Source organism: Triticum aestivum, chromosome 6B (assembly GCF_018294505.1).
Source record: "Triticum aestivum cultivar Chinese Spring chromosome 6B, IWGSC CS RefSeq v2.1, whole genome shotgun sequence".
In the NCBI taxonomy this organism is placed as follows: Eukaryota; Viridiplantae; Streptophyta; class Magnoliopsida; order Poales; family Poaceae; genus Triticum; species Triticum aestivum.
In genome coordinates, this window is record NC_057810.1 from 18,186,356 (window position 1) to 18,330,534 (window position 144,179).

The 144,179-nt window shown below is 44.7% G+C and overlaps 6 protein-coding genes, 1 long non-coding RNA gene and 1 pseudogene across 14 annotated transcripts; all 8 read right to left on the reverse strand.

The window, feature by feature from the left end:
• Window positions 1-43,933: 43,933 nt before the first annotated feature.
• Window positions 43,934-45,915, reverse strand: LOC123133172 (uncharacterized). The gene has a single exon (XM_044552707.1). The coding sequence runs from the start codon at window positions 45,832-45,834 to the stop codon at window positions 44,464-44,466; it is 1,371 nt and encodes a 456-aa protein (XP_044408642.1). The 5' UTR covers window positions 45,835-45,915; the 3' UTR covers window positions 43,934-44,463.
• A 4,302-nt stretch (window positions 45,916-50,217) lies between these two features.
• On the reverse strand, window positions 50,218-58,867 carry LOC123138635 (transcription termination factor MTERF4, chloroplastic-like). Its single transcript, XM_044558581.1, has 4 exons — window positions 58,804-58,867; window positions 57,513-57,542; window positions 57,328-57,364; window positions 50,218-51,534 (listed from the first exon to the last, which is right to left on the reverse strand). The coding sequence occupies exons 1-4, from the start codon at window positions 58,865-58,867 to the stop codon at window positions 50,454-50,456; spliced, it is 1,212 nt and encodes a 403-aa protein (XP_044414516.1). The 3' UTR covers window positions 50,218-50,453.
• LOC123135423 (transcription termination factor MTERF4, chloroplastic) lies at window positions 55,040-60,833 on the reverse strand. Of its 8 annotated transcripts, none has more exons than XM_044554496.1 (3): window positions 58,724-60,833; window positions 57,638-57,678; window positions 55,040-57,542 (listed from the first exon to the last, which is right to left on the reverse strand). In XM_044554496.1, the coding sequence occupies exon 1, from the start codon at window positions 60,730-60,732 to the stop codon at window positions 59,560-59,562; it is 1,173 nt and encodes a 390-aa protein (XP_044410431.1). In that variant the 5' UTR covers window positions 60,733-60,833; the 3' UTR covers window positions 55,040-57,542; window positions 57,638-57,678; window positions 58,724-59,559. The 8 variants fall into 8 exon arrangements, with proteins under 8 accessions (XP_044410431.1, XP_044410433.1, XP_044410430.1 ...); XM_044554498.1 differs by having other exon boundaries at window positions 55,040-57,492; window positions 57,604-57,678; XM_044554495.1 differs by having other exon boundaries at window positions 55,040-55,373; window positions 57,328-57,542; window positions 57,638-60,833.
• A 10,584-nt stretch (window positions 60,834-71,417) lies between these two features.
• LOC123135424 (uncharacterized) lies at window positions 71,418-75,511 on the reverse strand. Its single transcript, XM_044554501.1, has 2 exons — window positions 74,211-75,511; window positions 71,418-73,028 (listed from the first exon to the last, which is right to left on the reverse strand). The coding sequence occupies exon 1, from the start codon at window positions 75,379-75,381 to the stop codon at window positions 74,233-74,235; it is 1,149 nt and encodes a 382-aa protein (XP_044410436.1). The 5' UTR covers window positions 75,382-75,511; the 3' UTR covers window positions 71,418-73,028; window positions 74,211-74,232.
• A 12,977-nt stretch (window positions 75,512-88,488) lies between these two features.
• LOC123135425 (uncharacterized) lies at window positions 88,489-90,119 on the reverse strand (annotated as a pseudogene).
• Window positions 90,120-91,727: 1,608 nt separating this feature from the next.
• LOC123135426 (uncharacterized) lies at window positions 91,728-96,434 on the reverse strand. Its single transcript, XR_006465997.1, has 7 exons — window positions 95,369-96,434; window positions 94,558-94,614; window positions 93,604-93,737; window positions 93,195-93,231; window positions 92,593-92,673; window positions 92,271-92,382; window positions 91,728-92,168 (listed from the first exon to the last, which is right to left on the reverse strand). It is a non-coding gene; the product is annotated as an uncharacterized lncRNA (long non-coding RNA).
• Window positions 96,435-98,979: 2,545 nt separating this feature from the next.
• LOC123138636 (putative receptor-like protein kinase At3g47110) lies at window positions 98,980-103,078 on the reverse strand. The gene is made up of 5 exons (XM_044558583.1): window positions 100,291-103,078; window positions 99,853-100,209; window positions 99,629-99,689; window positions 99,143-99,191; window positions 98,980-99,000 (listed from the first exon to the last, which is right to left on the reverse strand). Exons 1-5 carry the CDS (start codon window positions 103,076-103,078, stop codon window positions 98,980-98,982), a joined length of 3,276 nt encoding a protein of 1,091 aa, XP_044414518.1.
• Window positions 103,079-123,562: 20,484 nt separating this feature from the next.
• On the reverse strand, window positions 123,563-124,835 carry LOC123138637 (transcription termination factor MTERF8, chloroplastic-like). The gene has a single exon (XM_044558584.1). It carries the CDS (start codon window positions 124,833-124,835, stop codon window positions 123,735-123,737), a length of 1,101 nt encoding a protein of 366 aa, XP_044414519.1. The 3' UTR covers window positions 123,563-123,734.
• Between the last annotated feature and the right edge of the window lie 19,344 nt (window positions 124,836-144,179).

Below are 144,179 nucleotides of genomic sequence, written 5' to 3' on the forward strand. Positions count from 1 at the left end.
TTGGGTTGCCTCCCAACTAGCGCTATCGTTTAACGCCCCTAGCTAGGCATAAAAGCGAAGATAGATCTAAGTAGTGCCATCTTTGATTTTCAGTTTTTTAGCAGAGTCATGCTCGAATCCGGGAGGTTCTTTACGTTTCCCTTCATACTCGGAAATTTTTAGATCTAAAGAATCCAACCGCTTATTGCAAAGGGTAATCAACATGTTCATGCGGTGAAGATTTCCGCTAACACTTTTAAGAGGCTCAAGAGATTTTTGTAATATTTTTGTTACTTCGCAAATCTTTCCAAACACTTGTGTTTCTTCTTTGGTGATGAGGTCCTCCCTTTTGAGGTAGTGTTCCCACTATTCCCTCTATAATTTCATGCGCAATACTAGGATCAATTTGAATAAAATTTCCCTTGGCAATGCAGTCCAAGAGTTGTCTATGCGTCATGTCTAGCCCAACATAAAAATTGTGAAGAAGTTCTAAAGTTCACCTCTAGGGTGCACTTGCGATAAGATTCCATCATCCTATACCAAGCATCTTTTAAGTTTTCTCCTTGCCTTTGCTTGAAGTGAAGAACTTCAAACTCGGGAGACATAGGAGCGGATAAGGAACTAGCCATACCGACAAGGTAAACGGTCCAACACACGAGCAAACAGAAAAGAGCAAACGAAAGAGAGAGGAAGAAGAAGGCAAGCGGAGAAGAGAGAGATTGGGAAAGAGAGGGAAAATAAAACAGCAAGGGTGAAGTGGGGGAGAGGAAACGAGAGGCAAATGGCAAACAATGTAAATGCGAGGGAGATGAGTTTGTGATGGGTACTTGGTATGTCTTGATTTGAGCGAAGACCTCCCCGGCAACGACGCCAGAAATCCTTCTTGCTACATCTTGAGCTTGCATTGGTTTTCCTTGAAGAGGAAAGGGTGATGCAGCACAATAGCATAAGTATTTCCCTCAATTTTTGAGAACCAAGGTATCAATCCAATAGGAGGCTCCTCACAAGTCCCACGAACCTACACAAACAAACAAAGAACTCGCAACCAACACGATAAAGGGGTTGTGTGACGCCCGGGTAATAAAGCTACAGTAACCTCTGCTAATGATGCCACGTCACCTCGATTACTGTTGCTAATCTCGCGTTAGTTCAAAACCGATTCAAAATCCAAATTCAAAAACAAGTCAAACAATTAAAGTTTTCAAAAGTCAAAACTAAAATGTTCTTATTGTGACAAATAATTCATGAGATATATTGGTGGAGAAACCAAGTCTTTATAAAATGTTTAAAAGCACTAAAATAATTAAATTAGTAGCTAAAACCATTAATTAAATGCCTTTTATATTTTGTAAAGTACTAAACTACATTATTTTGGGATGTAACTTTTTGTGTTTGTGACATAGGTTGTAGCATCAATTTAGGTGCCACTTTGGTCTTTTACTAAAACTAAAATAATTAGGAACTAAAAGAGAGGGAAAATAAATAAAAGAAAAAGACAAGAGGAAAGCACCCCCTGGGCTCCGGCCCAGCAGGCCACCAGCCCCACTGGGCCAACCCACCAGGCCCAGCCGGCCACTCCCCCCACTCCTCGTTATCTCCTCACCCACCGAAACCCTAACCCGCACACGATCCCCACTCCCCTCCTCTCTCGCTCGATCCCGCCCGTCGCCGTCCTCCATCGCCCCCAACCGCTCCGCCTCCCCCACTCCACTCCCTGGCAAGCCCTCGCGCGCGGATCGTGCCGCCCCGCTGCGGCACCGCCGGCCGCGTGCGCCCCGACGCGCTTGCCGTCAACGGCGCCAACGACGCCACTCAACTCCGCCCCGCCGCGTCCCCGACGCCTCCGCACCAGCACCGCCCCGTCTATGACCACGCCGTGGCCGGAACCCGCCAGAATGCCTCTTCCCCGTCGCTCGCATCCCAGTCTCTCCATCACCGGCGCCATCACGCCTCGCCGCCCAACTCGCTGCAACGGGGGTGAGAACGCCATCCCCACTGCTTCCCTTTCCTCTTCGTTCCGCACGTCCTCGCCCGCGGTCGCCGCGTTCCGGTCCGACCGCTCGCGCCCTGTCTCGTCCCACTGAAACCCGGCCGCCCCTGACCTCTCCTTCCTACTCGCACGCGACACCGCTGGGCGCCGGAGCTCATCCCACGCGTTTGCTCCACCGCGCTGCCCCGCCTAGCCCTGCCGCGCCGCTACTCCGGCCGCGGCCATGGCCGCCGTGTGCCCGATCGGGCAGCGCCCGTCGCCCATTCACCCACGCCCGTTTGGCCCTATGGGCCACTGCCCAGTGGGGCCCCCGCCCCGCACCCTTCTATTAAAAAAGAAGAATAATAAAATTAATTAATTAATTAATTAAATAACTTAATTAGATCTGTTAAATTAACTTGATTAACTCTGATTAGTTAACCTAATTAATTAAGTAATTAATTATGTTTAGTTAAACTATGACTATGACAACTAGAACCCACACGTCAGTTGACCGGTTAACTGTCAATGTTGACCGCTAACGTCATGCTAATGCAGTAAACCTATTTTGTTTAAATCCTTTTTAAATTAGTATAAAATAATACATAGCTCGGATGAAAATACTTTATACATGAAAGTTGCTCAGAACGATGAGATGAATCCAGATACGCAGCCCGTTTGTCCGCCATGCATCCCTAGCATAGTGAACCCGCAACATTTCACCTCCGGTTCATCTTTCCGAAAAGGCGAAACAATGGGGATACTTTCCCGGATGTTTCCCCCTTTCGCCGGTACCACCTACTGACGCGTTAGGGCACACCTAGCATCGCTCATTGTCATGTCATGCATCGTCATGCTTATGTTTGCATTGTATTTATTGTTTCTTCCCCCTCTTATCTCCAGAAGACTACGAGACCGACGATGTTGCTGCCCAGTTCTACTACGGAGTTGACGACCCCTCCTTCTTGCCAGAGCAACCAGGCAAGCCCCCCTTTGATCACCATATATCGCCTATTCTTCTCTCTACTTCTTGCATTAGAGTAGTGTAGCATGTTACTGTTCGGTTACTCCTATTCTGTTGCATAGCCTGTCAGTGTTGCTACAGTCATTGATACCTTACCCGCAATCCTAAATGCTTAGTATAGGATGCTAGTTTATCATCATTGGCCCTACATTCTTGTCAGTCTGCCTTGCTATACTATTGGGCCGTGATCACTCGGGAGGTGATCACGGGTATATACAATACATACATACTATACAGATGGTGACTAAAGTCGGGTTGGCTCGTTGAGTACTCGCAAGTGATTCGGATATGGGGGCTGGAAGGACAGGTGGCTCCATCCCGGTAGAGGTGGGCCTGGGTTCCCGACGGCCCCCGACTGTTACTTTGTGGCGGAGCGACATGGCAGGTTGAGACCACCTAGGCGAGAGGTGGGCCTGGCCCTGGTCGGCGTTCGCGGTTGCTTCATAATAACACGCTTAACGAGATCTTGGTATTTGATCTGAGTTTAGCCATTGGCCTATACACACTAACCAACTACGCGGGAAAGATATGAGCACTCGACATCGTGGTATCAGCCGAAGCCTTCGTGATGTCAGCGACTGAGCGGTGCACGCCGGGTTGGAATGCGTAACCCGACTTCCTTTGTAATGGAGGTTGCTAGGTCTGCTCACCGGCCACGTACGCAGCATGCAGGTGTGCAATGGGCGATGGGCCTAGACCCCTGCGCACATAGGATTTAGACCGGCATGCTGACCTCTCTGTTGTGCCTAGGTGGGGCTGCGACGTGTTGATCTTCTGAGGCCGGGCATGACCCAGGAAATTGTGTCTGGCCAAATGGGATCGAGCGTGTTGGGTTATGTGGTGCACCCCTGAAGGGAAGTTTATCTATTCGAATAGCCGTGTCCCTCGGTAAAAGGACGACCTGGAGTTGTACCTTGACCTTATGACAACTAGAACCAGATACTTAATAAAACACACCCAAACAAGTTCCATAGACAACCCGGTGATCGCTTTTCCATAGGGCGGCGAGGGGAGGATCGCCGGGTAGGATTATGCTATGCGATGCTACTTGGAGGACTTCAATCTACTCTCTTCTACATGCTGCAAGATGGAGGTGGCCAGAAGCGTAGTCTTCGACAGGATTAGCTATCCCCCTCTTATTCTTGCATTCTGCAGTTCAGTCCACCATATGGCCCTTTACACATATACCCATGCATATGTAGTGTAGCTCCTTGCTTGCGAGTACTTTGGATGAGTACTCATGATTGCTTTTCTACCACTTTCCCCCCTTTCCCTTCTACCTGGTTCTCGCAACCAGATGCTGGAGCCCTGGAGCCTGACGGCACCGTCGACGATGATTCCTACTACACTGGAGGTGCCTACTACTACGTGCAGGCCGCTGACGACGACCAGGAGTAGTTTAGGAGGATCCCAGGCAGGAGGCCTGCGCCTCTTTTGATCTGTACCCCAGTTTGTGCTAGCCATCTTATGGAAACTTGTTTAACTTATGTCTGTACTCAGATATTGTTGTTTCCGCTGACTAGTTTGTGTCGAGCACTTGTATTCGAGCCGTCGAGGCCCCTGGCTTGTATTATGATGCTTGTATGACTTATTTTATTTGTAGAGTTGTGTTGTGATATATTCCCGTGAGTCCCTGATCTTGATCGTACACGTTTGCATGTATGATTAGTGTACGATTGAATCGAGGGTGTCACAAGTTGGTATTAGAGCCGACTGCCTATAGGAATCCCCCTTTCCAACTCCTTGGACGAAGTCGAGTCTAGTCACTACAAAACTTTTACTAACATGGCTTTGTGCCTTACGGGCCCACGTCACCATTGGGTGGTATTAGGATCTTTTATTCCTCGATCTATACTCTAGGGCTATGACATCTCCTCTATTCGGGTTAAACGGTTTTACTAACTCTAACTCTAGGTTCTCGATAATATTTTCTCCCGGAGAGCCCCTTCAGTCCAGGTGATCGCCAACTACACCAGAAGATTCAGAAGATACTCTCCAGTGTTCACTCGAGACCTTGTTCCCGTTGCTTTTGCAATTCCCTACAACCGTTATCCCTATGGATAACTACATGCGGTTTTCGTTCTTACATTCATCCCCAGTTGGCATTGTTATTACAAGATACCCTGAAATACTCGTCGTTGTTCCGAGAATCCTTTGTGCCTACTGCCTTGCAGTTCCTTGTCGCCTGAATACACCTACAAATTAATCCTCACAGTTATCGAGGATTTGTTTCTCCCTAGTTGTTCAGGTGTTTCACAAAATTCTTCAAAATGTTATCCGATCTTTTGAGAATCCTCTGCAGCCTATGGCTCTTGAAATTCTTGTCTGCCTGCATATGGTTAATACCAAATGCCTAGCATTATTCATTGACATCCTTTGTCACTATCATTTTTAGACCGTTGATTCAATATGATGTGGATGCTCGCAATCATCAGTCGCAATTAGAGTTCCTCCTTCCGGCTCAAACGTCATTTTTAACATGAGCTGGTTCTCGACCAATCTATTTGTCGTCGATTGTACCCTAAGCCTACTCAACTTATCCATCCTTAATCAGAGTGTTTGCCTCTGATCCCTTGATTTGGAAATTATGATTCTTTGCCTTTGAACTTTGAAATAGTCAGTTATTTCTATAATCTAATGCCTTTGCATTGATTCTTCCTCTGGTTGTGCGCCGATGCACACATCAGCTCTATTATGGACCGTTGGGTCCTTTGTTGAAATATCATCCGACAGTGTCATTCGTATCCAAAAATCTCGAGAAGTTCTTTCCCTGATACATAATGCCATTAATAAATCTTATTCTCTATTTTGGCGAACCATGCTCTGCTCTCGATGGGTTGAACCAATGCCTTCCCTAATCTGTGTGAACCCAAAAGATTTCGCGGGTCATACTTATCTGGTATTGCACCAGGTAAAACTTTCCACAACTAATGTCATTTTTGAAATACGAGAGGTCAATGTAAGGTTATGCATTGAGGAAGTGGGAGTCTACCTTGAACCTTTATGTTCGTGCCCATGGACACGATGTAGATCCTACCGTAGAAGCTTCTTGTAACAATAACTATTTTGTTGATATAATACCATCTGGTATCTGTGAATTGATCCTTGGCAATCGTGGTTCCGACCATATTTTCTCCTTGATTCCATTTCTCAGGCAAGTGAAAACACTTGTCTTCTCCAGATCAATACATCTCCGTAACCTCTACGTCGATCTTCCTTCGAGTAATACCCTCCAGTACCTCGAGAATATCAAAGGATTGTGTTGCTTCCTATGAGTCTTCATCTAGTATTGCTTCTCATTGATTTCAGATTTCCCCTGGGTTCTGAGTTATTTCACTCGAGAACACCGATTAGTGAGTCAATTCCACACTCTGATTCAATAACTCTAAGTAATTTTCGTTGCTTATGAGTTTAATAATCCTTAAAGTCATTCCTAGCCTGGTTATATCATTGTCATGCTAAATTTTAACTGTGCCACCCGGTCCTTATTCTCGGAGCACATCTTTCGACAATACGCTAAGCTTACGTCGATTTCCTCGTCTTATCATTTCACCTCGAGCCACAAACTTGATTCCGACTTTGTGTCGTATTTGTGGTTCGCTGCATCAGTCCTTTTTGCTTGATGCAGTTGCTGTTTGATTGCTTCTTCGTGGAACCTCTCGGCAAAATTTGTCGTAATCATCATCAACATTTCGAGCTCTTCCAGGATATCGATTGAATTCATGAATAGAAATACCATCCTTGCCCTCGATGATTTGTGTTTTCATCGACCACTTTATTGCCTTCCATTCAACACAAACTTGTTAGTGTTTCGTGTTATACCTTGATATCCATGCTGTCCAACAATTGTTCTTCTTTACCTTGGAGTATTACCATCTTCTGTGTCAATAATGTCATGAGAATTTCACCACCTGTTATGCATTCTTGGTACAAGTGATACTTCCTGCAATCTTCGTTCATTCCTTGGTCCCCATGTTGTTTCTAACCGAAAACCGACAATTGAACTATGATGTGTGAATTCAAAACTTCTAGCGACCCTATTGCTTTCAAGTTAATGGTCAACCACTCGTTCTTAGACTATTGGTTACTGGATCACCATTCTAACTTGGTCATGCACCCTAAGCCCATATTTTGGGTGCAACTTTCAACCAATGTTTAAGTGTGTATGTTTTTCCTTGAGCATACATCATTATATCATTGGATATGACAAATGTTATCACCTTGTTCACATAATTGTGGAAATCCATCTTCTGGAAATCTCAATGAATTCTCACTAAGTCCATCAACCACCTCCTCACCTCTCTTTGATTTAATGATGAACTATTGTTTCGGAACTCACTTCCATTATACATTTCCCGAGAATCTTACAATGTCGTCTCGTCAATTTGTTTTGCACCTTTTCTTCTCAGGCATCCTGAGTTTGAGGTATCCCGACACCAATTAGATCTGAACCTCGGTCAGGTATGATGGTGGAACATATTTCCAAGAGTTATAACATTGGTCTTTATATGACCAGGTAAGGTGATATCGTGCCTAGCACACCTGGCCGAATGACCTATTGTTATAATTTCCTTTTAGCAAGGTTAATCATTCTTCCATGAGGAAATTGTAAGTCTTATTCTATAAGTTGTTCCTGATGAATCCTTTGGGTATCCAAGTCTGACCTTTGCTTGAAGACCATGTCAATGCTATCTCGAAGCATGCCTGTGGTACTCCGATTTACAACAAGAACATTTTAAGCCCAATGCTAAATGTTTCCTGCAGATTTATCCAAACACCGTTGTATGGGTAGTGTCATGAACTTTCTCTCCCCTACCTAAGGAGTTTTCTACATAATATCTTGTCATGGATATCATGCACTGCTTGTCCTTGGGAAGCATATACCCTTGAAAAATGTGTTTAAACACATTTTCCTTTCCATTGTTCTGTTTAATATGATAGTCATATTTTTCCTTTCCATTGTTTGGTTTAACGTTTCTTGTGATCTATATGATCTAAGCAGTAATATTCTCCTGCTTATGTAAACACCTCGGTGTACAATTTTGTCAACAAGACCCTATTACAATTGTTGATGACACTCCGGTAGCCACCGATGGACGAGAACTTTGCCTATTGGTTCGCCTCGTTCAATGAGCAGGAAAATGGTTCTCTTCGTCCCTCGCCCTTGGTACCGACGTTGTTGCCGACATAATCGACAGGCTACCCTCTGACATGCCTTGCTTGCATAATCACGCAAGACGTCTCCACCCTTCCAACTTTTAACAAACATGGTGGGCCCATAACCCACAGTTCCACAGGATCGAAACCCGACTCTCCTGTACAACCCTGTTTCTAATGGTTATTCCCCACGCTCGGCTTCATATTTAATTCATGGGCCACCTTCCTAGTGCTCTATTCTGGTATCAGACGCAATACTTACTCTCGCTGCTCTAGACCCCTTTCTCACTCTGGTTTAGACTTTGAGCAACTATCTATCCACTTGAAACTCCTCATTGTACCTTCGAACTTTACTCTCGATGTGTTTTATTTGGTCAACTCGAGAGGTACTCATAGGCTCATTCATGGGTTAATCCCAGATTATTACCCTTATAGCATTCTGTTGTTGCCGATCTGCCCCGTTACCTATTCGTAAGTACGATGGAACCTCCGAAGAAAGGATGATGACTTCATAATGATGACCTGAAGCAGCGGAATGAAGACATCAATGTAATGGATCAACTTCTTCCGGAAGAGCAACTAAGGGCGAAAACACTCGTTAGAATTTCGTAAGTAGAACTTTTCCCCTTACTCCCCTCCTAAATCTCGGAATGAGATTTCTTGTAGTGGAGGAGAACTGTGACACCCGGGTAATCAAGCTACAGTAACCTCTGCTAATGATGCCATGTCACCTCGATTACTGTTGCTAATCTCGCGTTAGTTCAAAACCGATTCAAAATCCAAATTCAAAAACAAGTCAAACAATTATAGTTTTCAAAAGTCAAAACTATAATGTTCTTATTGTGACAAATAATTCATGAGATATATTGGTGGAGAAACCAAGTCTTTATAAAATGTTTAAAAGCACTAAACTAATTAAATTAGTAGCTAAAACCATTAATTAAATGCCTTTTATATTTTGTAAAGTACTAAACTACATTATTTTGGAATGTAACTTTTCAGAATCTTGATAGAACTAACAAAAAAAAGAAATTAGAAAAGGCCCATGAGAAAATGGTGAGAACTCTTCCTCGAATAAGATTGGTAAAACATCCAACACCGAAAACACAAAAGATGAAGCATATGAAATCCATTTTCGATGAAATAGAGCTTTTCACGAAGATAACCACAAGCTCTAAAACCTCAAAAGAAAATACAAATAAGAATCAAGAAAGATGATGCAAGGATGCAATGGTTTGAGCTCTCAATGAATGATACGATCAAGCTACTCACTTGAGAGCCCCCCTTGATAGTACGACTATAGATCCTATAACTCGGTCTCCAAACTACCACCATGAGACTGGAAAAATAGAAAACCTATCAAGGGCAAACCTTTGCCTTGCGCATGATCCACTTGAGATAGATGATGACGATCTTGTCCTCCTCAAGATGGACCATGATACGTCTCCAACGTATCTATAATTTTTGATAGTTCCATGCTATTATATTACCCACTTTGGATGTTTATGGGCTTTAATTTACACTTTTATATCATTTTTGGGACTAACCTACTAACCGGAGGCCTAGCCCGAATTGCTGTGTTTTTGCCTATTTTAGTGTTTCGATGGAAAGGAATATCAAACGGAGTCCAAATGGAATGAAACCTTCGGGAGCGATCTTTTTGGAACAAACACAATCCAGGAGACTCGGAGTGGAGGTCAAGCAATGAATGAGGCGGCCATGAGGGTGCCCGGCACGCCCCAGGGGGGTGGGCGCGCCCCCACCCTCGTGGGCCCCTCGTGGCTCCACTGACCTACCTCCTTCGCCTATATATATTCACGTACCCTGAAAACATCCAGGAGCACCACGAAAAACTATTTCCACCGCCGCAACCTTCTGTATCCACGAGATCCCATCTTGGAGCCTTCGCTGGCGCTCCGCCGGAGGGGGAATCGACCATGGAGGGCCTCTACATCATCTCCAAGGCCTCTCCGATGAGTTGTCAGTAGTTTACCATAGACTTTCGGGTCCATAGTTATTAGCTAGATGTCTTCTTCTCTCTCTCTTTGAATCTCAATACAAAGTTCTCCTCGATCTTCTTGGAGATTGATACGTCTCCTATGTATCTATAATTTTTGATTGTTCCATGCTATTATATTACCCCTTTTGGATGTTTATGAGCTTTATTTTACACATTTATATCATTTTTGGGACTAACCTACTAACCGGAGGCCCAGCCCGTATTGCTGTTTTTTTGCCTATTTCAGTATTTCGGAGAAAAGGAATATCAAACGGAGTCCAAACGGAACGAAACCTTCGGGAGCGTGATTATTGGAACGAACGTGATCCAGAGGACTTGGAGTGCAAGTCAAAAAGCAATCGAGGCGGCCAAGAGATAGGAGGGCGCGCCCACCCCTCCTGGGCGTGCCCCTGTCTCCTGGGCCCCTCGAGCGGCCACCGACGTACTTCTTCCTCCTATATATACTTACGTACCCCGAAAACATCTAGGGAGCCACCGAAACACAATTTCCACCGCTGTAACCTTCTGTATCCGTGAGATCCCATCTTGGAGCCTTCGCCGGTGCTCCACCGGAGGGGGAATCGACCATGGAGGGCTTCTACATCAACACCATAGCCCCTCCGATGAGTTGTGAGTGGTTTACCACAGACCTTCGGGTCCATAGTTATTAGCTAGATGGCTTCTTCTCTCTTTTGGATCTCAATACAATGTTCTCCCCCTCTCTTGTGGAGATCTATTCGATGTAAACTCTTTTTGCGGTGTGTTTGTCGAGATACGATGAATTGTGGGTTTATGATCAAGTTTATCTATGAGAAATATTTGAATCTTCTCTGAATTCTTTTATGTATGATTGAGTTATCTTTGCAAGTCTCTTCGAATTATCAGTTTGGTTTGGCCTACTAGATTGATCTTTCTTGCCATGGGAGAAGTGCTTAGCTTTGGGTTCAATCTTGCGGTGTCCTTACCCAGTGACAGAAAGGGTTGCAAGGCACGTATTGTATTGTTGCCATCGAGGATAAAAAGATTGGGTTTATATCATATTGCTTGAGTTTATCCCTCTACATCATGTCATATTTCTTAATGCGTTACTCTGTTCTTATGAACTTAATACTCTAGATGCATGCTGGATAGCGGTCGATGTGTGGAGTAATAGTAGTAGATGCAGGCAGGAGTCGGTCTACTTGTTTTAGACGTAATGCCTATATACATGATCATGCCTAGATAATCTATTATTCGCTTTTCTATCAATTGCTCGATAGTAATTTGTTCACCCACCGTAATACTTATGCCATCTTGAGAGAAGCCACGAGTGAAACCTATGGCCCATGGGTCTATCTTTTATCATATAAGCTTTCAATCTACTTTTATTTGCATCTTTACTTTTTGCATCTATATTATAAAATACCATAAATATATTTATGTTATCATACTATCTCTATCAGATCTCACTTTCGCAAGTGGCCGTGAAGGGATTGACAACCCCTTTATTGCGTTGGTTGCGAGTTCTTTGTTTGTTTGTGTAGGTGCGTGGTACTTTTGAGGAGCCTCCTACTGGATTGATACCTTGGTTCTCAAAAACTAAGGGAAATACTTACGCTACTGTGCTGCATCACCCTTTCCTCTTCAAGGAAAACCAACGCAAGCTCAAGACGTAGCAAGAAGGATTTCTGGCGCCGTTGCCGATGAGGTCTTCGCTCAAGTCAAGACATACCAAGTACCCATCACAAACTCTTCTCCCTCGCATTTACATTATTTGCCATTTGCCTCTCATTTTCCTCTCCCCCACTTCACGCTTGCCATTTTATTTGCCCTCTCTTTCCCAATCTCTCTCTCTTTTCACTTGCGTTTTTTCTGTTTTCTCGCGTGTTAGATCGTTTACCTTGTCATTATGGCTAGTCCTCCTATCCTTGTTATCACCCCCGAACATGAAATTCTCAATTTTAAGCAAAGGAAGGGAGAGAATTTAATAGATGATTGGCATAGAATTTGCAATGCACAAAATAGATCTACTAGGAAGCTTTCTACTTCCGTTCTCCTTCGCAATTTTTATGTAGGCATTACCCCTTGGAATAGATGCGTTCTTGATACCGTTACCGGAGGGGATTTCTTGAGTAGCCACATGTTTGATGCTTATAATGCTATGTTAGGTTTGTTTGGCCCACCACCTCTTTTGGTTAATGGAACTATTTTAACTTCGGAACATGTTATGCAACGGCTTGAAATTATTGAAAATAAAGTTGCCACTATTGAGTTGATTGAAAATTTGGATAAAAAGATTCATAATCACATTACCCAATATGGATCTAGGGTTGGAGTTACTTTGAAAAATCTTAAAGAGAAAGAACCTATAGTTAATGAAAAAATAGATCTAGATTCTGCAAGAATCGGTAAACATGAGGATATCATTACTAACTTAGGTTCCGCGTTTTCTTCCATGAGAAACACTCTAAAACCCCCTACCAAAACTGCCAAGTTTATTTATGTTCCTAAAAATAAGGGTGAATCTTCTAGTAAGGGAGACGCATATCTCAAATCCATAAGTGTTCATCCCAATTGTCTCTCTATCATTAAGGAACCTTTTGCTACAAACAAATTTCTTGAATTTTTGCCTAAAGGTTTAATCATTGCTAAAAAGGGAGAAACCCCTAAAGATTATAAGTGCTCTATTGAGGAATTGAGTGCCAAAGATGGCACTACTTAGATCTATCTTCGCTTTTATGCCTAGTTAGGGGTGTTAAACGATAGCGCTAGTTGGGAGGCAACCCAATTTTCTTTGTGTTTTGTTTTTGTTTTTGTTTTTGTTCCTGTTTAGTAATAAATCTTGCATCTACCTTCTGTTTAGATGTGTTTTTATGTTTTAATTAGTGTTCGTGCCAAGTAGAACCTATAGGATAACCTATGATAATACTTGATTTGATTCTGCTGAAAAACAGAAACTTTGTGCTCACGTGAAAAAAAATCAATAAATCACAAAAACGTGCTTTTGCATTGATCATTTTTGCTGATGACCAATAAACAATTTTTCCAGGACTTCCTATTTTGGTAGGAGTTTTAGAGTTCTAGAAGTTTGCGTTAGTTACAGATTGCTACAGACTGTTCTGTTTTTGACAGATTCTGTTTTTCATGTGTTGTTTGCTTATTTTGATGCATGTATGGCTAGTATTAAGTGGTATGAACCATAGGGAACTTGGAATACATTAGGGTTATCACCAATATAAATAAAGAATGAGTTCATTACAGTACCTTATGTGGTGGTTTTGTTTTCTTTCACTAACGGAGCTTATGAGATTTTCTGCTGAGTTTTGTGTTGCGAAGTTTTCAATTTTTGGGTAAAGCTTTGATGGACTATGGAATAAGGAGTGGCAAAAGCCTAAGCTTGGGGATGCCCAAGGCACCCCAAGATATTCAAGAATAGCCAAAAGCCTAAGCTTGGGGATGCCCCGGGAAGGCATCCCCTCTTTCGTCTTCGTTCATTGATAACTTTACTTGGAGCTATATTTTTATTCGCCACATGATATGTGTTTTGCTTGGAGCGTCGTGTATTATATTAGTCTTTACTTTTTAGTTTACCACAATCATCCTTGCTGTACACAATTTTTGGGAGAAGGCCACTTGATTAGAATTTATTAGAATATGCTATGTGCTTCACTTATATATATATATATATATATATATATATATATATATATATATATATATATATATATATATATATTTTGAGAAACTCGAGTACACCAAATACTCAAGTGGGGGGAAAACACTCAGCCTGCATCAAAGGCGTCAGTCTGTCTGGAACTCTAGCAAGGAGCTGCAGATCACCCTTCTGTCTTGCCTCTGCTGCTAATTCATGGGCCAGTGTGTTGCACTTCCTTCCAACGTGAGTGACCTTGAAGGAAGTAAAACTCTCGGAGACCTCCATGATATCCCGTAGCACACCAAAACAAGGAGATAGATTCAGGGATCCCTTTTTAAGTTCATTAACTAACGCCACGCAATCCACCTCTAGCACCATTGGCCCACTGTATATTCCTGCCAGGGCCTGCATCCCAACCAAAGCTGCTCTAGCCTCTGCTTCCTCCACGCTCGCCACGCTGCCAATCTGTTTTCCAACTGATATGAGCACCAGGCCTCGACAGTCCCTCGCAGCTGCTCCCGCCCAGCATAGGCCACTGTCCGGCAGATAAGTTGCGTCAGAGTTTAATTTTACTGCACCTTCAAATAGACAAAAGTGATGACCTGTTGGACGCGGAAATGACCCAAACTCGGTCCTTAATTGAAGACATAAAAAATCTTCATGTTAAGTACGAAGAACTTGAAAGTCGTCATGAATCGCTCTCAACAACTCATGAAAAGCTCTCGTATGATTATCTTCAAAGGAAGCAAGAGCTTGAGAAATTGAGACCGGCTCATGAAGATCTTCAAAAGGAGAACGAGTCACTCCACGCTCATCAGATCAGTTCCGCTCAGGAAGGACTTGAACCACCATGTCTAAAATGTCTTGAGTGAGATAATGTTGTCTCTGTTGCTGAATGTTCAACTACTGCTACTATTGCAATATCTTCAACTGCTAATGTGGTAACTAACCCCTCTGCTGAGGATACCACTACTATTGCTGATGAAAATGCCAGGTTGAAGACATTGATTGAGACAGGAATGTACAAAAGTCTCAAAGGGCATCAAACACTATGTGATGTCCTCAAAAAGCAGATTCTGAACCGAAACCCTAGAAAAGAGGTTGTTGGGTTTGAGTGGAAAATGAATTTTAATGGTTCTTACTGGATGACTGAGCAGTACCCCAAAACCACATGGGTTGCTGTAAAGGGACCTTCTTATTTGGCTTCTCTTGTGCTAACCCAATGATCATTGATGAATCCTTTGATGCAAACTATAAACTGTTCAGGAATCAGAATGGTGAAGTGTTTGCCAGGTACATTGGTACTAACTGCAGGAATGGAACACCTCTTAAGAAGATCTGGGTACCCAAAAGTTGTCTTGAAAGTCTTCCCGTGAATGTCATCATGACACCACTAGGGAAGAAGACAAATCCCAGACCAAGGGCTTCATACAGACAGAGGACTCACCCGAGTCACCCTAACGCTAATGTTTTCCAGGGAAACCATACTCAGACTTTTGAATATGAGCGTGTTTCGTCAAACCGCTATGTTCACAAGACCAAGAACTTTTCTGCTTATTCTTATGAGTATTATTCACCTCCTGTAAGGCTATTTGCTAGGGCTCCAAAGCCGAAGTTCTCAGATGCTGCACTTAGACTCATTGCTTCTAAGCCACCCCTGAAGATGTGGGTGCTTAAGAAAACTTAACTCTCTTTTGCAGGGTAAGGTCTCCAGCTGGAAATCAAAGGCGTCTGATGCTGCTGGGGACCTTAAACATCTTGTGGGATGCAGGATAAAATGTCCAAACGGTCTTACTATGTATTTCGTCCCAGCATTCCTTGACAATCATCCTATTTATCCTAACCAAGATCTGAACTTTCATGTTCCGCTTGTTCGTGAAATGTTTCTGCTTCACAACTTTCTTGGTGAAACCTATCCCCCAAACTGTACTGTAGGATATGACACCAAAGGCTTCGGAATGGATTATGGATAGTGGATGCACCAACCACATGACTGGTGATCAAAGTCTTCTGATGGATTAAACCCTACGCCCGTCTGGCAAAAGTCACATCACATTTGCTGACACTGGTAAAAGCAAGGTATTGGCTCTGGATAGAGTTGCAATCTCAAGGGATCAGCACATGGATAAAGTGATGCTTGTTGAATTCCTTGGTTTCAGCTTAATGTCTGTCTCAATGCTTTGTGATTTGAACATGATTGTGATATTTGGAAATATCGTTGCCTGGTGCTTATGGAATCTGACAAGTCCCTAGTCTTTGAAGGGTATCGAAAAGATGATATCTATATGGTAGATTTCTCAGCAGGACCACAGTTGGCCGTATGTCTTCTAGAAAAAGCTTCAGAGTGCTGGCTCTGGCATCGGAGGCTAGGACATGGGCATGAGGAACTTGTACACTCTCGCGAAGAAGAAGAATGTTGTGGGGATCGTGGGAGTCAAGTTCAAGAAGGATCATCTGTGTGGTGCTTGTGAAGCTTGGAAGATGACTAGGGCCAAGCATCCCTCGAAGACAATCATGACGACATCACAACCCTTTGAGCTGCTTCACATGGACTTATTTGGCCCTACTCACTACTCTACTCTTACTACCACTGCTTGTCTCTATGGCTTCGTCATTGTTGATGATTACTCAAGATATACATGGGTGCATATAATCCTCTACAAGACTGAAGTGTGGGATGTATTCAGACGATTTGCCAACCGTGCCATGACGAACTATGGGATCAAGATCAAGCACATCAGAAGTGACAATGGCATAGAATTCAAGAACACCGGCCTCGACACTTATCTTGATACACTGGGCAGCACTCATGAGTTCTCAGCTCCTTACACACCTCAGTAGAATGGCATCGTGGAGCGAAAGAACAGAACCCTCATTGGGATGGCTCGTATGATGCTTGATGAGTACAAGACTCCAAGGAAGTTCTAGCCTGAAGCTATTGATACTGCATGCCATGTCATCAGCCATGTTTATCTTCACAAGCTTCTGAAGAAGACATCATATGAGCTGCTAACTGAGTCTTCAATCTCTTTCACTATAGAGTGGTTGAAACTGTGGATGTGTAGTTCGATGAGACTAACGGCTCGCAAAGAGAGCACCTGCCAAATATGCTAGATGAAGTCCCTCCTAGTGAATCTATCAAGCTTATGGGTACTGGAGAAATCATACCTTCAGAAGCTCAGGCTGAAGAAGAAATCATCATTGCACCAAATCAACCCGAAGACAATGTTCAGCCTGAAGTCAATGCTAAAGTTGAAGACAATGATCTGCAAGGTCAAAATCTTCGTCCACTACACCCCGAGTTGCAAATGAAGTACAAATAGAGAAGATAATTGACATCATCAATGCACCTGGTCGACTCACTCGTTCAAGAGCAACACAGCTAGCAAATTTCTGTGGGCACTTTGCATTTGTCTCTATATCTGAACCCAAGAAAGTTGATGAAGCCTTCATGGAACCTGAATGGATTCAAGCTATGCAAGAAGAGCTTCATCAGTTTGAGCTGAACAATGTATGTGAACTGGTAAAGCATCCTAATCCTCGCAAGCACAATATCATTGGCACTAAATGGATCTATCGCAACAAACAAGATGAGCATGGTCAAGTTGTTAGAAACAAGGCTCGTAGTTGCTCAAGGTTACACTCAAATAGAAGGGATTGACTTCGATGAAACATTCGCTCCCGTGGCAAGGCTTGAAGCCATTCGCATACTGCTAGCCTATGCCAACCATCACAATATTCTTCTGTACCAAATGGATGTGAAGAGTGCCTTTCTCAATGGCAAGATTGAAGAAGAAGTGTATGTTTCACAACCACCTGGCTTTAAAGATCCAAAACATCCTGATATGGTATACAAGCTTAACAAGGCACTGTATGGCCTCAAACAAGCTCCTCGAGCTTGGTATGACACACTCAAAGACTTCCTGAAGAGCAAAGGCTTCAAACCTGGTTCTCTAGATCCTGCACTCTTCATGAAGACATATGACGGTGAACTATTCGTGTGCCAAATCTATGTGGATGACATTATCTTCGGCTGCACTGACAAAAGATATAGCGATGAGTTTGGGCACATGATGCAAGTGCAATATCAGATGTCCATGATGGTTGAGCTAAAAAAATTCCTCGGTCTACAAATCTGTCAGCGGAGAAATGGAGTCTTCATATCACAAGAAAAGTATCTCAAAGATTGCCTGAAGAAGTTTGGAATGCAAGACTGCAAAGGATACACGACGACAATGCCAACCAAAGGTCATCTGGGCACCGACGAGAATTATAAAGAGTTCGATCAAAAGGTATACCGCTCCATGATTGGTTCTTTACTCAACTTATGTGCATCTAGGCCAGATATAATGCTTAGCGTTTGCATGTGTGCCCAATTCCAGGCGGCACCAAGGGAGTCGCATCACCTAGCGGTGAACCGAATACTTCGATATTTGGCTTACACCCCAACGATAGGATTATGGTATCCAAAGGGCTCAACATTTGATCTGATTGGATATTCAGATGCTGATTATGCTGGTGACAAGGTTGATCGCAAGTCCACTTCAGGAACATGTCACTTTCTTGGACGATCTCTTGTCTGTTGGTCTTCAAAGAAGCAGAACTGTGTATCACTCTCCACTTCTGAATTTTGAATACATTGCTGCTGGATCGTGCTGTGCTCAGCTTCTATGGATGAAGCAAACTCTCAAGGACTATGGCATCAACACGAAGAATGTACCACTCTTCTGCGACAATGAAAGCGCCATCAATCTTTCCAAGAATCCAGTTCAGTACTCGAAGACAAAGCACATTCAGATCCGTCATCATTTTCTCAGAGATCATGTCAACAAAGAAGATATTGATATCATTCACGCCAACACTGAAGTGTAATTGGCAGATATCTTCACAAAGCCCCTGGATGAGAAAAGGTTTTGCAAGTTGCGATGTGAGCTAAATATCTTAGAATCCTCAAATGTCCTTTAATTGGACACACATCCTAACGCTTATGCAAGTTGATGACTTAGATGTGCAACACACGAAGTAACGTATATCTTCAATCAATGAAGACTTACCCTCTTAGTGTGAATACATTAATGTGGAATTTGACTTCGGAGCGCCACGATAACTATGTGCCGTGTCTGGGTCTAATACTTCCTATACGGTGGGTAATGCCACCACCAAATTCTTATTGAAGTGTTTCTCTTGGCGTCATGGTTGCATAGTCTTCGCATTTGGTTTGTCTTCAACATTGATTGGTCTTCACGGTTTATCTTCACAATGTTGTGTTGGTCTTCATCTATATATTTGTGTTCTGTCCTCTACATCATTCACTTATAGTTATGTCTTCATTGTTGAATCTTTATTGATCTAAGTGAATGTGATCGGACCCTAACCTATTTTGTGCTTCTACCTCAAATTCTATCTGTCCAAATCATATGCATTCTATTGAAACATGTCGATTATCTTCTCTAAGTTCTTGTCAGCAGAATATAATTTAACAAACATTTAAATATGTTTTAATGTTGTATCCTTATTGCCTGAAAACCAAAGAAACCGGAATGACCACCCGACAATCCAGGCGTGCGTGGGAACATGGAACAACTCTCATGAGTTGCATGCATTCCACGTGTCTATCAGATGTGAACCGCCAGGGGCACCTACGTAATTGCGCTGCACCGCCCTCCTCCTTCTTATAAATACTCAACCATGCGGTCAATATCTGTTCTTCCATCTCGCCACCTCGCACAAACCCTAGCGCCTCCGCTAGCTCACGTCGACACCGGAGACGTATCGCATAGCTGCCATGACTTCTTCGACGTCGTCCTCACGCCGGCCGCGGACCTCGTCGACTCCGCCGCTGCCGTAGATATCTTCCGCCGCCAAGTTAGGGTACGGGAGATTGAACTACTCGGCCTCTCTTCCAACCTCGTCTAGCAGTTCGTCAGCAGTAATTAAATCTTACTTTTTACTGCCCTTTTGATCTATCAAATCCATCCACTTCAACCAAAAGTGGTTTCTTCACTTCCAAATCTGGATCTGTTCTCATCTGCATCTCATATCATGCCAAGTATATTCACTTATCCTTCATAACTAGTTAGATTCCTCACTTGTACTTATTCATGGATTCGTACAAATCTGGAACCAACTCTCTCCAAATAAGTGAATGTCTTTGCACTATGAGGTCAATGTCTTCTAAACTGATTTATCTTCAAAATCTTATGAGAATGCATATGACCTCTTCCCCTTCCCCCGCATCTCTAATGATGTCACAGGTACATGTCCGTGGGAGAATACCTTGGTTCTCATAGTCTGCTTTCATTTGCAGAATACTTACAGTGACACATTGAATCTGCTGAAGCCAGTTCTTGTCTGACCAGCTGACGGAAGCCATTCACTGTGTTGAAGCCAATCAGTCTGAATATTATGTCTTTAGAGAAGTTTGCACGGAAAGGTGGCAAGCAACACCGTGATAACACTACACTTGATTTGCCCCCTGATCTGTATGAACTGTACAAGTCAGATCCCGAGGAAAACTACAACCAGCGCAAGAACCGGATTCAGTGGATCCGAAGATATTGGGTCGAGGAGTGGTTCAAGTACAACACTACAAAAAAAGACACATCCGTGACATTTTTGGCCGAACGAATTTTTTTCTGTCGTACTTATGACACTTCTATGAAGATAATTGTGACAAAACCCGGTATCATCATAGATGTGGTGGGCTCCTACTTCTATGACAAAAAATCATGATAGAAAATGGGCTTTTCGTCCTGGGTGGGCCGGAGACGCAGCTACATGACATTCTTTGGGCCGTCCATGACGGAAAAAACCGTGGTATAAGCGAGGGCGAGGAAATAACGGGGTGTTCCCGGATACTGTGGGTGGTCGGGACCGAGCGATGCACGGAGGTTTGCACGTTGCTCTCGTACATGCACGCGCGTGGGTGCGAGGTGTTGGGCTCTAACTGAACCCGAGCGAGTGATACGTATCCATCGTATCTACTTTTCCAAACACTTTTGCCCTTGTTTTGGACCCTAACTTGCATGATTTGAATGGAACTAACCCGGACTGACGTTGTTTTCAGCAGAACTGCCATGGTGTTATTTTTGTGCAGAAATAAAAGTTCTCGGAATGACCTGAAAATCCACGGAGCAACTTTTTGGAATTAATAAAAAATATTGGTGAAAGAATCAACGTCAGGGGGCCCACACCCTGTCCACGAGGGTTGGGGGCGTGCCCCCTGCCTCGTGGGCCCCGTAGAGCTCCACCGACCTCAACTCCAACTCCATATATTCACGTTCAGGGAGAAAAAATCAGAGAGAAGGATTCATCACGTTTTACGATACAGAGCCACTGCCAAGCCCTAAACTCTCTCGGGAGGGCTGATCTGGAGTCCGTTCGGGGCTCCGGAGAGGGGAATCCATCGCCGTCGTCATCATCAACCTTCCTCCATCACCAATTTCATGATGCTCACCGGCGTGTGTGAGTAATTCCATCGTAGGCTTGCTGGACGGTGATGGGTTGGATGAGATTTACCATGTAATCGAGTTAGTTTTGTTAGGGTTTGATCCCTAGTATCCACTATGTTCTAAGATTGATGTTGCTATGACTTTGCTATGATTAATGCTTGTCACTAGGGCCCGAGTGCCATGATTTCAGATCTGAACCTATTATGTTTTCATGAATATATGTGAGTTCTTGATCCTATCTTGCAAGTGTATAGTCACCTATTATGTGTTATGATCCGTTAACCCCGTAGTGACAATAATCGGGATACTTACCGGTGATGACCGTAGTTTGAGGAGTTCATGTATTCATTAAGTGTTAATGCTTTGGTCCGGTACTCTATTAAAAGGAGGCCTGAATATCCCTTTGTTTCCAATAGGACCCCGCTGCCACTGGAGGGTAGGACAAAAGATGTCATGCAAGTTCTTTTCCATAAGCACGTATGACTATATTCGGAATACATGCCTACATTACATTGATGAACTGGAGCTAGTTCTGTGTCACCCTATGTTATACCTATTACATGAGAAATCGCATCCGACATAATTATCCATCACTGATCCAATGCCTACGAGCTTTTCACATATTGCTCTTTGCTTAGTTACTTTACCGTTACCACTGTTACAATTACTACAAAAATGCTATTGTTACTTTTGCCACTATTACCGTTACTTCCATACTACCTTGCGACTAAATACTTTGCTGCAGATACTAAGTTATCCAGGTGTGGTCGAATTGATAACTCAACTGCTAATACTTGAGAATATTCTTTGGCTCCCCTTGTGTCGAATCAATAAATTTGGGTTGAATACTCTACCCTCAAAAACTGTCGCAATCCCCTATACTTGTGGGTTATCAAGACTATTTTCTGGCACCGTTGCCGGGGAGAAAGCTCTATTCTTTGAGTCACTTGGGATTTATATCTGCTGGTCACTATGAGGAACTTGAAAGACGAAAGAACTAAGATTTTTCCCTCAACAACAAGGGGAGGTAAGGAACTGCCATCTAGCTCTGCACTTGATTCTCCTTCTGTTTTGAGTAAGCTTGCGACACGTAAACCCGCTTCTGCTATTAATTCGGATATGTCGCATGTTATTGATGATGCCAGTTCTTCTATGCATGATACTTATGATGAAACTACTTCTATGCTTGATACTACTGTGCCATTAGGTGAATTTCTTGATGAACAACTTGCTAGGGCTAGAGAGAATGAAACTATTGGAACTGATAATACTGATGAAAGTGATGATGAAGATTCTCCCCCTAAATATGAATTTCCTGTTGTGCCTAAGGGTTATGTTATGGATGAAGAAACTGCTAGAGATTTTCTTGCTTGCAATGATAGATCTGATCATAAGAATTTACTAGCAGAGCTTAAAAAAAGTCTCTGAATGCTAGAATGAAATATGACCCTGCTTTTGCTACTTCAAATATATGTGTTACTGATAAGGATTATGATTTCTTTGTCGATCCTGAGATAATTACTTTGGTTGAATCTGATCCTTTTTATGGATATGAATCTGAAACTGTTGCGGCACATCTTACTAAGTTAAATGATATAGCCACCCTGTTCACTAATGATGAGAAAATTCGCTACTATTATATCCTTAAGATATTTCTGTTCTCATTAAAGGGTGATGCTAAAACTTGGTTTAATTCTCTTGATCCTGATTGTGTGCATAGTCCCCAGGATATGATTTATTACTTTTCTGCTAAATATTCCCCCGCTCATAAGAAACAAGCTGCTTTAAGGGAAATATAATTTTGTGCAAATTGAAAAAGAGAGTCTCCCACAAGCTTGGGGGAGGCTTCTCCAATTACTTAATGCTTTGCCTGATCATCCTCTCAAGAAAAATGAAATACTTGATATCTTTTATAGTGGACTAACGGATGCTTCCAGATACCACCTGGATAGTTGTGCTGTTTTTTTCTGGGAAAGAACATTTGATCAAGCTGAATTGTTATTGAATATTATGTTGACTAATGAAAACAATTGGATACTTCCTGAACCAACTCCTAAGCCAACTCCGAAAAAAGGGATGTTTTATTTCTCAGTCCTGAAGATATGCAAGAGGCAAAGAAATCTATGAAAGAAAGGGCTATTAAAACTGAAGATGTTAAGAATTTACCTCCTGTTGAAGAAATACATGGCCTTAATATACCACCTATTGAAGAAATACATGGTCTTGATAACCCGACACAGGTAGTAAAGGTAAATTCTCTCTATAGATACGATAAAGTTGAAATCCCGTCTATTAAGTTTGCTAGACAATGCTTGGATGAGTTTGATGACTTTATGGCTAGACAAGAAAACTTCAATGCTTATATTGGTAGACAATTGAAAAGTAACGCTTATATGATTGGACACTTGAGTGATTACATGTCTAGAGTTAAGAATGAACTTAAACTTATTAGTAAACATGTTTCTATGGTTACCACTCAAGTAGAACAAGTGCTTAAAGCTCAAAATGACTTGCTCAATGAATTAAATGATAAGAAAAATGATAATGTTGTTAGAGTTATGACTAGAGGTGGTAAAATGACTCAGGAACCTTTGTATCCTGAGGGCCACCCTAAGAGGATTGAGCAAGATTCTCAGAGAAATAATGTTGATGCACCTAGTCCTTCTAAAAAGAAGAAGAAAAATTGACAGGACTTTGCATGCTTCTAGTGAACCTGTTGTAGACACACCTGAGAATCCCAATGATATTTCTATTTCGGATGCTGAAACACAATCTGGTGATGAACATGAACCTAGTGATAATGTTAATGATAATGTTCATGTTGTGCTCAACCTAGCAATAATAAAGATGTAGAGGTTGAATCTGATGTTGATCTTGATAACCCACAATCAAAGAATCAACATTATGATAAGAGAGACTTCATTGCTAGGAAGCACAGTAAAGAAAGAGAACCATGGGTTCAGAAACCCATGCCTTTTCCTCCTAAACCATCCAAGAAAAAGGATGATGATGATTTTGAGCGCTTTGCTGAAATGATTAGACCTATCTTTTTGCGTATGCGTTTGACTGATGCTTAAAATGAATCCTTATGCTAAGTATATGAAAGATATTGTTACAAATAAAAGAAAGATACCGGAAGCTGAAATTTCCACCATGCTTGCTAATTATACTTTTAAGGGTGGAATACCTAAGAAACTTGGAGATCCAGGAGTACAAACTATACCATGCTCCATTAAAAGAAACTATGTTAAAACTGCTTTATGTGATCTTGGAGCCGGTGTTAGTGTTATGCCTCTATCTTTATATCGTAGACTTGAATTGAATAAGTTGACACCTACTGAAATATCTTTGCAAATGGCCGATAAATCTACTGCTATACCTGTCGGTATTTGTGAGGATGTGCATGTTGTGGTTGCAAACGTTACTATCTTAACGGACTTTGTTATTCTTGATATTCCCAAGGATGATTGTATGTCGATTATCCTTGGTAGACCCTTTTTGGATAGCATGGGCTGTTATTGATTGCAACAAAGGCAATGTCACTTTTCGTGTTAATGGTAATGAGCATACGGTACACTTTTCGAGGAACAACCTCAAGTTCACATTATCAATTCTATTGGAAAAATTTCCATCTATTATTATTGGAGGTTTTGAATTTCCTCTTCCTACTGTTAAGAAGAAGTATGATATTCTGATTATTGGGGGTGTACATATCCCCGTTGAGGTAACCTAGTGTCATTCGAAATTTCTCTGGTTCCATGTTATTTGAAACGAGTTTGTTAACAAGACTTGATCAACCTTGTTAGTGGATTCCTTTTGATGAGCATGAGATGGATGAAGTTAGAAAGAACAACTCTCTGTGCCCTCCTTTTACTTTTTGTTATTTAGATTAAATAAAGCAAAAATAGTATTTTTTGTCTATTTTCTGATTTATCTGTGCAATAAAACATACCCCGAAAATAAAAGTTCTCCAAATGCCCTGAAAATGAAATATATTTTTTCTAGAATATTTGAGAATATATAGAAGTGAGAACACAACAAGGGGAGCAGGCACCTGGCCATGAGGGTCCAGGGCGTGCCCTACCCACCTGGGCGCGCCCCCTGCCTCGTGGGCCCCTGGTGCCCCCCTCCACTTATTCCTGCACCCACACACTTTTTCTTCCTCCCAAAAAATCACCAACCAGCTCAAGCACGAGTTCTAGCTCATCTTGCTACCATTTTCGATCTCCTTGCTCAAAGCTCCACTCACGAAACTGCTTTGAGGGATTGTTCTTTGGTATGTGACTCCTCCAATGGTCCAATTAGTTTTTGTTCTAGTGCTTTATTCATTGCAAATTTTTGCTTCTAAGGTGACCCTATTCTTGAGCTTGCATGTCAAATTTATATGGTCCCAAGTAGTTCTAATGCATGATATAATATCTAGGCACTTGTGGGAGTAGTTGCTATCAATTTTGTTGAGTTTGGTTCACTTTTATTTTGAGTTACTAAAAATTTCAGAAATTTTTAGAAAATGATGAAGATATTTTTAAGGGGCTCTTCGAGCCAAACCTCGAAGGATAAGCAAAGTGAAAAGGATAAAACACCCAGATATAATCTCCCTCACACCACGGAGGTTTGGCCGTGTGAAGAAGGGCAAGGGCAAAAATGGGATACTTCATGAAACGGCAAATCAGCTGCTTCTCTAGTGAAGAAACCCAAGGATGAACCCAAACCTGAGACTAAGTGCTTCTGTAATAAGGGGAACAGCCACTGGAGCAGAATTACCCTAGATACTTGGTAGTTGAGAAGGCTGCCAAGGTCGATAGAAGTATATTGGATATACATTACGTTAATGTGTACTTTACTAGTACTCCTAGTAGCACCAGGGTATTAGATACCGGTTCGGTTGCTAAGTGTTAGTAACTCGAAATAAAAGCTACGAAATAAACGGAGACCAGCTAAAGGTGAGCTGACGATATGTGTTGGAAGTGTTTCCAAGGTTGATGTGATCAAGCATCGCACGCTCCCTCTACCATCGAGATTGGTGTTAAACCTAAATAATTGTTATTTGGTGTTTGCGTTGAGCATAGACATGATTGGATTATGTCTATCGCAATACGGTTATTCATTTAAGGAGAATAATGGTTACTCTGTTTTATTTGAATAATACCTTCAATGGTCTTGCACCTAAAATGGATGGTTTATTGAATCTCGATCGTAGTGATACACATGTTCATGCCAAAAGATATAAGATAGTAATGATAGTAACACCTACTTGTGGCACTGCCATGTAAGTCACATTGGTATAAAACGCATGAAGAAGCTCCATGTTGATGGATCTTTGGACTCACTCGTTTTTGAAAAGTTTGAGACAGGCGAACCATGTCTATTGGTGTATATGCATGAAGAAACTCCATGCAAATGGACCATTTGGACTCACTTGATTTTGAATCACTTGAGACATGCAAATCATACCACATGGGCAAGATGACTGAAAGCCTCGTTTTCAGTAAAATGGAAAAACATAGCAACTTGTTGAAAGTAATACATTTTGATGTGTGCAGTCCAATGAGTGCTGAGGCATGCAATGAATATCATTATGTTCTTACTTCACAGATGATTTCAGTAGATGTTGAGTATATTTACTTGATGAAACACAAGTCTGAATTATTGAATGGTTCAAGTAATTTTAGAGTGAAGTTGAAGATCATCGTGATAAGAGGATAAAATGTCTATGATATGATCATAGAGATGAGTATCTGAGTTACGAGCTTTGGCACGCAATTAAGACATTGTGGAATTGTTTCACAATTAATACCGCCTGGAACACCATAGTGTGACGGTGTGTCCGAACATCATAGTTGCACCCTATTGGATATGGTGCGTACCATGATGTATCTTATCCAGTTACCACTATCATTGATGGGTTAGGCATTAGAGACAACCACACTCACTTTAATAAGGCACCACGTAATTCCGTTGAGACGACACCGTTTGAACTATGGTTTGGAGAAACCTAAGTTGCCGTTTCTTGAAAGTTTGGGGCTGCGACGCTTATGTGAAAAAGTTTCATCGTGATAAGCTCGAACCCAAAACGGATAAATGCATCTTCATAGGACACCCAAAAACAGTTGGGTATACCTCCTATTTCAGATCCGGAAGCAAAAGGATTGTTTCTAGAAACGGGTCCTTTCTCGAGGAAAAGTTTCTCTCGAAAGAATTGAGTGGGAGGATGGTGGAGACTTGATGAGGTTGTTGAACCATCACTTCAACTAGTGTGTAGCAGGGCACGGGAAGTTGTTCCTGTGGCACCTACACCAATTGAAGTAGAAGCTTATGATAGTGATCATGAAACTTCGGATCAAGTCACTACCAAACCTCGTAGGTCGACAAGGATGCGTACTGCTTCAGAGTGGTACGTAATCCTGTCTTGGAGGTCATGTTGCTAGACAACAATGAACCTATGAGCTATGGAGAAGCGATGGTGGGTCCGAATTCCGACAAATGGCTCGAGGCCATAAAGTCCGAGAGAGGATCCATGTATGAAAACAAAGTGTAGACTTTGGCAGAACTGCTTGATGGTCGTAAGGCTGTTGGGTACAGATGGATTTTAAAAGGAAGACAGACAATGATGGTAAGTATTACGGAGTTGTCGTTAAGATGTTTTCTGACAAGTTCAAGGAGTTGACTACGGTGAGGCTTTCTCACTCGTAGCGATGCTAAGAGTCTGTTCAAATTGGATTAGCAGTTACTGCATTATTTATGAAATCTTGTAGATAGGATGTCAAAACATTGTTTCCTCAACAATTTTCTTGAGGAAAGGTTGTATGTGATACAACCAGAAGGTTTTGACAATCCTGAAAGACGCTAACAAGTATGCAAAGCTCCAGCAATCCTTCTAAGGACTGGAGTAAGCATCTCGGAGTTGGAATGTACGCTTTGATGAGATGATCAAAGATTTTGGGTTTATACAAAGTTTATGAGAAACTTGTATTTCCAAAGAAGTGAGTGGGAGCACTATAGAATTTCTGATGAGTATATGTTGTTGCCATATTGTTGATCGGGAATGATGTAGAATTTCTGGAAAACATATAGGGTTGTTTGAAAGGTGTTTTTTAATAGAAAACCTGGATTGAGCTGCTAGAACATTGAGCATCAAGATCTATGAGGATAGATCAAAAATGCTAAATGGTACTTCCAAATGAGCACATACCTTGACATGATCTTGAAGGTGTTCAAGATGGATCAGTCAAAGAAGGAGTTCTTGCCTGAGTTGTAAGGTATGAAGTTAAGACTTAAAGCTTGACCACGGCAGAAGAGAGAGAAAGGATGAAGGTCGTCCCCTATGCTTTAGACGTAGGCTCTATAGTATGCTATGTTGTGTACTGCACCGGAAGTGTGCCTTGCCATCAGTCAGTCAAGGGGTACAAGAATGATCCAGGAATGGATCATTGGACAGCGGTCAAAATTGTCCTTGGAGTAAATAAGGACATGTTTCTCGATTATGCAGGTGATAAAGAGTTCGGCGTAAAGGGTTATGTCGATGCAAGCTTTAACACCTATCCGAGTGACTCTGAGTAGCAAACCAGATACGTATAGTGGAGCAACCATTTGGAATAGCTCCAAGTGGAGCGTGGAAGCAACATTTACAATATGACCTAGAGATTTGCGAAGTACATACGGATTTGAATGTTGCAGACCCGTTGACTAAAACCTCTCTCACAAGCAAAACATGATCAAACCCCAGAACTCATTGAGTCTTAATCACATGATGATGTGAACTAGTTTAGTGACACTAGTAAACTCTTTGGATGTTGGTGACATGGCGATGTGACCTGTGAGTGTTAATCACATGGCGATGTGAACTAGATTATTGACTCTAGTGCAAGTGGGAGACTGTTGGAGATATGCCCTAGAGGCAATAATAAATTAGTTATTATTATTATATTCCCTTGTTCATGATAATCGTTTATTATCCATGCTATAATTGTATTGATAGGAAACTCAGATACATGTGTGGGTACATAGACAACACCATGTCCCTAGTAAGCCTCTAGTTGACTAGCTCGTTGATCAATAGATGGTTACGGTTTTCTGACCATGGACATTGGATGTCATTGATAACGGGATCACATCATTAGGAGAATGATGTGATAGACAAGACCCAATCCTAAGCCTAGCACAAAGATCATGTAGTTCGTATGCTAAAGCTTTTCTAGTGTCAAGTATCATTTCCTTAGACCATGAGATTGTGCAACTCCCGGATACCGTAGGAAAGCTTTGGGTGTACCAAACGTCACAACGTAACTGGGTGGCTATAAAGGTACACTATGGGTATCTCCGAAAGTGTCTGTTGGGTTGGCATGAATCAAGACTGGGATTTGTCACTCCGTGTGACGGAGAGGTATCTCTGGGCCCACTCGGTAGGACATCATCATAATGTGCACAATGTGACCAAGGGGTTGATCACGGGATGATGTGTTACGGAACGAGTAAAGAGACTTGCCGGTAACGAGATTGAACAAGGTATCGGGATACCGACGATCGAATCTCAGGCAAGTAATATACCGCTAGACAAAGGGAATTGAATATGGGATTGATTGAGTCCTCGACATCGTGGTTCATCCGATGAGATCATCGTGGAACATGTGGGAGCCAACATGGGTATCCAGATCCCGCTGTTGGTTAATGACCGGAGAACGTCTCGGTCATGTCTGCATGGTTCCCGAACCCGTAGGGTCTACACACTTAAGGTTCGATGATGCTAGGGTTATAGGGAATAGATATACGTGGTTACCAAATGTTGTTCAGAGTCCCGGATGAGATCCTGGACGTCACGAGGAGTTCCAGAATTGTCCAGAAGTAAAGATTTATATATGGGAAGTCCTGTTTTGGTCACCGGAAAAGTTTCGGGTGTTATCGGTAACGTACCGGGACCACCGGGAGGGTCCCGGGGGTCCACCAAGTGAGGACACCGGCCCCAAAGGGATGCATGGGCCAAGTGTGGGAGGGGACCAGCCCCAGGTGGGCTGGTGCCCCCCCCCCCCCCACAAGGGCCCAAGGCGCCTAGGGTTTGGGGAGGGGGCGCCCACCTTGCTTGGGGGGCAAGTTTCCCCCTCTCCCCCCTTTGGCCGCCACCCTAGATGGGTTTTGGGGCTGCTGCACCCCTTGGGGTGGGAACCCTAGAGGGGGCGCAGCCCCCTCCCTCTCCTCTAACTCGCCGTAGATTTGCCATGACACAAAAAATCATCGTCGAATAGGCACATGCCTAATGACGGCCAAATGCGTCGCCCAAAATCAGGCCAGAGCATCACCAAAGTTGCCGAGGGCGCTGCCCGGGAGAAAATCAGCTCATGACTGTTTTCCATCACGGAAAATGACCTTAGGCGGCGTTTTCTGTTCAATCATGAGGATTTTCGTCACAGAAGCACACATTTTGTAGTGAGCACATCGGTGATTGCCTGGCTAGCAAGTCGGCAATGGTTGTGGAGCAAGACGAGAGGAGTCAAGAAGGGCAGGGTGCAGGGATGAGTAGAAATGAATGCTCTGGGTTCGAGGGCTCCGGGGTCGTTTGGGCTCCACATGTAATAGTGCGTGTAGTTGGTTGAGGGTTCCTGTCTTTTTTTCTTCTTTTTATTGTTTTTATTTTTTGGTTTTCTTCTATTTTATATGTAAAATTTTCATTCTATATTTTAATTTATGAAAATTTATTAAAAATTGTGAACATTTAAAAAATATGAATATTTTAAAATTCGTGAATATTTTTAAAGTTCAAATTTATGAACTTTAAATCAAATTTGCGATTTTTTTGAAATCCATGAATTTTTTTAAAAGTCCTGATCTCCCTAGATTTTGAGTGTCTTGGTGTGTCAAGGGCTGTGGGGTCTTTTGGGATCTGCATGTCAGGATGTGTGTGTGTCATTGGTTGATGGTTCCAGTTTTTTCAGCTTTCTTCTCCTTTTGGTTTTTTATTATCATTTTTTCATATTTCAATTCATGAAATTTACTAAAATTAATGTATATATTTTTTAAATATGAATAGTTTTAAAATCCATGAATATTGTTAGAGTTCACTAGCATCTTTTGAACTTTGTAAAATTTATTTCAAATTTGTTAATATTTTTGAAATTCTCAAAAATGCTGTTTTTTAATTTGGAATATTAAAAAATCTGAGATTTTTTAAAATCCGTGAACATCTTTTCACTTTATGAACTTTTTAAAAATTAAAAAAATAGTCAGAGAGCGAGTCGAGGTAAGCGAGCGCTAGCATCATGGGCCGGCCCGTGCGAACATTATAGTGGCAATTTCATCGTTTCAACATGGAATATGAATTTCCAAAGGTGCTCACACAACGGCCGCCGGCTTACACCGAGGTCATAATATGTAATGGCATAACCACACACCGAACAACTCTACTCTCCTCTCAGGACAAATATTGTCCCTACCAGCACCCTAGCACGACATACAAAGAAAACGACACTAACAGAATGTAATTAAAATCCAAGACAATGAAGATAAATCCAAAACAAAACAACCAAGCACAACAACCAGCTGGAGAAAAAAAAGACCATTTCCACGAGTGAAGAATGGCGGGGCGTAGCGCGCATTAGTCTCTAGTAGATCCTAACTCCAGACTTTAGGCTTCATAACTGATGGGGGAACACCTATGGGTAGGCCCATAGCTACGAAAGGCCAACCTAAGGCCCATGCCCATGAAGATTACTGCCCGGGAAGATAAGTCAAACAAGGGGTGTCTCATGAGTTGCTAGTGCCTATAGTCGGCTTCAGTTCCCCAGTCGGGCAAGTGTCCTTAGAACATCTCTAACAGACCCCTTATATTGTCCCGACCCGCAAAATAATCGCCGGTTTACGGTTTTGGGCAAAAAAAGTGACCCTTAATTTTATATTTTTTGAGGGGTGCGGTAAATTGCCCCCTTCGACCCGCGAATACAAAGGTTCCCCCCGCCTCGTCGGTGCCCTATTCCCGCAAAAGCGGTTGGGGGGGGGGGGATTTCAATGCGCGCGCTCCCCACAGCCTCCTGCCACCATCGCTGCTGGCCCGCCCCTTGAGATTCTGGCCATTTCTGCCAGCAGAATCGAGTCGCCGAGCCGCACTACACCCGGGTCCACTCGTCGGCTCCCCAGATGCACTGAGCCGAGCCGCCCCCGGGTCGCCACCGCCATGGATTGACGCTGCCGAGTCACCGCCCGCCATGGATTCGCCGAGCCGCCCCCAGTGAGCCCCTTTTCTACCTCTTGTAGCTCTATCGCAGGTGAAATTTCGTTGACGCGAGCTCGGATGCGGTTTTCCGTAGGTGGAGTTGAGCCTTTGCGAGCAATTTTTGCTCGAGGATTCGTCGGTCCGAAGACTCGGACATGGAATCGATGCTCGAGCGCCATCGGCACCAGATGGTGGTGGCGGTCCTAGCCGTGAAGGAGGTCAAGGATCGAAACCTCAAGAGACGGTGAGGATCGACTATCGGCTGTCTTTGCATCGTCACAACCGCCATCTCGGGAACATGATGTTGATGCAAGACTACTTCGCCGACAATCCTACATATCCGCCGCACCTCTTCCGGAGAAGGTATCGAATGCGCCGATCCCTCTTCGTAAAAATTGTGCAAGCTTATGAGGCCAATTCTCGATTTTTTACTCAAAGGAGAAACGACGCGGGCTTGTTGGGTTTTAGCGCATATCAAAAAAAATCTCTGCAACTATGTAGGTGATTGCATATGGTATATCAAGCAAACTTTAGGATAAGAAGTGTCTCCTTCGCATTCCAGTTTTACTACTGTAATGCAACAACGAGTTTAAGACGAGTTTTTAAAAAGTAGTACCTGAAGCATGTGGCCTGAACATGCTGCACACATCATAGAAATCGTTCCTCACAGAATCCAGTGAGTTCAGGCACCTACAAGGTAAACAGTCCAGTAACTTGTGAAACTCCTTCCCATTTGCAGCTCACGAAAGAAACATGTTAATAATTAGCAGCTCATGAAAGAAACATGTTAATAATTAATAACTACTAAAAATGCTCATCCCATTACAATTTGCCTCCACAGATTTTTTTTTCTCTGATAGAATTATCTTAACAGTTTATTTAGAAGTTTTATGAATGTCACCCTGGAATTTTGGACATACTTGCTTAACAAGATATACACTTGCGTCCATAGAAAATAATCTAACAGAGACAATATTCAGAGAAGAAGACAAACTTAGCTTCCCTTTTATAGCTCTAAACGCTATGATAATTGGGGCATTACAATGCTGTAAAGAGAACCCACCTTTTCGTTTCAGTTTTTGTTTCTAAACATTCATGGAATAGTGTTCCTACATTTAATACAACATTATTGAAGGATATGATTAACTAGAAAACTGTACTGGCACAGTTATATTCCTAACCCAACAAGCTCAGTGGATTCGCCCATAATCTGTGTCTATAAAGGCTGAGTAAAATGAGTAGTTTACAAAGGCAATGAACATGCAATTGCATCAAAATATACTAACACTAATAATATGGAAATGTGTTGCAGTAGATGAGTAAAGCACACTAGGCCATCACATTCAGTATGAGATTTCAGTAACAAAATGATCGAAAATACAATAGTGTGACATAATGATAGAAGGTACTGACCCATCTCTGCTCTTCTCCTGACAACACTGATGGAACTGAATGCAACTGTTCTTCACTCTCTGAGCACCAATACTACAATATGCAAGAGCATACAATCAGAAAGACCCACAAAATCGCTTTAATGAATGAAAATGAACATCGCAATTCTATCTCTTCACTTCACAATCCTAAGCGAATAGATGTAGCACTATTATTATCTGTACCTGAGTTAAGAAGTCAACTACAACTATGAAAGCCCGGTGTAAGCAAAGCAATTTATTTCAACAGAGCATATGCAATATGAAACATTAATCCAGCAGGAAATATGTGTAGTTTCTGTAATGAAAGTGCTAATCCAAGATAAATGACTTTGAATAAGCTAGATATTTTACATGTAAAGTGGTAATGACTCATTGGTTTACATCGTCTGATTCCATAAGAACTACATGTATAGACCAAAAACCAATACACACGGACTTAACTTGATTAGGCAAGGGAACAGTTTGGGCATAATAATATTAGTTTCTAAGGATAATACTACCAATGTATATTAATAATCACACAAAGGGCTAAACTTGCAAAACTATCAACTAGTTCGAATGGGATCAATTGACCTGAATATGTAAGACAACTCGAGTGTACGGAACCATCCATGTAATGTGAATGCAGTGGAACATGTTTCTCCAATCTATGTCACGCAATGTTGTGACGATAAAAGAGAGTATGGTAATCCTCACCAAATTAATTATAAGAGACCAACGATGTGAACTGCTACTCTTTGAGCCGCTTGATGTGTGCGGAACATATTGATAGATCTAAATTATTAAACAAGACAATGGCTGAATAGACATGTTTCTCCGATCTATGTCATGGAACGTTGTGGCCATAAAATACAATATGATAATCCTACCCAAATTAATTATAGGAGGCCCCACTTTAAAAAGGAGATGTGAAGTGCTATCTTTGAGCCGTTTAATGTGTGTGGAACATATGATGTTCTTTTTGGCGGATGTTGGATCTAATTATTAAACATGACAATGGATGAATGGATTTTCTTAATCGGTTGGACCACTTTACACAGTACTCATTGAGCTGTCTGGTTTATGGGAAGCAGATCATATTTGTCGGATCCAAATCATCAAATGGTAACAGCGGACAAACAATTTGTCGGATCTAAATAATATAGCAGTATAATGGCCAAACGATTTGTCGGATGCATATCACACAACAGTACAATGGCCTAACTGTTTGTCTGACCTAAATCATAAACAATATAACAAACTATTTGTCGAATGCAGATCATAGAACAATACAACGGCCAATCAGTTTGTCGTATCTAAATCACAAAAAGTACGACGACAAAATTGTTCGTCGTATCAAAATCTAAATGAGTATAACGGCCAAATGGATGTCACCTCTCCCCAAATAAATGGGAAGATCTACTTGTTGAGCTGCCCAATGTGTACGGAACGGATAATTTTTGTCGGATCAACATGGTAAATCACTGCAACATGCCCAACAGATCACAGCCCTCCGCATGTCGACCAGAAGTGGCACTAATACGAAAGAACATCAATCTATACTCATTGAGTCGTCCAACCAATGCAGGAAATGGACCATCCTTGTCAGATCTACGACATAAAACACTATAAATGATGAAACAGACCATAATTCTTCCCCAAGATGATTGGACACCTTACCATGTATTGAACAGCGAGCTAAACACCTAATTTGCGCGCGAAGAACCGAAACAATCACAGTTCCTATACTATTGCACAATCACATACAAAGAGGACATGAAAGAAGAAGAAAAGAGCTCACCATGCACTGCTTCCCTTGAGTTCAAGCACAAAATGGCTCACCTTGTGATAGTCCAGACATGGCTTGTCCCTGCAAAAACAGCAACCAAATCCCCAAGCTAAAAATCAAACCAACCACTCTACACTAATGGTCGGATCACACAACATGGGTGGGCGAGCAAAGGAAAGGAAGCTTGTGTACAGCAGCTTGGCGATCTCGCCGATGATACGCTCGCCATCCTCGCAGAAGAGCGTGACAACCTTGTCGATGAAGTCTGGGGCGCTCCCTTCCTGGAGCATCTGCAGCTCCTGGAACTGATCGTCCAGCAAACCCTAGCCCACCAAATGAACACAGAAAAAAAAATCAAATTCCCCAACAAATATCGCGTTACCTATCCACCTCAATAAGTTCCATATAATTGGCACCAAAATAGTAAACAGCTTACCGCGGCAAACATTTTGGCCACGAGGGTGTTGAGCTGGTTCAACATCGGGGCCGCCATGGCTACCCACAGCAAGAAGACTAGAGCTACCAAGGAGGAAGAAAGCTAAGCGAGGAGAGGACAGGGAGTGAATGGATGGAGATTGGTGTTGGTAGGTGCTGTATATATATAGGGGAGTTGGATTGCAAGTCTTCAGCCGTAGATGGCAATGGACGGCTACCCTTTCTTCTCTTTATAGCTCTCATTTATTCTCTTTCGTCCTTTCTCATCCGAAAACTGCAACTTTTGATTATTTTCGTCCTTACTTGATTCGACTGGTTAGACATAGTTTCCTTGGATACCTTTTATTTTTTCAGAAAAAAATCGCTAGATACCTCTTATGCTCCAGCTTTTACCCATCTGTTTACAGCTAAGCGGCGTTTTTTAGTAATGTAATTATTACATTGCATTACTAGAGACCGAAAATGACAGCAGTACTCAACAAAGCTATAGAGGTTGGCAAACACTAGCAGATAGTTAATAATACTCTGGTCCAACTGCTGGATCTTGGACCAAAGACCAGAGAGCCTTGCTGATTTTGTGCGGATGGAACGACCGAATAACAGAGCTTTGGCTTTCGTATCGGGATCATCTGTCTGATCTTCGCATTGCATAAAACAGCACCAGTCTTTTAACTATCTCATGAAGAACGTACTACGTCCATATATTGGAGAGGAAAGGTTAATGAATTTAGGGGGTCCCCTGTTATGTCTCGCTACAGCGTGTGGGAGCGTACAAGAGCAATGGCAAAATTCGTAAACTACATCGATGGTGCAATCTTGTCATGTGATCATTGCTCTGAACCATGTCTTTCAATTCTTCTTGACAGTGATCTCTCCAGATAGAAATGAAAATCTCTCCAGATAGAATTGGACTACTAAGAGTTTGTCTCGTACAGCACCAAGTGCTCCCGATTATATACCAAAGTCTGACAAAATAAGAACATAACCTTCAATGCATAAGAGAACCAGTACCTAGCCAAAGGGGTGCTTACTTGTCATGAGGAGTTCCTGGAGCATGCCCGCAGATCAAAAAATCCCGCATATTTAAGAGATTGCTAATACATAGGGAGGATGATCTTTCAAGACAACCACAGTGGCCTGTGACACAAAATGTCTTGAAGTAAGATCCTAAATAAATTCTTAATAGCTCAACTACATGATTAACTATGAATAAATGGACCACTATCTAAAGCTCTTGAGCAATACAGCAAATCAATCAATCAACTACCATATATGAATAGACTGAATTTCACATAGAAAAATAAGTAAGATATAATTCCACTGCCATCTTTGATGCTAACAGATAGCAAAATATATTTTTTTAAGAAAATCATTAGCTGGTAACTATTTGGTCGGCTGGCAAAGAAGGGATTAATAGGCGAATGACAGTTAATCAGCTACTCGGTGACCCACCGAGTAGGGATTAATCAGCCACTTACCTGATTTATCAGCCGATATTTTGAACAAAATAAACTACTAAGTTATGAACCACATCCATGCCTAAATGAAGACAGTAGTAGTCCATAAGCCTACAAACCATGGAAGCAAAACATAATGTGCACAAAAAATGGTAACTATGCAGGTACAGTTTGCAATCTATTCTTGGGACAGAAAAAATCTAGACAGCCGATAATTAGACTGTCCAGTATCACATCTCTGGCTTCAATTTTTTGAAGGACTACATTCTACAGAACAAGCTCAATATTGTTGTGAAGATACATTTTTACACCACTGAAAACAGATTAGATGCCATCTGGAAGAGCCAGCTTGCATCTGTTAATGCCTAACTCTGTTTGCATGAAGATAGCCTGTGAATGTAACAACTTATATTAATCTAGGCAACAATTTATGTCAATCTAGGCATATTGGATACCATGCTAACCGAGGGTTAATAGTCTAACCATTTGGTGGTCTTAAATCATGATATAACAAATTAACACCATAGCTTCTTCCATATATACCCGCTACCTTGCCGGGCTGGGCATAAAAAGGAACTACATGTAACCCTTGATTGATGCAAACCAAGGAAGATAGCTTAGACTCAAAATTTATACAAATCTAAGACAAGCTTTTTGGGACGGAGGTAATATGAGAAATGATTGGATATCTTGGACCATATAGAGTTTGAGACAAAACATCCTTTCACAATTAAGCAAATCTTCATTTTGGAACTGACGCCGCTTGCTGGAAGAATGACATGTACCAGTAGGCTGAGGAATGCCCCTCCACATGCTTTTGCTTCCCTCGGCTACGAAAACGATCGCCTCCTTCTCTATGTTGGCTTCGCCACTGATCCTTCCAGCACCACCTCTGAATGGCAACATATCCAGTGATACAGTTTTTGCATTTAGAGATTTAGCACACTAAAATCAGTTAAAATTGATTAGTTATCAGAGCAAAAGAAATCTACCTTAATACAGTAAATAGTTACCCTCGTAGCTCCAAACAATTGGCTAACAGAGGAGCAAGCAGGCTGAATTATCCATTAACAACTCTTTGTTGTTTCTTGAAGTTCTTTGCACTCAGGGCCAGCTGATCCTAACTCTCCAATCCGCAAAATGTAGACCATAGAAACATGTCAACTTAGGTGCAGTCTAAAATGTAAGCTTGTAGTAACATAAATAAGGATCTAGGCCTGCAGTACACTAACCTTGTGAAAGTCCTGGCAATTCAACTTTAGGGCTTCCATCCATAAGATCATAAGCATATCACCCTGCAAACTGCAGCAAACATATATTTCAGATACTATAATCTGAACATATATTCCAGATACTATAATCTGAACATATATTCCAGATATCAGAAAAGAAACATACACTGAAATGCACCTTGATTGCCTACTATATTTCGACTGCATTGATATGCAATGGCTGCAAGTACACGCTCCAATTCTCTACGGAAGATGAAATGAGAAAAACAATAGTCAGATTGATACACTAAGTACAGAGTTATTAAGAAACAAACAAGGGTACAGGTAAAAGAGCGGGGGGCATCAATCAAAAGTTTAAGCCACATTTTCATGTGACTGCATTGATGAATGCCATGTCATACAAATTCTTAATGTATAATGTATCCATCAGGCTGCAATAGGCACATGCTTGCAACAAGTCTCAAGTGCGGTATTAAGCATGTATGAAGTTACAATTTAACTTGCTTCACTGCTTTTCTTTACTGAATTAGCCCACAGCTATGATAAAATTCTAAATGCAGTCGATTTTTACATTAAACTCTGATGATTGAAGATACACTAACTTTCTCTGAGAAACATTAGCATTAGAAATGATAATACCCCTACCAGAAAGGTTGCTAAGATTTCTAAAAAAATATGCACATCAGGAGCAAAATTAAAACACTGACATAGATGAAGTACAATAAGATTCCGATGAACTGCAGAGTAGAGAGAGGAGGCAATTGGAAGCTGTAGCAAGTCAGCCTCTTTTAGCCAAGCTGACATGAAAAATATTATGGGTTTACAGCTATTTCAATTGATACAAAAATGAGTTTTTCAGGACTGGAATACAAACTTTGATCACAAATCCTGTGAAATAGGTTTTATATCCAGAGGAAAGTCTTTCTAGAAAGGATGATGGCCCATCTCTTGTGAGTGAACTCGACTCCCATCCCCTAAGCGCACATAGTCATCTCAGAGGTATTTCTTCATTACCACCTGACATTGAAAGCAAAGTAAATCTAGTATGGACACTACCTGTCTTATGCTACACTATGAAATACCACCTGTCTTATGCTACACCATGGTCATCTCAGAGGTATTTCTTTACAGAGGGAGTAGATTGCAACACTGGCTCGTTGGACACAAATGCAAACACTACTGCAAATATATTATTGGCAAATTATCTCATGAAATACTAACATAGTGCTTTACCGTTCGAGAAATCCATAAACTATAGCCAGAATTTAGATATAAAACTAAATGTAAGAGTTCATGAGAAGTTAGACATCATCAGAAAAAAGTGGTAGACTAATAAACTTAACAGCTTACTTGGCCAATTACCAAATGTCAACTTGTGCATCCTACCATTTTAGTTACAGAATTAAATACACGCACAGGAATGATGAGAGATTTGAAAATGCTAAAAGAGGAATCTGCTAGCAATCCAAACAATCACAACTTATAAGGGGAACTGTTTTATCATCTACACTGGGCAGAACAAGTCAAGGTCAATGTACAGTTGGGCTTCGATATCATCATATAGGTCAGATAAACCTGATGAAACATATAAACACACAAGTGTATGATATAGATTTACTGCATGAACTGCGACAAAATATCCTTTATCAATGCCAACAAAGCAACAAAATCTTAATGAAACCTAGGAGCAAAAATCACTGCAAGACTTCAACAGGGTTGTGTCTTACTGGAAACAACAAATAGTTGGCAGTTGAACAATGATGCATCTTTAAGGTCCTTCTCCAACATAATCAATTTTTACCCCCAGTAGCCTTTCCATAACCCTGCATTGACAAGTAAAATAAGTAGAACATTAACAACACGGCAAAATGACACGTAGCAAACACTGATGTATGATAGGTTGAAGTACGGCCAGCTCTGAAATGCTTGCCATCGTGCAGAGCATGAAAATCCACAAACACACAATACAAAATTAGTGCTTCTTTGTGTCGATAAGGTTACTAGTATCAATAACATTACCAGCATAAAAATGAACAGAGAAACCTAAGTTTAATTGCTTGGACTTAAATGATGCTAAGTTGCCAACCCTCCTCCAAGTGAGAGTTTGATGTTTAGTTATGTCATCTCTCTTTAGCAGATAATCTGTACATATGGGAGCCCCCCACATTTCATAATGCAGCCTAGTTGGTATTTCCAATATGACCAATTGCTACAAATGGTTACCTCTGATCCAACTAGAGGAGAACTCACTTCCAGACACTTCCCATAATTGAATGAATATCTACCTATTTCATTAGTTAAAGCAAAGATGGATCACTATGAATCTGCATATGAGAAAACCAAAATGATTTTTATATCAAACCATAACTGAAAAATAGATTAAGCTAAAGGCAGGTGAATTGACCGTACCAAGAAGACTATTTACCTATATTTGGGACGGGCATCAGATTGATCCTCCAATTATCCACTATGAATTGCAAAAACATCAATAGAACAGTAGGAGTGAATTACCCACACGAAGAAGACATTATATGGATCATTGTCTCAATGCACCAGCAACTAACTTGAAAACTGAAATTTCCATGCATTGTAGAATGGAATGATCTTGAAAACTATTTTAATGCATTGTAGAATGGACTGATCTCACACTTAATTAGTTGCAATACGTGTGCTTAGAACATGAATGAGGACGAGAAAGTTCATAACCAACCCATTGCGAAGTGATAATATTACATACCAGTCTTCAGGGATCAAATTATCAATTCCATCACACGTTAGCAACGACCAGCCCAGCATCTAACAGTCATACAACCATGGACAACCAACACACAATTACATGATAGCCCGTTCTTGGCTCGTGTGAATCTGAAATTAGTCGACACTTCCCCTTTACAAGCGGCAGCATAGTCTTCTTCGAGGTGTGGTGCAGCTTCCTTGTGAGGGTATATGAACTTCTCCCTGAATACCTTCTCTCTCACCTTAAAATGGTACCGTAGCCGGGGTCGCGCTTGAGCAATCCATTTTCCTTGAGAAACTCGACAGCATAGTACCGGGGCCTGAGCCGTCCCTCTAGGTTGTACCAGAGCATTACGGGTTGATGAGCAATGTACGCTGGTTCCAAGCCCACCTCAGAGATGAGGAACTCAGACCTACGCTGCAGTGATTCCTTAGCCCTCATGAGCATCAATCGGAACCTAGAAACAGCAATTCCCACCTCACCATCCGTCCACATGAACGTGTTCCTCAAGTACTGCACTCTGGCTGCTATCTCCTCCTCTCTGAAAGATGCAACAGCACACAGCGCGTGCCTGAACATCCTAGAACCACGGGGCACACCTATATGTTGAGCGCATGTCACCATCGCCTGGACACGCTTGGGGTTCGTGGTGAGTAGCCTCGGTGTTGAGATGCACAACTTGGCAACATCACGAGCACCTAGCCCGCACTCCCGCAGCAAGGTGACATTGGGCTTGACGATGCCGTCGAGGTTAGACGAGAGAAGGTAGGACTCTTGAAGGCCCGGAGGAGGTTCTCAGAGGACCCAAAGAGAGGCATGTAGTACTGCAGCTTGGAGGCGATGGATCTAGAGCGGAAGCTGTTATGGGAGAGCGAGACGAGGCATGCGATCTCAGAAGGCGGGAGACCGAGGCCGGTGAGCCCCGCCACGTTGGGGGCCAGGGTTTTCTCCACTTTGGCGCAGAGGAGCTGGGGGTCCTTGGCGACGAGGGCGGCTATGTCGGCGCCGGAGAGGCGAGGAAGGTGAGCACGGCGTCGGGCTTGGCGGGGGACTTGAGGTGGGAGAGCTTCGGAGAGGCCTTGACGGCCTGGGGTCGTGTGAGGCCGCAGGTGGAGACGAGGTACTCCTCCACGGCGAAGCTATTAGGGTCTGGGTAAATGGCACTTTGATGTGTTTTTGTAGTTTGGACTATCTTGTGCTGCTTGGTCTTCTCTCTGATTATTTAGTTGAACTGAATCCCCATACGTGGCACCACACCTGTCTACGTTCAAACGCAGTGAGCCCCTGTTTTTTTAGACTCGTCAATTTATTGTCATGTCCAACCCCCTGAATCTCTGATTATAAGGCTCTCCTTTTTGTGTAAACTTCAGTTGTTATACAACCTTGCTGAGTTGACGCTGTTCTCCTGGTCGTCCTCACTGCTCATCATGGCCTCTTCCATGAGTTTTTTCATCTCTGCTCCATAGAGATAAATGCTATAATTTTCGGGATTAACTAAGGATCCGTAACTTATCATCAACTGCTAGCACATTGCCTTCATGTAGTAGCTCACTAGTGAAGTTTGTTTATCTACTCTAAATGAATTTGCATAAATGTTGGAGAAATAGATTCCAGAAATAAGAATGATGCAAATCAGCTAGCATTTGCACTTGGATTTCATCACATGCCTTCAATACATATGTTAGATACTAAACGTACGCTTTACACTTCAAGGTAAAACAGTTTTATCTGCTGACAGTGACACTATAAAAATGACATTTCGCTTTTGGTGAACCTTTATGAAAATATGCCTATTTTAATAAACTAAATTGGATATTTATACAGGAGAATCAAAATACTCTAAAATTTGCATAATGCATACTGTTTACATGCAGTGTCACTCGTGCAATCTGTTTACATCCAACTGAAGATCCAACAAAATGCAAAATTGATTAAAGCACCAGATGATAGTCTACTCACAACAATAGTAGTACAATATAGATAGTGCTATTATGGAACAAAAGCTAAATGATATGGCAGAAATTAACATGGTAATGTCATAACCCTTTTCAAAGTTACCATAACATAAGCTCCCTTATTGTATGAAATGCCCTCTGCTTTTCAGCACCGTAGCACACAATAATCGATTTGTTCTCCTGTACGAATAGTCGAATACCAGAGCATTCGAAACATCTGTTACATAGTGTTGTACAAGTAGGCTGTGAACACAAATGCTACTGGCCCCTACTACTCAGCTATTTAGTAAGCCATCCAAAAATACATGAGACAATTAAACAAAAAAATAAACTGATAAAATTACTAGTAAAAAATGGCATGCTTTTAGAACGGTTAATAACTTATAAACAAAGCTACTACAGGAAGGATGAAGATTTTCAGCTTAGAAGAGCTAGAGCAAGAAACTAACAAACTAGATCAAAAATGCATCCTCTGCAGTGATCAACAAATTGCGGCCAACTGGACATCAGCAAATCCAAAAAGAATTCTCGCGGAAAAGAAGTCCAACTCGACAGGAAAGTTTGAGACTTATTATCATCTTCATGGCCAGAATGAGAATATTCTTTCATGGAAAGATAGATTGAGGATTGCATTGAAAACTGTGATAGCTACTTCAGAATGTAAAGATAGAGTGTGCATAAATACTACTCACAGATACTTCAGAGCAGTTGTAGAGTGCCATGATCTCACTCTCTTAGTTCCAATATGCGTGTCAATATGAAATGACAAAGTACAAGTTCATAGCAGTGCAATGAACACAACGAGACTCAGAAACCAAAATATCAGTTTCATCTCCCCTAAAAAAAATATCAGTTTCATCCTGAATTAGCACCACCAAATGAGCATGTAACAGACATACTATAAATTATAGATAGCAGCCAACCACCATTCAGTTAGGCCAACAACACTGAATCAGGAATGAATAGCCTAATACGAAGAGTGAAAAATTTTGTCCTGTCATATGCAGTTATGAATTTTCTGACCAGTCTTGGTTCATATAAATCTGAATCTAGTCGGCACTTCATCTTTGCAGGCTGCCGCATAATCATCAGCCAGGTGTGGTGCACCTTCCTTGTGAGGGCATATGAACTTCTCCACAAATTCCTTCTCGGTTATCTTGACTGCGGAATAGTAATCCCGGTTGCGACCTAGCAATCCATTTTCCTTAAGAAACTTTACAACATAGTGTCGGGCCCTTAGCCGGCCCTTCAGGCTGAAAGTGAGCAGTGTCGGCCGATGAGCAATGTATGCCGGTTCCAACCCCACCTCGGAGATGAGGAGCTCGGACGTGCGCTGCAGCGATTCCTTAGCCCTCGTCAGCACCATTGGAGCCCTAGAAACAGCAAAGCCCACCTCATCATCCGTCCACCTGAACGTGATCCTCAAGTACTCCACTCTGGCTGCTATCTCCTCCTCTCTGAAAGATGCAACAGCATGCAGCGCGTGCCTGAACATCCTAGAACCACGGGGCACACCTATATTTTGAGCGGATGCCACAATCGCCTGGACACGCTTGGGGTTGGTGGTGAGCAACCTCGGTGTTGAGATGCACAACTTGGCAATATCACAAGCACCTAGCCCGCACTCCCGCAACAAGGTGACGTTGGGCTTGACCACACCCTCGAGGTCAGACGAGAGAAGGTAGGAGTTGCTCTTGAAGGCCCGGAGGAGGTACTCAGAGGACCCAAAGAGAGGCAAGTAGTAGTGCAGCTTGGGGATGATGTTTTTGCTGCGTTCCGTGATGATGCTGAGCAGGGATGGCCTAGCTATGCAGAGCCTGGCAATATCACAAGCACCTAGCCCGCACTCCCGCAACAACTTGACGTTTGGCTTGACCACGCCGTCGAGGTCAGACGAGAGAAGGTAGGAGCTCCTCTTGAGGGCCCGGAGGAGGTTCTCAGAGGACCCAAAGAGAGGCAAATAGTACTGCAGCTTGGAGATGATGGATTTACAGCGGAATCTGTCAGGGGAGAGCAAGACCATGCGCACGATCTCAGAGCGTGAGAGACCGAGGCCGGTGAGCCCCGCGACGTTGGGGGCCAGGGTTCTCTCCACACCGGCGCAGAGGAGCTGCGGGTCCTTGGCGACGACCGCGGCGACATCGGCGCCGGAGAGGCCGAGGCCGGCGAGGAACGCGAGGACTGCGTCGGGATTGGATGGTGATTTGAGGTGGGAGAGCTTGGCGGAGGCTTTGACGGCCTGGGGTCCGGTGAGGCTGCACGTGGTGACGAGGTACTCCTCCACCGAGAAGCCGAAGGCAGGGCTTGGGGAGACGGCGGAGATGAGGCGGCGGAGAGGGGATGCGGGAGAGGTCGCTGGACATGAGACGAGATGGGCGATGACGCGGCTGCGTAGATGGAGCATGGCGCCGCGGCGGTGTGGTGGAGCCGGCGGCGAGGGAACGGCCGGCGGCTAGTGCGAGGGCGAGAGGATGAGCGTGGTGTGGTGTGGTCTGATAATGGGCTGGGCTGGGACTGGGATGGACTCACTCCTCGTATACACGATTTTTTTTCTAATCTTGTAGTGGCATATTGCAATGAAGTTTCTTTTTTGTTTTCATAAAAAAATCTTGCTTTTCCCCTAAAAAATAAAATAAATATTTTTTTGTTTGAGAAAAATGATCAATAAATTGATCAAAACAACTGAGTTACAGTTAGTACAAAATCTCTTCTAATCCTTCTAGGACGTTCGCTATGACAAAAAGATCTGCATTTCTTGCAAGTTCAGTAAGACCATGAGTCAGGATTTTATGGACTCTCAAATTAAGACTAGCTACAGAACTGGGCGTCTAGTCCTTCATCTTGAATGCCACCTCTACGACATCATCTGGGCGAGGACGCTTTTCGCAGACCGTCGGCTAGTTGTCGTTGTCGCCGTCACTGTTCTCCTTGTCCTCCTCCTCCTCCTCCGGATACTGCAACTCTGAGTCGGTCTCCGAGGAGTCCTTCAACCCTTCCATGACCTCGATAAAGTTAGGGTCGTCGTAAGTGTAGGGGCAAGAGGGCTACGTCAGCGCACCTGAACCCTCGCTTGTAGCGGGACTGTGAGTGTCATCGTCGCTAGAGGAGCCGACATTCCATGGCCCTTTCTAGGACATAGACTGACTGCATTTTTTACACTAATTAGTACTCCCTCCATTCCTAAATATTTATCTTTTTAGAGAATTCAAATGGACTACCATATACGGATGTATATAGACATTTTTTAGAGTGTAGATTCACTCATTTTGCTCCGTGTGTAGTCACTTGTTGAAATCTCTAGAAAGACAAATATTTAGGAAGGGGGGGGGAGTAGTTGCAAATAAAACAAGAAAAAAGGTGACAAAGAAGCTCACCTCGTGCGCTCCTCCTTAACGATGCGGACGACGGTGCCGATGCGAAGCAGAGTGGGGCGGCCAGCTACGATGGTGGCGACGCCCGTGGCCGCAGCACCCATGGGTGTTGCCGGCTCCATGGCAACGGCGGGGAGAAGGAGAGGAGACAGGGAGAGAAGGAGAGGAGGCGGCATGGCGGTGCGGCAGAGCAGGGAGACGGGGGCGGGTGAGGGTTTTTGCGGTTGCCAGTCCACTCCCGCGCCCACAATTATATGCGCGTGGGGTAGATGAATGGTCTACCCTTGGAATTCCATAATAAGAAGAACACACACGAACTTCCGACTCAATTGAGAACATGCATTTCCCATTTACCAAATAATTTTTAAGTGATAACACGTGGGCAAGTGCAAGTGTCCGGGTGGTCTCCGAGCATATAGTCAAAGAAATAGGCGGTACTATTCACCTTCCGGCGAAATATAATATGGCTAGAGGTATAGCAAAACATCCAATGACCCAGACCACAAGCACCCCTTCGCTCTAGAAACCTAAAGGCGCTCCGCTAGGGTTTTTCATGCCTTCCACCGGCGCCGCCCCCGATCAGTCTTGTCTCATGTGATCCTAGGACCATGGAGGCACAATGGATCCCACGCCTTGCCGACTAGAGGGCCTCATTTTTAGAAGTTGTTACAGGAGGGAAGGGAAAAGAGAGCCGGTGGTGGAGCATTGTGACGAACAGACGATGGTTGCCAGTGGTGCGAGACTCATGAAGCAAGCAAGGAAGGTGTGGTCCAGTCCCTTGATGCCCTTTTTCTTTTTGCGGTTCAGTACTTGATGCCGTGTGTAGCCTATTGGCAGTCTCATATTAAGGTAAGCTAGGTAGGTCTCATATTAAGGTAAGCTAGTTTCTTCTTTTTTGACGTAAAAGGGGATTGTTCCATAGTCGGTCACGAAGTATTTGCTCCATAGCTCGAATGCTCCCTTATGAACAGTAAAGCGTAAAAAATATTAAAATATTCTAGTTTTTGTTTCGTAAATTTTGACCAACGTTTTGTATGCTTGATAAATTTCATCACGAAATGACATTCGTGGAAGTCATGGCAAAAAAAAAAATTGATGCTTCAAAAATGCTAGTTTTGAAAACATTTTGGAGTGTTCATTTTTTATTTTATTTTTGCCATCACTTCCACGAAAGTTAAGTCATGCTGAAATTTGTCAAGCATACAAAACATTTATCAAAGTTTACAAAAAAAAGATTTGTGGTAGATCTTTCAACTATTATTTTTGATCTTACTGTTCATCAATGAGCATTTGAGCTCAGGATCAGAAAAGGAGTTTCAGTTTCATTGTTTCTTCACGAGAAAAAAAATGTGAGCATGTACCGCCGATCTCTGTTTTGTGATGAAATGTACTAACCAATTTCAGTGAGTAAAATAAGAGAGTTTTACAGCACCAGGAGCGGCAAAGCTGCTGTATGTATCATGGGGGCAACAGAAAAGAAAAGTGGAGCCAGTCACAGACAAGGCGAGATTTTGTTTATCCAACGGCCAACACACTCCCACCTAGAGTAATAGATTGACCGAACATTGTTGGGCGCCATCTTCTCAGCTCAACATTTGCTAGTTAATCAAACTGCTCTCTTCTAAACAACCGCAATCTCATCGCACGTAGCTCTCAATAATCCACAAACAAATCAAAATCAAATTCAAAATCAAAATCATCTTTATCTTCATTTCAAACTGAACAAATATACATGCCCATGGACCCGCTTGCTCTATAGCTTATCGAGATGATAAACTAACATGCTACTGCTACGGTGCTACCCCATGACCATGGGATACATCTTTATCTTCATTTCAGACAGTGTAAAACCCACAAGTAGTACCGGGGGTGTTAAATATGGCAATGCCACAGAATATAATTTGATATACTGTTGGCACTGGGTATAAGCCACCTCAGTTATCTTCTGAATCCTTGAAAGGAACCATTTTAAATTGTACCCTAAATGAGGACCGGGAAACAGGTTAAAACCAGTAGCCGGTAGTTGCAGGTAATAGTTCAGTTCAGAAACCAGTACAGTTCAACGGAGGGAAAATGTAGAATCAGAACTATGATATGGCCAGGCAATAACACCAAACATAATAATTATATAAAAAAACAAGTCTAATGCGTCCGTCATAATCGTATCAAAAGTATTAGTTTGCTTGCACTATATGACATGATCACAACACAATGGTGGATTAAGTAGAACACGCATTATGAGCATCTTCCTTCTGATGAAAATACCGAATGGATAATTATAGCAAAGGGGAACAGGCTCACAATACAACGGTAATATAATAAGTACAACTATGACTGCAACAAAACGAAGCATGAAACAAAGAAAGTACTTCCTGTGATGAGTCAGACCCAGAAGGTGCTAGTAGTTTCCCATTTTGCTGACACGGTATCTTCAACAGGGAGATAAGCAACTTGCAAGGATTGCGATAGAAGATTCATACCATGTAGTAGTCATCTCATCGAGCCACTTGTTTACATTCTTTGATGCAGCACTTCCACCAACAAGAGGACGAGGAAGTAACTAAGTGCACTACCATCAGTGATCCTTGAAGCAAATAAAGAGAAAAGGCTAACTGAAGTGTTAACTGCAACGACAACCTGATAACTCCAAGAGTTCATATTTACACTGTATGTGTGGATACATTGGGTTTTACTTGTGTGGCATAAAATGGACCCAGTGGCTCTCGAACTTCAGTCCTAACAGTCATCTAAATATATAATACATTTAACATTATAATTAATATTGTGAAGGAAACAACATGGCCTATCTTTTTGTGCTTGCTAAAGCTTAAGTAATACAAGGCTTTCAAAAGGTGATAAATTTTTTGAAGTAGCTGTAAAACTGCCAAGTATTTTCATAACGCGAACACCATTATTCAATTTTGAGATCAGATGTCCCTAGAAAAATACAAGCCAATAGGCCATCCAAAAACATAGAGCGAGAAAGAAAAAGCTGATACAAAGTACTAGTAGTAAACAATGACCTGCTTTCTTGTACAGTAAATATCTTATAAACAGAGCAACTGCAGGGAAACGAAGGCTTTCAGCTTAGAAGAACTAAGAGGAAGGAACCAACAAACTAGTTCAAAACTACATCCTTGGCAGTGGCCATCAACAACTCCACAATTGTATCCGCTATCCAAAGGGAAATTCTGAGACTTCAATTAATAATGACCAAAATGAGAACATTTTTCATGGATAGGTAGTCAAGGATTGCACTGAAAACTGCAATGGTCATTTGAGAACATAATGATGGAGTATGCAGACATACTCTATCTCTGATATTTGAAACCATTTGCAGAAATGCCCTGATCTCACACACTCTTGGTTCCATTATGTGTGCCAATATGATATGAGGAGACATGTTCACCATAGTGGCGATGCTTCCTTCTCTACTGGAATGGTGTGATAGACATACAAAGAAGTCACAATCAAATTATCAATTTCATATGGAATTAGCGACACTAAATTGACATGTACCAGACATACTAGAGCAGACAACAAACATCCAATTAGGCAAATAACACCGAAACAGAAATTACTAGCTGACTGCACAGAGCATAAACTCTGCTGCGTCATACACAGTTACCAATTCTCATAGCCCACTCTTGGTTTATGTAAATCTGAAACTGGAAGGCACTTCCCCTCTGCAAGCTGCTGCATAGTCTTCAGCAAGGTGTGGTGCAACTTCCTTGTGAGGGCATATGAACTTCTCCACAAATGCTTTCTCACTGATCATGACTGCTCTATAATAGTCCCGGCCGCGATCCAGCAATCCGCTTTCCTTGAGAAACTTTACGACGTAGTGCCGGGGTCTGAGTCGGACTTCCAGGCTGTACGTGAGCAATGCCGGACGATGAGCAATGTATGTCGGTTCCAGCCCGACCTCAGAGATGAGGAACTCTGACTTGCTCTGCAGCATCTGGTTAGACCTCATCAGCACAGATGGATGCTTGGAGACAACAACGCCGACCACAGCATCTGACCACATAAATGTCTTCTTCAAGTGCTCCACTTTGGCGGCGATCTTCTCATTGCTGAGGAATGCAACAGCCTTCAGCGCGTGCCTGAACATCCGAGAGCCACAGGGCACACCAATATCTTGGGCGCGTGCTGCCATTGCCCGGACGCACTCTATGTTGGAGCCAAGCAGCATTAGCTGAGCCATGCACAACTTGGCAATGTCAGAGTCACCTAGCCCGCACTCTCGCAGGAAGGCAACATTGGGCTTGACCACTGTCTCGAGGTCGGACGAGAGAAAGCATGAGCCGCGCCTGAGAGCAGGGAGGAGGTTCTCAAAGGAGCCCAAGAGGTGCAGGAAGTATTGCAGATTTGAGACGAAGGATCTACATCGGAACTTGTCACGGGAGAGCGAGACGAGGTGCGCGATGTCAGAACGTGAGAGGCCGAGGCCGGTGAGCCCAGCTACGACGGGGGCCAGGGTTCTCTCCACTTTGGCGCAGAGGAACTGCGGGTCCTTGGCGACGAGGGCGGCGACGTCGGCGGCGGAGAGGCCGAGGCCGGCGAGGAAGGCGAGGACGGCGTCGGGATTGGAGGGGGACTTGAGGTGGGAGAGCTTGGCGGAGGCCTTGAGGGCCTGGGGTCGGGTGAGGCCGCAGGTGGCGACGAGGTACTCCTCCACGGCGAAGCTAGGGTTCGGGGAGACGGCGGGCGACCCAACCAAAGGTGAGCTCCTTTCCCTCAAAAAATTAAACAGGTGGGCTCCCACCCGCCAGTCCTAGATATTGCTTCTTTTCTTTTTTAGATATTGCTTCTTTCCTTTTCATCACTTCGAGACTGCTGCAACGAGCTTCGGGTCAACGGATTTGGAGAGGGTTAAATTCACCCACGTCCACTGTATTTAATTGTGAAGTTCATTTTGCTCGCTGTACACCGGAATACCCAGATTATGGTGCTTAATGTCACATCAGTGAACAGCGTTGGTCACCACATATGTCGTATTTGTCCCACGTGAAGTGATTTGCATAAAGCTCATCCCTGCTTTATTTCCTTCTTCGTTGCGGCCGAGGTGGGGAGACGATTGGTTTTCCCATGGCTATGATCGGAGACAGAGGTGATCCGCGGCTTCTTCTCTTGTTGGGAGCGAGGCCGCGGGAGGTCGTGCCATCGCCAGAAGGGAGGTTCAAGGCAGCACCGCGCGTCTTCTCTCGCGATGGCCCATGTTCATCGCCCGGAACACGAACCGTCGCTACAATACGGTATGAACGCGTGAGCCTCCGCCATAATCAACTTTTATTCATGTGCTTCCGCCCCTAGCCGACAGTCCATAGTCGCAATCAATGGATTTGAAAGTTGAAATCCTACGGAGAAAGGGGTTAGCGCTAGGGTTTTGGCAGGGGATTTTTTGGGAATTTTGGTAGGGTTTTCGCTCGGGTTTGGGTGGCATTGACTAGAGTTTGCGATTAATGCAGGCTCTCTTTGATGTAGTTGCTATTAACGCAGGCACTAATATGTGTAATTTAGTGCTACATTGTCTTCTGCATTAGGAATTGATTGATACATATGTCAAGTTGTTCAAATTTAGGTACATTCATGTACATTCAGTAATTAATTGGCTTAAATTCAGATATAATTTGTTGAAGTAGTTCAAATTCAGGTACATCCGGATATGGTTAACAATATGAACAGCTACATGTTAAAATTCAGATACTTTCTTATGTGGTTAAAATTTAGAATCAAATGTTGAAATCAGAAACACATGTTAACTAAGTGTTCATTCTTTTAGATCATTTTAGAAACATTTGTGGTTACAATCAGTTACATTTGATACATTTTTCTCAATTTGCATGTGGTCAACTTGTTGTTGAATATGTTATACTGATCAACTCCATTTATCTTGTGCCGGTGATGACGATCCTATGCTTTCTGTTCAAATATGGCATGGAGGGTTTTTCATGGGCCAAGGCAGAAGCAAAAAATACTATGGAGGGCAGACCATAGGTTTGATTTGATTACATCCACAAGAACACATGGTAACCCCCAGATGTGGATGATCTCACAGAGCAGATAAGGTATGAAAAGGAAGGAAGGATGACAATGTATTACTGCATGACATGTCTTCAAGTTAGCACAAATGGGCTTAGAGTGATCAATGGAGAGGATGACATAGATAATGTGAGAGCTTTTGTGACATTTGGGCATCATTTCATGGATATTTTTCTGGAGCATGATGATTCTATCAGGGATCTTGGTGATGTAGTTAGGTTCCCAATTCAAAATCTCCCTCAAGTCATCAGCCCCTATGAAGCCATTGAATGTGGTCAAACCTGAATCAGGAAAAGGGTTCAGGACAACAGTTGAAGTACTAAAGGAGAAAGGCAAGTCAGTGATCATTATGGATGCAGATGAGATTGATGTGAATGATTCAAGTGGAGGCTGAACAGATTCGGAAGAAGAGGGTAGTGAAATTGATTATGTGCCGGAAATTGCAGATCATGACTATGCCATATCAGAGGAGGATACTCGGGTGCGATTGAGAATCAGGGTGGAACGACACACATGAGAGAAGAGGAGTAGCCAAGGTAGTTGCTAAAACAGGGAGGGAAATCATGTGGCTATGCAGATGTCACAAGGTTGGAAGTGTATTGGTTGTTGCCAGGGAAATCATTGTTTGATGGTCTGCGAGTGCTTGGGTGTGATGCTGACACAAATTATATGATGTTAGTGGTCAGCAAGATCAAAACTTTTGAGATGTATGTGAATGTAAAGATATGGGGAGATCAATCTTCAGCGATAACGAAATTCCAACGACTGGAAGCCCTAAGCTGCCAAAGGTTCTTACTCCTACAAAGAGAAGGCCACGGGATATTCCACCTTTTTATGAGAATGTCATCAATCCCAAACAGAGAGAAGAACTTCAGAGATAATTTGACAGGAGAGAGGCTGAGCATGGAACAAAATCACGCAACTGTGGTGCTGTTCCGTCAGTTGGGCTGGCCCAACTAGCTCCCCTTTTTCGGGTCTTTTGTTTCATTTTTTTCATGTTCTTTTTTCTTTTATTTTTTCATTTTCCTTTTTTTACTTCAAATTCACGAACAAATTTTGAAACCGAGGAATATTTATAAGGTGTGAACATTTTTTTTCAAAATTTTTGCAAACTCTGAAACAACTTTTGGAAATCTAAGAACATTTTTTGGAATATGAGAATTTTTTAAACCAAGTTTTTTTAATTTTTGATGTTTTGTTCAAATCCGTGAAAAGTTTTTTTGGATCCGTGAATATTTATTTCAATTCATGAACAATTTTTGGAATCATGAACATTCTTCAAATTTTTGAACAATTTTTTAAATCCAAGAATATTTTTTGGTCTTCACATTCTTGAACATTTGCAAATTTGTGAATATTTTTAAAATTTTGATATATTTTTTCATATTATTTTTTAAAAATCGGGAAAAAAATTCAAATCCCCACTTCTTTTTGGATTTGGGATATTTGAATATGTTTGGAAGTTAAAAAAATAAAAAATAGGGGCGTGCCCCGCCCCACACTTGGGTTGGCCCAAAGCACGCGCATGGGGGCGTGCTTGCTTGCTGAACATGGGGGCGTTGTGGTTTCGCCTTGCCGACCAGAGTTCAACCCCTCTTTCAGGTCGATATCTATGTCTCACATTATATAATGTCGCACGGTTCCTCCCCCGGTGGTCTAATTTGTTTGTTTTTATAATTATGGATCAGAGGGAGTACTATGTTTCTTCTCACAGATATCATATCGATTTGTTGAAGTATCAAAGGCAAGAAAATGGAAGGTGCATTTCAAAATCAATGCAATGCCAAACTCGACTACTCCCTCTGATCCGAATTAATTGACACAACCTCTATACAAGCCTATGTACAAATTGGTATAGAGGCTGCCTCAATTAATTCGGATTGGAGGGAGTAATAAAATTTTGAAAACCTCCATCGTTGATGTTTTTTTGATTGTCAAGGACCGTCCATCACCTACGTTTTTCTTTGCAGGAAGTTGATTTGGGCAGCACGAGCAGAACCCTCGACCGATTTGAGTTGTTTTTTGATCTCGATCAGCAGGGCGATCCCATTCTCTATATTTCGAGATGAACAGGTAAGCGCATTTGGAGTGTTAATTGATCTGCAACATCCATCTTCATTCTAAAGCTGAAACTTGACAGGTTCAGGCTTCAACTGTCAAGGTTCAGTTTCTTGACAAGTTTCAGACAAGGTCTTGACACCAACCACCGTCGACAGGATCTTGCAAGTGAACTCTCTAATACAGCAAGTAATATGCCATGCTTCCAGAATGTATTTCAGGTTGTTATTTACACACGGTACATGAGTGCGAGCTCTGACCTGGTGTCAAGAAAGACGGGGCAATAGTGAAGTACTAACTGAATCAGTGACAAAACCACCATCCAGATCATCCTTTCCATGAGAAACTAGACCATCTTCTCAGCTCAAAACCCTTCAGAATCACCTAAGCCGGTACGTACCATGCTTGGTCTCCAGGGAGAAGAAAGCACACCATGCGTCTGCATCCAGTTTCAGCCCACCTTTTCCTCCTGCAAAAAGAAAGCACCGCGTCGCGATGGATTAGACAGCCCTGCCATGTCTGGCTTTTATGCCTTTCAGGGAAGAAAGGCCAGTCCTCTAAACAAGCTCAACACCTTAAAAAAACCAGGATAACCAGGCAATCTGTAGATATAGGTAGCCAAGTTGATGCCATGCTCTCTAATATAAAGAAAAAAAAACTTAGTAACTATGAAGAAAGCTAGGAGCCAGCCCTCTGGAATTCTACTGATATGTGATGTACCACAGGTGTGATGCATTTTTCCTTCTGCACACCAGACAAGGAGCAACCATACCAAGTTGCCTCTAATTATCTATTCAACTCTAACAGGGGTTCGTGTACAAACATAAACGATTCCAAATTAGCAGGCTGTTAACTAGACATGACACATTTGTCTACAGATTTCCTGATATTGACGAGGAAAGCTACGCCACTTTTATCATTTGCAGGGACAGCTGAGAAATAACAACTTCATCATCTGCTAGTGAAAATACTAACATTTTCTTGCAAGGAACCACCTACTAAACTGAAAATAACAATTTTTTAGTGCATCGAAGAATTGCCCGATCTCACAGTTTCTCCCTCCCAACATCCGGTGTCAACATGACATGAGGATGAAAAAGGTTCAAAACCGTGTCAGCAAGGAATGAAAGTTCAAAACCTAGCAACGACCAAAGGAACGAACGAGCACTTTGATGCATTTGTAGTTTGGACTATCTTCTGCCGCTCTTCTCTCTAATTTTTTTGAAGGGCTTCTCTCTAATTATTTAGTTGAACTGAATCCCCGTAAGGAACCATACCTGTCTTACCTGTCTATGTTCAATTCAAACCCAGCCCCTGTTTATTAGACTCGTCAATTTATAGTCATGTCCATTTCTTGGATGAATCTCTGATTATAAGGCTCTCCTTTTTGTGTAAAGTTCAGTTGTTACGCAACCTTGCTGTGTTTGCTCTCGAAACAAAGGCAGTACTACACAATCCCTCAGTTGATGCTGCTATCCTGGTCGTCCTCACAGTCGGGGTGGTCTCATCGTGCTCATCATGGCCACTTCCGTGAGTTTTTTCCATCTCTGCTCCTGAGCAGATAATTGTTATAAATTTCGGGATTGATTCAGGAGCTGTAATCATCAACTGTCAGCACATTGCCTTCATGCAGTAAGTTCACTAGTTAAGTTTATTTATCTACTTTAAATGAATATGCATTATTTATCTTCATGCAGTAAGCACGTTGCCTTCATGCAGTAAGTTCACTAGTTAAGTTCATTCCAGAAATAAGAATGATGCAAATCAGCTAGCCTTTGCACTTGGAATTCCTCACATGCCTTCAATACATTTTTTTAGATACTAAACATACGCTTTGCACTTCAAGGTAAAACAGATTTATCACACTATAAAAATGACATTTCGCTTTTGGTGAACCTCTATGAAAATATGCATTTCACTGATGTATTTAAAATATAAGAAAGTGATTTCTCATCATAACTAGCGAAGTTCTGAAACATAAGAACTCTTGTCATACAGATGCTGCTGTGATAATGGAAAATGTTGATACTCTTCTGAGTATAAATGTTGAAGTGAATCGTACATAAAAGTTTAGCCTATTAGCTTCTGGCCGCATTGCTGTTAAGTTTCTGCTCTGATTCGAGCTAACTTGGCTCCTGAAAGATTTTTAACTGCTTACTATAGCTTCAGACTTGAATTGGGTATAATAAGTTTCAGAATTCACACATGGAGTCTGAAAGATTCAGAGTTAACGTCCAGCTCCTGATTCAAATTCAGAGTTCAGTGTACAAAATTTGCATAATGCATACTGTTTACATGCATGTGTGACTCTTACAAACTGCTTGCATCCAAGTGAAGATCCAACAAAATGCAAAAAATGATTAGAGTACCAGATGCTAGTTTATTCACATCAATAGTAGTACAATACTAGAAGGATTACTCACCTTGCAAAATTCAGAAAAGAGAAAAGTAGGAGCTTCCCTGAATAAAACTCACGCCATAATCAGACCATACTTGTCACTGAAGCTTCAGGGCATCATCAACTAACAGAGCCTTCGGAAGCATGTATAGTACAGCAAAGCCATTGCCTACATGTTTCATCTCGTTTCCTGGAAGAAGAAAAAGGCACCATCAACATCCAGCTTCCACACATCTTCACCTGGAAGAAAGAAAGCACCATCCACATTCAGTAAATCAGTATGCTCCTATTGCCCACCCACTTTTTGCTTGATGAAAAACTCCACATCTTCTCACCCGGTGGTAAGCCGCTTTACTGATCAACCAGTTCCCCTCGCCTGCATTTCATTCATATTGTTTCTATAATTTCAACAAGCACCAGAGAAAGGGACATATAGCTGATCTTTAAATCACATCTCTTGGCCAGTATAGCATGGACTTATCCTTTGCCTTACTGCAAGCACACACCTGAGATCTTCCAACTTCTACAGCCTCAAATCATGAACAAACAAATGTGCACAGGTTGGTTCGTAAACTGAGGTACATACTATTCCTATGTTTGAAATTTTGCAAGATTCTATACTACATGGCATCCCATCCGGTTGTTTTCCTTTTCCTGTTACGACTTAAATTTTCCCTTACGAAAATCATAGGTACACTATCCGTCACTGAACTTCAATGATATCCTTCTCCAGATGAACACCCAATAATCAAGTACAGAATATGTGGTCAGTTGGAAGTAATCTGCCCCAAAAGGCTAGCAGATTATGTGCAGCATTTTGAACAAACAAGAATACTTGGGGGGAGTAATTAAGAACCTGCAGTCTCTGCTAAGATTCAGACCATGTATCCAACTGTTTGGTTCCTACATTCACAATCACAATAACCAAAGTACTCCCTCCGTTTCTAAATATATGTCCTTTCAGAAATTTCAATACGGACTACATACAGATGTATATAGACATATTTTATAGTGTACATTCACTTATTTTGCTCCATATGTAGTCCATATTGAAATATCTAAAAAGACTTATATTTAGGAACGGAGGGAGTAATAAACACTCAGTTTTAGCCAAACTAAAGAAGAGGCTGCTCAGTTACAGAAGGAAGAAACACCAACTAGCTGCTAGTAAACCTCCTGGTGGTGCTTGGCACAAAGAATTACCCACAGGACCAAAATGCAATAATGAACTAAAAATCTCAAGCTGCCATTCACAACAAACACATAATTTATGGTCATGGTGCAGAGCATGAAAATCCAAAATACACAGTACAAAATTAGGGCTTCTTTGTCTCCATAACATCACTAGCAGCAAGTGCTTCTCCATTGTCTCAATAAAATTATTAGCATAAAAATGAATGGATGCACCTAAGTTTACTTACTTAAATTTAAATGATGCCAACCCTCCTCCATGTGGGAGTTCCACGTTTAGTAAAGTGGGCATCTCTCCTTAGCAGATAACCTGTACAGATGTGAGCCCTGCGCATTTCATCCTGCAGTCCAATAGGTATTTCCAATATGACCATTGGCTCCAAATCATTACCTCTTATCCAACTAAAGGAGAATCCACTTCCGGACATTTTTCATAGTTGAGTGAATACATCTATATTAGTTAGTAAAAGCAAAAAAATGGGTCACTATGATTCTGCATATGAGCAAACCAAAATTATTTTTATAACAAACCATAATCAAAAAAATAGATTAAGCTAAAGCCAGGTGACTTGACCCTGGTCCCTCAATAGGAAGCGCTAACACCAGGAGCCAACATCTCCTACAGCTGCTTCCAAAAAGACTACTCCCTCCGTCCCAAAATAAGTGTCGTGGCTTTAGTTCAAATTGATTTGAACTAAAGCCATGACACTTATTTTGGGACGGAGTAGGTACTTACCTAAATTTGTGACTGGCATCAGATTAATGCTCCAATTATCCACATGAAGGATACCATACTGTGGCTCATTGTCTCAATGCACCAGCAACTAACTCAAAAACTGAAATTTTAAATGCATTGCAGAATGGCCTGACCTCACACTTACTTAGTTCCAATACGTGTGTCTAAAACATGAATGAGGACGAAAAAGGTTCATAACCAATCCATGGTTTCTTCTCTGCAGAGTGATAGCATTACATACCAGTCTTCAGGGATCAAATTATCAATTCCATCACATGTTAGCAACGACCAACCCAGCATCTAACAGTCATACAACAGCAGACGATTACATCATAGTCCGTTCTTGGCTCGTGTGAATCTGAAATTAGTCGGCAGTTGCCCTTTACAAGCAGCATCATAGTCTTCTTGGAGGTGTGGTGCAGCTTCCTTATGAGGGCATATGAACTTCTCCCTGAATGTCTTTTCGGTCCCCGTGAAAACAGTGCTGTAGCTCGGGTTGCGCTTGAGCAATCCATTTTCGTTGAGAAACTTTACAGCATAGTACCGGGGCCTGAGCCGGCCCTCTAGGCTGTAGCAGACAATTGCTGGCTGTTGAGCAATGTAAGCCGGTTCCAAGCCCACCTCAGAGATGAGGAACTCGGACCTGCGCTGCAGCGATTCCTTGGCCCTCGTCAGCACCGATGGAGCTTTAGACACAGCAATGCCCACCTCAGCATCCGACCACCTGAATGTGCTCTTCAAGTAGTCTACTCTAGCTGCGACCTCCTCCTCACTATGGAATGCAATAGCATGCAGCGCGTGCCTGAACATCGCAGAGCCACGGGGCACACCTATGTTTTGAGCGCGTGCCACAATGCCCTGGATGCACTCTGGATTGGTGGTGAGCAGGCGCGGTTGATTGCTGCATAGCTTGGCAATGTCACAAGCACCTAGCCCGCACTCGTGCAGATAAGCGACATTGGGCTTGACGATGCCGTCGAGGTCAGACGAGAGAAGGTAGGGGTTCCTCTTGAGGGCCCGGAGGAGGTTCTTAGAGGACCCAAAGAGAGGCATGTAGTAGTGCAGCTTGGAGACGATGGATCTATAGCGGAAGCTTTTACGGGAGAGCGAGACGAGGCGCGCGATGTCGGAGCGCGAGAGGCCGAGGCCAGTGAGCCCGGCGACGACGGGGGCCAGGGTCTTGTCCACTTTGGCGCAGAGGAACTGCGGGTCCTTGGCGACGAGGGCGGCGACATCGGCGGTGGAGAGGCCGAGACCAGCGAGGAAGGAGAGGACGGCGTCGGGGTTGTCGGGGGATTTGAGATGGGAGAGCTTTGGAGAGGCCTTGGCGGCCTGTGGTCGGGTGAGGCCGCAGGTGGCGACGAGGTACTCCTCCACGGCGAAGCTAGGGTTCGGGGAGACGGCGGGCGCGGCGGCGGATATGAGGCGGCGGAGGTGGGAGGCGGAAGACGCGGAGGGAGATGAGAGGAGCTGGGTGAGGAGGCAGCACCTGAGTCGGAGCATGGCGGCGCCGCCCGCGGAGAGGAAGATTGGCGGCGGCGGCGGCGGCGGCGGCGGCGGCGAGGGAATGGGGAAAGCGGATGGCTGCTTGGTGGTGGGGAACGGGGACGGTGATTCTTGTCTCCAGTCCAGCGTTGTTCAACCTGACTACCTGAGTGGGTCCCGCCCGTCAGTCTCATGCTGCCATGCCATTTCTATAACGTGAGCGATCCCTTTTGCATTGCATTTGCAGCAAGGGAGGCACACACTTCAGTTAGAAATTCTTATGATTCGAATTATGTATCCCTAAATTATGTTCCCGATGTAGTCATTCTCATTTGAGTTCAACAAAGTGTGCCACACCTTCAAAGGCGTACACCATAGGAAAAAAATAGATTCAAAATGTGAAAATACATTCGTGATTTTAATTTGGGTTGACTGTCCAAAAATCAACCCCTTTCCCATCTCCCTCCCAAGCCGCTCTTGCCCGCGACACCGGAGGGGCAACCCTAGCCGCTCAATACCCTCCTCGCGTGCTCCTAGGCCGGTGCCGACGGTGGTGCGGCACCCGGCCCGTCAAAGACGAAGGGTGTGGGTTCGACGCGCCCTCGGGTGGGGGGAGTGGCGTCAGGTGGGTAGCGCGGGGAGTCCTTTGGTATGGCAGTGCACGACGAGGGGAGCACGGAGCAGTGGAGCATGATTGGGAGCTAGCAAAGGAGAGGGTGGTGCGCGATGGTCCTCGAGAAGACGCCGATGTGGGAGGCGACATGGTTGGGCTGTGCAGAGGGGTACCGACGTTCGACTAGGTGACGTTTCGCGAGCGACGACGGGGCACTGGCTGTTGTGCGGTCCATTGGTGAACGTGTCGCCGGAGCGGCGGGCGGGAGGCTACGGTGCGGGAATTGTTGGCGGTGGTGCTGATTGGAGTTGGATCCATCCGGGGTCGATCTGGGTCCCTGGCTCCCTGCCCGCTCGGAGTGGTGTGATCAGGTGATGCTTCCAATGTCGGCGGCCTTGGCGTGCTGGTGATGGAGCCTAGGCTGGTGCTGCTAGATCTCGACCGTGCAAGAGGTGGAGTTGGAATGTGGTTCCTCGACCGTACAGGGTGTCGATGTTTCGTTACACCATCGACATGATGAGGAGGTGTTGCGACAGCGGCGGTGTGCCACAACGTGTACAATATGGTCGTTTTCCTATCGGATGGGTGGGATGTGTGCGACGTTGCAGATAAAAATCCTGCATATCTTCGGTTGGTGCTGGCGGCGACGGGGCCCGTGGGCGCCGTACCCCTCCTTGGAGGCGTCGTTGAGGTGTGTCCCCCTTGTTTGGATTGTTGTCTCCGGGCAAAAGCCTAGGTTTGTTGCCGGACCAGCGATGACTGCATCTTTTCTCTGAATCTATATGTTTTAGGGTTGTGAAAGGGAGTAGAAACAAAATGTAGGAAAATGTTGAAAGGGGTATATGAGGAAAATGGATTTGCAGAGAACAAGCAATAAGATATGAGACCTCCGTCCCAAAAGCGTTTTTGACACTAGAGAAGAAGCTGTCAACTACTCCCTCCGTTTCATAAGCTTGAGGCATATAAACATCTCGGCTCACAATCGATGTGTACTGCACTCCCAACTTTTGCTCAAGGTGTTGCAGGCCACTAGGGTTCAGGTGAATATAAACAGATCATCTGCAGTAAGTTTGAATACCTGGTAAAACAATGTATTAGTGCATCTTCTTTAATGACAACACAGACTGGTAGAGATTTTCACATCAAGGAAAATAGAATAAAGTAAAACAGGAGGATCAACTCATTCAGATCAGTAATTCGACAAATTATGCTTTTAAGGGCCAAGAAGGCAATCATCTAATCATGGAGCACAAGAAAGATCATTTTAGTTAGCAAAGGGCACGCACATCATCCAGTCTCTATGTGAAAACATCATCCATACACAACGAGTTGCTTTGACTACAAAAGTTGTACATGGTTGGCAGGTATTAGAATCTCTAGCACAACACTACAAGGAAGGATTGCACAACCCGTGGAATCCAAAAATAGAAACGCGGGAGCTTCTTCTCTGCACACAAAACTCACGCCGCCGTCAGGTAATACCTGTGACTGAAGGAAGCTTCAGGGCATCATCAACTAGAGTATCACTGACTGAGATCTGCCTCCGCTTGCGCTACGATATGCCTTGAGCCTAGCCCCGAACCAGAGCTGATCCTCCAATGGAGCCTTCGGAGTCACATAGAGGCAGATCCACAGGCGCCAGGCTTCATCGATATCCTGGAAGAAGGAAGCACCCTCTCTATCCAGTTTCAGCAGCCAGCAGTCAGCACATCTTCTCCTAGAAGAAAGACAGCACCATCAGCAGTTCAGTCTGCTCATATTGTCATTAGCATAAGTTCCTTTATTGTACTAAATGCCCTCTGCTTTCCAGCACCGTGCCATACAAGCATCAATTCACCTCCCCTGTACAAATTCCAGGGCCTTTGAAATGTCCATTACATAATTGCTAGACTACCACTGTGTTGGTGAACGTTGCAGAAAATAAAAAATTTCCTACGGTTTCACCAAGATCCATCTATGAGTTCATCTAAGCAACGAGTCATGGGAGAGAGATTGCATCTACATACCACTTGTAGATCGCGTGCGGAAGCGTTCAAGAGAACGGTGATGATGGAGTCGTACTCGCCGTGATCCAAATCACCGATGACCAAGTGCTACATGGACAGCACCTCCGCGTTCAACACACGTACAGCGCGGATGACGTCTCCTCCTTCTTGATCCAGCAAGGGGAAAGGAGAGGTTGAGGAAGAAGCCTCCAGCAGCAGCACGACGGCGTGATGATGGTGGAGAGGCAGTACTCCGACAGGGCTTCGCCAAGCACTCAATGGAGGAGGAGAGGTGTTGGGGAGGGGAGGGGCTGCGCCTTGGATCAGGTGTTCAGCCCTCCCCTCGCCCCTCTATTTATAGGGGAAGGGGGAAGGGGGCCGACCCCCTCTAGATGAGATCTAGAGGGGGGCGGCGGCCAGGGAGGGGGGCTTGCCCCCCAAGCAAGGGGGGCACCCCCGCTAGGGTCCCCCCCCCCCCAACCCTAGGCGCATGGGCCCAAGGGGGGGCGCGCCCAGCCCTCAAGGGGCTGGTTCCCTGCCCCTTGCGGCCCATGAGGCCCTCCGAGAGGGGTGTGTTGGAAATATGCCCTAGAGGCAATAATAAAAGGATTATTATTATATTTCCTTGTTCATGATAATTGTCTTTTATTCATGCTATAATTGTATTATCCGGAAATCGTAATACACGTGTGAATACATAGACCACAGTACGTCCCTAGTAAGCCTCTAGTTGACTAGCTCGTTGATCAACAGATAGTCATGGTTTCCTGACTATGGACATTTGGATGTCGTTGATAACGGGATCACATCATTAGGAGAATGGTGTGATGGACAAGACCCAATCCTAAGCATAGCACAAGATCGTGTAGTTCGTTTTGCTAGAGCTTTTCCAATGTCAAGTATCTCTTCCTTAGACCATGAGATCGTGTAACTCCCGGATACCGTAGGAGTGCTTTGGGTGTACCAAACGTCACAACGTAACTGGGTGACTATAAAGGTGCACTACAGGTATCTCCGAAAGTGTCTGTTGGGTTGACACGGATCGAGACTGGGATTTGTCACTCCATATGACGGAGAGGTATCACTGGGCCCACTCGGGAGTGCATCACCATAATGAGCTCAGAGTGACCAAGTGTCTGGTCACGGGATCATGCATTACGGTACAAATAAAGTGACTTGTCGGTAACGAGACTGAACGAGGTATTGGGATACCGACGATCGAGTCTCGGGCAAGTAACATACCGACTGACAAAGGGAATAGTATACGGGGTTGCTTGAATCCTCAACATCGTGGTTCATCCGATGACATCATCGAGGAGCATGTGGGAGCCAACATGGGTATCCAGATCCCGATGTTGGTTATTGACCGGAGAGCCGTCTCGTTCATGTCTGCGTGTCTCCCGAACCCGTAGGGTCTACACACTTAAGGTTCGGTGACGCTAGGGTTATTAGGAAGACTTGTATGTGATTACCAAATGTTTTTCGGAGTCCCGGATGAGATCCCGGACGTCACGAGGAGTTCCGGAATGGTCCGGAGGTGAAGATTTATATATGGGAAGTTGTCATACGGACACCGGAAAGTTTCGGGGGCATATCGGTATTGTACCGGGGCCACCGGAGGGGTTCCGGGGGTCCACCGGGAGGGGACACCCCTCTCAGAGGGCCACATGGGCCGCAAGGGGCAGGGAACCAGCCCCTGGAGGGCTGGGCGCGCCCCCCCTTGGGCCCATGCGCCTAGGGTTGGGGGGGAACCCTAGTGGGGGCGCCCCCCTTGCTTGGGGGGCAAGCCCCCCTCCCTGGCCGCCGCCCCCCCTCTAGATCTCATCTAGAGGGGGACGCCCCCCTTCCCCCTTTCCCTATAAATAGAGGGGCGAGGGGAGGGCTGAACACCTGATCCAAGGCGCAACCCCTCCCCTCCCCAACACCTCTCCTCCTCCGTTGAGCGCTTGGCGAAGCCCTGTCGGAGTACAGCCTCTCCACCATCATCACGCCGTCGTGCTGCTGCTGGAGCCTTCTTCCTCAACCTCTCCTTCCCCCTTGCTGGATCAAGAAGGAGGAGACGTCGTCCGTTTCGTACGTGTGTTGAACGCGGAGGTGCTGTCCGTTCAGCACTTGGTCATCGGTGATTTGGATCACGACGAGTACGACTCCATCATCCTCGTTCCCTTGAACGCTTCCGCACGCGATCTACAAGTGGTATGTAGATGCAATCTCTCTCCCATGACTCGTTGCTTAGATGAACTCATAGATGGATCTTGGTGAAACCGTAGGAAAATTTTTAATTTTCTGCAACGTTCCCCAACAGTGGCATCATGAGCTAGGTCTATGCGTAGTTCTCTATTGCACGAGTAGAACACAATTTTGTTGTGGGCGTACATCTTGTGAACTTGCTTGCCGCTACTAGTCTTTTCTTGCTTCAGCGGTATTGTGGGATGAAGCGGCCCGGACCGACCTTACACGTACGCTTACGTGAGACAGGTTCCACCGACTGACATGCACTAGTTGCATAAGGTGGCTAGCGGGTGTTTGTCTCTCCTACTTTAGTTGGAGCGGATTAGATGAAAAGGGTCCTTATGAAGGGTAAATAGAAGTTGACAAAATCACGTTGTGGTTATTCGTAGGTAAGAAAACGTTCTTGCTAGAACTCAATTGCAGCCACGTAAAAGATGCAACAACAATTAGAGGACGTCTAACTTGTTTTTGCAGCAATTGTCATGTGATGTGATATGGCCAGAAGTTGTAATGAATGATGAATGATATATTGTGATGTATGAGATCATGTTCTTGTAATAGGAATCACGACTTGCATGCCGATGAGTATGACAACCAGCAGGAGCCATAGGAGTTGTCTTTATTTTTTGTATGACCTGCGTGTCATTGAAGAACGCCATGTAAATTACTTTACTTTATTGCTAAACGCGTTAGCCATAAAAGTAGAAATAGTCGTTGGCGTGACAACTTCATGAAGACACAATGATGGAGATCATGATGATGGAGATCATGGTGTCATGCCGGTGACGAAGATGATCATGGAGCCCCGAAGATGGAGATCGAAGGAGCTATATGATATTGGCCATGTCATGTCACTACTATATAATTGCATGTGATGTTTATTATGTTTTATGCATCTTGTTTACTTAGAACGGCGGTACTAAATATGATGATCCCTTATAATAATTTCAAGAAAGTGTTCCCCCTAACTGTACACCGTTGCTAAAGTTCGTCGTTTCGAAGCACCAAGTGATGATCGGGTGTGATAGATTCTTACGTTCACATACAACGGGTGTAAGACAGATTTACACATGCAGAACACTTAGGGTTAACTTGACGAGCCTAGCATGTACAGACATGGCCTCGGAACACAGAGACTGAAAGGTCGAACATGAGTCGTATGAAAGATACGATCAACATGGAGATGTTCACCGATGATGACTAGTCCGTCTCACGTGATGATCGGACACGGCCTAGTCGACTCGGATCGTGTAACACTTAGATGACTAGAGGGATGTCTAACCTGAGTGGGAGTTCATTAAATAATTTGATTAGATGAACTTAATTATCATGAACTTAGTCTAAAACTTTTGCAAAATATGTCTTAAAGATCAAATGGCCAACGCTCATGTCAACATGAACTTCAACGCGTTCCTAGAGAAAACCAAGCTGAAAGATGATGGCAGCAACTATTCGGACTGGGTCCGGAACTTGAGGATCATCCTCATAGCAGCCAAGAAAGATTATGTCCTAGATGCACCGCTAGGTGAAGCACCCATCCCAGAGAACCAAGAGGTTATGAATACTTGGCAATCACGTGCTGATGATTACTCCCTCGTTCAGTGCGGCATGCTTTACAGCTTAGAACCGGGGCTCCAAAAGCGTTTTGAGAAGCACGGAGCATATGAGATATTCGAGGAGCTGAAAATGGTTTTCCAAGCTCATGCCCGGGTCGAGAGATATGAAGTCTCCGACAAGTTCTATAGTTGTAAGATGGAGGAAAACAATTCTGTCAGTGAGCACATACTCAAAATGTCTGGGTTGCACAACCGCCTGTCCCAGTTGGAGATCAACCTCCCGGAAGAGGCGGTCATTGACAGAATCCTTCAGTCGCTCTCACCAAGCTACAAGAGCTTTGTGTTGAACTACAATATGCAGGGGATGGTGAAGACCATTCCTGAAGTATTCTCAATGCTGAAGTCAGCAGAGGTTGAAATCAAGAAAGAACATCAAGTGTTGATGGTCAATAAGACCACTAAGTTCAAGAAGGGCAAGGGTAAGAAGAACTTCAAGAAGGACGGCAAAGATGTTGCGGCACCCGGTAAGCCAGTTGCTGGGAAGAAGTCAAAGAATGGATCCAAGCCTGAGACTGAGTGTTTTTATTGCAAGGGGAAGGGTCACTGAAAGCGGAACTGCCCCAAATACTTAGCGGACAAGAAGGCCGGCAACACTAAAGGTATATTTGATATACATGTAATTGATATGTACCTTACCAGTACTCGTAGTAACTCCTGGGTATTTGATACCGGTGTCGTTGCTCACATTTGTAACTCACAGCAGGAGCTGCGGATTAAGCGGAGACTGGCAAAGGACGAGGTGACGATGCGCGTCGGGAATGGTTCCAAGGTCGATGTGATCGCCGTCGGCACGCTACCTCTACATTTACCTACGGGATTAGTTTTAAACCTCAATAATTGTTATTTAGTGCTAAGTTTGAGCATGAACATTGTATCTGGATCTCGTTTGATACGAGATGGCTACTCATTTAAATCCGAGAATAATGGTTGTTCTATTTATATGAGAGATATGTTTTATGGTCATGCCCCGATGGTCAATGATTTATTCTTAATGAATCTCGAACGTAATGTTACACATATTCATAGTGTGAATACCAAAAGATGTAAAGTTGATAACGATAGTCCCACATACTTGTGGCACTGCCGCCTTGGTCACATTGGTGTCAAGCGCATGAAGAAGCTCCATGCTGATGGACTTTTAGAGTCTCTAAATTATGAATCATTTGACACATGCGAACCATGCCTCATGGGCAAAATGACCAAGACCCCGTTCTCCGGAACAATGGAGCGAGCAACCAAATTATTGGAAATCATACATACTGATGTGTGTGGTCCAATGAGCGTTGAGGCTCGTGGAGGATATCGTTATGTTCTCACTCTCACTGATGACTTGAGTAGATATGGGTATGTCTACTTGATGAAACACAAGTCTGAGACCTTTGAAAAGTTCAAGGAATTTCAGAATGAAGTAGAGAATCAACGTGACCGAAAGATAAAATTCTTACGATCGGATCGTGGAGGAGAATATTTAAGTCACGAATTTGGTACACACTTAAGAAAATGTGGAATCGTTTCACAACTCACGCCGCCTGGAACACCTCAGCGTAACGGTGTGTCCGAACGTCGTAATCGCACTCTATTGGATATGGTGCGATCTATGATGTCTCTTACCGATTTACCGCTATCATTTTGAGGATACGCTCTAGAGACAGCTACATTCACTTTAAATAGGGCACCGTCTAAATCCGTTGAGACGACACCGTATGAATTATGGTTTGGGAAGAAACCTAAGCTGTCGTTTCTAAAAGTTTGGGGATGCGATGCTTATGTCAAGAAACTTCAACCTGAAAAGCTCGAACCCAAGTCGAAAAAATGCGTCTTCATAGGATACCCCAAGGAAACCATTGGGTATACCTTCTACTTAAGATCCGAGGGCAAGATCTTTGTTGCCAAGAACGGATCCTTTCTGGAAAAAGAGTTTCTCTCGAAAGGAGTAAGTGGGAGGAAAGTAGAACTCGATGAAGTACTACCTCTTGAACCGGAAAGTAGTGCAGCGCAGGAAAACGTTCCTCTGGTGCCTACACCGACTGGAGAGGAAATTAATGATGATGATCAAGGTACTTCTGATCAAGTTACTACTGAACTTCATAGGTCCACAAGGACACGTTCCACACCAGAGTGGTATGGCAACCCTGTCCTGGAAATCATGTTGTTAGACAACGGTGAACCTTCGAACTATGAAGAAGCGATGGCGGGCCCAGATTCCAACAAATGGCTAGAAGCCATGCAATTCGAGATAGAATCCATGTATGAAAACAAAGTATGGACTTTGACAGACTTGCCCGATGATCGGCGAGCGATAGAAAACAAATGGATCTTTAAGAAGAAGACGAACGCGGATGGTAATATTACCATCTATAAAACTCGACTTGTCGCTAAGGGTTATCGACAAGTTCAAGGGGTTGACTACGATGAGACTTTCTCTCCCGTAGCGAAGCTGAAGTCCGTCTGAATCATGTTAGCAATTGCCGAATACTATGATTATGAGATATGGCAGATGGACGTCAAAACGGCATTCCTTAACGGGCATCTTAAGGAAGAACTGTATATGATGCAGCCGGAGGGTTTTGTCGATCCTAAGAATGCTAACAAAGTATGCTAGCTCCAGCGATCCATTTATGGGCTGGTGCAAGCATCTCGGAGTTGGAACATTCGCTTTGATGAGATGATCAAAGCGTTTGGGTTTATGCAGATTTATGGAGAAGCCTGCGTTTACAAGAAAGTGAATGGGAGCTCTGTAGCATTTCTCATATTATATGTAGATGACATACTTTTGATGGGAAATGATATAGAATTCTTGGACAACATCAAGGCCTACTTGAATAAGTGTTTTTCAATGAAAGACCTTGGAGAAGCTGCTTACATATTAGGCATCAAGATCTATAGGGATAGATCGAGACGCCTCATAGGTCTTTCACAAAGCACATACCTTGATAAGATCTTAAAGAAGTTCAAAATGGATCAGTCCAAGAAAGGGTTCTTGCCTGTACTGCAAGGTGTGAGATTGAGCTCGGCTCAATGCCTGACCACGACAAAAGATAAAGAAGAGATGAGCGTCATCCCCTATGCCTTAGCCATAGGATCTATTATGTATGCCATGCTGTGTACCAGACCTGATGTAAACCTTGCCGTAAGTTTGGTAGGAAGGTACCAAAGTAATCCCGGCAAGGAACACTGGACAGCGGTCAAGAATATCCCGAAGTACCTAAAAAGGACAAAGGACATGTTTCTCGTTTATGGAGGTGACGAAGAGTTCGTCGTGAAGGGTTACGTCGACGCTAGCTTCGACACAGATCTGGATGACTCTAAGTAACAAACCGGATACATGTATATGTTGAATGGTGGAGCAGTAAGCTGGTGCAGGTGCAAGCAGAGCGTTGTGGCGGGATCTACATGTGAAGCGGAATACATGGCAGCCTCGGAGGCAGCGCATGAAGCAATTTGGGTGAAGAAGTTCATCACCGACCTAGGAGTCATACCCAATGCATCGGGGCCGATCAAACTCTTCTGTGACAACACTGGAGCTATTGCCCTTGCCAAGGAGCCCAGGTTTCACAAGAAGACCAGGCACATCAAGCGTCGCTTCAACTCCATCCGTGAAAATGTTCAAGATAGAGAACTTCAACTCCATCCGTGAAAATCTTTTGTGGTTATGGTATGAAATGTGCTCTGAACTTCGTTGAGTTTGAAAGATAAGTTACTCGAATTTGAAAAAAGTTCATCAAATTTGAAAGAAAATATTCATCAAATCTGAGAAAAAAGTTCATCAATTTTGAGAAAAAGTTGATTGATTTTCAAGAAAGCATTCACAAATTTTAAAAATTCTTCGAACCAGGAATAAGGAAAAAGAAAAAAAGGAAAAAGAGAAAAGTAGGAAGAAAAAATAGGGTTTGCTGGCAACTCGACATGTTTCAATTTCACATTCAAAGAAAAATAAAGGTGGGTCCATTTTTTTGGCACAATTGTACCCACCATGTGTTGTTTTCTTAGCAGGCTTTTCTTATGATAGGAGCATAAAAAATGGCATCAAGGCCTGAACGGGCGTTCGTGCTGAACAAGAGAAGCATTTTTTTTCAAGATAAAAGAAATTCATTACTTAAGTAATAATGTTCTTACCATCATTCATGATGATAGTGCTAATCCCCTGAGGACTATTTGCGCCGAACGAGAGAAATGAAACGTTCGTTCTGTGTGACTTTACTCATACCTGACGTTCGGTAGTTCTCGGCTTCTTTTTTGTTTGTGTTTTGTAAATTTCAGTTGGTAAATAACGTTGCCCATATTTCTAGAGTACATCATTGCTGATGAATTTTGCTTGCCAAATTGCAGCTGCCATTACAGGAGAAAATAAAAAAAATCAGACTTCACCAATTAAGGCACGATACATTCAGAAAAAAAAAATCTTTCACTAACTATAGGTAGTTTGTTCACTTGGGTGTAAGTCAGGGAAGAAGATTCAGAGTAACCTGAATTGCCATGGTTCCAGAATTTTGCAATTATTAAGCCTATTCTGCAATTCCAAAAGCAAAACTATTCATTACATGTATTTTTCAGGTTTTCATTGTAACATACTTACTCTACATGAGTAAAAGAAGATTAACCGGAGATGAACTAGCCGATACGTAGTAGAGATTCGGCACGCAAGAGATACAAGACTGGAACACTTCACACCAAATGAATGGAAGAGCACTTTGATTCAGGAGTCAGCAACTGTCAGCTCATTGCCTTCATGTAGTAAGTTCACTAGTCAAGTTTATTTATCTACTGTAAATGAGCACGTATAAATGTTGGAGAAATAGATTCCAGATATAAGAATGATACAAATCAGCTAGCATTTGCACTTGAATTTCATCACATGCCTACAATACACTTTTTAGATACTAAACGCACGCTCTACACTTCAAGGCAAAACAGTTTTATCCGCTGACAGTGACACTATAAAAATGACATTTCGCTATTGGTGAACCTTTATGAAAATATGCCTATTTAAATATACTGAATTGGACATTTATGAAAAGGACAGGAGAACTTTTTGCTCAAAATCCTCTAATCACTAATGTATTTAAGATAAGAAAGTGATTTCTCATCATAACTAGTTAAGCCCAGTCCCAATGTTCTGAAAACATTCTTGTCATACCGATGCTGCTGTGATAATGCAAAATGTTAATACTCTTCTTCAGAGTATAATAGTTGTGGCTCTGGAGAAGAGGTTGAAGTGAATCGTACATAAAAGTTTAGCCTGCTAGCTTCTGGCATCATTGCTGTTAACTTACTGCTCTGATTCGAGTTAACTTGGCTCCTGAAAGATGTCTAAATGCTCACTATGCTTCACACTCGAATTGGGTATAATAAGTTTCAGAGTTCACGCATGGAGTCTTAAAGATTCAGAGTTAACATTCAGATCTGATTCAAATTCAGAGCTCAGAGTACAAAAATTGCATAATGCGTACTGTTTACATGCATGTGTGACTCTAAAACTGCTTGTACCCAAGTGAAGATCCAACAAAATGAAAAAAATGATTAATGTACCAGATGCTAGTTTATTCACATCAATAGTACTCCCTCCGTCCGGAAATACTTGTAATCAAAATGAATAGAAGGGGATGTATCTAGATGTATATTAGTTCTAGATACATCCCTTTTTATTCATTTTGATAAGTGTTTTCGGACGGAGGGACTAGTACAATACTAGAAGGATTACTTAACTTGCAAAATTCAAAAAAGAGAAGTAGAAGCTTCCCTGAATAGAACTTGTGCCACCGTCAGTCCATTCTTGTCAATGAAGCGGCAAGGCATCATCACCAAACAGGGCCTTCAGAATCAAGTATAATACAGCAAAGACATAGCTCCCACGTTTTGTCACGTTTCCTGGAAGAGAAAAAAGCACCATCAACATCCACTTTCAGCACATTTCACCTGGAAGAAAGAAAGCACCATCCACATTTAGTAAATCAGCATGCCCCTATTGCCCAGCCACTTTTTGCTTGAGGAAAAACACCACATCTTCTCACCTGGTGGTAAGTCGCTTCATCATTCGACCTGTTCCCCTCGCTGACATTTCATTAATCTTGTTTCTATAATTGCAACAAGCACCAGAGAAGGGACCATCTCATTTGCCTAAGCGCACGCACACACCAGAGATCACATTTCTTCCAACTTCCACAGCCTCACATCAGGGACAAACAAATGTGCACCATCCTCACAGGTTGGTTCGTAGACTGAGGTACACAGTAATTCCTATATTTGAAATTCTGCAAGATTTCAGACTACATGGTCCCATCCGGCCTTTTCCCTTTTCCTACTCCGACTTCCAGATAGAAATTTGCAAAAACGACGGTACACAAGACCCACTATACTACACTAGCTAAACAAATATGGTAAGGGATAAATGTGCCCTCGCGATCAATATAGATAGTGCGATTATGGAATAATAAAATTAGCTAAAAGATATAGCAGAAATTTACATGGTAATGCCATAACACTTTTTAAGGTTACCATAACTTAAGTATGTCCTCTGTTTTTCAGCACTATGCAATACAAGCATCAATTTGCTTCTCCAGTACAAATACCAGGGCATTAGAAATTTCTGTTTACATAGTGATATACAAGTAGGCTTTCAACAAAAATGCAACTAGCCTACTACTCAACTATTCAGTTTCGAGATCAGATTCCCCTAGAAAAGTATCACTTAGAAGGCCATCCAAAACTACAAGAGATAAATAAACGAAAGCTGATACAAACTACTAGTCAGAAACAGAAACACTACTCCCAGGAATTTCGAGACTTCATGTCATCTTCATGGCCAAAATAAGAACATTCTTTCATGAAAGGCAGATGGAGGATTGCATTGAAAACTGCAATGGCCATTTTAGAACACAAAGATACAGAGTGTGCACAAATACTACTAATTGATACTTCAAAGAAATTGGCAGAATGCCCTGATCTCATACTCTCCTAGTTCCAAGATGTGTTCAATATGACAACATGAGGAAGGACAAGTTCATAGCAGTGCAATGCTTTCTTCTCTACTGAATGACATAATGAACATACCAATTTCCTTATTAGTCTTGGTTCATGTGAAACTGAATCTAGCTGGAACCTCTCCTCTGCAAGCTGCTCCATAGTCATCAGCGAGGTGAGGTGCAGCATCCTTATGAGGGCATATGAACTTCTCGACGAATACCTTCTCACTGACCATGACTGTATTAAAGAAGTCCCGGTCATGATCTATCAATCCATTTTCCTTAAGAAACTTTACAGCGTAGTATCGAGGTCTCATCCTGCCCTCCAAGCTGTACATGAGCATTGCTGGACGATAAGCAATGTATGCCGGTTCCAACCCCACCTCGGAGATGAGGAACTCGAACCTTCGCTCCAGCGATTCTTTAGACTTCGACAGCACTCCTGGAGCCTTAGAAACAGCAATGCCCACCTCGGCATCTGACCACCTGAACGTTTTCTTCAAGTGCTCTATCTTGGTGGTGATTTCCTCCTCGCTGAGGAATGCAACAGCTCGTAGCGCGTGCTTGAACATCCGAGATCCACGGGGTACACCAAGACCTTCGACGCACGCCACTGCTGTCCGGATGTGTTCCGTGCTGATGCTGAGCGACGATGGCATAAGTACGTAGAGCTTGGCAATGTCACAAGCACCTAGCCCGCACTCCTGCAGGAAGGTGACATTGGGCTTGACCACCCCCTCGAGGTCGGAGGAGAGAACGGAGCCACTCTTGAGGGCTCTAAAGAGGTTGTCGGAGGAGCCGAAGAGGGTCAGGCAGTACTCAAGCTTGGAGACGATGGATCTGCGACGGAATCTGTGGGGGCCAAGCGAGACGAGGTGTGCGATCTCAGAAGGCGAGAGACCGAGGCCGGTGAGCCCGGCGACGACGGGGGCCAGGGTCTTCTCCACTTGGGCGCAGAGCAGATGCGGGTCCCTGGCTACGGCGGCGGCGACGTCGGCGCCGGAGAGGCCGAGGCCGGCGAGGAAGGCGAGCACGGCGTCGGGGTTGGCGGGGGATTTGAGGTGGGAGAGTTTGGGGGAGGCCTTGAGGGCCTGTGCTGGGGTGAGGCCGCAGGTACGGACGAGGTAGTCGTCGACGGCGAAGGCGGAGACAGGGTCGGGGGAGACGGCCGCGGAGAGGAGGCGGTGGAGAGGGGATACGGGAGAGGTGGCCCGGAAAGAGAGGAGGTGGGTGAGGATGGAGCACCGGAGGCGGAGCATGGCGCGGCGGCGGAGAGGCCGGGGAGATTCGGCGGGCGCGGACGGAGGCGCGAGGATGCTGCGGCGGCGGCGGCGGCGATGGAATGGGGAAAACGGATGGCTGCTTGATCCCGAATGGAATGGGATGATTTCCGTGGTTGGTTTGGTGGTCTGGTCCAAGTACAGCCCAGCCCAGCCCAAGTGGCTCCCATTCTTGCATAAAATTGACAAGATTAGAGTGACACATGTTCAGTTGAGTTTTTAGTGTTTTTTTTTGGACGCTTATAGGCGCCGGCGCACCGGCTGAACCGTTCGGCCGGTCGAGCCCCAGCCGCCCGATACCACGATTAAGAGCCGTCAGATTTGACCCCCTTGCTTCGTCCTCCTCCTGGTTGTTCCCCTCCGATCAAAATTGCAACGGCCACAGCGACGTCTGACGCCCCGCCATCGCCCCGCGACCAAGGTTGAAGCACCCCCGCGGCGGCCCCGTCGCCGATCGGCGCCCTCGCCGGCCGTCCTCGTCACCGGTCGCCGCCCTCGTCCCCGGCTCCACCCATGCAACAGTTGCGCTCTCTTCTCGCTCGAGCCCCCGCTACCACCACTCGCCGGGCGGCGCTCAAAAGCCTCGCCGCCGCCGCTCGTAGCCTCGCAGGTGCTGCCGTTCGTAGCCTCGCCGGCGCCGCCGCTCGTAGCCTCGCTGCCGCCATGTACATCAGTGGTAGCAAATTCCATCGCTACTCACAACAAAAAAGGGCTCCGGTTGTAGCAAAAAATATCGCCCCAGGACGCCGCTCATGCTCTGCAGGCTGACGCTGGTGCTGGAGACGACTACCACGCGACTGTGGCGATGCATGCTGGAACCGATCACCAGGGGTGCTACAACCGTAGTGATAAAAAGCTGGAACCGACCGCCAGGAAAGTTGCAACCGGCCAGAGCAGTAGTGGAAGCCGTGATGCCGTCACCGTCGATGTTACAAACAGTATGTACAAAAGCTGGAACCGGCAATGTAATTTGTTTCAACGGCGAGAGACTGCCAGACGCCGATTGCTGGAATCGTCAGCAAAAAAAATGTTGTGACCATGCTGTGAGGAAGCTGCAACTGGCAAAAACAATGGCGACGACGGTGCTTCGACCTAGAGCGCAGAAAATAATGCTATAGAGAGACGTCATGGCCATCGTCGAGGAAGAAAAGCCGGTTCCAGCGATTTCATGTAAACGGGTTGAAGCTTTTTAAATGTAGGGTTGAAGCTTTCATGTAAACGGTTGCAACTTTTTCCATTTGGGCAAGAAATCGATAGTTGAAGCTTTTTTCCACCGTCGACATTCGCTGCACGGGGTTGCACGAATGATGGCCACCAAACATCACCATTAAGATAGATGTAGCAAAAACTCTCTGGTGGTAGCAAAAAGACAATGACATTTGCAACCAAAAATCATCGTTGTTGTTGTCCCGGGTGCATCTCTGCCATTAATTGATGTAGCAAATTTCTTCGTTAGTTGTAGCAAAAATCCGACGATAGTTGCAGCAAAAATTGTTGTCCTAGTCATCTGCGGGAACCCCGGCCACCAATCATCACCATTAAAAAAATGGATGTAGCAAATAAACATGCTGGTCGTAGCAAAAGACAATGGCAGTTGCAGCAACAAACATCGTTGTTGCAGCAAAAAAACGGATGCAACTTCGTCCGTCTGCAGTTGTAGATATTTTTTCCACCCCACAGCTTGAGCGGTTGGTGAAAATAGAGCTGACCGAGTAAACGTGGTGGGCCAAGGCCACGTGATGGGCCAAGAAAAAAAACATGAATCGGGAGGCGCGGGAGCGCTGGATCGCTACCCGATCGAGCGGCGTGCGCGGGACCGGCCGAAGATTCGGCCGGTGCACCGTTTGTAAACATTTCCCTTTTTTTTCATTTGGTAATTGCATATATGTCCTTAATGACATATCAAAATTAATGAACATCAAGCATATCCATGAATTTCATATCGTATCACTTTTGCTACTGCATTGCAGCATCATTTTTCTTAAATTACAGTCGTCTTGATTCATTTGCCCCTTCGCCCCTCCTCTCTCGATTGACAACACATGTCCCTCACATAGTAGACACTCTTAAAACAAAAAAATATCACATCATCTTCAGTGGGCGCTCTTAAAACATAATATAAAAAGATCACACAGTGGACGCTCTTAAAACATAATAAAACATCACACAGTGGACACTTTAAAAATCTTGATTTCCCACGGGTGGCAAAGTACAGTACTAACAAAGTCACGTCATCCGAATTCGCATTTTCATGTTCAAGGATTGATGATGAGTTCGGATCATGTCTCATCCACCTCAGTCAGTTACACATTATATATAGTATATCTCAACAAACCTAGCCCCCTAAGGCCTCTCCATTCCCACCCAGCATAGTCGGGAAGAAGATGGTTTTCTATGTTTCGCTGCCATCTCCTACTTATTGTGATAAATTATATCACCCTACCCAGCCAACATCTGCAACTTCATACATATTGCTAGTTGGGTGTGGTTCTTACACTAGTGCAGAACCGGGCAATAGCACCGGTTCGTAAGGCCCTTTAGTGCCGGTTCCATAACCGGCACTAAAGGCCCCCCTCCCCCCCTTTAGTACCGGTTCAGCACGAACCGGTGCTAAAGGGAAACCACGTGGCAGGAGCCAGCTCCAGGGGCCTGGAGCCCTTTAGTACCGGTTGGTAAGATAAGGTTTGGGGGTTTTTTAGTTTTATGATTTCTTTTTCATTTAATTTTGTGTTTCCATTTTAATTCTTTTTCGTTTGCTGGTATTTTACGATACTACACATTGTACACGTTATGCATATATATATATAAATAGAATTTCTAGTAGAATCAATCATGCATATATATATCATCAATGTCTCACAAACCATCATATTAATTAATTCACACATACACACATGTATAGCTATATACAATTTCTCCTACATATGCATGTTGCCTTCGGAGCCAGTGGCATTAGCCTAATTGGTGCTTTCGGAGCACGATGACAATTGGAAGTGGTTTTCATGAGGGCAATAGCGGGTAATAGTATTCTCCCTTCGGATTTATGACCTGGTCGAGTAAAAATTCCGCTATTTCCTCTTGAAGTGCTTCTACGCGCTCCGTTTCTAGGAGCTTCGTCCGCACCTCTCTGAACTGTTAAGAAGGAGATCAATATGCATGTGTATTAGTTGTGTGACTAGATATCGATAATGGTGTAAAAATTGTGAATAGTGTTTTGACAAGCGTACCCATTCCTGTCTTTGAGATATGCTCCTTTCGGACGCCATCATGTGAATGTTCTCGCAAACGCAGAATGCACACAGATCAGTCCCCTGCGCCTGCTTCAGGGCCTTTACGAGAATGGAATTTGATCAAATAATAATTAATCAAGCATGATAATTAAAGAGATGGCAGCTAGCTAGCTAGTTAGTACTACTTAATTACTTACCTTGGGTCTTCCCCAGTTAAGCTTTTCTTTCCATTCGCCTTCCGTGACGCTGATGAACCTTGCCCAAGCCCTGCCCGCCGACAAAAAAAATGAATAAAGGGGTTATTAAATAGTTCATATCATGAAATGACGAACTAAATAGGCCGAGATATATAGTTAATAATGATTGAAATTACCTGTTGACTATCCCAAACAAGATGTTATAGTCAGTTTTTTCTTTGAGTAGTGAGTCCAGTATTTCAACTGTTCCGGCGTCAACTTTAATGATACACAAGACCCAGTGAAATCTGCATGCACACACGTTTGCATGTCTTAATTAAGCGGGCATATGTAAGCAAAAATATGTAGCTAGCTAGTAGGCAAAAACAAAGAATTTGTAGTACAAGACAGTGTGACTCACTGGAAGTTGTAAGGAAGTAGTATATCTTCATTGTATTTGAGGCGCTTCAAGAACTCTAGCATGCTGTCCTCTACGGCCTTTCGATGACGTGCATCTATTTTCCATGTGTATTTATTAACGGTGTTTGGGTCAATGAACCCAATGCCATAGCGTCCACCTTTTCTCATTTCATACATCTTCATCCTGCATATAATACCACAGAAAAGAATATAATGAGGATAATTACAGGTAATGATTGATCAAAAGGATCACTACAACTAGCTTGAGACTTAAATTACAGAAAGAAATCACTTACAGACAATAGCAACTGACGATAGATTTGTCGAGTGCGTCTTGATTGTATAACTGAAACAGTTCAGAATACTCAACGGACACAGCTTTCTCATGGTAGTAATGCTCCTCCTTGACATTCACCATGAGGGACAATCGATCGGAAATCTTGGTAATGTTCATGTACCATTGATGCAATTCATACATTCTCGTTGGGAGGTTCTTGACCTTGTCTAGCTCGACCAAAGGTTGGCCCCGGACATATTTCCGTTTTATTTCATCCTCTCTAAGCACAGGCATGAGCTCGATCTCGAGGAGTTGTCCAACAGTGATTTTGAGAACTTCAGCCTGCATTATATGCTCCTCCGTTATTACCACATTGCCCACCTCAGGAACGTAAACTGTTTGCCCACAATAATATTGGGCGCGCGTACTGTCACGTGTTGTTGGCACAACAAGCGAGGGGATCGATTGCGCCGCCTGTTCTCCCAGCTGGGGAATGGTTTTCCCGCATTTTTTGACAACTGCTTCTTGTTTGCTCGATCCCGAGCTCGCCTCCTTACGTAAACGTGCTCGATTTAACTTCCTGATGTGGCGCTCATAGTCCGTGTCAACAGGCTTGGGAGCTGGTGGTTGAGCCATACGAATGAAGTGGTCAATCGTTTTCTCAGGCACTTTCCCCCTTGGCGGCGGTGGCGGTTTCGGTGCAAAATGGGCTTCCACCTCGGACTTCGATATGGCTGCGATTTCCTCCTCGGACCTGTCATAAGCCCTCTGCGGAAGAGGCGTGAGGCTTGGACCATATTTATATCGCTTGCCTCCGCCTGTACTTCCTGTACTACCTCGACTCGTACCGCTACGCACCATAGCTGCGGGGTGTCTCTTCTGTGATTGCTGAGACGGCGGAGACGGCTGACGGGGCTGAGTTGGACGAGGAGGAGTGGTCGCCTGAAGCTGTGCCGGACTTGGAGGAGGAGTGGCCTGAGGTTGTGCCGGACTTGGAGGAGGAGTGGACGTCTGACGCTGTGGCGGACTTGGAGGAGGAGGAGTGGGTACTCTCAACTTTCCGTCTTTCTTACGGTCTTCTCTGTGCCATCGCATCGCCTTGGCATGCTCTTTGTTTTGGAACAAACGTTTCAACCGTGGTATTATAGGAGAATACCACATCACCTTGGCAGGAATCTTCTTCCTGGGGCGCTCGCCCTCGACATCACCATGCTCATCGCGGCTGATCTTATAGCGCAATGCACCACATACCGGGCAAGCGTTCAAATCCTCGTACTCACCGCGGTAGAGGATGCAATCATTAGGGCATGCATGTATCTTCTGCACCTCTAACCCTAGAGGGCAGACAACCTTCTTTGCTTCGTACGTACTCTCGGGCAATTCGTTGTCCTTTGGAAGCATATCCTTTATCATTATCAGCAACTTTCCAAATCCCTTGTCAGATACACCATTCTCTGCCTTCCATTGCAGCAATTCTAGTGTGGTGCCCAGCTTTTTCTTGTCACCTACGCAATTCGGGTACAACAATTTTTTGTGATCCTCTAACATGCGCTGCAACTTCTTCTTCTCCAAATCACTTGCGCAGTTTCTCTTTGCATCGGCAATGGCCCGACCTAGATCATCAACGGGCTCATCTGATGCATCTTCTTCAGCTTCTTCCCGCATTGCCGGCTCAGCTTCTTCCCGCATTGCCGGCTCAGCTTCTTCCCGCATTACCGGCTCAGCTTCTTCCCCCATTGTTGTATCATCGTATTCAGGGAACCCATGGCCAGGATAGCTGTCGTCGTCCTCTTCTTCTTCATTGTCTTCCATCATAACCCCTCTTTCTCCGTGCTTGGTCCAAACATTATAGTGGGGCATGAAACCGGACTCAAATAGGTGGACGTGAATGGTTCTTGATGTAGAGTAATTGCGACCATTCTTACAGCCAGCACATGGACAAGGCATAAAACCATCCGCCCGCTTGTTTGCCTCAGCCGCAAGCAGAAAAGTATGCACGCCCTCAACGAACTGGGGAGAGCATCGGTCATCGTACATCCATTGCCGGCTCATCTTCATTACACAACACCGAATAGACCAAATTAAGACAAGTTCATACATAAAGTTCATACAACACTTAAATGCAACAAACAAATAACTCTCTAGCTAAAGCATTTAAATGCAACAACAAATGCGATCAAGATCACAACTAAGGTAACAATTGATCCAACAGCATAATGATACCAAGCCTCACTATCGATGGCATATTTTCTAATCTTTCTAATCTTCAAGCGCATTTTCTCCTTCTTGATCTTGTGATCATCGACGACATCGGCAACATGCAACTCCAATTCCATCTTCTCCCCCTCAATTCTTTTCAATTTTTCTTTCAAGTACTCGTTTTCTCTTTCAACTAAATTTAACCTCTCGACAATAGGGTCGGTTGAAATTTCCGGTTCACATACCTCCTAGATAAAAATATCTATGTCAACTTGATGGGCATAATTTGTCATAAACACGAAATGCAACAAATAGTTTTAAAAGAGAATATACCACATCCGAATCATAACAAGGACAAGGGCCGACGGGGACGGATATCAAAACCATGGCACTATGTATAACAAATAACGTACAGGTAAGATAATTATTATACGAGTAACTATATATCCAAATCACATAAACATCAATTTTTTATATAAAATTTCATGAACAAGAGGCTCACCACAAGGTGGTGCCGGCGACGGGACGGTGCGGGCGATCGACGGTGGTTACGACCGAGATTTAGAAGGCACTAAGTAAACCACACCTACATATGCAAACTAAGTGTTATTTTAACCTCAAATTGCATATAAATCAAATACTAGCACATATATGTATTTCCTCCCAAATTACTAAACTCACAAATTAATAACTATATAAAGCATTGCAAGAGCTAATCTAGCAATGAGAGATGAAAGGACAAAGTTGCTAACCTTTATGATCATTTGAATGGATGGGGGCCTTCAAATCTTGACAAATTTTGGGCAAAATGTGTGATGAGCTCGAGAGGAAGAGGGGAAGAACAGAGAGGAGAGGGGAAAGGGGAAGAACAGAGCGAGCTCGGGTGGACGAAGGGTTTATGTAGGACGACCTTTAGTACCGGTTCGTGCCAAGAACCGCTACTAAAGGTGCTGGAGGGGGCCCAGACTGACAACATCCTGCCACCACTCTCATTAGTACCGGTTCGTGGCACGAACCGGTGCTAAAGGTTAGCCACGAACCGGTACTAATGAGAGCGGCTCGGCTAGCCGTTGGAACCGGCACTAATGTATACATTTGTGTTTGCTCAAATACAAACTGGCACTAATGTGCTTCACGTTTGACCTTTTTTCTACTAGTGTTATCTGATGCATGTTGTATATCACGGATGCACGTTCGCACACATGTGTTAACCAGGATTGAGAGGTGCCAGAAATATTTCATCGGCCATCATGCAAAATAAGCAGACCAAGTAGGTTGCATCAGCTTAGCAGCACCAGAAATATGTTGTCACGTTCGCTGGATGATCCAGATCCACTGGTACAAAGAGCGATGAAAGGATCAACCACGTACATCCCGATGGATAAGTAGCTAGCTCCATTTAACTCGTCATTTTTATGTCGCTGGTCATGTCAAAGATTAGATTTAAAGGACCGATGCAGTAACAGCTCTGTATATGTTGGTGAATATGTAAATCCAAGAATAAATCCGAGCTCGAGATTTTTTATTCTCTTTTATTCAATAATCCTTATCATTATGTCCTAGTCCAAGAATAAATACGAACCGGGTCCATCTTTTGCCTTTTTCAGATCTTTATCATGTGGTGGACGATTTTATCTAAAGCAAAAAAGTTTAAGTTTTTCTTTCCTCGTTGCGGAGTAGGGGGCAGGCTTTTTACACATGGGTTGATTGGCTGAATTGTAATGAGTTAGAAATCCATAGTGGCCCAATCTTTGTATTTACTTTGCACAATTGTAGACATCACAAATTCACTTGCCTAAAAAAAAAGGCGTCCCAATCCATATGGAATCTCTTATTCCTCGCAAGTATTCCGTAGGAACCGCACATGGGCAAAGACACAACTATAACATTTGTGAAAAAATGCTCATGAATTTCTATAGACATTGCTCTACCGTCTCGCACTAATTGTGATAAATATATCATCCTACCTGTCAAACATTTCCAGCTCCATATCTATTGCCAGTTGGGGATGGGTCCTTAATTATATGTTGCATGATAGCTACTCCCTCCGTTCCTAAATATTTGTCTTTCTAGACATTTCAAATGACTACTACATATGGATGTATGTAGACATATTTTAGAGTGTAGATTCACTCATTTTGCTCCGTATGTAGTCACTTGTTGAAATGTTTAGAAAGACAAGTATTTAGAAACGGAGGGAGTATATACCATGGATGCACATGCATGCATACGCACATGTTAGCTAGGATTGAGAGGGGCCTGAAATATTTCTACATCATGCGAGCAATTATTTTGGGTCCGCTTGACAACAACAGTACTGAGTGGACAGAGGAACCACATACCGTAGATACATCCATGTTCGTGTTAGCTGGTGTGTTACAAACAAAAGAATCTGAGCGTGTACGTGCCGGTGGATACATCTGAGAACAAATACGAACTCATGATCTTCTTTGGTGGCCAGATTTCTACATACCTTTCTCTATTGCTAATGTTCAAGCAACTTTCTTCCTCCAATGTCCATGCAGAGGCTGTCAAGATTCATTTTCAGGAGTGCATCTTTGCAAGCACTTAAAACACTTCGGCTTGTCACTGGACTTTGCAACCAGTTTACCATGTTGCCGGTCAAGATCAACTAGCTTTTCCATAGGTTTCGGGCCTATGTTCCAAGAGAATAAGACACCATTGCAGATGCTTTAGCCAAGGTTGTGTCCATTCAAAACCGATCTGTACTACTAGAGTCCTAACTTTTGCGCAAGGCATCCCACCAGGGCGCTAGGTAGGGTTCAGGTGGCATATAAACAGATCCAACAACTCACATGATCTTGAAAGGTGATAAGATGACGAAGAGCCACAAACAATTAATACATCATTAATCTATAGCATCTTACCATTATACTATTTCTATATTATAATAAATAAAAACATTTCCTATTTATCTTCTCTCAAAGGTACTATGTTGCACTAAAATCTCAAGGGTTATGATCTAGACGCAACACACATCCACCACCATCGGAGCCTGCCTAGAGTCGCTTTTCTCATGCTTTTCGGGCTTGTTTGGCTGTGCCCCCAGCCGGACCTCGTTTATTTTAGTTTGTTGTGTCTCGTCTGAACTTGTACTCTTATGTGTTGGATGCTTGGTGGTATGCTTTTTATAATATAAAGCGGGGAGAAACCCTTTTTCGGAGATGCAACACACATGTATTCTTCTCCACTTCCGCGGGGGGGGGGGGGGGGGGGGGGGGGGGGGGGGGCTCAGAACTTTTAAGGGAGGATGCATGAGTTGGTACAGCTAGATTGGGACACTATATGAGCAAAGGTCCACTCCTAGCAGAACTTTTAGGCGAGGCTACTTGGACATACTGCTTTAAAGATATTTCAAGACAATAACTAAAAGCATGAATGTGTCCTACTTCATTACAACTATCATTCAATCCGTATTTACTTCTATTAATGGATCAAATGAGGTAACATGATTCATCATTGCTTGAAGATGTTGCATATGTGCAATCTGTAGTGGCATCCTCTAAGCTAAGGTTTTCTTTTCCTCCTTCTAACACAACAAAACATCATCGTGGGCGCTCTTAAGAGTCTCGATTGCCCACTGGTGGTACACTACAGTATCGGCAACATCACATCATCCGAATTCTCATTTCATGTTCAAGGTTTAATGATGAGTTTGGACCATATCACACCTACCATTGTCCGTTCCAAATTATATGTCTCAATAAAAGTGCCCCCCCTCAAGCCTCTTTGTTCCTACCCACCATAATTAGTTATAATTAGGAAGGAGGTGGTTTTATATGTTGCACTACCATCCACTACTTGCTACAATAAATGATACACCCTGCCTCGCCAACCTCTACAACTCCATGCATATTGCTAGTTGGGGATGGGTTCTTATCTGTTGCATGCTATAAATTATGGATCACCCACAACACACACACATGCTAAGCTAGGATTGAGAGGTGCCGGAAATATTTCTACCACTGTGAGCCCTTGTTGAACTATGTCAGTTGATGATGTAGAGGGAAGACCACTTGGCCAAATAGCTGGCGGTTGCGTGAGTAGGCAACAGAACTGCATATTGTAGATACATCCACGTGTACACATGCTGGGTGATCCGCCGGTGTAACGATAAAAAGATGGAGTGCGTATGTGCCGGTGGATAGGAAACTGGCTTCAACTAACTCGTTACTTCTACGTCGCGTCGAGCTGCGGTGAAGAGGTGATCCGTCTCCCTTTCCGTAGTGGAGAGGGACAGGCGTTAGTTTTTTGCATAGGATTATCCTATCTTTTCAGTCCTGTAATGTTGGTGTTTACGTGGCTTGTAAGTCAATCTTTATTTTATTGATGAGACACGTATTACTACGCAAAAAAAAAACTCGTTACTTCTACGTCGCTCGTCAAGTCAAAGTTTAGCTTGAGATAGCCGTGCGCTGTGGCAGTTCTGCATATGTTGGTGAATAAATCTGAGAACAGATACGAGCCGAAGATCTCCTATTGTCCTCTAGTTTAGAGCAACATAGCAGTAGCATAAGCTTCTAAAGAGCTGCAAGCTATGTTGCTATTACCTCTAAGATAAATCCCAGGCACAACTTATAGTTAATCAAGAAGACTAGCCGTCAACACGAGGCATTCGTGCAGGCTAGTTAGTGATCATTGTCTTAATTTGATTATTTATCATAGAAATCATAGAATAATACATGTTGCTTGCCTGCCTCGTAAACAATTGGCAACTTCATGTTTAGTATTAGCTCCAATCCAATAATAAACATATATACTTTTTGTTTGGAGGTACTTCCATGCGGAAGAGTTGAAGCTGACAAACAATTGATATGTCATTATTCTAAATGATTTTAGAGTTATATTTTCCATACTCTAAAAGTATCAAAAACAGCTCATACTTATTTCCTAGATGGACTTAAAACGGTAGAACACGTATTTTAATGAGCATAAAACTTTTTCGGTATTCATCACTAGAGAAGAATTAATAGAAGTGGTCCACAAGTAATGGACCGTCCGGTAAGTATGGACCAGTATAGATACCCAAGCCTCTATTGCAGGCAAGGTTTTTACCGTGAGATTGAACCATTTGTGTGAAAGTGACCCATGGTGAATTGTGTACATGACACATGCTATTATTTTGGTAAATGGCTGTGTACAAAGGCCTTGTGTGTTCAGAAGTTTGTTTCAAATTTTTTGAACTAGCATCACGTTTCTTTTGGTGGGTTTAGCAAATTTTGTTACTTGTGGGCCATCCTTCCGCTTTGACTGGATTGCGTAAGTTTCCTTCGGTGGTTCGGTGCTGCTCTATGTGAATGTAATCGGTGCCGCTTTCATCGTGAAATCTAGAGTCGCTCCGGTCCCTGATCGGTGCCGCTTGGGCCTCGCTTGATGGTTTGCGGGAAGGTTCGCGTGAAATCCTCCACCGCTGTTTTTACCTACATAAAAGGCCCTCATCCCTCTCGATCTAGGTCTCCATCGCAGTAGTCTGGGTCGCAAGCATAGTACAGGCCTCGGGACAGTGACTGCGGGACGGTGACTACGGAGGCCATGAGCGGCAGAGAGCGCGACCATGCTGTCGGCTCCTCTGCTCGACATGGCGGTTGCACCATGTTTCTCGCGGCCGCCAGACTGCCGGTGACCCGCCTAGCATCGTCACAATGGGGAACTATCGCCTCGGGTAGGCTACCGCCCGCAGCGACGCGAGGAGGTGCTCTGCCCCTGGTTGAACTGTAGGACGACGAAGTCACAACGGATGCATCATCTGCTTCGGAGAGGGAACCATGATGAGCGGCGATGTCAAGTCCTTCTTCCGGTAGAAGAAGACCCACACCGGGGCGCGGGCAAGCAAGCCCATCGACGGCATTCCCAAGAAGGCGGTGCAGCACCACCATCGGGCGCAACTTCTCACCCGACACCAGGTAAGCCTTATGCATGCCCGGTTACAAGTCGGCCGATTCGTGTGCCGCCTGCATCCCGTTCACTGTTGTAGCGCTGGCATCGGCATGCTTCGCTGCTCTCCTGCCCTCCCGGTTGCCACCATGCCACCGACGACAATCCCATGGTGGTGACGACGTGCAGCCTATCCCTGTTGCGTGCCCTACGCCGACGTTGATGGTCGCCGCCAGGAGGCATCCAATCGACAGACGGTGCAGGAGACAGCCGGCGGTGGTTGAAGTTGGAGGCGGGAGCGAGCCGCGAAGAAGGAAAAGGGACAGGGAAGAGTATGGCGAGGTCATATGATGCCGCCTCTCAATTACAGTATTTTTTGCATGGTGAGGCTCTCGATTAGGCTCTATCGTGTCGGTGCTCGATTTCTCTCTCGGTTGGTGGATAGTAGCAAAGAGAAAGAAGAAGAAGGAAGCATGCTAGAGGCCTGCCGGAGACGGACAACGCCAGCCAAAAATTCGGCCAGCTGCAGCCGGAAACGATGCCCTCGATCCTCTCCCTGTCTGTTTCCCTCCTCCTTTCATCGGGCGCGGTGTGTTAGACATGTTACATGTGCGGTCGGTGGCCAAGGAGTTCTTGATGCGCGGCAGGACAGGAGTCGTGTGCATCCCCCTTGACCATGCAAAGAGCACAACCAGTGCGAGGCAAGTCGTGGGAGATGGACAGGGTGCCGGTGGTGCTTGGCACCAAGAATTACCCACAGGACCAAAACACAATAATGACTAAAAATCTTAAGCTGCCATCCACAATAAACACATGATTTATGGCCATGGGGCAGAGCATGAAAATCCACAATACACGCAATAAAAAATTAGTGCTTCTTTGTCTCAAGAACATTACTAAAGAACATTACTAGCAGCAAGTGCTTCTCCATTGTCTTGGTAACATTACTGGCATAAAAAGGAACAGGGTCACGTAGGTTTACTTACTTAAAACTTAAATGATGCCAACCCTCCTCCATGTGAGAGTTCGATGTTTCGCAGATAACCTGTACAAGTGAGCCCTCCTCCATGGCCTGATCTCACACTTTCAATATGTGTGTTTAAAAACATGAATGAGGACAAAAAAGTTCATAACCAATCAATGCTTTCTTCTCTGCTGCATTACATATCAGTATTCAGGGATCAAACTATCAATTCCATGATTCCATCACACGTTAGCAACGACCAAACCCAGCATCTAACAGTCATACAACAGCAGGCAACCAGCACACAGTTACATATGCCCATTCTTGGCTCATGTGAATCTGAAATTGGTTGGCACTTCCCCTTTGCAAGCGGCATCATAGTCCTCTTGGAGGTGTGGTGCAGCTTCCTTGTGAGGGCATATGTACTTCTCCCTGAATACCTTGTCGGTCTCATTGAAAACAGTAGAGTAGCTCGGGCCGCCCTTGAGCAATCCATTTTCCTTGAGAAACTTTACAGCGTAGTACCGGGGCCTCAGCCGGCCCTCCAGGCTGTAAGTGAGCATTACCGACCGATGTGCTATGTATGTTGGCTCTAGGCCCACCTCAGAGATGAGGAACTCAGACCTGCGCTGCAGCGATTCCTTAGTCCTCGTCAGCAACGTTGGAGCCTTAGAAACGGCAATGCCCACCTCGGCATCCGACCACCTGAATGTTTCCTTCAAGTGCTCTACCTTGGTGGTGATTTTCTCCTCGTTGAGGAATGCAACAGCTTGTAGTGCATGTCTGAACATCGGGGATCCACGGGATACACCAAGACCTTCAACGCATGCCACTGCTGTCCGGATGCGTTCCGTGCTGATGTTGAGCAGCGATGGCGTATGTGCGTAGAGCTTGGCAATATCACAGACACCTAGCCCGCACTCGCGCAGGAAGGCGACATTGGGCTTGACCACCCGCTCGAGGTCGGACGAGAGAACCGATCCACTCTTGAGGGCTTGAAGGAGGTTCTAGGAGGAGCCGAAGAGGGGCAAGCAGTAATGCAGCCCGGTGATGATGGATTTACAGCGGAAAGTGGCACCGGTGAGCGGGACGAGGCGCCCGATCTCAGAGCGCGAGAGACCGAGGCCGGTGAGCCCGGCGACGACGGGGGCCAGGGTACTCTCCACTTTGGCGCAGAGCAGCTGCGGGTCCTTGGCTACGGCGGCTGCGATGTCGGCGGCGGAGAGGCCGAGGCCGGCGAGGAAGGCGTCGGGCTTGGAAGGGGACTTGAGGTGGGAGAGCTTGGCTGAGGCCTTGAGGGCCTGGGGTCGGGTGAGGCCGCAGGTGGCGACGAGGTACTCCTCCTCCACGGCGAAGCTAGGGTTCGGGGAGACGGCGGGCGCGGCGGCGGAGAAGAGGCGGTGGAGCTGGGAGGAGGGAGATGAGAGAAGCTGGGTGAGGATGCAGCACCTGAGGCGGAGCATGGCGCCGCGGCGGAGAGGCCGGGGAGATTTGGCGCGGCGGCGGCGGCGGCGGCGGCGGCGAGTGAGGGAATGGGGAAAGCGGATGGCTGCGATGATTCCCGTGGGCGTGGGTGGTCTGCTCTGGTCTCTGTTTTTTTTTTGAGAGAGAGAAACTCTGGTCTCTGGTGCTGTTCAACCCATGCCAGCCAAAGTGGGTCCCCGGAATGGGAGTAGACCGTTATGCGATCCCTTTGGCAAATATTGTTGCATAAAATTGACAAGAATAGTGACATTTCGAGTCTTTTTCTTCTTCTTTGGGTGATTGCAAAATGTCTTTTTTTTTAACACAGCACAAACAGAGATGTTCACATTCGTCGAAAAAACTGAAACAAATCCATGAAAATGAAAGCATCAAAAGCCAAGTCCAGGACTTGGACCCTAGCGGTGGGTTGGTTTCAATACAAGCAACCTAATCATATGAGAGTTTGCTATTGCAAGACGTCCTTAATGACATGTTAAAATTAACATTGACATCGCTTTTGCTAGCACATGTGCCATGATTTTTCTTAAAACCTAGTCGTCTTGCTTCTTTTACTCTCCCTTGCAATAAGGCGTGGTGTAGCTTGCCACCAATGCGGAGGGATGGGGGCAGATGTGTCACATTCCAGAATTCATATGCATGGCATGATTTCAGTGCATTTTGGAACGAAAGAAAAAATTAAATTAATATGGCCATTTTATTAGAAACCCTAATCAAATGTTGGATTTGTTTACTAGGCATTAAAAAAGTCCATTTGCATAAAATAAAATTTTCCTATGAATCATATGAGCTCTAATGTTTGTTTCAATTTTCTGGAATTTAAAGGCTTTGAAATGAAACAAATTAGGCCAATTCAAATCCTATGTAAATATAAAAAGAAAAGAAAAAGAAAAAGAAACAAAAGCCCAGCCAGCCAGGCGGCCCAGCAGAGCCGACCCTGCAGCCCGGTCACTTAATTAAATAAGAGCGAACTAGTACACCCTAATCAAATCGTGACCGTCTGCACTATATCTAACGCCCAAGCTCCAACCCATGTCATCTCTCTCTCACCAATGCGTGAACCCTACTCATGAGCACTGCCCCCACCTCGCACAGAACAACAAGCGCCGCCACCCCACTTCCCACAACACGCACGAGCCACCTCCAGACCCCGTAACCCTCCTATAAATTCACCTAGCCCCTCTTTTGAAACTTGACCTCGCGAGCACAAATATGTCGTCAGGCTGTTCGAATTCATCAGTGTTTGCAAAAGGCTTTGCAACATGGTCCGTGCTGCAAAGGGTCTGTGACACGTGCTGGCTACTCGAACGCACCGAATTGAATGGCTCCCGTCCTGGTCAATCCTTTTCAAGGATCAGCCGATCGACGCATAGCGCACACCTAAAAATCAACTAATTTTTTTGCTTTCTCTTTCAATAACACACAAAAAAAATTGTGAGAACAATAACAAAAAAAAGTGATCACACGATTTCTCCCCCCCAAAAAATATATCACTGCGTCACTGCGGCCACAAATCGCAAACGATTTCCTATTTCCATCCCAAAGACCTGAAAGCGTGCTAGCTGCTCTTTGGGTGGTCATCTAGTTGATCTCAAGACATGTAATTGTAATGTTATAACGGGCAGCCACGCATCTAGGGGAATGAAAAAGATTCAGAAAAGAAACACAAAAGGCAAGGGAGACGCAGCGACACAACCATGGGTTATAACTAGTAGTTGGGGCGCGCCCGTGGCGCGCCGCTTGAGGGGCATCTGGGCGGTGCCAGGTAGATATACATGCAATTTTGATGGAACTTATTATATTGGAACATCACCAGAGGAAGAAACTGAAATGCCACGCCCACAACGATCTAGCATCGACAAGAGCATGTTGTTGTTTGGCAACATAAGATACATTAATAGAAATTGCACGCACGTCGGCCCCGGCAGCGGTGGCCGGCCCTTGATGCCTCCCTCTAACCGTGCGGCTGACAAAGCTACGACAGTAGCTCGTCGTCGCGGATGGGGACGACCCTGCGGGACACGGTGTTGATGGAGGCACGAGGGAGATGTTGAGTTTGGCCTAGTCCTCTTGATGGCAAACTGCTCCGCACCGTTGGCGTCCTGGTTCCTCGGCTTCCTTGCCTGCAAATGAGTTCCACTTCATATTTTTGGCATGACTGGTTCTGAGCTTCTAATGATTATATATGAATTCTGAGAGAAGCGAGTGTGCTCGATCAAACATACACTGACTTCCAGATCATCTTGTGGCTCTGAAAGAGCTGGAATGGCTCAGGCGAAGCTTTACAGAAGCCGACTTGCTCGTGAAGATAGAAAACCTGCTTCCGGTTCTTCATTTCTGCAAGGACTTTTCCTCAGCAAACATTTGTAACACTGGTTATATTTATTTCAGTTCTTAAAAAAGCATGGGACGAATAGGAGAAAATAGAGGAATATCAAGGTAAGATCCTAGGAAAGGATGCCTCAAATTAATTGAAGGCCCACTGAAAGGAGTCAGACATATCATGCAATATGAAATAACATTCTTCAAATTGTGCAAAGGAACTACCTTTGCTGTCCCATTGGCTCGATAGACATCAAAGTAGTGTGAAATGATTCAGTCTCCGTCTATTTACAACGTTATTATATCCTGCCCAAAAAAGTAAAACTAATTATACCACCATAAGTTTATACAAACCACATCAGACATATATTAGATCAAAACGGACAAGAAAGCATCAACGAAGTTTGAAGATTCCACCCTCTAGATTAACATTGGACTGTAGACTTGACAGCGAAATCAGTTATTTGTAGCTTCTTTCAACAAAGTTTGCAAAAGTTACACAAAATAACCTTTTTTTTAACATTGCCACTTTTTTTAGCAGAGCTCAAATAACCTTGTTGTTCAAATATGAGAAAAGTTATAGCTTAATGATTAACCAAAGTTCGTTTTCTTGAAAAAGTGTATCAAACTTTTACGAGAAGGCTATACAATATTTTACTAAACTAAATTCTTTCAGGCTGTTCTTTAAAATCAAGGCATCCCTCATCAAGTCATACTTTTCTAGTACCTCCTACAAATTCTTCAAAGAATAGTTCACCATGATATAGTAATGCAATGCCTAGAGTTAAGCATAATCAACTTTGGCAGATACATAGTTGAATTTGTACCATTGTTCCCGCCATCTTCTGTCAGTGCACATTGTGTCTGCTTGAACAACCAACTTCAATTATAAGGATTGTACAACAGTAGACTTGTTTGTAAATCAAAAGTGCTAAGGAATAAACACTGCAACATAGTTCCTGATATTTATTTAGCTACATAAAGCAGGAACATAAATTCCACCAACTAAGTTGCTATTTGAAGATGTACACAAAGAGATAATAAGAGAACTTATATATGAACATGAAGAACAAAATCTGACTGAGACCGGTATATATTATCTCTCTGCCAATGTATAGTGCTGTATTAGAAGGATCTGTTCGTTTAAATACAACAGGACATAATTTGGAAGAAAAAACTGCCAGGAATTAACATGCGATTTGGGCTTAGGCCTTTCGGGACAGTGTATAAACTTACCTGATAAACTGAAGTAGAACATAGGATCAATCAAATTGGTGGAGGTGAATATCCATGCCCGGTGGGCAGCATGATGTAGAGAAGTGGAAACAGAATGTCCGATCCGACATATAGGTTTTACTTATTCGTGAATTCTGCAGAAAACAGTGAACATGCATGAGCTTAAAGATCATGGTTCGTACCTACGAAAGATCGATTCGAAGCAGAGGAAGAGGAAGCAGGTGCAGCATTGAAAGAACCTGAACGAACAACAAAAAATTTGGCAGCAATCCTTAGGATAGTAGGACCGCACAGTGACAGACCAAATCACACACAACAGCAAATTAGAGAGGCACGCACACACAATATCAAATTAAAATTAGACAGGCACGCACACACAATATCAAATTAAAATTAGACAGGCACACACTTTGGAACAGAGCAATGCGCTGCATACCTGTGCATACATACAACTATCTGTTGGTGAAACAAACTTACGGCAAGCAGGCTAGCAAAATTTGGTTATATATAATAATCATCAAGTTTCCACAATTCACGATCACTACTAACATGTGGTTCAGTACATTCAGTAACGTACTTATAAACTGTCGTGATTTAGCAACACGTTCTGTAATAATGTGAGAATATGTGTTTTTCAGAGTTTGAATTGCCAATTGTCAGCACCCTCTCCACGTGTCATACCCTGTACATCCCTAGCAGTCCTTGCACCCCTTCAGAGCACAACTTTTCTGGCAGTAGGCTGCCAGACCAACAACATACGTTATCTAGGATTAATTCATGTTCTGGTAACTGAATTTTGAAGCCTTGTATAGTTCCAGTAAAAAAATTGGAAGTTCATGGCACATCAAAACTGAAAAACATGTCTTTCCTTATCTTCTATGGGATGTAAAAAAAAGGTGAATCAAGAGGCACCTGGAGTCTACAGAGTAAGGAAATTGGATTGTATGGACTCACTGTATTCTCTTGTGCGCAGGGCCACATGCTCGACATCTTCGCATCCATCTTCTGCAGCTGCATGAAAATATATAAGAATCAGGTACATGATTAATAGTACAAAAAACTAAGCATCGCAGGCAACAGTTCAAAATTTTAGAAAGAAAGACAGCTCTGAAATTTGGCAGATAATTACCACATTAGATCCACCTACTTTTAGGCATAAGAAACATAAACATGTTTAATAGGTAAGACTTAAGAATTGCAAGTAACAATTCAAGTTTTGATTGTGCTTCCAAAAAATTGGAAAGAGAGAGAGCTAAACTGAAACTTTGGAAGTTAATTACCACATCCGTAGTATGCCTCCTTGAGGCCATAACGACCTTATTTTCTACATCTGCGGGCTCTCCACATCCAAACTCTTCTTTTTTTGAATAAAAAGGTATTATCACTTTCTACCTTATGCATTCAAAGCAGGCGTGGCCTGGGTGACCGGAGTCAATTACATGAAGGTGATATTAGCGCCACACAAAACAGTGTGACCGGTTATCACCAGACCGCTGAACAGGATGCTTTACAAAGGCGAAAGGCAAAAGAAAAGAGAGAAAGAAATAAGGTTTGGTGATCAACAACTATCTCAGTGAATTTGCCCAAGACAACATAGTATGTCTGTCTTCCTCTCTGACAGCACGCGAGCTCCAGAGTGTGATGAGTTCGGCCAACTCAGCAAGCATTCGAGCCGCAGACCAAAAACAGTTGTCAAACACTCTAGCGTTCCAACCTGTCCACAAAGAGACCGAGCATGCTGCAAAGAAGATGTGCCAAAGCTTACCAAATAAATTACAATCCGCAGCTGAGAGAAAAAACTCAAGAAGTACTCAGGATGATTCGGCCGATGCCCAAAGTCCAGCCTTCTGCCAAAAGTGCTTAAACTGAACAATTGAGAGAATGATAGGTGGACAGACAGACACAGCTTGTCAACATTCCACCACCATAATGAACCGTAAGTGGGGCCTGGCAGAAAATTCATCATGGTTAGATCTGAAGATCAAATATTGCAACAGACTTTGCCCTCTTAGAATTAACATGGAGGCCTGAAACCTCCAATTAGTAAAAAATAACCTCCTATATCAAAAGAAATGCTAGATCGAGGAATATGTTATGCTAAACCTGGAAATGACCAGATTTTGTGATTGTGGGGATCATCGAGAAATCAGTAAAAAAACATACTAAAGCAAAATCTGAATAGGAATCAACCTGCAATTACCATACGGCAAGTTGGCTGAAATTACTCAATGTCCATACCTATTTTGAAGTATAGACGTACTTCCTCCGTTCGGAATTACTTGTCGCAGAAATGGATGTATCTAGACATATTTTAGTTCTAGATACATCCATTTTCGAGACAAGTAATTCCGAACGGAGGGAGTATAAGTGATACAAAATATTTAAGAGAATTGCGCACACAATGACCACCAGGCAACTGAAATTCAATTGTGTAGAGAAAAATCAAGGACTACTGAGATGATTCTGTCGCGGTTGCTGGCGAATCCAACTCCTCCTCCAGCCGCCACCGCGCACAAGAGGTCCTCCTCCACGCCAGAGCTGACGATCCGGGCCAAAGCACGGCCCGCTCCCGCTCCCGCCCCGGCCCTGCAAGGCGGAGCCGCTGCCGTGGGCGAAGGAGGAGCCCATCGCCGGTGCAGATCCCCAATCCACAGGTGGAAGCCCCTGCCGGCGTAGAGAAGGTGATGGGAGGGAGGAGAAGGCGGCGGGCGGCGGTGGGATAGAGGAGCGGCGAGGTCGGCGGCCGAATCGGGGGAGAGTGATGGAGACAAGGACGTAGGGAAGGAAACGAAGTTGCGTGGAAATTCAGTCATCCAATCCTCGAACACGTCCACAGCCTATGTTTTTTTCTATGCGAGAAACATTATCAATCCCCACCGAGCACTGCTTGCCACGTGGACAGCGCGAGGGTCCGCCCATTACGCGACTGTTAATGGGTTGTATGTGCAGACAAAATCGTCCAGGCGCGAACCCGTGAAACAAAAGACGAACAACCCAAGCGAGCGCGAATCAACCCAAGCCAGCTTTATAAAAGGCAGAATGACAATTATAAGAAGCTAACACTCGCTGCGAACAGCAAACGTAGCCCACACACCACACCCTGGAAGAATCAAAAACGGCCACCACCGCAAAGCAACTACAAACAAAAAGCACCTATCCTAAACTGAACATAGCACCACGTCACGACCGACACCGGACGCCTTCAAAGACCACACTTTCATAGAGCCTCTCTTGTCGGCGCACCACCCCCTCTAAACGCCAAGGAGGCAGAGGCAAGAGGATGGCAGGACTCGATCCGAGGAAGACACCGTCTTGGACAAGCCAGTGATGGGCATACATAGCGCCGCCGAGGATCTGGAAAGGACCGCAGCGAGCACTAGAGAAGAACCACAAGGAAGCAACCATGTCTCCAAACACTATGCTCCTAACGGAGGAACGACGTCAATGACGCCGCCATCGTGCTGATCCAACTCCGGATCGAGGCTTACGCCCGGAGACAATCACCAACTCCAATAGAGTGAGGGAAGTGATGAACATGCCTCGACGACGCCTCCAAGGAGGAGAATGACAGCCACAGGTGCCACCGCCGCCGGCCTGGCCAAAGCCAAGCAAGATTTTCATCCGCACGTCGCCCATCACCACACCTCCAGGAGCTTGGGGAAACCGTGCAAGTGTCCACACACCGCCGCCGCAGCAGCACCTTGTCGACGCAGCCGTGAAGCCAAGGGCCGGTGACTGAACACACGGCAAGGGGGAAAACTTGGCCACACCACCAACTCCAACTCCGAGCCTAGACGGAGAACCGCAGCCATCCCATCCTTCGACAAGGTCCAGAACCACCCGCGACGGCCGTCGCCCACTCCAAGGGACGGCCTTGCGATGGTCAGACATGCCTCAACACTCCCAAGCAACACCACCAGAAGGCATCGATGCTCGCCACACAGCACAGGGATAATTGGGCGCTCGTTGCTCGCCAGAACTCTGATCTAGCCGAGCCATCTCAGCGACGTCACCCGCCTGACCGTGGGTTCACACTGCCGCCTCAAGTCAGCGCCGCCTCCACCAGCACCGTTTACCGAAAGAAATTATACACTTCTCGTTAATTTGTCTCGAAGCCACCTACAAAGATGTGGGTGGTTAAGAAAGCCCAATTCTTCTACAGGGCTATGTCTCCGGGTGTACTAAATGGATAATGGATAGTGGATGCGCTTCTACAGTAGAAATACCCCCCTCCCCCCCAAAAAAAGCTATTTGAGTGCCTAAGAAAACTGTTGATGCTTTGCCTATTACTGCTCGAATAACCATGCAAGCAAAAAGAGTTCGACAAAATGAGTATATGCATACTTACATACAATCACTATGCTCATTCATCTGGAAGGAATTTCAATGCTTATTCTTTCAAGTATGCTCGTACTTCATCGAGCATCAGCTGCGGAGATGGTGGTGTCAACGCCTCCTGCGTCAACCATGCCTCCCATGACGTCCATGTCTTCATGCGCCCCCTCATTTCCTGCGACATTGGCGGTCGCAGGCGGCGGAGCCTTTGAGGTGGACGGGTGAGCTGTAGCACCGGGTTTCTTCTTGGGCGCCATAGTTGATGGAGCCGCTGTGGAGGCGACAGATGAGATCTGTTGTCTTTTATGAAATCGGCTATGTGCATGATTGATGAGATCAACTGCACATGGGGATCGATGTGCCTATGTTTTCTATCAATCATAATCGATGAGGTCGTGACACAACGTAAGAACTGGATGGTAGATTGCCCGGACACCGAGGTCATTGTCGCCTTCAAGCACAACATCCAGGATGAATGGCTGGCTCGATAGCTCGGCCATTAAAAACCACGGAAAATGTCTGCACTTACCTCCTTAATGACCCGCTTTTATGCAGGGGAAGATAGTTGACTGGCTCGTAGAAGCTCCAACCCAACCGTTGTACCATTGCCGGTCCTTGCCAGACCAGCCGCTCCACCACGCCCCCTGCCAAGCTCCAGTCGACTCCCTCATTCCCGACCAGCCAGATTTGACCCGGCCCGAACACCTCAATACGATGTGTGCCGCGCTTGAAGCAGCCAACCCACACCGCCGCGACGTGCCGCGGCCGGCCCGCGCGCTACGTCGCCCCGCACACCACCTACCTGCGCGCCTCACCCAGCCATGGCGTGCCGGCCTCCAAACGCCGGCCTCCGCGCTTGGATCGATATACGAAAACTTGTTGTTCGACCAATCTCTCGGAGAAAGAGAGGTCACTTCTCTCTGTATATGTTCATGTGGATCTTGTGTAATTAATGGTTCCTTCATTTGCTTACTACCTAGCGTGTCGAGTTCTCTCTATATGTATAGAAGCTAGGGTCGACCAAGCACGGATAAAGAGAGGTCACTTTTCTCTACTAGCTAGCTAACACAATATGATCAAACCCCTAAATTAACCTTCCAAAACCCCTCCAAAACCCCAACCCTCCCCCCCTTAATAAAAACAAAAACCCCAGCGCTCTTAGAGGCCTCCAAGTGAGGCAGGTAGGTAGGAGGTGGCCACGCACCTTCGTCCTCCTGGCAGGGGAGGAAGATGATAGGGAGGAGGCTGCTAGGCTGGGCCAGGTAGTGGGCTGCCAGGTGAGTTTTCCCTTTTATTCTTTTTCTGTTTTTCTTTTCTGCTGTAAGTTTTGATTTAGTAAAAATATTAAACCATTTTTCTTCCTTTTGATAATTTTTGTAGGGACTAGATGGACTATTCCAGAGCCCCTCACAATTTTTCAGAATTATCGGAGCTATAAATTAGCCCCATTTCAAATGCATTATGGGTTAACTCAAATACCAGAAATGTCCTAGGTAAATGTGCACCATTCTGGTTTAGGTTTCCACCTTGCGCCATAATCATGAACATTTTTAATGCATTGTGGGTGCATTGAAAATATTTTTGTTGCACCTATTTGAATTCCATTTGGTGCTAGGGTTTGATCATTCCCAATTCAAGTTTTATTGAATTTAAACATGATGCAAACAAGATGCTAACACTAGGTGCATACCAGAGTAGGGATGTGACACCGGCAAAAACCCGATTCAAACAATAAGAAATCTCCCAAAAAACTACATATAAAATAGAGACCTCATCGTTGCAAATAAAATGGGCCCAATGACAAACAAACACAAACTAAAGTGACATGCATACACACATCTATTGTTGCAGGCTCATATCATTCTAGCTCAAATGTCTCAAGCCGAGGCCCTCCATGCTCCCCTATACGCTTACCAGCAAATAGAAGGTATGCATCTCTGATTGCATGCATCTCTGACGCTGCATCTCTTGTCGGTGCTCGGTCTTGAGCTCGTGCCTTTGAGCAGGATATGCCAAGCCTCAAGACTGAAAGCAAGCACTCCTGGATTCTAATACTTGTAGTGTTATCCTGTTGTCCGTTGTGTAGCCAGATTGTTGGGTCAGCTATCTCCAAGGTTCTATCTGGAAGAGCATCCTCAGCAAACTTATGCAGGTCCAATGAATCTCTGAACATGCCTTCCGTTGGGCTCCTTCCGGTAAACATCTCAAGCAGCAATATGCCAAGACTATAGATATCACCGGGTGTTGAGACGGCAGATCCTTCTCCGTACTCTGCAATTATGAAAAAAATTGTGGTTAGCATGCCATATTGGAGTGAAAAGTAAAATATAAAATTAGAAGAGTCCTAGTCACCTGGAGCAACATAGCCTATGGAACCTCTGATTCCAGTTGAGCTATATGAAGTTTGCATCCCCTCACTCGTATTTTCTTGAAGGATCCTTGATATGCCAAAGTCTCCAACTCGTGCGCTCATGTCTTCATCAAGAAGAATGTTGCTTGGCTTAAGGTCACAATGGATTACCAATGATTGACAGTAGTTGTGCAGATATTCTACCGCATCCATAATATCGACAGCAATATCAAGTCTCTGGGCAAGGCTGAGCGTGTTGTTTATAGTGGGCTCTTGTGATTTTGGATGAAGCCAACCATCCAAGCTACCATTGGGCATGAACTCAAAAATTAATGCCTTGAAATCTTGACCTTGTTGGTTGATTCTTGAACAAGACGTAATGATCTTAATTAGACAACGGTGTCGTATCCTTCTCATGGCCTCACACTCGACCTGAAAACTCTTGGAATACCTAGAGTGATTGAGATTAAACACCTTGACGGCCAATGTTCTTTCTTCATTATCCAAAATACACTTATAAACCACACCATAACTTCCTCTTCCAAGCAAGTTGGCTTCTGAAAAATTGTTAGTTCCTCTCAATAATGCATGATAGGGGATTCTCTTGTAATGGTCATCATCAATTGAATTTTGTGCTAATATCTTCTGGCTTGGTTTGAGCTTCTTGCAAAGTATCCAAACAAGAAGAATAACTAAAAGTGAAAACAAGATTGCTCCAGCTGTCACTAGAGAGATTACAAGAGACTTTGGTATCTTTTTTTTGTTCTTTCTTATGTAGCATGGAGCCAAATGAAGTTGAGGTATACCACCACACAAATTGGCATTCCCATTAACTGCTAAGTAAGTGATGTTTCTGAAAACACCTTCATTTGGCACCTCACCTTGCAAATTATTGAAGGATATATCCAGTTCAGACAATGATGTCAAATTCTGTAGAACTAATGGGATTGACCCAGACAAGTCATTGTGTGCTAGGTACAATCCCTCTAGGTTTTTAGTGCTACCAAGGGCCTCAGGAATATTACCAGAGAACTTATTCATGGTTAGGACCAGTATACGGAGCCCCTTTATATTTGTCACTGACTGAGGTATGCTTCCCTCAAATGAATTGTTGTATAATCTTAGAGATTCCAATACTATGCAATTTTGAATGCTGTCAGGTATCTTGCCAGACAACCGGTTTCCTGATAGAGCAAGTCGGTTAAGATTTGACAAACTACCAACTTCATTAGGAAGGGGTCCCGAAAGGGAATTATATGACAAGTCCAAGTACCTAGAAAGGCTAGGCAATTTAAAAATCTCTCTAGGTATTGAACCATTAAGTTTGTAGTTCATTGACAGATCGAGTACAACAAGTTTTTTCAACTCCCCGAGGCTTGCCGGAATTGGCCCCTCCAAGTTGCCATGGAATGCAGAAAGGATACTCAACTGCGAAAGGTTCCCTAGCGATGATGGTATGAGGCCAGACAAGCTATTATTATGCAAGGCTAGCTCGATCAATTTTACTAGCTTACCGATGCTCTCAGGAATCACTCCGGATATCGGAGTATTTGCTATCACAAGTAATTCCAAACCAACCAAGTTGCCGATGTCCGCAGGTATACTCCCAGAGACCCTATTGTCATGTAAGTTTAACCGCTGGAGAGTCGTTGAGAGGTTCACAATTGAACCCGGTAGTTGTCCTCCAAAGGAATTTTTATATAGTGCCAATTGCTGCAGTTGGCTGCAATTTGCCAAGGATGTTATAAATTCCCACCCCTTGTTGTCATTCGCTTCGATTTCATTGTCACCCAACTCCAAATATTGGAGAGCTCCGAGCCTCCCCAATGTGGGAGGCATATACCCACTAAATTTGTTCTGTGTGAGGTCAAGTGATATGAGGGAAGATATGTTGGATATTGAGGAAGGGATGGTTCCTGTGAAGTGATTGAAACCCAAGCCAAGCCTTTCCAACTTGGGGAGCTTGCTTCCGATATCATCCGGAATGCTTCCGGACAACATATTCGACCCGACATCAAATACTTCCAATGATGACCAGTTGTAAAGAGAAGGTGGGAGCATACCGTGGAGGTTGTTTTCGGCGAGATTGAAATATCGCATGCTCTGGGAACTTCCGAGCCCTGGTGGGATTGAGCTCACAAGATTGTTTCCGAAGAGAGTGAAATATCGCATGCTCTGGATGGTTCCGAGCCCATGCGGGATTGAACCAGTGAAATGGTTATAAGTGAGTTCGAGGACCTGTAGATGGGAAAGATTGTCCAGTGATGCCGGGATGGAGCCTGTGAAGCCGTTGTTTCTCAGCGTGAGCACTGTGAGGTACGTGAGCTTCTCGCCAAGCTCAGCCGGGATGTGCCCGCCAAGCGTCTTGTTGTCCAGTCTCATTTCAGTCATGCTGATGCAGGAGCTCAGGTTTGCTGGCAATGTGCCGGAGAAGGAGTTTTTGCTCAAGTAGAGCCAGCGCAGGCGACGGAGGCGGCCGAGGCTTGCTGGAATGTCCCCGTATAGCGAGTTGACACCCAGGTCGAGCATCCGCAGGAACGTGAGGTTCCCGATTGCCGGGGAGAGCGCTCCGGTGAGCCCGGCGCCGCTCAATCTTAGTTCCACCACCCGCGCAGGCCTCCGGTGGTTGCATGTCACGCCTTTCCAGCTGCAGAAGCCGGTGCTGCTGTTCCAGGAGGGCAGCGAGCCGCCATGGCTGAGGTGCGCTTTGAAAGCAAGCAATGCGGCCTCATCGCCGGCGTTCACAAGGACGATCAACAGGACGGCAACAAGTGAGCATAGCAAGCTCATGGCGATGCGATCACCTCTATTTTTGTGTCCCTCTTTGCATGTGCTCTTGGTTTGGTTTGGAAGAAGCATTTGCGTGTTCCATATATATGCTAGCTTAGCTTAGTTGGTCATGTGGGTGTTGCAAGTGCTGTGGTAATAATATTTCTGTCCGTCAGCACAGCTCTCAAAATCTCTACCTTTTGTACCATCTGTCAGCAAAGCAAAGGCTGTTGAGCAAAGACTTATGGTTTTGAAAAAGTTGGTAGTATGACCGTAAGTCCGTGTAATCTTCCAGTCTCCGATGTCTTATAATTAACCTTTACATATATTGGGTCATACAAGTCCCTGATGAAAGGCCGGCCCTGATGGGCATGTTGCACTTGATAAACGGAGGTGAAGAGCAGGTTCTAGAGCAGCGAAGGGAACTGCCTCGAGGAGCGGCGACGTGGTGCGCCCATCGGTGGGGAGCCTGGCCAACGCCGGCGGCGGCAACGTGGAGGCGGCCGCTCCACTCGGTCCTCGGCGGGGGCGGATCGTCTCGGATCTCGACGGTGGGAGAGGCGGCGGCGGCGGCGTCTCCCTTAGGAGTAGAGATTAGAAACTGAACCGGTGGGGTGGGGGACGGGACGAAAAAAACCCAGGAAAAGTGGTGGGACGAAATAAAACCAACGAAAAATAACCGACAGACTATTCACCAATTGTTCCATTAGGAGTAGAGATAGTTAAGCTTACATATATTGGGTCATACAAGTCCCTGATGAAAGGCCGGCCCTGATGGGCATGTTGCACTTGATAAACGGAGGTGAAGAGCAGGTTTTGCCGGCCACGCACGTACGATGGGACCGAGTTTGCCATCCCAACACATATGTACGTCGCCTGCCATCGCACCGAGTCAAAGAAATCATTAGGTCGATCGTCACTGATTATTTTTATTTTTGCGGGGTCGTCACTGATTATTTTTATTTTTGCGGGGTCGTCACTGGATGAAGCTTGATGGGTTCCTCGGTGCGTCGCCGACGCCTGCCGGCCCGGAGGTAGTCTTTTTGCGCCTCCTAACTTCCTACTTTCATGAAACAAACTTTTATTTATACCAAAGCCCACCCGTGCAATTAGATTGGCGGTTGTTAACCAATTAATTTAATTATTCTATTTTAACCTTGAAGGATGCTACAACACTCGGCCATCCAGAGCTCCTCAGCGACGCGCCGTTCCTCGCCGTCCGATCTCGGTAGATTCTTTTCTAGGCCGTTTGATCTTTGACTCTGAGTTTTACCTCGGCCTTTGTTTCACGCGCAGAAGCCGGGTGTGAAAAGTGCAGGTCGGAGAGAGGAGTCAACACGTGGGTTGCCTTTTTTTTTTTACCGCTGGAGCTCAAATTGAGCGTCCGCGGGAACGTGAGGTTCCTGATGGCCGGCCTCCGGTGACGGCACGTCGCGCCTCCCCAGCTGAAGAAGCCGATGCCGCTGTTCCAGGAGGCCAGCGAGCCGCTATGGCTGAGCTGCGCTTTGAAAGCAAGCAACGCAGCCTCATCACCGGCGGCGCTCACAACAATGATCAAAAGGACGACAACAAGTTACGACCATAGCAAGCTCATTGCGGTCTGTGTCCCACTTGCATGCGCTCTTGGTTTGGTTTCCAAAAGTAGCATTTGCCTGTTCCATATATAGTAGTACTAGCTTACTTGGTCATCAAACTCTTATTCCTGTTATAGAATGTCTCAAAATGTCCAAATTGATGCAGAGTTTACCATCATCGGATATAATATATCGGCAAGACTTGATCGCTTCGAAAAGTTAGTATGACCATAGGCTTATAGTTTACATTGGGTCACATGAGGCCGGCGCAGTTGCAGTCTGGTATAAATAAAATATAAAATAAAAATAATGGCCTGCCGGCCGGCCCTGATGGGCATGTTGCATTTTATAGACCAAGGAGGTTGTGAAGAAAAGGTTGCCGGCCGCGCATCTCGTCGTGGCCGTGCATCAACTTGTATACAAAATAATGTTGTTGCAAGAAACATAGAAGCAAGAGATATTTTTTAAGGAAGGTATCCCGGCCTCTATATGAGAGTGATGCATGCAGCCAATTTATTAAAACAAAGTACGAAAACAAGGTCTCAGATCTGGCTCACAAAAATAGCCTAGAAATAATAAAAAGTAAAAAAAGATGCCACAACAGGCGAAAAATATAGGCTACGATGACTAACCACCTAGCCTATTATTAGCTCGTCATCCAAATATGTTGAAGATAATCCGTGCTACTATCTTCCACCGGTTGCACCTAGTAACCAAAAGTTTCTCGGAGTCCGCATGAGTGAGTAACGATCACATACGGATCCAAGCAGTGGTTCTGTAGATAACATGTAGAAAGTGGTTAATTTTTTTCCCAAAGATGATATCATTTCTGCAATTTCATATAGCCTAAAATAGTGCACATATCCCTATCCAAATATGCCCCACAATATTTAGAGCCACTCCATGTAGCCACATCTCAAATAACGCGTTGGTGCTAATAGGAGGATTATTGACGGCTATATGAAGAGTATGCAAGAAAAGTTTGGCTAACGTACAGTGTAAAAAGAGGTGTTGAATCGTTTCATTATGGTCACAAAAACAACATCGGGAACTATCGACCAATCTTCGCTTTACCAAGTTATCCTTACTTAATATTACTCCTTTGTGCACAAACCACATGAATATTTTAATTCTAAGCTGTACTTTAATCTTTCAGATGTGGAGAGACTGCGGAATTGGCCCAGAATCAATTAGGTCCAAGTACATAAATTTCACCATGAAACTACCGTTCCTAGGCTGTTCCCAATGAATGGTATCTGATTGGTCCGAATGTTGAACATCCATCAACCTGCGGATCAAATGCAACCAAGAGTTCCACCGTTCTTCCACCAAAGACCTCCTGAATTGGATATTAAGGGGGACCGACTGTAATACTGTAGCCACATAGGCTTCCTTGCATTGTAGAATATTTTACAGTGGGATATTCGATGGCTAAGGGCGTCTAACCTGGCCATGCATCTTCCTAGAATCTAGTCATGTTACCATTGCTAATAATAAAATTTCATCCTATGAAAAAAGGTTTCTTTCATCCTCATTAACCCCTTCCAAACTGGTGAATCATTAGGTCAAGCGTTAACCTGGGCCAAAGTCTTGGAATGTAGGTACTTATTACGCACAATTTGTACCCATGTTCCCTCAGTCTCAACATATAAGCTAAATAACCATTTGCTTAGGAGACACTTATTTTTAACTTCTAAGTTCTCGATCCCTAACCCACCTTGGTCTTTGGGCCTGCAAATGATATTCAATCTGGCAAATCTGTATTTCTTCTTAACCTCATCAGATTGCCAGAAAAAACAAGATCGATAGAAATCTAATTTTTCCGTACCCCTACCGGTACTTCAAAGAATGATAGAAGGAACATCGGCAAGCTAGAGAGAACCGAGTTAGTAAACACAAGCCGACCTCCATAAGACATAAGCTTTCCTTTCCAGCAACTTAGTCGTTTTTCAAATCGATCTTGAGTACACTTCCACTCCTTATTCGATAATTTGCGGTGATGAATTGGAATCCCTAAGTAGCTGAACGGTAGGGACACCATTTCACAACCAAGCAGTTGTCTGTAAGCATCATGTTCCTCTTTGGCTCTCCCAAAGCAGAATAACTCACTTTTGTTGAAATTGATTTTGAGTCCCGAGAAAATGAAAACATGAACAATAATTTGTGAACAATTTATTAAAACAGGAACATTTTTTGAAAATTGTCAAAATTTTGAAAAGAAAACATTCAAACATTTTTTGTAAAACAAGAACATTTTGGGAAATTCCCAAACATTTTTTTTAAAATGCGAAATTTGTTGAATTTTGGAACAATTTTTTAAAACACAAACATTTTTTGAAATTTTGAACTTTTTAAAAATAGGAACATTTTTGGAAAATTTCGAACAATTTTCGAAAATGATCTTTAAAAAATAAACTTGAAAAAGGAAAAAATAAACGAAAAAACAAACAAAAAGAAAAAAAATAGAAAGAAGAAAAGGAAACAGAAAAGCGGAAAAAAGAAAAAGGAAAACCAAAAACCAAAAAACCCAAGAAGAAACAGGATCAAAACCAGCTGGCTAGATTTTGTATAATGGGCTGGCCCATTGCTAGCGATGCGGTGCTTCACCAGTGCGTTGCGTCGGCATTTTGACGCAATGAGCGGCGTATAGGGTTTTCCCTTCCATTCTGTGAGCTGGAGTCAACCATTTCATCCGTTAGATTTTGTTGCAGCTTCCTGTGCACTAGTTAGGAGCACTTCTTTACTTTTGTGAATCCCTTATTCTTGATAGAAATATAAAGGTCCACATCCAAATCAATTCAAAACTGAATTTACCGACTCCCGAATTTCTGACAAGGCAGATGCAGGAGCCTTACATCCTCGTACGCAAATAACATGAAGTCGTCAACCGGTGGAAACAAGAAAATGCAGTAATCAGCCTTCGTGATAGGCAAGATGCCATCATATAGCTTTCCTCTGCAATCATATAGCTTTCGTGATAGGCAAGATGCCATCACATAGCTTTCTGACAATCATATGGCCTCTGAACTGCAGTGTCTTACTCCCACCCCTATATACAAAAATGAGCAAAGCCTAATCACGCTCACCCCTGCAACAAAAAATGCAGACTCTCACCTCCATGAATCCGTGCTGCGCAAGCTGCGATGCAGCGCCAAGCGCTCGGCGGACAAGTCCATGAGCTTGCGCCGCAGCTCTCGCCTTGCTGCCAAGAAGCCGCGAGTCTTCACAGACATGACCACAAAGGCCGTCCGCGCCAAGGCAAAGCGTCTCACTGCCACAGATGTTGCTAAGGCGCTCAAAGACGCCATTCGCGATGCTAAGCTCGACATCCCCGACGCTCCGCCAGCACCTGCCGCAGCACTGGCGGATATCGCCAGGCTTTGCGGGGCTGATGACGCCGCCGCGGACTCCATTGCACGTGCCGATCTCACGGATGATGGTGCTCCCGACGTTGTGCCATGATGCTCCCAATCAACCATGCATGCCTACACGGCGTCCCGACGGTGACCAGCCGTCCATACCGCGGCCCTACATCCAGGGTCTATCTATTCCACCACGCGTGTGTACGGAGCAATCACCTGTTTTGCTTCACTTATCTGCTAGTATCCCAAATGTACCCCGTGGCTACCTGTACCCTACTATGTCTAGATGCCAGTCTGTTTCTCCATGAGTAGTGCAACTCTCTCTCTTTGCTCTTGGAATGTAAGAGGCTTAGGCGAGGAAACAAAATGCGCTGATATCCTCTCTGAACTAATCAGTATCAACCCTCATTGTGCACTCTTACAAGAATCTAAGTTAAATGACATCAATGACCGAAAATTCAACTCCTTCCTACCACGTTCTCTCGACCAAAGAATTTTCCTACCCGCGAACGGTTCGGCCGGCGGAACGATCTCCGCCTTTAATAAAAATTACTTCTCCCTAATTTCCTACTCCCATCATACGTATGCAACATCCATTAAACTCACGTCACTCGCTCACCCCCTCCCATTTGTCATGACAAACATCTATGCCCCCTCAAATCGTAACCTTAAACATGCATTCCTCAATGAGCTCAATCTAATTAAAGAGGACGACCACACCCCATGGCTAATTGTCGGAGATTTCAACCTCATTCGTTTCTCCTACGAAAATAATAAACGCAACTTTCGCCAACGGGATGCAGACGCCTTCAACTCCACGATCAACACCCTAGCACTAATCGAACTACCCCTACCAGACAGACGCTTTACTTGGTCCAACAAACGAGCTTCTCCAACACTCGAACGACTAGACCGAGCTTTCATCAATCTGGCTTGGAATAATGTCTTCCCCAATACAACTCTGTCTTCTTTGCCACGAATTACTTCAGATCACGTTCCACTAATGATAAATATTCAAACAACTGTCCCAAAACCACGCCACTTTAGATTCGAATCCGCATGGACTCTCTCCACTGCTTGTCAGCAAATAATACAAAAATGTTGGGCCCCAAACCAACGATCAACCCAACGATTAACATCCGCCACTGCCCTTGCGAAAACCCTAAAAAGAACAAGGTATGACCTAAAAACCTGGGCCTCCAAGCGATCGCCTGCACACCTTCACGAGACGGCTGCAAAAGAAATCATTAATCTCATCGATCTAAAGGAAGAGGCTCGAACTCTATCCAACGCCGAAAAATGCTACGCCTAGTTGTCTCACAAGCCCCGCACTCAGCTATTGCTGAAAAGATTGCCTTCTGGAAACAAAGAGGAAAGGTACGAGCTGCAATTGACGGAGAGAAAAACACACAATATTTTCACGCTGCCGCATCTCAGCGTCTTCGCAAGAATACTATAACTTCTCTTCTAACTGATGGATCTGAATACCACTCTCATGCTCAAAAAGCGACCATCCTCAAAGACCATTTCACAGCAATTATCGGGTCAGCCCCACGCACCTCCTGGTCCTTCGATCCCAAGAAATACTACACACATACATTACCGCAACTTACCACGCTCGACGCCACCTTCACACTAGATGAAATTAAAAATGCTTTCCTCCAAATGAACCCGCTGGCTAGCCCAGGACCGGATGGCTTCGGCCCGCTTTTTTTACAGAAAATATTGGAACTTGGTAAAGGCTCACATCCACTCCTTCACGACGGACTTCCAAAACCTCAACGCTCAAACTGAAAGCCTCAACAGAGCCCACCTCATTCTTCTACCAAAAAAAGATAAGGCAAACACTCCTGACGCCTACCGCCCGATCTCCCTACAAAATTGTCCCATCAAAGCCGTTGCAAAGGTGCTTACCAATAGACTAAAACCGATAATACCACTGCTTGTCCATGGGAACCAAACTGGTTTGATTCCAGGGCGTAGCATAGCTGAAAATTTTATCTTCGCGGCTGATCTCATAAGTGCCTGCCATTCCAGAAAAGCCCCAACCATGGTCATCAAATTGGACTTTAGCAAAGCCTTCGACTCCCTCTCTTGGGACTCTCTCGCCTCCATTTTACGTTGTCGTGGCTTCCCGCCAAAATTCTCAGCATGGGTTCATAACCTCCTAGCAACTGGGAAAACTGCTGTCATGCTGAATGGGATCCCCGGAAGCTGGATAAATTGCAAAAATGGGCTCAGGCAGGGTGACCCTGTCTCGCCCTACCTCTTCATCATCGTTGCTGATCTCCTACAACAAATGATCCAACAAGACTGTGACCTAGCTCATCTCAGTCACCCCCTGTTCGCGCATCTCCCGCGCACCATTTTACAATACGCTGATGACACCCTCATCATCGCCAAGGCATCCAGTGGCGCTGCTCAACAGTTAAAAAACATCCTTCAGGATTTCGCTATGGCCACTTGCCTTACTATCAACTTCACAAAAACGACTTACGTACCCATGCATGTTAGCTCTTCCATGGCAGACTCCATTGCCTCCACCTTGCAATGCCCAACCTCAAAATTTCCGCAGATCTACCTAGGCCTCCCCCTAACACCTACGCGACTGCCTACAAATGCCTTCTTACCGATCATCGAACGCTGCCGTAAATTTCTAACAGGTTGGCGCGCAAAAATCCTTTCCAAAGGAGATAGGCTCATCCTATTATCGGCGGTCCTCGACTCCCTTCTTGTCTACTTCATGTCAGTCTTCCCCATCCCCAAAAGTGTGCTTAAAACCCTAGACTCTATTCGACGAGCTTTTTTTTGGGCCGCGGAAGAAACATGCACTGGTGCTCAATGCTTAGTTGCCTGGAAAAATGTGTGTAAACCAAAGAATTGTGGTGGTCTAGGGCTAAAAAATCTCCACAAGCAGAACAAATGCTTACTTATGATATTTGCTATAAAATCTCTCTTACCAGACACAACACCGTGGCTAGAATGGACCGCTTTGCAACACCCAAATGCCCTCATTGCTCCACAAAATAGCCAATCCTTCATTTGCAGAACAATAAATCAACAGCTGCCAACACTCCATGCCATCTCATTTGTACTTGCAAATTCAGGCACTAACACCTACTTCTGGCTAGATACTTGGTTACACATGTTGGGGAACATAGCAGAAATTCAAAATTTTCCTACGTGTCACCAAGATCTATCATTCATCACATCCTTTTGGCCATATCACATCACATAGCATACCCTGCAAAAACAAGTTAGACGTCCTCTAATTGTTGTTTGCATGTTTTACGTGGCTGCTATGGGTTACTAGCAAGAACGTTTCTTACCTACGCAAAGACCACAACGTGATATACCAATTGCTATTTACCCTTCATAAGGACCCTTTTCATCAAATATGTTCCGACTAAAGTAGGAGAGACAGACACCCGCCAGCCACCTTATGCAACTAGTGCATGTTTGTCGGTGGAACCGGTCTCACGTAAGAGTACGTGTAAGGTTGGTCCGGGCCGCTTCATCCCACAATACCGTCGAAACAAGATTGGACTAGTAACGATAAGCTTATTGAACAAAATCAACGCCCACAACTACTTTGTGTTCTACTCGTGCAAAGAATCTACGCAATAGACCTAGCTCATGATGCCACTGTTGGGGAACGTAGCAGAAATTCAAAATTTTCCTATGTGTCACCAAGATCTATCTATGGAGAGACTAGCAACGAGGGGAAGGAGAGTGCATCTACATACCCTTGTAGATCGCTAAGCGGAAGCGTTCAAGTGAACGGGGTTGATGGAGTCGTACTCATCGTGATTCAAATCACCGATGATCAAGTACCGAAAGGACGACACCTCCGCGTTTAACACACGTACAGCCCGGTGACGTCTCCCATGCCTTGATCCAGCAAGGAGAGAGGGAGAGGTTGAGGAAGACTCCATCCAGCAGCAGCACAACGGTGTGGTTGTGATGGAGGAGCGTGGCAATACTGCAGGGCTTCGCCAAGCACCGCGAGATATGAGGAGAAAGAGAGGGAGGGCTGCACCAACAGGCAGAGATCGAATCACGTGTTATGGGCAGCCCTAGGCCTCACTATATATAGGGGAGAGGGAGGAGGGTGCGCCCCCTCTAGGGTTCCCACCCTAGGGGGTGCGGCAGCCCTAGATGGGAAAGGGGCGGCGGCCAAGGGAGGATTCCCTCCCCCCCAAGGCACCTAGGAGGTGCCTTCCCCTCCTAGGACTCTTCCTTAGGGTTCCCCCTTCACCCTAGGCGCATGGGCCATGAGGGAAGTGGCGCCCCAGCCCACTTTGGGCTGGATCCCTTCCCACTTCAGCCCATGGGACCCTCCGGGATAGGTGGCCCCACCCGGTGGACCCCCGGGACCCTTCCGGTGGTCCCGGTATAATACCGATGACCCCGAAACTTGTCCCGATGGCCGAAACAGGACTTCCTATATATAAATCTTTACCTCCGGACCATTCCGGAACTCCTCGTGACGTCCGGGATCTCATCCGGGACTCCGAACAACATTCGGTAACCACATACAAGCTTCCTTTATAACCCTAGCGTCATCGAACCTTAAGTGTGTAGACCCTACGGGTTCGGGAGACATGCAGACATGACCGAGATGTTCTCCGGTCAATAACCAACAGCGGGATCTGGATACCCATGTAGGCTCCCACATGTTCCACGATGATCTCATCGGATGAACCACGATGTCAAGGACTCAATCGATCCCGTATACAATTCCCTTTGTCTAGCGGTATTGTACTTGCCCGAGATTCGATCGTCGGTATACCGATACCTTTCAATCTCGTTACCGGCAAGTCTCTTTACTCGTTCGGTAACACATCATACCGTGATCAACCCCTTGGTCACATTGTGCACATTATGATGATGTCCTACCGAGTGGGCCCAGAGATACCTCTCCATTTACACGGAGTGACAAATCCCAGTCTCGATTCGTGCCAACCCAACAGACACTTTTGGAGATACCTGTAATGCACCTTTATAGCCACCCAGTTACGTTGTGACGTTTGATACACCCAAAGCATTCCTACGGTATCCGGGAGTTGCACAATCTCATGGTCTAAGGTAAAGATACTTGACATTAGAAAAGCTTCAGCATACGAACTACACGATCTCTATGCTAGGCTTAGGATTGGGTCTTGTCCATCACATCATTCTCCTAATGATGTGATCCCGTTATCAATGACATCCAATGTCCATGGTCAGGAAACCGTAACCATCTATTGATCAACGAGCTAGTCAACTAGAGGCTTACTAGGGACATGGTGTTGTCTATGTATTCACACGTGTATTACGATTTCCGGATAATACAGTTATAGCATGAATAAAAGACTATTATCATGAACAAAGAAATATAATAATAACATATTTATTATTGCCTCTAGGGCATATTTCCAACAGTCTCCCACTTGCACTAGAGTCAATAATCCAGTTCACATCGATATGTGATTAACACTCAAGGTCACATCCCCATGTGACTAACACCCAAGAGTTCTGGGTTTGATCATGTTATGCTTGTGAGAGAGGTTATAGTCAATCGGGTCTGAACCTTTCAGATCCGTGTGTGCTTTACAAATCTCTAGGTCATATTGTAAATGCTGCTTCCACACTCCACTTGGAGCTACTCCAAATGGTTGCTCCACTATACGTATCTGGTTTGCTACTCAGAGTCATTCGGATAGGTGTTAAAGCTTGCATCGACGTAACCTTTACGACGAACTCTTTTACCACCTCCATAATCGAGAAAATTCCTTAGTCCACTAGTTACTAAGGATAACTTTGACCGCTGTCTGTGATCCATTCTTGATCACCTTTTGTACCCTCTTGCCAGACAAGCGGCAAGGCACATATCAGGTGCGGTACACAGCATAGCATACTGTAGAGCCTACGTCTAAAGCATAGGGGACGACCTTCGTCCTTTCTCTCTTTTCTGCCGAGGTCGAGCTTTAAGTCTTAACTTCGTACCTTTACAACTCAGGCAAGAACTTCTTCTTTGACTGATCCATCTTGAACACCTTCAAGATCATGTCAAGGTATGTGCTCATTTGAAAGTATTATTAAGCATTTTGATCTATCCTTATAGATCTTGATGCTCAATGTTCAAGTAGCTTAATCCAGGTTTTCTTTTAAAAAACACCTTTCAAATAACCCTATATGCTTTCTAGAAAATCATTTCTGATCATCAATATGTCAACAACATATACTCATCAGAAATTCTATAGTGCTCCCACTCACTTCTTTGGAAATACAAGTTTCTCATAAACTTTGTATAAACCCAAAATCTTTGATCATCTTATCAAAGTGCACATTCCAACTCCGAGATGCTTACTCCAGTCCATGGAAGGATCGCTAGAGCTAGCATTCCTTTTAGCATCCTTAGGATCGACAAAACCTTTTTGATTGTATTACATACAACCTTTCCTTACGAAAACTGGTAAGGAAACTCGTTTTGACATCCATCTGCCAGATTTCATAAATGCAGCTAATGCTAACATGAATCCGACGGACTTAGGCATCTCTACGGATGAGAAAATCTCATCGTAGTCAACTCCTTGAACTTGTGAAAAAACTCTTCGCCACAAGTCGAGCTTCATAGACGGTGACGTTACCGTCCACGTCCGTCTTCTTCTTAAAGATCCATTTATCTTAATGGCTTGCCGATCATTGGGCAAGTCCACCAAAGTCCATGCTTTGTTCTGATACATGGATCCTATCTCAGATTTCATGGTTTCTTAACCATTTGTCGGAATTTGGGCCCACCATCGCTTCTCCATAGCTCGTAGGTTCATTGTTGTCTAGCAACATGACTTCTAAGACAGGATTACGTACCACTCTGAAGTAGTACGCATCCTTGTCATCCCACGAGGTTTGGGAATGACTTGATCTGAAGTCTCATGATCAATATCATAAGCTTCCACTTCAATTGGTGTAGGTGCCACAGGAACAACTCTTTCTGCCCTGCTATACACTAGTTGTAGTGACGGTTCAATAACCTCATCAAGTCTCCACCATCCTACCACTCAATTCTTTCAAGAGAAACTTTTCCTCGTGAAAGGACCCGATTCAAGAAATAATCCATATTGCTTTTGGATCTGAATTAGGAGGTATACCCAACTGTTTCGGGTGTCCTATGAAGATGCATTTTATCCGCTTTGGGTTCGAGCTTATCAGCCTGAAACTTTTCCACATAAGCGTCGCAGCCCCAAACTTTTAAGAAATGACAGCTTAGGTTTCCCTAAACCATAGTTCATATGGTGTCATCTCATCGGAATTACGTGGTGTCCTATTTAAAATGAATGTGGTTGTCTCTAATGCCTCACCCATGAACAATAGTGGTAATTTGATAAGAGACATCATGGTACGCACCATACCCAATAGGGTGCAACTATGATGTTCGGACACACCATCACACTATGGTGTTCCAGGCGGTATTAATTGCAAAACAATTTTCACAATGTCTTAATTGTGTGCCAAAACTCGTAACTCAGATATTCATCTCTATGATCATATCATAGATATTCTATCCTCTTGTCACGAAGATCTTAAACTTCACTCTGAAATTACTTGAACCATTCAATAATTCAGACTTGTGTTTCATCAAGTAAATATACTCAACATCTACTCGAATCATCTGTGAAGTAAGAACATAACGATATTCACTGCATGCCTCAGCACTCATTGGACTGCAGACATCAAAATGTGTTACTTCCAACAAGTTGCTATCTTGTTCCATCTTACTGAAAACGAGGCTTTCAGTCATCTTGCCCATGTGGTATGATTTGCATGTCTCAAGTGATTCAAAATCAAGTGAGTTCAAACGGTCCATTTGCATGGAGTTTCTTCATGCATATACACCAATAGACATGGTTCGCATGTCTCAAACTTTTCAAAAACGAGTGAGTCCAAAGATCCATCAACATGGAGCTTCTTCATGCGTTTTATACCATTATGACTTACATGGCAGTGCCACAAGTAAGTGGTACTATCATTACTATCTTATATCTTTTGGCATGAAAATGTGTATCACTACGATCGAGATTCAATAAACCATTCCTTTAGGTGCAAGACCATTGAAGGTATTATTCAAATAAATAGAGTAACCATTATTCTCTTTAAATGAATAACCGTATTGCGATAGACATAATCCAATCATGTCTATGCTCAACGCAAACACCAAATAACAATTATTTAGGTTTAACACCAGTCTCGATGGTAGAGGGTGCGTGCGATGCTTGATCATATCAACATTGGAAACACTTCCAACACATATCGTCAGCTCACCTTTAGCTAGTCTCCGTTTATTCCGTAGCTTTTATTTCGAGTTACTAACACTTAGCAACCGAACCGGTATCTAATACCCTGGTGCTACTAGGAGTACTAGTAAAGTACACATCAACACAATGTATATCCTATATACTTCTATCGACCTTGCCAGCCTTCTCATCTACCAAGTATCTAGGGTAATGCTGCTCCAGTGGCTGTTCCCTTATTACAGAAGCACTTAGTCTCGGGTTTGGGTTCAACCTTGGGTTTCTTCACTAGAGCAGCATCTGATTTGCCGTTTCATGAAGTATCCCTTCTTGCCCTTGCCCTTCTTGAAACTAGTGGTTTCACCAACCATCAACAATTTATGCTCCTTCTTGATTTCTACTTTCGCGGTGTCAAACATCACGAATATCTCAAGGATCATCATATCTATCCCTGATTTGTTATAGTTCATCACAAAGCTCTAGCAGCTTGGTGGTAATGACTTTGGAGAAACATCACTATCTAATCTGGAAGATCAACTCCCGCTCGATTCAAGTGATTGTTGCACTCAGACAATCTGAGCACAAGCTCAACGATTGAGCTTTTCTCCCTTAGTTTGCAGGCTAAGAAAATCGTCGGAGGTCTCATACCTCTTGACGTGGGCACGAGCCTGAAATCCCAATTTCAGCCCTTGAAACATCTCATATGTTCCGCGATGTTTCGAAAACGTCTTTGGTGCCTCAACTCTAAACCATTTAACTGAACTATCACGTAGTTATCAAAACGTGTATGTCCGATGTTCGCAACATCCACAAACAACGTTTGGGGTTCAGCACACTGAGCAGTGCATTAAGGACATAAGCTTTCTACTGTCCGCATAATTGCAACTATCAACTTTCAACTATATTTTCTCTAGGAACATATCTAAACAGTGGAACTAAAGCGCGAGCTTACGACATAATTTGCAAAGATCTTTTGACTATGTTCAGGATAATTAAGTTCATCTTATGAACTCCCACTCAGATAGACATCCCTCTGGTCATCTAAGTGATTACATGATCCGAGTCAACTAGGCCGTGTCCGATCATCACGTGAGACGGACTAGTCATCATCGGTGAACATCTTCATGTTGATCGTATCTACTATACGACTCATGCTCGACCTTTCGGTCTCCGTGTTCCGAGGCCATGTCTGTACATGCTAGGCTCGTCAAGTTAACCCTAAGTGTATTGCATGTGTAAATCTGTCTTACACCCGTTGTATGTGAACGTAAGGATCTATCACACCCGATCATCACGTGGTGCTTCGAAACGACGAACTGTAGCAACGGTGCACAGTTAGGGGAGAACACTTCTTGAAATTGTTGTAAGGGATCATCTTATTTACTACCGTCGTTCTAAGTAAACAAGATGCATAAACATAATAAACATCACATGCAATTATATAGTAGTGACATGATATGGCCAATATCATATAGCTCCATTTGATCTCCATCTTCGGGGCTCCATGATCATCATCGTCACCGGCATGACACCATGATCTCCATCATCATGATCTCCATCATCGTGTCTTCATGAAGTTGTCTCGCCAACTATTACTTCTACTACTATGGCTACCGTTTAGCAATAAAGTAAAGTAATTACATGGCGTTGTTCAATGACACGCAGGTCATACAATAAATTTAAGACAACTCCTATGGCTCCTGCCGGTTGTCATACTAATCGACATGCAAGTCGTGAATCCTATTACAAGAACATGATCAATCTCATACATCACATATATCATTCATCACATCCTTTTGGCCATATCACATCACATAGCATACCCTGCAAAAACAAGTTAGACGTCCTCTAATTGTTGTTTGCATGTTTTACGTGACTGCTATGGGTTACTAGCAAGAACGTTTCTTACCTACGCAAAGACCACAACGTGATATACCAATTGCTATTTACCCTTCATAAGGACCCTTTTCATCAAATCTATTCCGACTAAAGTAGGAGAGACAGACACCCGCCAGCCACCTTATGCAACTAGTGCATGTTTGTCGGTGGAACCGGTCTCACGTAAGAGTACGTGTAAGGTCGGTCCGGGCCGCTTCATCCCACAATACCGTCGAAACAAGATTGGACTAGTAACGGTAAGCTTATTGAACAAAATCAACGCCCACAACTACTTTGTGTTCTACTCGTGCAAAGAATCTACGCAATAGACCTAGCTCATGATGCCACTGTTGGGGAACGTAGCAGAAATTCAAAATTTTCCTACGTGTCACCAAGATCTATCTATGGAGAGACTAGCAACGAGGGGAAGGAGAGTGCATCTACATACCCTTGTAGATCGCTAAGCGGAAGCGTTCAAGTGAACGGGGTTGATGGAGTCGTACTCATCGTGATTCAAATCACCGATGATCAAGTACCGAAAGGACGGCACCTCCGCGTTTAACACACGTACAGCCCGGTGACGTCTCCCATGCCTTGATCCAGCAAGGAGAGAGGGAGAGGTTGAGGAAGACTCCATCCAGCAGCAGCACAACGGCGTGGTGGTGATGGAGGAGCGTGGAAATACTGCAGGGCTTCGCCAAGCACCGCGAGATATGAGGAGAAAGAGAGGGAGGGCTGCACCAACAGGCAGAGATCGAATCACGTGTTATGGGCAGCCCTAGGCCTCACTATATATAGGGGAGAGGGAGGAGGGTGCTCCCCCTCTAGGGTTCCCACCCTAGGGGGTGCGGCAGCCCTAGATGGGAAAGGGGCGGTGGCCAAGGGAGGATTCCCTCCCCCCCAAGGCACCTAGGAGGTTCCTTCCCCTCCTAGGACTCTTCCTTAGGGTTCCCCCTTCACCCTAGGCGCATGGGCCATGAGGGAAGTGGCGCCCCAGCCCACTTTGGGCTGGATCCCTTCCCACTTCAGCCCATGGGACCCTCCGGGATAGGTGGCCCCACCCGGTGGACCCCCGGGACCCTTCCGGTGGTCCCGGTATAATACCGATGACCCCGAAACTTGTCCCGATGGCCGAAACAGGACTTCATATATATAAATCTTTACCTCCGGAGCATTCCGGAACTCCTCGTGACGTCCGGGATCTCATCCGGGACTCTGAACAACATTCGGTAACCACATACAAGCTTCCTTTATAACCCTAGCGTCATTGAACCTTAAGTGTGTAGACCCTACGGGTTCGGGAGACATGCAGACATGACCGAGATGTTCTCCGGTCAATAACCAACAGCGGGATCTGGATACCCATGTTGGCTCCCACATGTTCCACGATGATCTCATCGGATGAACCACGATGTCAAGGACTCAATCGATCCCGTATACAATTCCCTTTGTCTAGCGGTATTGTACTTGCCCGAGATTCGATCGTCGGTATACCGATACCTTGTTCAATCTCGTTACCGGCAAGTCTCTTTACTCGTTCCGTAACACATCATCCCGTGATCAACCCCTTGGTCACATTGTGCACATTATGATGATGTCCTACCGAGTGGGCCCAGAGATACCTCTCCGTTTACACGGAGTGACAAATCCCAGTCTCGATTCGTGCCAACCCAACAGACACTTTCGGAGATACCTGTAATGCACCTTTATAGCCACCCAGTTACGTTGTGACGTTTGATACACCCAAAGCATTCCTACGGTATCCGGGAGTTGCACAATCTCATGGTCTAAGGAAAAGATACTTGACATTAGAAAAGCTTCAGCATACGAACTACACGATCTCTATGCTAGGCTTAGGATTGGGTCTTGTCCATCACATCATTCTCCTAATGATGTGATCCCGTTATCAATGACATCCAATGTCCATGGTCAGGAAACCGTAACCATCTATTGATCAACGAGCTAGTCAACTAGAGGCTTACTAGGGACATGGTGTTGTCTATGTATTCACACGTGTATTACGATTTCCGGATAATACAGTTATAGCATGAATAAAAGACTATTATCATGAACAAAGAAATATAATAATAACATATTTATTATTGCCTCTAGGGCATATTTCCAACAACATAGCCAGCCACTTGCTACTTTATTCCCCTGCCTATACTCACACACCACTATCCCACTAGCTCATGTGGCTGCTGTCCTGAATCATGGTTTGGAAACAATCCTACGGAATCGCCTAACATCTGATGCTGCTACCGAGTTGTGCTCTTTGTTGTCTCTCATGCAGGATTTTCGGTTGACGACAGGACCGGATGAGCGCTACCTAAATGGTGGCCTGCGCTTCTCCACGAGGGCGGCATACGCGCTGATCATGGGCTCCAACGACGATGATGACGACGTGCATGCCGTGGCCATCTGGTCTTCATGCGTTCCAAATCGCGTGAAGATCTTTGCATGGCTCCTGTTTCGAGATCGACTCAACTCAAAATGCAACCTTCTGCGCAAGCATATCGTCACCGACTCTCTATGCCCGCGCTGCAGACATGATGGTGAAACCAGCGCCCACATATTCCTGGAATGTCCGCTTGCACAACGTATTTGGCAAAGGATCGGCCTCTCTCCTTCGAGTTGCATTGATAGACTCTGGGACTGCCATCTACCTACTCAGGTAGATGCGGTCATCTGGCACTCCGTCCTCCTCATCATCCTATGGAAGATTTGGGACTCCAGAAACACTATGACCTTCAAGCAACAAAATCATCACAGTATTATCACTCTCAGGCGAATCGTCGATGACCTAATGCTCTGGACACACCAGATGAAGAAACCAGTGCACAAACAGGCCACCTCTTCCTGGCGTTCCTACCTCTTATCACGACTACACGTGCTCATGTAATTCCTCTTTGTAATCAGTCTGACGATGGGTTACAAACTTGAGAAATATATTCAGGTGGGGAGCTCCCCCCCCCCCCCGGGTGATTTTTCAAAAAAAAAACCTAGGAAATTAGAATCAAGGAAAACAAGAGGAGCAGTTATTACAGAACAATAATTTGTTCAGTGATATCTAATGCCCAAGAAGGCAATTATTTGATCATGGAGCCCAAGAAAGATTATTTAATTAGCAGAGGACACACAGAACAAGAAGTTGCTATGTACAACATCATCCATACATCTGACGCCTTGTAGGAGATAACTTGGCCATACTAAGCAGTGCACGATAACAGTTATTTCTGGCTTGGCCATAGCATTTGCTTCTGACAATCTGACTGGAAGCTTACGCTGATCATCAAATGTGTGGTTCCTTTTCTGGGTTTGCAGAATTATATTCAAGTGAAGTTCTTAAAAGGGTTCGGCAAAGATGCTACCTCACGATTTATATTGGGTATTCCACTGCCACGTCTCCTCACGTCGAGCCGACAAGGGGTGGTTATGCACATTCTGAAACAGGGAGACATAGCAGCCATGCTTGGTCTTTTGTGCGGAGGAGGAGCCCCATTACCTTGCATCCTGTTGTGCAAGATTCAGAGTTCTCTTTCTCACTCATGCTGACCAAGTGACCCCACCCATCAGTGTCTCTAACATCTGACAATGGGCTGGGCTGGAGCGACTCATATACACAAATTACATGCCCCATATTACGTAGGCACGTAAAATCTATTGTCATTTTAAATCCACTGTCGCATTGATCATTAGGGGCTCTTTTTTTGTTTGTGTTTTGTAAAGTTCGGTTGGTAAATAACATTGCCTGTATTGTTATAGAGAAAGAACAATACTAGTACATCGCTATTGATGAAATTTGGTTGTCAAATTGCAGCTGCCATTAAAGAAGAATATAAAAAATCAGACTTCACCAATTAAGCCGGATAGATTCAGTAATAACTTTCACTTACTATAGATAGCTTGTTCACTTGGGCGCAAGTCAGGGAAGAAGATTTAGAGTTTCAGAGTAACCTGAATTGCCGTTGTTCCAGAATTTTGCAATTACTAAGTCTATTCTGCAGTCCTGGAAGCAAAGTTGTTCATTATGTTATTTTTCAGGTTTTCTATGAACCTGTGCAAAAATATGCGGATTTTAATATACTAATTGGACATTTATGAAAAAGATACAAGAGCCCAGTCCCGATGTTCTAAAAACATAACAACTTTTGTCATACAGATGCCGCTGTGACAGTGGAAAATACTGATAAATTAGGTGTGGCCCTGAAGCGTCTGAAGTCGAGTTAACTTGGCTCCTGAAAGATTTTTAAAGTACTATATAGCTTCACATTTGTCTTGGGTACACCTGAGAAGGGACACACATCTGATCTTTAAATCACATCTCTTCGCTGGTATTAGCATGGACCATCTTTTTGCCTTATATTACTGCAAGCCGTACACCTGAGATCTCATTTCTTCCAACTTCTACAGCCTCACATGAGGAACAAACAAATATATGACCATCTCTGTTATTCCTATGTTTAAAATTCTGCATGATTCTACACAAAGTGGCATCCGACCATGTTTTTTTCTTTTCCTGTTATGACTTTCCAGATAGAAGTCTGCCAAAAAGGATGGTATTTAATACCAAATTAAGATGCCCTCATTATCTGTACAGATCAAGGAAAATAGTAGTGTGTTATACAAAATAGCGCCACCCCTTAAATTACGCTATTCGCGTGCTATAATGCGCTATAGTGTGATCTCTACACACTATAACATGCTATTAGCAGCGCTATAGCGCGTTATTTTTTTTTAGTGATATATATAGTGCTACTATGGAATAAAATTAGCTAAAGAATATGGAAAAAATTAACACGGTAATGTCATAATGCTTTTTAAGGTTACCATGACATAAGTTCCCTTATTGTATGAAATGCTCTTTTTCAGCACTATACCATACAAGCATCGATTTGCTTCTCTGGTATGACTACCAGGGCATTTTTGAAATATCTGTTACGCAGTGATATACAAGTAAGCAGTCAATATAATGCTACTAACCTACTACTCAACTATCCAGTTTCGAGATCAGATGCCCCAAGAAAAGTATCAGCCATTATGCTCCAAAAATACATGAGACAAATAAAGAAATAAACTGATACAATCTACTAGTAAACAAGGGCCTGCTTTAATAATACTAGTAATATCTCATAAACAAAAATGCTGCAGGAAGAGCGAATGGTTTCAGCTTAGAAGAACTATATCAATTAACCAAGAAACTAGATCAAAATTGCATCCTTGGCATTGATGCACATTGCGGCCAACTAGACACCAACAAATCCAAAATTGTTTCCAGCAGAAAAAGAAGTCCAAAATTTTCATCCAAAGGAAAGTGTGATACACGTCTTATCATTTTCATGGCCATAATGAGAACATTCTTTCATGGAAAGATATATGGACTATTGCATTGAAAACTGCAATGGTCATTTTAGAACAAAAAAGATATAGAGTGTGCAGAAATACTACTCATGGATGCTTCAAAGCATCTACACTCTCTTAGTTCCAATATGTGTGGCAATATGACACGGAGAACAAGTTCATGGCAGTGCGATGTTTTCTTCGGTACTGAATGAGATAATGAACACACCCTTTTCATGCCGGTCTTGGTTCATGTAAAACTGAATCTGGCGGGCACTTCCCCTCTGCAAGCGATTGCATAGTCTTCACCGAGGTGGGGTGCAGCTTCCTTGTGAGGACATATGAACTTCTCCATGAATACCTTCTCGCTGATATTGAGTGTATTATAGTAGCCCCGGTCCCGATCTACCAATCCATTTTCCTTGAGAAACTTTACAGCGTAGTACCGGGGCCTGACCCGGCCCTCTAGGCTGTAACCAAGCATTACTGGACGATGAGCATTGTAGGCTGGTTCCAGCCCCACCTCAGAGATGAGGAACTCAGACTTGCGCTGCAGCGATTCCTTGGACCTATTAAGCAATGTTGGAAATTTAGAAACAGCCATGCCTACCTCAGCATCCGTCCACCCAAACGTGTTCTTCAAGTGCTCCACCCTTGTTCTAATTTCCTCCTCGCTGTGAAATGAAACAGCATGCAGCGCATGCTTGAACATCACACAGTCTCGGGGCACACCTATGTTTTCAGTACATCTCACCAATGCCTGGAGATGCTTTGGGTTGGCGGTGAACATCTTGGGTCTTTGGATGCATAACTTAGCAATATGGTAATCCCGTAACCCACACTCTCGCAGGTACGCGACATTGGGCTTGACCACCCGGAAGAGGTTCTCCGACGAGCTGAAGAGGCGCAGGTAGTACCGCAGACTGGAGACGATAGATTTTTCGCGGAATTTGTGGGCGGCGAGCGAGGCAAGGCGCGCGATGTCGGAACGCGATAAGCCGAGGCCAGAGAGCCCGACGACCACAGGCGCCAAGGTTCTCTCCACGCTGGCGCAGAGGAGATGCGGGTCCCTGGCGACGACCGCGGCGATATCGGGGCTGCAGAGGCCGAGGCCAGAGAGGAAGGCGAGGACGGCATCGGCATTAGTTGGGGACTTGAGGTGGGAGAGCTTGGCGGAGGCCATGATGGCCTGTGATCTGGTGAGACCGCAGGTGGAGACGAGGTAGTCCTGCACATCAAAGCTAGGGCTTGTGGAAATGGCGGGCGGTGTGGCGGAGAGGAGGCGGCGGACAGGGGATGCGGGAGAAGAAGATGGGAGATGGGCGAGGATGGAGCTTCGCAGAAGGAGCATGGTGCCGACTAAGGATGGTGACTCCGCAAGATTTTAGCAGACCAGTTTTCATCAGAGGATTTTTAGCAAAGCCAGTTTTCGTTAGTTTTTCTGTTTGGATTGGTAAACACGTTATGCAGTTTTGAGTTGTTGTTCCTTCACAACCGGCGTTACACTTGCACACGGTGGCATCTATATATGCGGTGTTTTTGTTCCCGCGGACATGACCATGGAGAAGACGTCTACTTCGTCGAACCTTGCCGGCGGAGCTCACCATCTCTCATCTCTTGCCGCAGTTCATCGCCGTTCGTACTAGCCTCCAGCATCATCTCGTTGATGCCGTCGAGCTCCACCTTGTCATTCTCACGGTTGGAAGGTGCCAGCGGCCGGACATGGCCGTGGCCACCGACATGAACGACGAACAAAAAAAGGGCGCTCATAATTGGCGATCGTTCCCAGGGGAGGGAAGCCCTGGCAAACGACTCGTTCCCAAGAGGGGTACGATCCAGCCAAACAATTGGGCCAAAAAAAAACATCTTCCTGTGACATTAAGAATAAAAATGCCATTATCCGAAATGATATACATTTTCTTTGTCATAACAAAAAAACAAAACAAGAGGAAAGAAATGCCATGATCCACTAAAAATACAATGATGTCGATGAGGAAGTAAAATGACATAGGGTCCACCACAGGGAAAGCGCTAAGGCGGTTGGGGGCAACCGCAAGGCGATCGTGCTCCAGCACTAGGGCTAGGGTTTTTCTGCTGGGGGTGGAGAGATTCTGACGGCAGCTGGGTCTGCGACGGCGCAGCCTAGACGCAGGTCGGGGACGCTATCCTCTGCCAGGGGCGGAGCCAATGGCGGAGAGGGCGAGTGGACGGGCAATTGCCGCCATGGGGAAACAGGCGATCCCGGACTCGACGACGGCGGTGGCGGAGGCCACTCCGATGAAGAAGGCCGGGGATTCTGCAAGCTGGAGAGCATCCAAGGCTCCGGCCGAGTGCAAGACCCCAGACCCGGCGGCAAGCCTTTCAGCAAGGATGGGCGGGATGGTTTTCCTAGACAAGGAAGGCGACGGACTCATTTTCGAAGAGACGAATCAATCTATTCCCAAGGCTTCAAGATGGTCGGCTGTTGGCAAGGTATGCTCGGCAAAACCTCTGAAGAAATCGGTGCTGGAGAGAACCATGCCCCGGGCTTGGGGTTTACACAAGGAGGCGAAATTCATAGATATGGGATCCAATATTTTTGTGGTACACTTTGGTTCAGAGGGCGATGGGAGACATGTGCTCAACAATGGGCCTTGGCAGTTTGATTTCTCTGTGTTGATCATGAAAGACTATGAAGGAGGTGTGAGGCCATCGGAGATGGTGTTTGATAAGATTGATACCTGGGTTAAGGTGTGTGATTTACCACCGGACAAAAGGACTAAAAAGTTTGGGAGGGCTTTGGGCAACTGGCTTGGAACAGTGGTGAAAGTGGACGCGGATAGTGATGGTATTGCCCGGGGTCAGAATCTTCGAGTTCAGATGACAATCTCAATTTATGAGCCATTAATCCGTTGTTTCAACTTGAAGAAGTCCAAAGATGATGCGGAAGGGACATGGTATGACTTTCACTATGAGAAGATTCCGCACTTCTGTTTTGACTACGGATGACTTGTGCATTTGGGTGGTGTGTGTAATCAACCGTGATGATCCCTCTGTTCATTGGGGGGTGGGGGGGGGGGGGGGGGGGGGGGGGGGTGGCTGCGCGCTTCGCCGGGGAAAAATAATCCTAGGAAAGATGGTTCAACAAGTGGAGCGGCTAGTAGTAGCAACAGCTTTGCGAGCTCGCAGGGAACGGAGGGGGTTGTAGCAAAGAAAGACTACCCACGTATGAGAGATCTCCCTACCAGGAGAAACTTATCCTCTAACTTCACCACTTCTGCAACAGTCCGCACTGGCGGCATTGTTCAGAGATCAGGAGAGGACAGACATACTCATTCGCAGCAGGGCAATCTGCGGCAGGGATTGGAATCCAAAAAGGAGAGAGATTTGAGAGAGAAGTTGATTGAGCAGAATAGGTATCGGCATAGAGAAGCCGGCTGGGAACCTAACTATGACAGGAGGGGCAATGGCCATCTATATGGACGGGACTATGATGCATGTGAGGAGAGCACCCGGGTCATCGGGCATATGCTATTGACAAAGTGGGTACACCCGCTATGCATGGAAGATTCGGTATGCATGAGGAGAGGAGGAGACGTAAGGGTCACTATGTGAGGAAACCCAGAATCGGGACGGAATACATGCAGGCTAGCTCTTCTCATTCGATGATGGATGAGGATAGTAGGAAAAGGAGACCAAAGCAAATGTGGGTTGCAAAGGGAGACATTGATAGACAGGGAACAAGTGATGTGTTCATTCGTGATACAAGGCGCAAGACGTCTTCAGTGTTTGATCGCATCATTGAGAAAGATGATGGAGCGGCGGACCCCGAGAGCTGGGGCCGCTGAGAGCAATGAATCTCCTTGCCTGGAACTGTCGAGGACTAGCGTTGGACTAGACAGTTGACGAACTCAGAGACCTGACACGATCCCACAACCCAGCGGTGGTGTTCTTGAGTGAGACCAAGAAGAAGGCTAGGGCGATGGAGAAATTAAAGTGGAGCCTCGGCTTCAAGGAGGGGGTGGCTGTTGACTGTAAGGGCAAGAGTGGTGGCACGGCGCTATGGTGGAGAGACAGTGTGCAAGTGATAGTCCGCCATGGTGTCAATACTTTATTGATGTCGCGGTTGTATTTGAAGGAAGGACCTGTAGGATCACTAGATTCTACAGCGAACCAAAAACGGAGCTCAGATCAAAGTCATGGGAAGCGCTTCGGTACCTTAGAAGGCAAGATGATTAGCCATGGATTGTTCTAGGTGACTTTAACGAGGCTCTTCTCCTGACAGAGCAGCATGGTGGCAACTTGCGAAGCTTCGCGCAAATGGACGATTTTAGGGAGTGTTCGGCTGATTGTGGCTTGGCTGATATGGGATTTTTTGGACACCCTTTTACGTGGGATAACAGAAGGGAGGGGGCAGACAACATCCAAGTCAGATTGGACAGGGAGGTGTGCAACGACCACTAGTAGAAAAACACCTAATAGTCCCGGTTCGTAAGGACCTTTAGTCCCGGTTCATGAACCGGGACTAATGGGCCGTTACTAATACCTTCACCCATTAGTCCCGGTTCAAACAAGAACCGGGACCAATGTGCCTCCACGTGGCCCTGTGCGCCGAGCCCAGTCGGGGGTCCTTTGGTCCTGGTTGGCGGCACCAACCGGGACCAAAAAGCATCCACGCGTCAGCATTCCATTGGTTGGGGTTTTTGTTATTTTTTTGAAAGGAGGGGGGGGGGGGATTGGGGGTTTTGGGGGGTTAATTTACGTGTTTCATATATTGTGTTAGCTAGCTAATTAATAGAGAGAAGTGTCCTCTCTTATGTCCGTGCTTGGTCGACTCTACGTACTATATATACATAAGTGATCGAGAGAACCATTCAGTACAGAAGTTCATGCATGCCGAGAGAAGTGATCGATCGACCTCTCTCCTTCACTAGTAGAAAAAGGGTCAAACGTGAAGCACATTAGTGCCGGTTTGTATTTGAGCCGGCACAAATGTATACATTAGTGCCGGTTCCAACGGCTAGCCGGGCCGCTCTCATTAGTACCGGTTCATGGCTAACCTTTAGCACCGGTTCGTGCCACGAACCGGTACTAATGAGAGTGGTGGCAGGATGTTGTCAGTCTGGGCCCCCTCCAGCACCTTTAGTACCGGTTCTTGGCACGAACCGGTACTAAAGGTCGTCCTACATAAACCCTTCGTCCACCCGAGCTCGCTCTGTTCTTCCCCTTTCCCCTCTCCTCTCTGTTCTTCCCCTCTTCCTCTCGAGCTCATCACACATTTTGCCCAAAATTTGTCAAGATTTGAAGGCCCCCATCCATTCAAATGATCACAAAGGTTAGCAACTTTGTCCTTTCATCTCTCATTGCTATATTAGCTCTTGCAATGCTTTATATAGTTATTAATTTGTGAGTTTAGTAATTTGGGAGGAAATATATATATGTGCTAGTATTTGATTTATATGCAATTTGAGGTTAAAATAACACTTAGTTTGCATATGTAGGTGTGGTTTACTTAGTGCCTTCTAAATCTCCGTCGTAACCACCGTCGATCGCCCGCACCGTCCCGTCGCCGGCACCACCTTGTGGTGAGCCTCTTGTTCATGAAATTTTATATAAAAAATTGATGTTTGTGTGATTTGGATATATAGTTACTCGTATAATAATTATCTTACCCGTACGTTGTTTGTTATACATAGTGCCATGGTTTTGATATCCGTCCCCGTCGGCCCTCGTCCTTGTTATGATTCGGATGTGGTATATTCTCTTTTAAAACTATTTGTTGCATTTCGTGTTTATGACAAATTATGCCCATCAAGTTGACATAGATATTTTTATCTAGGAGGTATGTGAACCGGAAATTCCAACCGACCCTATTGTCGAGAGGTTAAATTTAGTTGAAAGAGAAAACGAGTACTTGAAAGAAAAATTGAAAAGAATTGAGGGGGAGAAGATGGAATTGGAGTTGCATGTTGCCGATGTCGTCGATGATCACAAGATCAAGAAGGAGAAAATGCGCTTGAAGATTAGAAAGATTAGAAAATATGCCATCGATAGTGAGGCTTGGTATCATTATGCTGTTGGATCAATTGTTACCTTAGTTGCGATCTTGATCGCATTTGTTGTTGCATTTAAATGCTTTAGCTAGAGAGTTATTTGTTTGTTGCATTTAAGTGTTGTATGAACTTTATGTATGAACTTGTATTAATTTGGTCTATTCGGTGTTGTGTAATGAAGATGAGCCGGCAATGGATGTACGATGACCGATGCTCTCCCCAGTTCGTTGAGGGCGTGCATACTTTTCTGCTTGCGGCTGAGGCAAACAAGCGGGCGGATGGTTTTATGCCTTGTCCATGTGCTGGCTGTAAGAATGGTCGCAATTACTCTACGTCAAGAACCATTCACGTCCACCTGTTTGAGTCCGGTTTCATGCCCCACTATAATGTTTGGACCAAGCACGGAGAAAGAGGGGTTATGATGGAAGACAATGAAGAAGAAGAGGACGACGACAGCTATCCTGGCCATGGGTTCCCTGAATACGATGATACAACAATGGGGGAAGAAGCTGAGCCGGTAATGCGGGAAGAAGCTGAGCCGGCAATGCGGGAAGAAGCTGAAGAAGAGGCATCAGATGAGCCCGTTGATGATCTAGGTCGGGCCATTGCCGATGCAAAGAGAAACTGCGCAAGTGATTTGGAGAAGAAGAAGTTGCAGCGCATGTTAGAGGATCACAAAAAATTGTTGTACCCGAATTGCGTAGGTGACAAGAAAAAGCTGGGCACCACACTGGAATTGCTGCAATGGAAGGCAGAGAATGGTGTATCTGACAAGGGATTTGGAAAGTTGCTGGTAATGATAAAGGATATGCTTCCAAAGGACAACGAATTGCCCGAGAGTACGTACGAAGCAAAGAAGGCTGTCTGCCCTCTAGGGTTAGAGGTGCAGAAGATACATGCATGCCCTAATGATTGCATCCTCTACCGCGGTGAGTACGAGGATTTGAACGCTTGCCCGGTATGTGGTGCATTGCGCTATAAGATCAGCCGCGATGAGCATGGTGATGTCGAGGGCGAGCGCCCCAGGAAGAAGATTCCTGCCAAGGTGATGTGGTATTCTCCTATAATACCACGGTTGAAACGTTTGTTCCAAAACAAAGAGCATGCCAAGGCGATGCGATGGCACAGAGAAGACCGTAAGAAAGACGGAAAGTTGAGAGTACCCGCTGACGGGTCGCAGTGGAGAAAAATCGAAAGAAAGTACGGGAAGGAGTTTGCAGATGACGCAAGGAGCGTATGGTTTGGTCTAAGCGCAGATGGCATTAATCCTTTTGGGGAGCAGAGCAGCAACCATAGCACCTGGCCTGTGACTCTATGTTTGTATAACCTTCCTCCTTGGTTGTGCATGAAGCGGAAGTTCATTATGATGCCAGTGCTCATCCAAGGCCCTAAACAACCCGGCAACGACATTGATGTGTATCTAAGGCCATTAGTTGAAGAACTCTTACAACTGTGGAATGGAACAGGTGTACGTGCATGGGATGAGCACAAACAGGAAGAATTTGACCTAAAGGCATTGCTGTTCGTGACCATCAATGATTGGCCTGCTCTCAGTAACCTTTCAGGACAGACAAACAAGGGATACCACGGATGCACGCACTGTTTGGATGATACCGACAGTATATATTTGAATAGTTGTAAGAAGAATGTGTACCTGGGACATCGTCGATTTCTTCCGAGCAGGCATCCCGTAAGAAAGAAAGGCAAGCATTTCAAAGGTGAGGCGGATCACCGGACGAAGCCTCGCCACCGTACTGGTGCTGATGTACATGATATGGTCAAGGATTTGAAGGTGATATTTGGAAAGGGTCCTGGCGGACAATCTGTTCCAAAGGACGCTGACGGACGCGCACCCATGTGGAAGAAGAAATCTATATTTTGGGACCTGCCATATTGGAAAGACCTAGAGGTCCGCTCCGCAATCGACGTGATGCACGTGACGAAGAATCTTTGCGTGACCCTGCTTGGCTTCTTGGGCGTGTATGGGAAGACAAAAGATACACCTGAGGCACGGGAGGACCAGCAACGTATGCACGGAGAAGACGGCATACATCAGGGTCATGCAAGCTACGCTCTTACCAAAGAAGAGAAGGAAATCTTCTTTGAATGCCTGCTCAGTATTAAGGTACCGTCTGGCTTCTCGTCGAATATAAAGGGAATAATAAACATGGCAGAGAAAAAGTTCCAGAACCTAAAGTCTCATGACTGCCACGTGATTATGACGCAACTGCTTCCGGTTGCATTGAGGGGGCTTCTACCGGAAAACGTTCGATTAGCCATTGTGAAGCTATGTGCATTTCTCAATGCAATCTCTCAGAAGGTAATCGATCCAGAAATCATACCAAGGTTACAGAATGATTTGGTGCAATGTCTTGTCAGTTTCGAGTTGGTGTTCCCACCATCCTTCTTCAACATCATGACACACGTCCTAGTTCACCTGTGCCAAGAGATTAACGTTTTGGGTCCTGTATTTCTACACAATATGTTCCCCTTTGAGAGGTTCATGGGAGTCTTAAAGAAATATGTTCATAACCGTGCTAGGCCAGAAGGAAGCATCTCCAAGGGCCATCAAAATGAGGAGGTCATTGAGTTTTGTATTGACTTTATTCCTGACCTTAAGCCGATTGGTGTTCCTGAATCGCGGCATAAGGGCAGACTGGATGGAAAAGGCACGCTAGGAGGGGAACAAATAATATGTATGGACGGACATTCTCTCACTGAAGCACACTACACAGTTCTACAGAATTCCGCCTTGGTGGCTCCGTATATGGATGAACACAAGAATTTGCTACGCTCCAAACACCCGGAGCGGTCTGATGACTGGATTACACGTGAACAAACCAGGAGTTTCGCCAGCTGGTTGCAGACACGTACCATGCATGACACCTCTATTGAAGATGACCTGTACTTGCTGTCCCAGTTACCATCTTCGAATATAATGACTTTCAAAGGGTACGAGATAAATGGTAATACATTTTACACGATCGCCCAAGATAAGAAGAGCACCAACCAAAACAGTGGTGTCCGCTTTGATGCAGAAACCAAGACGGGAAAGGAAACATATTATGGTTATATACAGGACATATGGGAACTTGACTATCGACGTGGTTTAAAGGTCCCTTTGTTTCGGTGCAAATGGGTCAATATGACACGAGGCGGGGTAACGGAAGACCCGCAGTACGGAATGACAACAGTGGATCTCAACAATCTTGCGTATGCAGACGAACCATTCGTCCTAGCCAATGATGTGGCACAGGTTTTCTATGTGAAGGACATGTCTACCAAGCCAAGAAAAAGAAAAGATAAGGAAGCGAATGCATCGTACGATGAGCCAAAGCGGCACATAGTTCTTTCTGGGAAGAGAAACATCGTGGGAGTGGATGACAAGACAGACAAGTCAGAAGATTATGAAAAGTTTGATGAAATTGCTCCATTCACAGTGAATATTGACCCGAGCATCCCGTTAAATGATGAAGATTTTCCATGGTTACGGCGCAAAGGGACACACGCGAAGAAAAAGTTTCACACCCAAAGATCTGGGATGTGATCGGCTTCACTAGCTATCATCACTTTCTTCTGTGTTTCGCACCGAGAGGGGAATCTCTGTAATAGTTAGGGTAGTTATGTGTTTTGGCATTTGAAACGCGAAGAAATTTTATGTGCAAACAAATTCTTTCATGCCTTTACTGATTTTTAAAGTTAAGTTATTCACAAACTAGTGATTCACACTAATTTCAAATAATTCAAAATTTAAACTATTCAAATTTGAAAACTACGGGCACTAACAGAAAGTTTGTAATTTTTTGTACCTAAAACAAAAATGTTCACAAAGAAACTCTAAATACACAAAAAAACAACACAAAAATAAATAAAGCAAAAAATAATAAAAAAAGCCCTAACAGAAAGTTTGTAATTTTTTGTACCTAAAACAAAAATGTTCACAAAGAAACTCTAAATACACAAAAAAACAACACAAAAATAAATAAAGCAAAAAATAAAATAAAAAAAGCCCGCCTACTAGGCCAGAGCGGCCTGCATACGACTAGAAACCCAACCTGTCGTTGGGCCAGGATGCAGGCCCGCAAAGGCCAAGTGGGCCCACAGGGCTGCAAAGAACACGTAGGCCCAGTAAGCCTGCTTTGGAGAGGAGCTCGAGAGAGCGACCGCACGGGGGTTTATAAACCAGTGCGGTCGCCCCTCGGCTAGCGAGGTGGGACTAAACTTGCCGCACCGCACCTGCGCCAGCGCACCCCCTTTAGTACCGGGTCGTGGCACAAACCGGTACTAAAGGGGGGGCCTTTAGTACCGGTTTGTGCCACCACCCGGTACTAAAGGGGGTCGCTTCCCGCCGCTTGGCCTGGCCAAAACAGGCCTTTAGTACCGGTTGGTGGTTCCAACCGGTACTAAAGGTGCCTTCTATATATACAACGGCTACGAAAATTTCAGTTTCCCTCTCTGTTCGTTCCTCTGTTTCCGTCTCCGTCGCCGTCGCCGCCGCCCTCGATCGTCTCCGTCGCCGCTCGTCTCCGTCGCCGCCCCCGTCCCCGTCGCCGCCCCCGTCCCCGTCGCCGCCCCGGGCCCGTCCCCGTCGCGCCGTCCCCGTCCCCGTCGCGCCGTCCCCGCCGTCGCGCCGTCGCCCGCCGTCGCCTCGCCGTCCCCGTCGCCTCGCCGTCGCCTCGCCGTCGCCTCGCCGTCGCCGTCGCCCGCTGTGAGCCCTCCCCGAGCCCGTACACACACACACACAAGCATGTTTAATTAGTTTAGATAATTAGTCTTTAATTAGTTTAGATTATTTAGATTATTATTTTGTATGTTTAATTAGTTTAGATAATTAGTGTTTAATTAGTACACACACACACGTATTTTGTATGTTTAATTAGTTTAGATTATTTAGATTATTATTTTTTCACTATTATATATGTATGAATGCATGTTAGATGGATATAATTAGTGTTTAATCAGTTAGAAATTAGTGTTATATAGAAATGTTAGAAATTAGTGTTATATAGAAATGTTAGAAATGTTAGAAATTTTAGTGTTATTTAGATTATTTAGATTAGCATAATTAGTGTTATATAGAAATGTTAGAAATTTTAGTTATCAAAATCCAATCATTAAAAAAATGTTACTTTTTGCGGGCATATAGCTAGTATTTGTTCTCGACGATGCCCGGCCCGCATCCTCGCCGTCGACCCGTCCGCGACGACGTCCAGCCGACCCATGTCCGGGACTGGGCTCCGCCGGGCTGGCACTGGGAGGTGCTGCCTGGAGGGGCGCGCCGCTTGATGAGGAACCCGGCCCCGGGTCCCGTCGTCGACCCTGATCTCGTTTGGTGGCGTTCGCGTGGGCCAGTTTCGGTGCGGAGGGACCCGGCCCCGCCGGAGGTGGTACGTCGCCGTGTCAGGGAGGAGGACGAGCACGTCCATCGCTACATGGTTGCGTTAGAGGGCGGCAGGTTCTCCAATACCTGGCAGTATCTTCGGGGATCTCACTTCAGCTATGATCCTGTGAGGGTTCCTTCTCTTTGGGTGTCCACCGCCCGCGCCGCAGGAACCGCGAGTGTCCTAGATTCTTCTGTAGTATTCGATCTTTAATTAGCTAGCCAGTGATGTACTATTCAATATTATATATTATTCGAGACGATGTATTCGAGATTATATCTATTATTCTAGACGAAGTATTCGAGATTATATCTATTATTCGAGACGATGTAATTTGAATACTAAATTGTTTTATATTTCTTTTGAATTAGTTAAATAAAAGCTATGGCAGACAATACCGACAGAGAGGGAGAACAGACCATGTTCGATATGATACGCGGGCCAAATGATGATCAGAATGAAGAAGATTATGACGGCTCCGAATTTCTAAACAACACCGGAGAGGGTGATATGATATTCGATCGCGACGACCGAATTGATGAAGTCATGAACTACGATTATGACGATGACGAAGAACATGTTGATCCTGAAACAACAAAGACCGGCGAGGTATATATATTTATATAAGCAGGTATCTGGTGATCATCACATGTTTTAAATGACTTGAAGATATATTAACGAATCGATCTTTGTTCTTTCAGCCATCCGGATCGAGCAAATCTTCAGGCAAAAGGACGAAACGAGGCCCGAACAAAAAGTTGAAGGAGGGCGTAAAGTACAATATCGAGGCAGTCAGACCTAATGGCGAACCATTAGCGCCTAAGAAGATTGCGGACAAGTTCGTTCGTCAGTGCGGAGTTCTTGTGAAGGACCAACTCCCGATCTCCCTTCAAGAATGGAGAGAGCCAGCAAAAGACAAAAGACAAAAAGGCAAAGAGGACGCTGCTCCACGTCCAGATGTTACTTTTGTCGACAAGAATCAAAAAGATCTGCTTTGGGATACTCTCATGGAACATTTCACCCTACCAGATCATTTCACAGAAGCAGATGTGCAGAAAGTCAAGGACGCTGCTCTTAGGAAGATGGCGGTTGCATTCAAGAACCACAAGAATCGTGAATGGGACAAGTACGTCAAGGGAGGAAGGAAGACTCCAGTATTCGAGGGAACACTAGAGAACCAACGTGCTCATTGGGACGATTTCGTGAAATTCAAGGATTCGGAATTAGCTAAGGAACGGTCGAGAATAAACAAGAAGAATGCCGAAAAAAAGGATAAGTTCCATAAGCTGGGGCCAGGTGGCTATGCGGTGGCAATGCCTAAGTGGGATAAGTCTGAGAAAGAGATGGAGGATGCAGGTGCCACTCCGGTTACTAAGAGCTGGCCCCCCAGGGTCAGGACTTGGTTCTATGCGCATGGGGGGGAGTTGGACCCGAAGACAGGCAATGTTTCGACGAGGGCAAGTCTGAAGGGAGCCGACGATGCGATACTTGTTGCAATAGAAGAGGCACGATCGGGGGTGTTCCAGCCCAACAGAGAGAACGACGAGCTTACGCGTGCCCTGGGAAATCCTGAACACCCGGGAAGAACACGAGGCAAGGGCGCTATTCCGTGGTATGAGGGGTTCTCAGACTGGAACACCGACTACAGAACCCGTGCGAGAAAGAAGATTGCGGAGGAGAAGAAGAGGAAGATGGAGGAGGAGCAGAGGAAGCGGGACTATGAACGCCTTCAAGGCCTAGAAGCAAGTCAAGCGGAATTGGTAGTCAAATTCCAGCGGCAGCAGGAGCAGATCGACTCACTTACCCAGCAAAGGGGGTCTCAGCAGCTGCAGCAGCTAGCGAATGATCCAGCATTGGATAGCACCGCCCCATCCATGCCGAGAAGCAGCGTGGGTTCCGCCCCGGACGACGCAATGCTGGGTAGATACCCCGTGGATGACATCACGGAGAACACTAGCTGCGAGCTACACGTCAAAATGAAGAACATATCCATGAAGGTGGCGGACGCCGTTGCTTTTACAAATCCCCCCGAGGCAACCTTCCATTGCAACCCGATTCCAGCGGGCTATGCTCGTGTCTTGGTTGATGAGGTGGTGGACCCATATTCGGAGCTAGAGCTTGACTATCCTGGAGGTGACGACGAGCGCTTTCTCGGAGACGCCAAACATCGTATCATCCTATGGAAAAAGGATTGCATCATCATTCGAAGGCCACCGACACCGCGTCAGCCGACTCCTCGTCGAAGTCCGCCACCGAGTCAGCAGTCTCCCGCTCCTGCAAGTCCACCAAGTCCGGCAAAGTGTCAGGCCACTCCTCCTCCAAGTCCGGCAAAGTGTCAGGCCACTCCTCCTCCTCCAAGTCCGCCACAGCGTCAGACATCCACTCCTCCTCCAAGTCCGGCACAACCTCAGGCCACTCCTCCTCCAAGTCCGGCACAGCTTCAGGCGGCCACTCCTCCTCGTCCAACTCAGCCCCGTCAGCCGTCTCCGCCGCCTCAGCAATCACAGAAGAGACACCCCGCAGCTATGGTGCGTAGCGGTACGAGTCGAGGTAGTACAGGAAGTACAGGCGGAGGCAAGCGATATAAATATGGTCCAAGCCTCACGCCTCTTCCGCAGAGGGCTTATGACAGGTCCGAGGAGGAAATCGCAGCCATATCGAAGTCCGAGGTGGAAGCCCATTTTGCACCGAAACCGCCACCGCCGCCAAGGGAGAAAGTGCCTGAGGAAACGATTGACCACTTCATTCGTATGGCTCAACCACCAGCTCCCGAGCCTGTTGACACAGACTATGAGCGCCACATCAGGAAGTTAAATCGAGCACGTGTACGTAAGGAGGCGAGCTCGGGATCGAGCAAACAAGAAGCAGCTGTCAAAAAATGCGGGAAAACCATTCCCCAGCTGGGAGAACAGGCGGCGCAATCGATCCCCTCGCTTGTTGTGCCAACAACACGTGACAGTACGCGCGCCCAATATTATTGTGGGCAAACAGTTTACGTTCCTGAGGTGGGCAATGTGGTAATAACGGAGGAGCATATAATGCAGGCTGAAGTTCTCAAAATCACTGTTGGACAACTCCTCGAGATCGAGCCCATGCCTGTGCTTAGAGAGGATGAAATAAAACGGAAATATGTCCGGGGCCAACCTTTGGTCGAGCCAGACAAGGTCAAGAACCTCCCAACGAGAATGTATGAATTGCATCAATGGTACATGAACATTACCAAGATTTCCGATCGATTGTCCCTCATGGTGAATGTCAAGGAGGATCATTACTACCATGAGAAAGCTGTGTCCGTTGAGTATTCTGAACTGTTTCAGTTATACAATCAAGACGCACTCGACAAATCTATCGTCAGTTGCTATTGTCTGTAAGTGATTTCTTTCTGTAATTTAAGTCTCAAGCTAGCTGTAGTGATCCTTTGATCAATCATTACCTGTAATTATCCTCACTATATTCTTTTCTGTGGTATTATATGCAGGATGAAGATGTATGAAATGAGAAAAGGTGGACGCTATGGCATTGGGTTCATTGACCCAAACACCGTTAATGAATACACATGGAAAATAGATGAACGTCATCAAAAGGCCGTAGAGGACAGCATGCTAGAGTTCTTGAAGCGCCTCAAATACAATGAAGATATACTACTTCCTTACAACTTCCAGTGAGTCACACTGTCTTGTACTACAAATTCTCTGTTTTTGCCTACTAGCTAGCTACATGTTTTTGCTTACATATGCCCGCTTAATTAAGACATGCAAACGTGTGTGCATGCAGATATCACTGGGTCTTGTGTATCATTAAAGTTGACGCCGGAACAGTTGAAATACTGGACTCACTACTCAAAGAAAAAACTGACTATAACATCTTGTTTGGGATAGTCAACAGGTAATTTCAATCATTATTAACTATATATCTCGGCCTATTTAGTTCGTCATTTCATGATATGAACTATTTAATAACCCCTTTATTCATTTTCTTTGTCGGCGGGCAGGGCTTGGGCAAGGTTCATCAGGGTCACGGACGGCGAATGGAAAGAAAAGCTTAAATGGGGAAGACCCAAGGTAAGTAATTAAGTAGTACTAGCTAGCTAGCTAGCTGCCATCTCTTTAATTATCATGCTTGATTAATTATTATCTGATCAAATTCCATTCTCGTAAAGGCCCTGAAGCAGGCGCAGGGGACTGATCTGTGTGCATTCTGCGTTTGCGAGAACATTCGCATGATGGCGTCCGAAAGGAGCAGATCTCAAAGACAGGAATGGGTACGCTTGTCAAAACACTATTCACAATTTTTACACCATTATCGATATCTAGTCACACAACTAATACACATGCATATTGATCTCCTTCTTAACAGTTCAGAGAGGTGCGGGCGAAGCTCCTAGAAACGGAGCGCGTAGAAGCACTTCAAGAGGAAATAGCGGGATTTTTGCTCGACCAGGTCATAAATCCGAAGGGAGAATACTATTACCCGCTACCGCCCCATGAAAACCACTTCCAATTGTCATCGTGCTCCGAAGGCACCAATTAGGCTATAATGCCACTGGCTCCGAAGGCAACATGCATATGTAGGAGAAATTGTATATAGCTATACATGTGTGTATGTGTGAATTAATTAATATGATGGTTTGTGAGACATTGATGATATATATATGCATGATTGGTTCTACTAGAAATTCTATTATATATATATATATATATATATATATATATGCATAACGTGTACAATGTGTAGTATCGTAAAATACCAGCAAACGAAAAAGAATTAAAATGGAAACACAAAATTAAATGAAAAAGAAATCATAAAACTAAAAACCCCCCAAACCTTATAGTACCGGTTGGTCTTACCAACCGGTACTAAAGGGCTCCAGGCCCCTGGAGCTGGCTCGTGCCACGTGGTTTCCCTTTAGCACCGGTTCGTGCTGAACCGGTACTAAAGGGGGGGGGGCTTTAGTGCCCACACTTTAGTGCCGGTTATGGAACCGACACTAAAGGGCCTTACGAACCGGTGCTATTGCCCGGTTCTGCACTAGTGCTTCTCCGAGAGATTGGTCGAACAACAAGTATCTGACGCTACTGGCTACATACATGCATGTACAATATGTATAAGATCTCTTATAATTACAATTCCCTAGCAATTGAAATCAATTTCCACATGGTATTCTCCGGCTTTATTGATGACGTGGTCAAGAAAGAATCCTGCCAATTCCTCTTGAATTGCTTTCATGCGATCTGGTTCTAGGAGTTCATTCCGCATCTGCCACGTCTAATTTGAAGAAGGGGGTTAATTAATATATATATATGAATGAAACTCAACAGAAATGATGGTGTAATAAAATGAAATTGCGAATATTATTGCTTACACACTTCATATTGTCTTTGAGAGTAGCCCCGCTTGTTTTTCAAAGTCGCGTTGTGGATGAACTCGCACACGTAGTATCCACAGAAATCATTCCCTTCTTCCCGCCACAAGCACTTTACGAGAAATAGAGGTCAATCAAACTGATAATGAAGCATTATAAATGGCATTGATGAAAGTATAGCTATAGAATCAACAGGGAGATGCGCGCAACTAGCTAGCCATTAGTACTTACTTTCGGCCATGTATATGCAGCTCCTTCGGCAGTCCCGGAGCTTCTGCGGTGAACTGTTTCCAAACCCTGCAAGACAAAGAAAATTATTATTATTACTTGAGATATCAGGAAATGAACAAAAAGTTGCCGATATGGTGCGATAATGATCGATTGAACTTACTTGTTGAGCATTTCAGTCATGTCCGCATAGGATTTGGGATCTTTCCGTCTCGAGTCTAAGACGGTTACTAGTCCACGCTCAAGCTTAATCTCCAGAAGAATATAGTGGTACCTGCGCACGCATGCATAACTCATCAATTACATTACTATAAGCTCGCTCGAGTAATAAGGGAAACCGAATATGCACACGACAGTAACACTCACTTGCCGTTGTAAGGAAAGAGTATGGTATCTTTGTTTTGATTTTTTGATCAACGATTGTAGCAAGTTGTCCTCGGCCTCTTTGACTGTTCTTTTCAACCAGAAATACATCTATGATATTTGTGTTAATGAACCCAATATCATAAATTTCTTGTTTTTTGCACTCGACGATCTTCAATCTGCATAATATATTAAGGATAATTAATTATAAATACATGCAATGAAAGAGCCGAGCTATATATAGAGACTTAATGACAGAAATAGTACTTACAGGCAGTAGCAAAAGACCATTAATTTATCGAGGGCCTTTTGATTAAAGAACGCGAAGAACTCCTCAAATGGAACAGTCAACAGATCATTTGCAACGAGATCGTGCTCCTCTTTAATATGCAGATACAAAGCATTCTTACCCTCAGACTCTCTGCAGGTTTCCATGTACCAATTATGGAATCTTCGCATCATTGTTGTCAGAGATTTTTCATCTTTGACGAGAGGCTTCCCGTACTCGTATCTGTGTTCGTCCACCTCCAAGAAATCAGGAAGTGCATCGTCAGGCAGGTAATCGTCAAGATTGCCATAACCGGCCACCGTCCCCGGAGCATTAGACACATTGAGCGGGGGGCACGATTGCTGTGCTTGTTCGCCGAGCTGGGCAATTTTTCCCCCTTTGGCTCGTTCTTTTGACCTTTTAGCACTGACAGTAGTTCCCGACCGCTGGGCTTGGAGATATGTCTGTTCAGTAATGCGCTCATAGTTGGTTCTCGGCGGAGACTTTGGTGGTTTCCTCAGGGCGTCGATAGTGCGCTTTGCTTTCACCGGATCTACCTTCTCCTCCGGAGGTGGATGTCTCTTTGCTTTCACCCCTTCAAAGAACTCCTTCACGTGGGTCCGCACAATCGTATCGTTTTCCTCCTCGGACCTCTCGTATGGTAACTTCTCTAGAGGCTTGAGAGATGATGGACCGTATTTGTATTGCCTCCCGCCTCTGGTTGTGCTGCTAGACGCCGGAGCAGACGGAGCGGCTGCGGCGTCTGTCTTCTTTCGTGCTTGCTTACGAGGCGGAGGAGAAGGAGTACGACGCGCCGGAGCAGCCGGGGCGGCGGCGGGTCTCTTCCGCCCTTGCTGGCGAGGCGGAGAAGGAGGATGCTGCTGGCTGCTCGGGAGCGCCGGCGCAGGCGGAGAAGGAGGCGGAGTGCCGCCATGCGCCGGAGAAGGAGGCGGAGTGCCGCCATGCGTGCCCTGATCGTCACTCGCCGGAGGAGGAGGCGGTGGAGGAGGCGGAGTGCCCTGACTCGCCGGAGCAGGAGGAGGAGGCGGAGGCGTCCAGTTCAGAAGGTTGATGAGCTCCTTCTTCCATAGGCATGGAGTCTTCAGAGCAGAACCCAGCCTACCTTCACCGGTAGGGTGGTCAAGCACGAGGTCCTCAAATCCCTCCGTTATTTCATCCACCATCACCTTAGCATATCCTTTTGGAATCGGCTGGCAGTGATAAGTTGTGCCGGGTCCACTAGGATAAACTTGGCCAACAGCCGCCTTGGCCTTCAAATTCATCCATCGCGCCATCATGTGGCAATTTTGAGACTCCATGATACCATCCACGGGATAGCTGGTAGGAGCCGTCAAGACATGCTCTGGCTGAAGCAGCTCGGTGGAAGCCACGCTGCTTCTCCGCTGAGATGGCGGGGTAGCTTCGGGGGAAGCTTCGGCAGGTCGTTTGCTGCGATCTGCTGCTTCTTGTTCCTCTTCTCGATCCTCTAGCCCCATTACCCTTTCGTGCAGCGCCTGCAGTTGGTCCTGCTCCAGTTTCTTCCTCCTCTCGTGGGTTTTGTAACCTCCTGCGTCCGGAAAACCAACCTTCCACGGAATGGAGCCTGGCGTGCCTCGTGTCCGTCCAGGGTGCTCAGGATTCCCAAGGGCCACTGTGAGCTCATCCTTCTCCCTGTTTGGAAGGAACGTCCCTCGCTGTGTTGCATCGATATAGTGTCGAAGGTTCTTGACTGGTATTTCCAGTTGCTCATCCGTCCACTGGCAAAACCTTGTTACAGGGTCCAAGGTTCCGCCAGACCCGAAGAACCAAGTCCGGCAATGGTCTGGCCATCTCATTGTCTCTGGTTCGATCCCTTTTTCAAGCAGATCATTCTCAGCCTTGGACCACTTAGGCCGGGCTTGCAGGTCGCCACCTGACCCCGTGCGATGGTGAAGCGTCTTCTTGCAGCATTTTTCTTGTTTGTCTCCGACATCTTCTTACTCTTTTCCGATGTCTTGTGGGCCACAAATGCGGGCCAGTGATCTTTGATCTTCTCATATTTGCCGATGAATTCTGGTGTCTTTTTATTTTTGACAAACTGGTTCAACTCTTTCCTCCACCTCCTCATTAGGGTTTCCATCTTCTTAAGAGCACAAGACTTGATTAATTCCTCTTTAACTGGTTTCTCCGGATCCTCCTCTGGCGGTAGGGTGAAATTTGCCTTCAGCTCAGTCCAAAGATATTCTTTCTGCATATCATTGACATAAGACACCTCAGGGTCTTCCTCCTTAGGCTTATACCATTGCTGGATGCTGATCGGGATCTTCTCCCTAACAAGAACCCCGCACTGAGAAGAAAATGCCTTCCTTGTCCGGATGGGTTCAATCGGTTCGCCGTCGGGCGCGATTTCTATGATCTCAAACTTTTCATCCGAGCTCAACTTTTTCTTCGGGCCTCGTCTCCTTACCGAAGTTGTGCTCGATCCGAAGGGCTAGAAATTATAAGGAAGAAAGACGAGAGTAATTAATATGTGTACATATACCAAAACAATGGAAGCATCAATTAACTAGTCAGCATGGGCTTAACTAATATATATATACCTGGCCGGGCTCGGTTCGGTCACCGGAGCAGTCAGCACGGTCTCCTTCTTGTTCCTCCATTGTGTCACCGGAGCCATCATGAACATAGTCCTGTTCTTGTACTGGCATTAATGGGCCGAAGCCATCATGAACATAGCCCTCTTCTTCACCCCGTTCTTCCAGCTGACCAACGGTGTCGAGGAGAAATGACGCAACTTCATCCCTTCCATTTGCGATTATGTCCCTCAATATCGCTTCTGTTTCTTCGTCTCGGCAGTGCTCCATAGTTTCTGCAAATATTTACAACATGTTTATATATGGTACAGATGGATATATATATATATATATATATATAGGACAAATGTTTCCTACAAGCAGTGGTAGTTATTACCACTTGCGTTTTGTATGTTGTATGTAGTATTTGTCAAAACCGTGAGTATGTACGTGTAGTATGTAGTATATATACTAATTTTTAGGTAGTATGTATACTAATTTTTAGGTAG

Bases quoted from the DNA above. Each gene is read 5' to 3' on its own strand.
- LOC123138635 (XM_044558581.1), bottom strand. From the start codon at position 58,867: ATGGTCATATTGGAAATACCTATTGGACTGCAGGATGAAATGCGCAGG. The intron at 57,543-58,803 runs GTTATCTGCTAA...TCTTTCTTCCAG, and splicing joins CAGGGCTCACATCTGTACAG to GTGAAGATGTGTGGAAGCTG. The intron at 51,535-57,327 runs GTGAGTAATCCT...TTTGAGGGAAAG, and splicing joins TCTTTTCTGAATTTTGCAAG to GAGCTCACCTTTGGTTGGGT.
- LOC123133172 (XM_044552707.1), bottom strand. From the start codon at position 45,834: ATGCTCCATCTACGCAGCCGCGTCATCGCCCATCTCGTCTCATGTCCA.
- LOC123135423 (XM_044554496.1), bottom strand. From the start codon at position 60,732: ATGCTCCGACTCAGGTGCTGCCTCCTCACCCAGCTCCTCTCATCTCCC.
- LOC123138637 (XM_044558584.1), bottom strand. From the start codon at position 124,835: ATGCTCCTTCTGCGAAGCTCCATCCTCGCCCATCTCCCATCTTCTTCT.
- LOC123138636 (XM_044558583.1), bottom strand. From the start codon at position 103,078: ATGAGCTTGCTATGCTCACTTGTTGCCGTCCTGTTGATCGTCCTTGTG. The intron at 100,210-100,290 runs GTGACTAGGACT...TCATAATTGCAG, and splicing joins CATAGGCTATGTTGCTCCAG to AGTACGGAGAAGGATCTGCC. The intron at 99,690-99,852 runs GTAAGCGTATAG...TTTTATATGTAG, and splicing joins TGCATACCTTCTATTTGCTG to TTTTTTGGGAGATTTCTTAT.
- LOC123135424 (XM_044554501.1), bottom strand. From the start codon at position 75,381: ATGCTCCGCCTCCGGTGCTCCATCCTCACCCACCTCCTCTCTTTCCGG.